Raw genomic sequence first — 144179 nt, 5'->3', positions numbered from 1 at the left:
AGCATATAGATCACCAAATAAACTAATCCTTGCAGTCACATTCATAAGGATCAGACAGTCAATAAATATATCTTAGTGCCTACTATGTGCTAGTTTTGCCTTTACCTTGGAAATAGAGAGAAGGTAACAATTACTTTCAGAACAAGATTCTATACTTCCCCTACAAATTCCTTCAGATATAATTTAGGGCCAGTAAGTCTACAGCTCATCAAATAAAATAATCCTTGCAGACACATTTGCAAAGGTAAGTCACTCACTTACTCAATAAGTGCCTACTATGTGCCAGGCACTGCTCTAAGAGCTTTGGGTGTAAAGAAAGGCAAAAATCAATCCTTGCTCTCAAGAAGCTCATTGTCAAATGTTGGTACTATTCAGAAACAGTAATACTAACCCATACTTTAATTGATTTTTTCTTCGTAAACCCTTACTTTCTGCCTTGGAATGAATATTAAGTATTGGTTTAAGGAAGAAAATTTATAAGAGCTAGGCAATGCCCAGAGTCACATAGCTAGGAAGCATCTGAGGCATTTAAAAATCTTATTCTGAGAAATCCTTAGGCTTCCCCAGAATGCCCAAGGGTTCCTTGACACCTAGTCAAGAACCCTCAACTTAGATATTTCATTTCTGGACACATACTCCAAGAGTTTCAAAGGCTGATTGCAATGGCCATGAAGACATAGACCAGATCAAAAGGATAGTGATCATTATCTATGGATTAGCCTAAAGTCAAAGGCCAAGAGCAGATGAGAATGACTAGAGATATTAGGCAATAGAAATTTTCATAGATGTGGTCTGAGTGCGTCAGAAACCAGAAAAAGTGATAGTACAAGGTAATAGAGAAAGGCAAAGTCCAACCTAAACAAAACAAAGAGCTGGTCAATGCTCTATCTCAGTTGAGAGCACAAGTCCAAAGGAAAGTGGCCTCAAACTTAGAGAACACATGAGGCAAAGCTTTAACTCATAGTTCCTGATTGCTGAAGATTTTTTTTTTATCCTATTCATCCAGTGCTCAAGAAATTCCCCTTGGGCATAGTGTATTTTATTTTGTGGGGCTGGCTACTCATGGTGTCATGAATCCATTCTCAATCTATCCCTTATTCCCAATGCATATACTACTATTAGTTGGCAGGAATGCTTGTAGAACATTGATGGTAAGATAAGAAGTCCAACATCCCTCCAGATGCTTTGAAACAGAGGGTGGTTTTCCTCAAGCCAAAAACTTAAGGCCAGGGTAAAGTTGAGGTTGGTCTTCTCAGACCTTCTTCCCAACCCCAGGGTGGCTCCCTTTTAGAGGTTTTTTGCAGTATCCTTTCTCCTTGCTCACCATTGACTGGAACTCCCTGGTTTCAGTTAATTCCAATGTCTTTTGACAGGTCCCAGAGGGTGTGATTAAATCCCTCATCCAATAAAAACAGATTTCCTAGCTGGCATCATTTGGTTTCATTCAATGACTGTCAAATAATTTTTGCATTGTATGATTGACATGATTGATTGAACATCTCATCACTTTCTTTAAGTGAAAAAGAGACTTTCTTGATTGATTTATGCAATCATTCTACATATATATGTATATACATTAGAAAACAGGCAAAAAATAAAATTAAAAAGGTTTGAGCTGAGAATGAAGTAAATTTTAAAAAATAATTTTGGAATAAAATGATATTAAAAAACCTCTATGGAATTAATAGACTTCATTTTATTTTTCAGAAAATTATGGTTTAACACTTTGCGATATAGTGATTTAAAGATCTGCTTATACATTCAACTTATTATAACATTTGGTTTTTATTTTATTTTTTTAATACCCCTTACCTTCTATCATAGAATCAATACTAAATATCAGTTCTAAGGTAAAAGAGCTGAAAGGAGTAGGCAATTGGGGTTTAGTTAGTTAGAAAGTCTCTGAAGTCAGATTTGAACCCAGGATTTTCCATTTCCAGAACTGGTTCTCTACCTACTTAAGACACCTAGCTGCCCTGATATTTGGTTTTAATAACAGTCATAGCTAAAAAAAAGATACCTCAAAAGATTTGTAAAGAGAAATGCATTGCTGGCTATGAGTACTATATCATGCTTCTCATTTTTTAATCCTTTCCACCAATTATGCAAAATTTTGAGTTTTTTAAATTCAAATAATAAATTACCAACTTCCCTTGCATTAATTATTCTTGCAAACTCATCAGAAGGTATTGCATTCATACATTTTGACAAATTAATTTTAAAAACCCTAAAATTAATTTAGAAGAATTAATTAAATAGATTAGAAAATTATTTCACTAAGTTTCTAAGTGGTCATAGATAGATATAAGCAATAAAAATTTGATTTTTTTAAATGTACCACTGATTAGTATGACTTCATACTATCATTAGCTCATATCCCAAGGCAAAATACACACTTAAGGTAAGGATCATCATTAACAATAATGGATAAACCATTCTGGACAAAAATTTGGAACTATTCCCAAGGGGCTATAAAATTGGGCATACCTGTTGACCTAGCAATGCTGCTACTGGAGCTCAAAGAGATCAAACAAAAAGGAAAAGGACCCATATGCACAAACATATTTCTTGAAGTTATTTTTGTGTTGGAAAAGAATTGGAAATTGAGGATATGCCTGACAATTAGGGAATGACCCTGAACAAGACAAGTTATGTTATATGATTGTAATGGAATAATAGTGCGCTATAAGAAATGATAAACAGGATGGTTTCAGGAAAACCTGGAAAGACTTACATGAACTGATGCAAAGAGAAGTGAGAAGAACCAGGAGAACATTGTATACAGGAATAGAAGTGTAATAATGGTAATCAACTATGAAAGACTTAGTTACTCTGACCAATATGATAATCCACTGGAATTCCAAAGGACTTGTGATGAAAAATTCTCTCCACCTCTAGAGAATAGGCTGATGGAGCCTGAGTGCAGATTGAAGCATATTTTTAATGCATTTTTTAATTTTTCTTGGTTTTCTTTCTTACAAAATAGATAATGTAGAAATACATTTTGCTTGATTTCATATATATAATGAATGTCTAGCATATTTCTTGACTTCTCAATGAGTTATGGACAGGGAGAGAATTTGGAATTGAAAATAAACATTTTTAATAATTTTTTTAGAAAAATAGAAGAAAATAAAAAACAATGGCAGATGTAAACCCAAATTATCTTGATAAATCCAATGGTTGACTTCTTATCAGATTTCATTAGACCATCACTGCTTTCACCTCATACTGTAGCTGACAAGAGTTTATGTTTGGAGTAAGTAGGAGAAATGTTCACTGCCATTTTCTTGTTCATTTATTTCTTGCATTATTGATACCTTCCATCAGAAGATTTTTCTGCAAGAATCTTTGTAACTTTTCCATTTTGTCAGGGTAAGTTTAGTTTAAACTAGATATTATGACCCATAAACCCACTTTATCAGAGATATATAACCTGCAATATGTAGCAGAGTACTGAAAACAAATGAATAAGTGAAGATACCATTGATAGGTCCCCTGCATTGTGTAATTTCCACTCCGCCTTCAAGATACATCACACTGCATATGAAACATGACAACATGACCATAAAGACTAAGTGTCAACCACATATTAAATATTAGTAAAGATTAATTTCTTTTAGATAAAAAATGTTAATAAAAGCTTTCATATTTTCTTTTTTATTCCAGTGGATCCTCCTGTATATTTCCTGGGGTACATATATCCCATTTTGGAGACCCCTGGGCCTCAGTGATCTTCAAGGTCCTTTCCAATTCTAACATTAGGATCATAAAATCATAGCTCAAAAGTTGCAAGAAACTTCAAAAGTCAACTAATCCAATCATTTTATATCTGAGGAAAGTGAGGCCTAGTAAAGATAAGTGACTTGTCCACATTTACACAGGTAATGTTAGAGGTGAGATTTGAAACCAAGTCTTCTGATTCCAGAATCAGTGCTTTTTCTATTCTATGGTTTTAACAGACTTTACCTATTTATCTAGAATTTGTCTATATGGTAAAGGAGCAAGTTGATACCAAACAAATAATAATAATACAACTGAATGAAAACAAACACATGTCAACAGGAATATACTCAATGTTGTAGTTCAAAAATCAAATAAATCAATGCTCTAGGTGCCACACAAAAATAAGACTCAATTGTGTAAAGAAGTAAAGAGGTTCTTCTCTAGTTTTAACAAGAAAGAAAATGAGGTGTTTTTTCTTTTCTTTCTTTTTCCCCTCCTTCCGTCCTTTTAGAAAAGGAAATTGCAAACTACTCCAGAATCTTTCCCAAGAAAATCCCTGGACAGCTTTGGTGGTGAACATGATCATGGGGTCATGAAGATTTGGATATAACTGAATGACTAAACAACTTCTTAATGTAGTGGGTCACAGGAATCCTAAACACAGCTAGAGGCCCCGAGTTCTAGGGGACTGGCGTGGGCCCTGACCTCAGGAATGAAGTTTGGCTTGAGAACCTCACCACTGAGGTCTACAAAAGAACTAAAGATCACTGGTATGGGGCAGCTGGGTAGCTCAGAGGATTGAGAGTCAGGCCTAGAGATGGGAGGTCCTGGGTTCAAATCTGGCCTCAGACACTTCCCAGCTGTGTGACCCTGGGCAAGTGACTTGACCCCCATTGCCCATCCTTACCACTCTTCCACCTAGGAGCCAATACACAGAAGTTAAGGGTCAAAAAAAATTAAAAAAAAAAAAGATCACTGGTATATCCCATGCATATCAACTTTAACATCCATGATCTTAAGGGCGGTTAAGGCTGCCTCACAGAATTCCACAGTGCCCCCCCTCCCAGAACTCCAGGAGAGGGGGCAGTTGGGGCAGTTAAGAACCTGGGTATAAAAAGCCAAGACATCCAACTTGCAGGGACACTTTGGACACTGCTTTTTGGGTTCAAGGGAGGCTGGGAAGAAGTGTAGCATTGCTTTTTGTTAGCTCATCTCTGACCTCAGGGAGCAGAGAGTTACTTTGCTGGTTTACTCCATAGAGACTATACCAGGATGAAAGCACTGGGAAATACTACCTCACTTACAAGATGTCAACTATCTTCAATCAAGTTTACCTTCACCATCTTAAACTTAGTAACATTAGATTAGAAGAAAGGTTAGTTAGTGAGTGAGATAAAGTTAAGTTATTCAAGACACTTTCCCAAGAGGGGAAAGTGAAGCCAACAAGTTTATTGGAGATTTTAGATAGCTTACCTCCTCCTCATTCCTAAAGTCCACCTCCACTCTCCCTGTTTTCCTGAAGTTAATAAATCCCTTTCCTGGTTGAATTTAAGAGCCTGTGTGAAGTTATATCAAGTACCACCAACATACATTACCTAAGTGAAAACTTCATCTAAGCAAGCACTAGGACAGCTGTTGACCAGAGAGCAGCTCAGCTGACTGAGAATACATCTTGAACCATATCTCTATCTCAGTGGGATCAATTCCAATCTATCAACCAACTTAGCCCTGAATTGGTCAAGCCTGTTCAGTCTCCATTGCTAGACTTACAGGGGATTCAGTTAACAGTTATTTCCCTCTGAGTAACTGTTTCAAGAGGGGGAAGGGGAAGAATTCTATCTACTCCTATCCCTCCCCTATGGTAGGATAGCAGCATCCTGCTTGCTCTGACTCCATTATCAACCATTGCAAATCTGAGTCAATTTAACACAACCCACCACATGGATGTGTACCTTTTGCTCACCTGCCCCCCAGTCATGGTGACTCCTCACAGGGACATGTGATAACTTATTACCCCCCTCATGGATGTGTACCTTTTGCTGACACCCCAGATCTCCAGGCCCCTAGCACAAATATGTTGTTACTCAAAAGCTCAGACTCTCCCTCCCCACTTTTCTGCAAATTCTTCCGTAACCTTCTTTGTCTGTAAAGGTATACACCCTCCACTCTCCTGTCCCTCAGAGAGGCAGTTTCCACCTTCGCTCTGCCTCCTAGTCATCTAACCTCTTATCCTGATAAATTTCTCTATTCTATAAGATTTGCTGTGAGTCTGTAATTCCTTAGGTGAGTTGGTCCACCCAAATTGGGTTGGATTTCCTCTCACAACACTCTCTTGCCTAGGGCAAAAGTGGCAGCATGATTCACAGGCCTGATCCCACTGCTGATCACCACAGAAGCTCAGAACTGGGTTCAAGATTGGAACCAGTTCACCAAGTTCACTGAGTGGCCCTCCAAAGCTGGAGGCTTACCAAATTGGTGCCAAATTTAGTAAGGATACCCAATCAGTTTTAACTAGACTGTGTCTCAGAACTGCCAACATCAACGAATCCACAAGTACATCAGTCAATCAAAAAAGGATTATTAAATTTGTTATTCCATGCAATTGGTAAAAATAAAATAAAATATATTGTTTAATTTTAAGGATTATTCTGTATTTGTTATATGCCAGATATTGTATACCTGAGGATATAGAAATTAGCAAAAAATAGTCCTTGACTTTACCTAACATATTCTAATGGAGGAAAATAGCACTTCAAAACTAAAAAGTTTGTGGGAAGGAAGTGGGGTCATGCTGGCTACATTTTTTTTTAATCTTTACCTTCTTTTGTCTTAGAATTAATTGATAGTCCCAAGGCAGAAGAGCAGTAAGATAGAGGCAAATGGCATTAAGTGACTTGTCCAGGGTTACACAGATAAGAAGTTTTGAGGTCACATCTGAACCCAAGACCTCCTGTTCCTAAGCCCGACTCTCTATCCACTGAGCCACCTAGCTGTCCCATGCTGACCAAATCTTGAGAATTATGAATGATAGGTATTGGACCTTTTTTCAAAATGGAGGTTCCAGGAAGAACTCATCAATAGAAGAGGGAGGTCTACAGGAACAGAGGCAGATGAAGCATAGGGTTAAGCCCAGAGAATCAGACATGACTGGGTTAGACCATTTCCTCTAAATGAAGGTCCAAGGAAGAACTCACTAGCCCCAGCCCTGCAGTAGCAATGATTATAGGCATATACTGCCAGCCAGAATTGGTATGAGATAAAAATGAAAAGAAATAACTCTGTGAGGCCAGCTTTTTAAACTTCTGAAAATGCTACAATGGAAAAAAAATACTTCCCAAGAACTTTTTTTTTTTTTTTTATCCTGGGACTCCATTCTAGGAGCATAGGGCCACAACCAGTAGGCAATGGGACACACAGTCGCTCAGGGTCACCCAGCTGGGAAGTGTCTGAGGCCGGGTTTGAACCTAGGACCTCCAGTCTCTAGACCTGGCTCTCAATCCACTGAGCCACCCAGCTGCCCCTCCCAAGAACTACTGGTGTCAAAGTAGAGCTTCCTCTCAGAGTCTTTATAGCCAACTCTTTATAAAATTTGACCACTGCTTCTGTAATTTTTCATAAGTAGCCAATTATCTCAGCAAGAAATGGAGCACGGCTGCTTTCCCCAAGGTAAGATCAAGTTCACTGCTAGTGAATACCTTCACACTCCACATATTTCTAAACCATTTCTCTAATTTTCCAGTAGAACCAGAAAGGAAGAAATGAGATCAGGGGGGAAAAAAGATTAATTGATTGCATTATACTAAAAAGAAGCTTCAGACAGAATGAAATAGTAATTCCTAAAGGCAAATGGGATGAGGATGGGGGTTGTAGATGGTAAAACACATAACTAGCATATAATTGTGATTCCCTGAGGGTTCTGGCCATGTTTGATCATGTCACATACTCTTCAGTTTTATATGGAGGGAGATCTAGACTGAGAGTTCCACTAGGGAAACCTTGGAAGCCGGGTCAGATGTTACAAGTAGCTTAGTATGGGAGCCTGGAAAAGCCAGAGTCCCAGGACTCAAGTCTTGGAGTAGGGGGAGGCACTTTGAACTTGAGATCTGATTAGACAAATAATTCCAGTCTCTTTCCCAGAGACTGCTGGGGTAAAAAGAGTATTATGTTTAGGAAGAAGAATATATATATTTGCTTTTGTTATACCTTTGCAGTAAATGTTCCTTTGTAAAAGCTGATCTGACTGTTATCCCCTTAAAATAGAAGGAACATAATCAGGGGGGGCTAGAGCCAACCTCAGAGACAAAAGACACACTGAAACTCCTAAGGGTATCAGGGAATCCTGAGGGAAGAGTTAAATGGACATACCAGGACTTTGGGCAATGCTGGCTAGAGAGTAATCACTACTACACAGTTTTGATAACAGAATATTAAATTCTCCACTAGGACATTATTACAATGTCTCATTGTGTCCCTGGGCCAGATGATATGTCTGCTGAGACAGAGAGAAAGAGAGAGAGAGAGAGAGAGAGAGAGAGAGAGAGAGAGAGAGAGAGAGTGTGTGTGTGTGTGTGTGTGTGTGTGTGTGTGTGTGTGTGTGTGTGTGAATGCTCAAACCTGGGATTTCATGAGTTCACAGAGTTCCTGGGTAAGGAAACTTCCTTTCCCTGACTGAAATTTTTAATCTTGGTGGGTTGCCTGGGGCAGTGAAAGATTGGTCTTCCCAACTCCTAGGTTCTTATCTATGATTCCATATTGCCTCTTGTCTGGAAACCATAGAATCAAAATTAAAATGACTGGTAACCCAAAAAGTAATCGAAAGGCATCCATGATAGACAAAAAGCAGTCTATATAATATTTTAACAGCTAAGACATGGATTCAAGAATTGGCATAAAAGCTAGCATCAAAGACATTTATATCTAGAAAAGGAGATTTTATATATATATACACATATATACATACACATATACATATACATATAGCGTCAGTCAGGACTCTATGAAAAAAAATATGGAACCCACCAGGGAGGAGAAAAGTCGGAAGGCCAAAACAGACCTGGCAAAGATATGCCCAGTTGGTGGAAGTTGCCCAGAACAGAGTCCGTTGGCGTGAGATGGTTGCAGCCCTGTGCTCCTCTGGGAGTCAATAGGAATAATAATAATAATAATACATACACATGCATACATCATACATGTACACATAATTACATTTATATAATTTCATATATAGAGTGATGATAAACAATAAAGGATGAATAGCAAATGAACTGCCTTGGAATCCATAAGAAATTTTAAAAACAACAATGACAATGACAACAAAAGACTTCTAGAACATTACCAGGTTCTCTAAGGCAGTGGTTTCCGTTTGGTGGTTCACAAACCCCAAAGGGGTTTGCAACAATGGTCCAGTGTTTGTGTGTTAAAAACGCTTTAGTACACCTAAGCTACAAATAACTGCAGAATATCACAGGCAGTATATTACCCTGGGGTAATCCACAAAACATTTTATTTATTGAAAGGAGTTTATAAAACAAAAAACACTGGGAACTACTGCTCTAAGGGGATTTCTGAAAAGATATGCTCAAAAAGTAGGCACAAAATGAGAAGGCATAGTAGGGTTTTAATCTATACTGATGATTTAAATGATCATTCATGCCAATTTATCAAATTATCTATGTAAGAAACCTAATAAAAAGTAAGTTAATTTAGGAACTACTCAAAACACATACCACATTAGAATCATAAAACCTATGGAGCTGGAAAGAATGTTAGATATCATCTTATCTTGTCCCTTCATTTCAGACATGTGAAAAATGAGGGGGGGAGGGAGGACAAACAAACAGAAAAAAAAGGAAATGACTTGCCCAAAGTTAAGTCTCTAGCTACTGTAAAATCTAAGTCTAGAATGCAGGTCTCCTGAGTTCCATTTCAATCCTCTTCCCATTATAATCTTTGCTGAAAGAATGAAACTTACCTCATTCTGGAAAGAATTTAAGTGAGAAGGAAGATTATCCCCATGAACCTTGATAGTACAAATAGATCAATTATTTATATAGAATGGAGAAGCCAAGAATCTATATTTAATTAGACACTAACATGGTTTTTCACTCAGAAAAACTAATTCAATTTTTTAGACCATGAAAAAGACATATGGGTTAGTTATGTATTATTTTTTCCAAATAACTAGGGGATAATTAAAACTTTTACTAAAAATTGAATTCTTACAACTTCAATCTCAAATTGAAACAAAAACCCATGTTTATCCCAACTCTGTTCTGACTTGCCAGGAAGAAGATATGGGTGTCAAGTTAACTAATTTCTGTATGTATGGAGTAGAGAATAATTAATAATCATAATTATTTCTTTGATTTCATGTTTACAGAAGGCCAGTCATGAGCTAAGACATGAATAATTGTTCTCTTTCCTGAAGACATGCTATTAAAATGGCATATATACATAAACATGAGGAGAAGAGAGACAAAAATATAGCTTTAGTACATGTAATTTAAGATTCTATCAAACACATCAGCCTTAGCTATATTTTTCACAGAGTATGGAAAAGTGAATGTAGCTGATAACACTGAGTTTCACAGACATCATGTACTAGGCTGGAGCTTGTTAAAAGTCAGGGAAATAGAGCTGGATCTGAATTATTCAAAGAGTCATGCTTAGGTCAAATTGATCTTCTGTTCAATTCAGGACCTAATTCATTGGTCAGCTTCAGTGTCTGTCTCTTTATGTGGACCATGCTGAAAGGAAAGACAGGTCAAAATGAATTTATTTCATCCTACCATTTTTGGAAATTTTTCATACTCTGTGTTCTACTTACTTGCTTTAGTTAAAACTCTCCTGCTAATAATGTGGGGTGAAGCTGGAATGGAAAATGGAAAAACTAACACAGTGTACCTGACCAGCTGTTCCCTTCTTAAAAAACCCATGACCTTTAGCTGATTCAGTGAGCTATCCTGGTTTGAAGCAGATGTCCTTACCACCTTACAAATACCACACACTCAAACATACACATTGTAGGAGAGCAGAGGCAGGTTCTCGCCCAAAGAATTGCAGTTTGGACCATTCTTCTGAAGACATGAAAGTGTTTATTCAAGAACGGTATAGACAGTGAGGCCAGGGTGATAGAAATAGCCCAGAGAGATTGAATGGGCTCTTACAGTGATGCAACCATGGAATGGCCACAGTAGTTGCAGGAATTCAGGATGCTAGATTTATAGATTTGTATAGATTTATAGATATGTAGATATATAGCTAGGGGATTGCTTCCTCCCACCCTCGGGAACTCTCCAGCTTTCCTTAGATTATTCCTCCCCTGAGCTAAAAGCCTGGAAAATGGGCAGTGAAAAGGTGTAAACTTTTCCAGGTGAAGGTGTGATTTAAGGGTTTCCATGTCATAGGGTGAATTTTTGAGCAAGAAATGAAAAAAGGGCATGGAATTTCCCCTAATTATGAAGATCTTCTCATAATTGCAAAGATCCACAATGCGCACGTATGATGTTCTCTCCCCTGTCCAACCATTAATATCTTCAGTTCCCACTCTTTCAGAGTTGCAAGGTCAGGCAGGACCTTATCAGCTGGAAGAAAGGCCCAGGGAAAACAGAGAGTGATATGTAATGTGGGTAGAAAGCACCAAGTATTTAGACTCTAATTTTACTTCTGCTAACTAGTAAAAGCCTAACAGCCCAAAGCACCATTTCTAGGATCCCCAAGTACTGCTGACAACTTCCCACCCTCATCACACACACATACACATACATATCCCTCAGGATTCCTATTTTAGGCTCCCTCATCCCCTTTTAATGCTTCCCTTCCCTTCCAAGCTTCCATGGAGAGATCTAGATCTATGTATCTACCTCCCAGCTCAATAAATCTATCCATAAACTGTGAGGGATTTTCCTCCTCTAATTGCTTAAGACTCAAGCTTTGTTTATTTTTTTTTCATGTACCTAGCCTATCAGGACAATCTCTCATTGCTTTTAGTAATGGCTCTCAAGCCTGGCATAGTTTTAAATAATCTTCCTCTTCATTAATATCCCATCTAGGGTCTTCCTCCAGTCAATGAATTGCTTTCTTTCCCAGGCTTTATTAACAAGAGAAACAATTTTATTTTTCTCTCTTTGTGTCAAAAAAAGCTTGGAGCAAATTTTCCACATCTACCCAGACAGGATCATACATTTGATAAATGTTTTCTAGCTTCTTAATAATTACAACAGGCTCATCTTTAAAGGAAGGAGTATTTTGCTAGAATCTCTCAATATCTTGGGGGTAAAAGGTGTGTGGTATCTAGGGGAAAAATATCTCCATTCTTATTTAAGGTGGGTACTTCCCGTAAGGGAAATAGGCCCTTAATTGGATTATTTGTGGTTTTTGTCTCTTGGCTGGATGTTTGTGTTGCTACAGAGTAAGTAAGAGGAAGAGAAGGAGGGGAGGAGTGGGTGAACTGAGAGGGAGGGATTGGTCTGGGGATGGGGAGGCAGGGAAAGAGGAAGGGGGCAGGGAGAAGGGACAGGGAAGAGTGGGGGTGGGAGGAGGCCAGAAGCTGCATAAGGTGAGAGAGGAGGTAATCCACCTGAGTCATAGATGGGGAGGGCTCAGATAGAGGGGAATTTTCCATCTGAATCTTTAGATCACTCAAGATTTTCTCAAAGTTGTCTATTTGAGTTTGTAATTTTAGCAAGCTACTTTTCTGTTGTTTATTCTTGAGGAGAAGTAAATAAAGTGTGAAATATCCAATGAACATAAACATACCCAAGAACAGAATTAAACGGAGCCCATCTGAATTTGTTAGCTTTTCCAACTCATTAAAATTCTCTGTGAAAAAACTGTTTTAGGGAAGGAGTAAACTATTCCTTTAGAGTTTGAACCATGCTTTGTAGCATCATTTCTACTCAGATAATCTTTATGGCTTTTGTTAACAGGGAAAAGAAAACACATTTTCTTGAAGGTTAAAAAAAAAAGACTCGGGAGATAGCTAAGAGGTTTGGAAGAGTAATTCTTTTTCCTCTCTCCCTACTCCAGGGGCAAAAAACACCAGGGAGAACAAAGGGTATTTGAGTATAGAATACAGGTTCCACCTGATGTTTGGGTCAGGAAACCAGAGCCTATTTCTAAAAATATGGCTTTCAATTAGGATGGAAACTGTTCAGATTCTTTGATAGATGGTTTCAAAATATCCTCAATTGTAACAGTGAGGTAAACTCAGCTGGTTAGCTATGAGTTGTTACCTCTAGGCCTAGTACAATGGAAACGCTCTGGAGACTCGTATATATAAAAATAAACCTATTTATCAAGTTTATGGTATATTATAAAAGAATAAAATGATATAAGGATATAACAAAAAGGGGTCCCTAACACTATGGAAATACTAGCTAAGCCCAACCACCTTTTGTTACCTCATGCTGAAACTTCAGTCTTGAGTTTTCAGCCAAGCTACACTTTCTTCTTACTTCTAAATAAAAACCCAAATTCCTTAATGAAATCAGCTATCTAATATCCTTATAATTATATATATATTCCTTAAACATCTCCAAATTACAAAGCTAGCATGAACAATTGTGACTCTGGGTTTCAACCCAGAGTGCAGAGCAAAGACAAGATCTTTTGTGGTCTCCTTACAGATAAATTCACCAGAAACAGTAAACAATCACTGAATTTAATTCTTAGTATTTTCCCAGATTGGCAAGAGGAAAACACCAAGAAACTCCAGGATTTTATCTTCCTTTCCTTCAAACTCCAAGCAGAAAGCTAAGTGCAGAGAGCAGTCCGTCACTCTCCTCAGCAATCCGGAGAGCAACTGCCAAGAAACTTCACTTGGTCCTCTGGCTCACACTCTGACATTCCACAGAATCCTCACCAACCCCTCTGCAGCTCCCAAGACAGATTCCAAAATTGTTTATCTATAAACTAACTTATCAATACATATCTTTAACATTATTCCAATACAATCCACTGAGCTACTAGCTGCCCCACTGCTGTGCTGTTTCAGGGTCTAGAGGGTGGCATGGGAGATTCCTGTGTGGGCTAACCCCTCAGTTTCCACTCTCTCAGCCAGGAGCATGAAAACTCCCAAAGACAGTTTAAAATTGGCTTGGAAACAATGGGAATGGGGCTGGTCAGCATGGTCTAAGAGTGGTCAGCTGCTCAGTGGTCTAAGAGACGCCTCAGTTCCAAGCTGGAAGTACAAGTGGCTAGAGTGCTCTTGAGACCCACATAAGGGAGAGGGGTATAGCCACACCAGGAGGCAGGGTGCCAGCTACTCAGCTATACACAGTGACCCCCAAAAGGATTAGCTTCTCACTTTCCTCACAGGGAGCTCAGGGAATCGGCAATGAGAGGCAGCAACAAGGGAGCAGCAAGGGCGCCAGTGGAACCTGCTGGAGGGATTGGTTTGGACTGAAGCAGAAAAAGTTCATCTGGTTCATCCGTTTAGGCCAGGAGCCCCAGGCTAAGTTCTGCAAGCAAAAGCCAGGCTTCTGTCATGGGTGAGTCTCTACCATTGGGAAAACTCCAAAGAGTGTTACTGGGATGGAAAAGGTGAAAAGGCCCTAGCAGGAGAGAAATACGTTGTTTTTTTTAAATTTAAACATTTATTAATATTCATTTTTAACATGGTTACATGATTCATGCTCCTACTTTCCCCTTCACCCCCCGCACTCCCCCCACCCATGGCCGATGCACATTTCTACTAATTTTGTCATGTGTCCTTGATCAAGACCTATTTCCAAATTGTTGGTCATTGCATTGGTGTGGTAGTTTCGAGTCCACGTCCTCAATCACGTCCACCCCGACCCATGCGTTCAAGCAGTTGTTTTTCTTATATGTTTCCTCTCCTGCAGTCCTTCCTCTGAATGTGGGTAGCGTTCTTTACCATAAATCCCTCAAAATTGTCCTGGGTCATTGTATTGCTGCTGGTACAGAAGCCTATTACATTCGATTTTACCACAGTATGTCAGTCTCTGTGTACAATGTTCTTCTGGCTCTGCTCCTTTCGCTTTGCATGAGTTCCTGGAGGTCTTTCCAGTTCATCTGGAACTCCTCCAGTTTATTATTCCTTTTAGAGAAATGTGGTTTTAATCTACTCACTTAGAGATGTGGGAAATATTAGTAAGGTAATGGGGTCACCAGGGATATTATAAATAAACTAAGTGGTTTGTGGGAACACACACTGGTATTGTATGAGAGACTAGACCTGGACATTCAAGACTTGAACAGCCAAGCAGCTCTTAACTGTCAAAAGAGACCGTTGACCAACTGCCTTCCTGAGCCAGAAGCTTTGAGTCCCACAGGCAAGATAACAGGATATAACTGGTTTAATAATGAACAATTAAAAGGAGGGATAAGAATGTCTACTCTAAAACCTTAAACCTTAATGACAAAAACCCACAGGGAAAGGGAAGGACTTATTACTACACTAACTTAGTGATCTAAACTAACAGGGCCCAAGGAGCTGTAAATGGAGTCTCTGGGTGACTGCCTCAGACCTGGAACCTGCCAGGCTTGAGCAGCTCAGCTAGGGGCTTTGTGGCTTTGGGATTCTCACTGCAATCCACTGATGATCTCTGGATGCCAAGAGCCAAGGTTGTCTCAGGAACCAAGTAGGAAGGGATTGCTTGAAACACTGTCCACCAGATTTCAAAACTTTCCTCCTCTTCCTTGGCACAGGACTATTGATCTTCTCTCTCAGCTAGATGCCACCACTCAGGATCCCAGGGGAAAATCAGGGTACAGGATGTCCTTTTACTCTGAGTGCTCCCAGGGCTAACCACAGTTTGTGTTAACCCCAATGGAGTCCTTCCCAGAGCACAAGTCACTTCTTCCTGCTCCCTCATTCCATCCTGGAATTCCCAGCTCCAGCTCCTTCTTGCTATGTACTTAATACCTAATCAATAACTAATCTTATCTTCCTCACAACAGAGAGGAGTAAGGGTCTTAAATTCCAGACTTTGTGTTACCAAAAAAAGTAAAGTTTAAATTAATATCCCAAAACTCCAAGTATTATATCTTATAATATTTATTAGTAATCACTTGAAGTAGAAGAAATAAAAGAACAAAAGTATGAAAACCTAACTAAAACCACGTAAGTAAAATTATCCTGCCTGGCACTCACCCAACCTCCAAAACTGAAATCCTGGGAAAAGAGAGAGCAGGTGGAGCTACACTTACAACTTTGTTGCCAAAACATGAGGACCTAACATGAGAATGAAGCTGGGAAGCTGGGAAAGAGAGTTCTGGGGAGAAAATTCCAATTACGTACTCATAACAAATACATGTAGTCAAAAATTCTCATATTGGCCATAACCTAATATATAAGATGGGGTTTTAAAAAATAAATAGCAGTGTAATGGCTAGAGAGCCATTCTTGAAGCCAGGAAGACCTAGGTTCATCTGCCCTCTGACACATACTGGCTGTGTAATCCAGTGTGAGATCCTGGTTGAATGAGGAACTTCATCCTTTCAAAACTCAAGAGTCTAGACAACTTTAAGGATAAGTTTTTTTGCTTTTTTGATATTCCTAGCACTCAGCGTAGCACTGGCATTTGATAAATGTTTTTTGACTTGATGAGAAGGTCCTTCATTGATAGAGGAGTTTCTTCACTTGGGAGTTCTCCATACCTGTGAAATCATAGCACATCATGCAAGAAATCTAATTAGCTTCTGGTTTTCTGAGTTAGTCTGGCAGTTGGATGGTTGAATGTTCTCTCTTGCAGTGAATTAAATTTAATCTGTCAAACGATAAAGCCAGTGTCAACCTCCTACTGTTTATACTGGCAAGGGGGATTAGCATCCAGGAAAAAGCAAAAAAATCTTTTATTAAGTTCTTTCTTGCCAGTACTGTGGTCTGCCCAGGGGATACAAATACATGCAAAAAGAAAGACAGTTCATTCCACAAAGGGGAATTGCAAAGGGAGTGAAGGTAGACAGAAGTGTTGGGGCTTGGACCTAGTTTGGAGAGCATGGACCTACTGCTGAAGTTCTGAGAGTCAAAATCCCAGGCAGAAGGGGAGTGAAGCAGAGCCAGCAGAGGGCCCTAAGCTTTTCTCCAAAATAAAGTCCTCTGAAAGGAACTCACCAAAGGTAGAAAGGGACTAACAAGGGAAAGCACCTGGGAAAACTCCAGGGTGAGGAGATAGCCAGTTTTAGTGCCAGAATCTGCAAAGTCAGAGGCTCATGTGGGAGGGGGAAAACCCTCCGTCTAAGTTTTATTTTTTTGCTGCAATGCAGAGCTAGTGTAATTTCTGAGACTGTAAGAAAACATAGCACTCTGTTGAAAAAAAACCCAACAACAATAACAATCCCTTTGTATTTTGGCTTCAATTATCTGAATATTTCAGGCAAAAGTGACTTCTAGCAGGGGTGACTCTAGGACTATTGGAGGCCATAATTCCCTTTCACAGTCTCAGTTTTTATACAGGTGCTATCAGGTGAATAGAAAGAGATGTCAGGCAAATTAGGAGACAGTTTGTAAATAAATGTTGCAACATGGCCAAAGATTATTTTAAGACGAACTATCCAAAATGGGCTAATATGGACCTTGAAGAATTGAGGAGAGGCGCAGTTTATATATCTAAAGGCCATGAACAGAAAAATGAGGACAACAATGAATTAGTAGAGATATTAAGGAAAGAAATAAAGCTTTAACTGAAAATTTTGAAAAAGAAAAAGCAAGTCAAGCAGTGGCCAATGCCTCTTTTCAGGAATCCAAAAATCAATCAGTAACATGTCACTTCTATGCAAGAATGGGTTACATAATGATGAACTGTAAGAAGTGGAATCATGTGATTAGAAATAATTTTAGAAATAATAACAATTATAGAAATAATAATCCAAAAGAGGCAAACAATACCTCACACCAAAATGCCCAAAATGGGGCTCATCCATACTATCCTCAGGGTGAAAATCCCCTTCAGCATGGAGTCCCATGTTGTTCTCACAGATTTTAACACAAAATTTAGCAAATATTAAGTTTCAAGAGAGCTATTTGATACACTTTGTAGATGACTTGCTCTTGGCTTCACCAAATGCCACAGTATACCAGGAAGATAGCAAATATCTCCTTTAACAGTTCCATAAGAGAGGCCACAAAGTCTCAAAGGCAAAAGTTCAGGGGTATCTCCCCAAAGTGAAATATTTAGGGTTTATTTTAACTGTTAGTGTCCATCCCATTGCCCCTAAGCACATTGAAGATATTTAGAAATTGAGCACACCCTCCACTAAGAAATAGTTGAGGGCAATTCTTGGAGCAACAGGGTTTTGTAGGCAGTGGATCCTTTGCTATGGGAAAATCACTAAACCCCTTATAGCACTGACAAAAAATTCAGATCTTGAACCACTTAAATTAAAGGCAGAACACCTGTCAGCTCTTTCTAACTTAAAACAAGATATCCTGTCCACCCATGCTCTAGGCATCCCACATTATAAGCCATTTACTTTGTATTTACACTAACAGAGACAGGTAGCTTCAGGTGTTCTAACTCAAACTTTGGGGCCTGCTCAGCACCCAGTTGCTTATTATTTGTCCCAGCTAGACTCAGTGGCTTCCAGAGCACCACCATGTCTTAGAGGTATAACTGCCACAGCCTTGCTAGTAACTAAATCTGTTGATTTAGTCTTGGGATGCCCTTTCACAATAATGTGCCCACACAAAGTCAAAGCATTGTTGCTAAGACATAGAACACAGGCATTTTCTGATCAGAGTCTTGCAAGGTACAAAGAAACCTTGTTAGGTAATGAAAATATTACCTTAAAACACTGTACAGTTCTAAATCCTGCCACATTGCTTCCTGATTTACCAGTTTCAGGAGAACTATTACACAGCTGTGAATCTTTAGTGTCCAGGGCTGAAAAACATTGAGATAATCTCCTGGACACTCCTTTAGACAATCCGGATTTAGTCTTATTCACTGATGGTTCTTCTTTCTTGAGGGATGGCATAAGCTACACTGGAGTTGCTGTAGTCACAGAATTTGCCAATCTGTGATCAGCTTCACTGCCCTCAAATATAAGTGCTCAAGGTACAGAACTGATAGCTCTAAAACATGCCTATATAGTTGCCAAAGATAAGAAGGCAACTATTTACATACACTCTAGATATGCATTTGGAATATGTCATGCAGTGGATATGTTATGGCTTCTAAGGGGATGTTAGATTAAAATTAATATCACCAAGTTCTTATTTTCCATAAAGTTTATTAATGATCACTTGAAATAGAGAAAACAGATAAGCATAAATTTAAAGTCTCTTTCCTACTATAAGTATGACCACGTGTAGCTCATCCTACAGGATTCTTATTCTGCCTCTTCTGCCATGCTCAGGGAAGTAGAGACAGGTGGGGTCGACCCCATACCCTTTTATTTACATTCATGGATGCAGCTCTGGCATGCAAAAAATGGGATGAACCAGGCCAGCAATCCAGGAGGGTGAGGGGATGAAACTCCCTCTACACGATCCCTTCTGTGATTCTACTGGGAGACAAGCATGTTGAAATCTCCCAGATTTACATACCTAGTCTCCCCAATTAATCATTTCACATAGCCATGTAATAGGTTTTGGTTGGATGAATATTAAAAAGGTCTGGTCGCCAGGGAATTGAATAATTATCAATCCCCAATTAAAGAATAACCTCAAGTCAAAATGACTTTTATGGAAGTTTATTTACAAATGAAAAAAGGAAGAGAAAATAAGAAAATCAGAGAGGGGATAGGATAGGATAAGTAATCTAACACACTAAGTAATTTGCTCTGGTCTCCTAGTTTAACCCAGGCAAATCTAATTAGTCCTCAGTTAGAGGAGGCTCAGCCTTGAGCCCAAGACCAGAAGGCTGGAGGGTCAGAGGGCCCTGGAGGTGAACAAAGCAGAAGCTTCAGTCACAGAGTCTCTTTTGAAAGAACAGTACCTTTAGAGAAGTCCAAGATTTATTCTTTACACTCACCACATGTAATTCCAAGGGAGAGATTAACAGAAATCTCACTTAGTCCAAGGTCTCAGCCAGCAGTTGGAGCTCCTTCAGGTCCTAGTCACCCACCACAAGAAAAAGTGAGCAGCCAAGAGCCAAAGGGGCCAAGTCCTGGAAGTTCTTTCAATTTATCCAGGCCATTTCTTTCATCACTTCCTGTGCCTCCCTTCCAGTTTATGTGTCCAATCACAACAGATGCTTTTCTTAGGACTGCCTAGGGGGCAGTCAGTCAATTCTGATTCGTCACCCATTCTTGCACATGTGAGTCATAGACCTCCCTACTTGAGAATTAAGTGGAGTTGTTACACTTTTGGTGATTAGATATGAGAATGGGCAAGGTAGATTTAATTTCATTGTCACAACCAATTTATACCTCTAAAGATACTGATTAAAGATGCATAACCTATTGCACTTTACAAAGGGGAAGTTACAATAATTTGGGGATAAGAGGGAAAGAAAAGAGGAAGAAAACAAAAAATGACTGATAGACGCATTGACAAAATGCCAATTAGGGGACAATCCCCTTTAGCAAGAGTTTACATTCAGAATAAATATGTTCAACCCCCTTCAGTTCAGTTCATTATATCCCAAAGTTCATTCTGGATCTTTTGATGCAGTGTGTACTTTCTGCAGGAATCCTTATGGTACCTTCTCCAAAAAGATCTGCTTTCTTGATTCAGGGAATTGGCAAGTTTCTTTTCCTTAAATTTCTCCAAAAAATTTTAAACTTTGGACTTTAGGATAATTACACAATCACCCCTGGGGAGGAGATTGACCAACACCAGAATCATCCCAAGATACATGGCTGAGTTATGAGGTATATGAATCAATTGTCAAAAGAAAACCAACCCCCCCCCCAAATCCCAAATAAAAGAGCAAAAATTAATCTGGATAAAAAATATCAAAATCTTATGTATTTAAAATTATGAGTAAAAATGAATAAACCTTTAACAGGTCCTTGAATCATCAGCAAGGCCCAATTAAAGTGATCTATATCCCACAAGCCTGTAGAACAATTGCAGCAATGTAGCACTTTACCCATTGGCAGCCAGGACTACAGAAAATTGCCAAACTATAAGAGAGAAGGGACTAGGTTCTGAGGTAAAAGGGAAGTATGATTCCCTGGTCAGATTTTACCTTCACTCTCAGGGACAGTGGAACCAAAATGAACACCAAATAAGGTACTTGTCAGAAATCTGGCACAAGAGAGTCCTGCATCTGAAATTGTCAAATAGCTGCTTCCTTGAACTTTCAAAACAAGTTCTCTTAGTGCAGATTCTCATCAAACCCACAGGGATTATTGATCTCCTTGACCTTGTGCTTCTTGACACTGTGCAGTGGATCTTTTGTGATCCCTTCCTCTGAAATCAGACACAATTATTAGTAAAAGTCCCATAATAATAACAATCAATGTCATTGATATTAGGGCAAATAGATAATGTAAACTTATCTTTCAAAATCAAAAGCATTAATACTGATTCCATGTACTTTAAGTACAAAAAAAATAAAAAAATAAAATATCCTATTGCAAATTTAAAGAAAAAACAATAATAATAATACTTTAAAAATCATAAGTTCATAGTTCACATTTCATGTGACAATGTGTTAGCCAAGCAGAGGCATAACACAAAGGTTTCTCATGCAAAAATGAGATCTATTCCCCTTTTAAGTTGGCCATGATCCACAGTGTGAATGTACATGATTTTTTCATTAGGTAAAAGCCTTTTAAAAACAGTAGTACATCTAATGCAGATTCTAAGAAGTACCAAAATCCTCAAAATCATAGAAGCCTATGTGATGACAACTGCAAATAAATCCACTATCATTAGGATTCACATGAGTCTTTATAGCCACTTACTGTGTGTCATTTAAAAACCTTTAAAGCTCATGGATATTTGTCACAAGTTCTCCAAATCTAGCCAATCTTTCAACCTAAGCTGAAATATTTTAACAGAGTCAATTATTTCCATCATTCCAAAATTTGGCAAGAGAGCCCAGGAAAAAAAAAACAAACAACTCTGTACCACTGAGCCCACCAAGAACATAGACCATTCTGGTGGAATAGTAGAGTAAGACAAATATAAACCATCCTCCTACAAGATGAGACAGTAAAACAGTCCAGGGGTTACCAAGCCCCAAAGGAAACCTTCCCTCCTCCAGGATGAGATTTGAAATAAATAAAATGTAAATATTAGTATAATATAAGATTAAAGGTTTAGGTGTTTTTTTCTAGGCACTAGATGAAATAGTCCTTTGGGCCAGTTATCAGAAGTCCTTTAGGTTTGGGAAGGATTCCAGGGAGAAACTGACAAGTCATCATTATGTTGTAAAACAGGGTTTATTATAAAACTAGGACAGGTAAGGGAAAGGGAAGTGGGATGATCTAACTGGGATTAAAACTAATCCCTCCCACCAAAGTCCAATAGGATTCAAATAGATGTTACTACACTCATCTCTACCTCCAGATCCCCAGCTGCCTGTGCTATATCCTAACCAGAATCTCCCCCTTTGCTAGTAATTCAGAGTAAGGGGAAGCTGGAAGGTTCACAGGTCTACCGGGTCAGCAAGGGAAATCTCAAAACCATTGTTCTCTGGGTCTGGCAGTGATCCAATTGAATCACAGCAGTAGCAAGTATAAATCTAAAAGGAAGGGGAGTAAGGATCTGACTATCACAGTCCACCTATGCAGTTTAAACCAAACTCAACCACTTCCTGGCAGGTGAAAGACTTGAAGGATAAGTCCACACAGACAAGGTCTTCCAGAGAGCAAGTCCAGTACCTCTAGAGAGCAAGACCAGTATCTCCAGAGAGCAACTGTCTAACTCAGAGTCACTGTCTCTAGAATTCTGGAATTCTAACTTTGCCTCTGCCCTGGTACTTCCTTCTTTCCCTGATTTCCCTATAATAGTTCCCCCCCCCCTTTGCACAAAGCCAAAATAGAGTTGTAAACAATATTTTGGTATTTGTGCACTAACTGCTCTTCAATTTTTCCCTTAGAACTACCACATGAGTGAGTAAAAAAGGCTGACTTCCTTTCCTGTATTTTCTGGAGGTATTAGCCTCTGGAGAGGCCCCCATCTTGGAGGAGGCCTTGTGGCTAGAACCCTTATTTAATTTGCCTCTGGGCCCATCTTTGCTGGGGCCAGAGTAATTACCTACTCTCTCTGATTTCCTGACTTTCACTCTTTCTCCTTTTGTAAATAAACTACCATAAAAAAGTCATCCTGACTTGAGTAATATATTTTCAGCACCACATTTTTATATATTTAGTCCAACCTTTAATATTTTTAACCCTTACACCTGTGATCATTAGATTAAATCTACACTGCCCATCTTTAGATTTAATCACAAAATGTGAAAACATCTCCATTTTTGGGAAGTCTGTAACCCACGTGTGCTAGAGTGGGTGATGAATCAGAATCAACTGACTGTCCCCTAGGCAGTTCTAAGAGAAGCATCTGTTGTGATTGGACATGCAAACTAGGAGGAAGGCACAGGAAGTGATGTATAAGTGACCCCTTTAAAAAGAGAGAGTTGAGTGAGTCAGGAAGTCTTCTGGAGAAGAAGGTCTTCTGGAGAAAGTCTTCTGGAGAAGAAGGTCTTCTGGTGAAGGAGCTCTTCTGGTTCATGGAGGAGTGCTGGGTAGGACCCTGAGACCTTGGTGATTCCTTTGGAATTCCACTGGTGAGTGCAAAGACTAAATCTTCCTGAACTTCTCTTAAGGAAATTCCCTTTAATAGAGACTTTGTGACTGAAGCTTTTGCTTCATTCACCTCTGCCCCCCCCCCAGACATCTGGGCCCCTCTGGCCCTCTGACTCTTGGCTTGGGTTAATTAGATCTACATGGATTAATTATGGGATTGTAGCAATTTATCTACTGTGTTAGATTCTTATTTCCTTATTTCTTCTTCCTCTTCTCAATTGTAAATACATTTCCATAAAAGTCAATTTTGACTTGAAGCTATTCCTTAATTGGGGATTTTCCACTGGCAACCAATATTTAATATATTCAACCCAAAATCCGTTTTCCACATTACATACCTTAAGAGCACCTCAGCAATAAAAGCTACTGTGGCCAGACAAAATGTATAATGTCCAGCCTTAGGCATGGTAATAGAGACAATTTGTAAATGTTCAAAAGGTGTGTAAGCCAGAGGACTCCCACCAAAAGCTTTGTCATGAAAAACATGTTGAGTGGAACAAGCTCCACACACTTTAGAGACTATGGTGGTTATACCGGGGGCTATCCATAGCTTTTTAACAGTCTACAATACCCAGAGTGCCAATGTGACCATTCTTATAAACAGATAAGGATATTTGGTGATAAAAACTTCTAGGCAGTAGGGATTTTCCTTCAAATGACACCCATATATCACATTGATCAATTTTTCTTTAACCTGTTTCTATTTTTCCACTTCATATTCATTATAAGAGAGAGATAAATATGAATTGTTACTAGTTGTCAAAGTTAAAATTAATTCATGTCCTTCTAAGGCAGCAAGCTTTGCTGCTGTATCTGTTTAGTGGTTCCCTCTAGAAATAGGTTACCATCTTAATGAGCAGAGCAATGAACTACAGCTAGAGCTTCAGGTAGCTGGAGAGAAGAAAGCCCTTTATTAATGGTCTCTGCATCAATGATACACTTTCCAGCAAGGGTTTCCGTTACCAGGACCATGGGGTTATAAGAGGGATAAATGCTTTCAAAATTAGTTGTGACTACAATGGGATCATCTTCAAAGAAAGAGGTATTTCCGTTAAAGCTTTCAGTGTCTTGTGGAGAGAAAGATGTATGATGACCATTGTTCCCTTCTGCTTCAAAATCTAGTCCTTTTTTCTTTCTTTTATGGTATGGCAGTTTTTTGTAGTCCTGGCTACTGAATGGGTAAGTCTACATAATTGCTACTACAGGTTTATGGGCCATAAATCACTTTAATTAGGCCCTGATTCAAGGTCCTGTTATGGGCTTATTCTTCCTTAGAATTTTTACACATGAGACTTTGATATTTTATGTATCATCCAGAAGTTATTTTTTTCTCTTTTGTTTTTTAAATGTTTTTTTTTTCATTTTCTTGTTACAATTGATTCATATACCTCATAATTCAGCCATGTATCCTGTGGTGCTCCGGGTGTTAGTCAACATCTTCCTGGGGGGATGGGGGGTGGGAATTGTATTATTGTCATAAAATTCTAGATTTATAAACATTTTATTTGTTTGAGAGTAATTTTAGGATAAGAAACTTGCTACCTCCCTGAATCAAGAAAGTAAACTGTTTGGAGAAGGTGCCATAAAGAAGCCTGCAGAAACTACATGCTGTACCAAAAGATCCAACATGAACTTTGGGATGTAGTAAATTGAACTGTAGGGGGTTGAATGCATTTATTTTGAATATAAACTCTTATACCAAAGGGATTGTCCCCTAATTGGCTTTTTGTCAATGCGCCTAGCAAACATTGGTTTTGTTCTCTTTCTCTTTTATTTCCCTCTTATCCCCAAATTATTGTAATTTCTCTTTAGAAAGTGCAATATTGCATGTACCTCTAGTTAAAGATCTTTAGGGATATAAGATGGTTATGTGTACTGATTCATTGGGGAAACTAGGCATATAAATCGGGGAGATTTCTATATACTTGTTTCCCAATGGAATCACAGGGGGAAAGTGTAATTAGAATTTTCTCCCCAGAATTCTCTTTCCCAGCTTCCTATCTTCATACTCACATTACATCCTTATGTTTGGGAGATAAAGTTGTGAGTGTAGCTCCACCCACTCTCTCTTTCCTGGGAACTTGGTTTTGGAGGTTGGGTGAGTGCCAGGCAGGAGAATTTTACTCACAAGGTTTTAGTTAGGCTTTCATACTTTTGTTCTTTTATTTATTCTACTCCAAGTGGTTACTAATAAATCTTATAAGATATAATACTTGGAGTTTTTGGATATTAATTTAAATTTTACATTTTATTTTTGTTTTGCTTTGGGAATGGGAGGATTGGTCAGGATGTAGGGAGGCCAAAAAAAGTTAGATAAATGAATTTTAAAAAACTAGAATATTTCAGTCAAAATTCAATGGAAAGGAGAAAGAGGAATGGTTGAAGCTCCTTGTAGGGTATGGTTACACAATAGTTTTAAAAACTTTTAATAACAAATTTCCACATGAGTTTTCTGAAGTTATATGATCCATATTATCTCTCTCACTTCTTCTCTCCCTGTTCCCAGAGATGACAAGCAATTCACTCTGGGTTATATATGTATTATCATGCAAAACATTTCCATATTATTCATTTTTGTAGGTGAATAATCTTATAAAACCCAAACCTCAGAACATATACCCAAACAAACAAGTGATAAATCACATATTTCCATCTGCATTTATATTCTAATTGTTCTTTCTCTGGAGGTGGATAACATTCTTTTTCATAAGTCTCTCAGAATTGTCCAGGATCATTGTATTACTGTTAGTAGCAAATTCTATCACATTTGATCTTTCCACAATATTTGTTACTGCGTTTAATGTTCTCATGGTTCTGCTTATTTCATTCTGCATGTTCATGTAGGTCTTTCCAGCTCTTTTTAAAATCATCCTGTTCATCACTCCTTAGAACACAATAGTATTCCATTGCCATCATATACTAGAATTTACTCAGCCATTCCCCAATTGAAGGATAACCCCTTAGTTTCCAATTCTTTGAGACCATAAAAAGGGAAGCTATACTTTTTTTTTTTTTTTTTTTTTTTTACAAACTGGTCCTTTCCCATTTTTTTTTAAACCCTTGTACTTCGGTGTATTGTCTCATAGGTGGAAGAGTGGTAAGGGTGGGCAATGGGGGTCAAGTGACTTGCCCAGGGTCGCACAGCTGGGAAGTGGCTGAGGCCGGGTTTGAACCTAGGACCTCCTGTCTCTAGGCCTGACTCTCACTCCACTAAGCTACCCAGCTGCCCCCCTTTCCCATTTTTTAAAAAAATCTCTTTGGGATGCAGACCTAGTAGTGGTATTACTGCATCAAAAGGTATGAACTCTTTTATAGCCCTTTGGGCATAGCTCCAAATTGCCCTCCAGAATGGTTCTATCATTTCACAATTCCACTAGCAATGCATTAGTGTCTCAAATATGCCACATTCCCACCAACATTTATTTTCCCTTTACTGTCATATTGGCCAACCTAATAGTTGTGAGCTGATACATCAGTGTTGTTTTAATTTGCATTTCTCTAATCAAGAGGGATTTAGAACATTTCTTCATATGATTATTGATAGCTTTGATGTCTTCATCTGAAAACTGCCTATTCATATCTTTTGACCATTTATCAATTGGGGAATGATTTGGATTCTTATAAATTTGACTTAGTTCTTTATATATTTGAGAAATGAGACCTTTATCAGAGAAATTTGTTATAAAAATTTCCCCCAGTTTGTTGTTTCACTTCTAATCTTGACTGCATTGGTTTTGTTTGTACAAAAACTTTAAAATTTTATATAATCAAAATTGTTCATTTTATATCTTGTAATGTTCTCTATCTCTTGTTTGTTCATAAATTCTTCCCTTCTCCATAAATCTGACAGGAAAACAAACTAATCTATGGTACCTTAATGTTATTATAATATCACTCTTCATGTTTAAAACATATACCCATCTTGACCTTATCTTTGCATGGGGAGTGAGATATGGACCTAAACCTAATTTTTCCCATAGTTTTCCAATTTTTCTGGGCAGTTTTTGTCAAATACTGAGTTCTTGTCCCAAAAGCTGGGATCTTTGGATTTATCTTACACTAGATTGCTGAGCCCATTTACCCCTAGTCCATTCCGTTGATCTGCCCTTCTATGTCTTAGTCAGTACCAGATTGTTTTGAGGATTACTGCTTTATTTAAGACCTGATACTGCTAGATCCCCATCCTTCTACAATATTGTTATTAATGATTAGGTCAGAAAACGATTCCAATAGGACCCCAGTTGTGGGGTGTCAAGCACCTATTTATGCATGTGCGTGCACGTTTGCGTGAACAAATTCAGATCTGCAGGGGATCCTCCTTGTGGAGGGGTGGTCCAGAAGGGTATCCAGCTCTTAGGTGCCTTCTGGCTTTGAAATCGTGCCCTTCAGGAGCTGAGTCTTTCTGAGGCATACAGCGACCCCTCTGGCTCTTTCCGGCAGGCGCTGGGATCCTAGTTCAAACCGGGAAGACCTGGAGGGAATCCCTGCGCCCGCATGAGGAAGCCGGGAATGACGCAGCGGCGGCAGGAGGGGGAAATGACGCACAGAAAAGAAGCAAGGCCATCCCGCTCAACGGGGCGGTGCCTCCAGGCTCCCCTACTTCTCCCTCTCCAGATCTTACACACGCCCACAGCGCCTCCACCACACGCCGCTGCCGGGGAGGAGATCGGAACCAGAGGACGAGAACCCCCCCAGAGGAGGGTGGAAGAGGAGAGGGGAGGCGTTGGTATGGGAGGAGCCGGGGAAATTCCCCTGGCGGGGCGGGGGCGGGCTCCGGCCGGTCACCTGAGCGGCTCGGGGCGGGGCCAGGGGCTCCACAACAAACTCGGCTCTGCTGGCGCACCCGGCCCTACCCTGTGCCCTCGCCCGCCTGGGGCCTGGTGGGCGGTGTCTCTAGTTTGCCTCCACCCTCAGGCCCTCGGGGATGTGACCGAGGAAGCTGTGACCCGGGGGAGCTGCACGTAGGACAGCGAATGCGCTGGTAAGCGGAGAGAGGGCAGGGCTACCTGTCCACCTTCGAAATGAAGGCCCGTCTGGGACTGACCCTGTCCCTGAGGCGCCGGTGCGGAGGGCCCCGGGGGGAGCCCTAGGGTCGCAAGAAGAGCCCTGGACTCGTTGTCCAGGGCTCAAATCCCTCGACCTCCGCTTCCTACTGCGTGACCTTGGCCTTGTCATTTCACCTGCCGCCTCCCCTGTACCGAGGAATGGTGACCCTATATGTCCTTTGCGCTTCTGAGTCTCCTTAATTTTAGGAAAGCGAAAATCTTTCGGGCTGAGGGTCTGGGGCCGGGATGGGGGCCGGGGGTAACCTCCGTCTTAGGGACTGTGAAGTCCGGCCTCAGCCCGCCGGCCTCGAGGTGAGGGAGATGCCGGTATAGTACCGATCCTGGCGAGGCTCGGGCCCCCGCACTCTCTGGTCGGGGACTCACTGTCCGCTCTGTGTCTGGGGCCAATCCGGGAGGGTCGAGGAGCTTCGGTGGACCGGGACCCCCCTAATTGGATTGGACTGCTCAGGAATGGAGGGAAAGCAAAACGTGATCCAAGGGAAGCGTCCCAGGGGCTGGGGGAGGAATGGTGTTGGAAAGGCCCTCACTCCCCTAGAAATCTGAAGAGCCACTTCCGGGGTGAGCTTTCCCTGTAAAGTGGACTGCTTGCTGCCCTACTAACCGCAAAAATGTCGTGAGATGAAATGAGAGTAATCAGCCGTGGAAAGGTAAGGCGATGCTGATCTTAGTAAATAAAAGGTCGCCTTTCAGAGCCAGGGACCCTGCGGGTGGGAGTGAGGAGGACATCTAAAACCTGAAAGCCAAGGGTCTGTCTGCAAGTCACTGTCTAGTACGGATTGTGCTAGAGAGTTCTAACCGGGATGCTCAAAAAGCACACTACTGTCATAAGCCTGAATAAACAAGGGAACTTTGTTTTTAATGTGCAGCCCAGAAGACAATAATGGTATTCAGTTTGTCCCGTGAAGATTCTTTCGGATTTCTCTGATGAGGCCACTTTAGGTAAAAGCAAAATAAAAGAATTTCTTTTGTAGACCATAAGTGTAAAGAGTATCACCAATTAAGTGAATCCAGTTAAATACAAAAATGAACAATTGGGGCAACTAGGCGGCTCAGTGGATAGAGAGCCAGGACTGGAGACAGTATACTGGTCCTGGGTTCAAATGTGGCCTCAGACACTAAATAGCTGTATGTCCCCGGTCAAGTCACTTAACACCAATTGCCTAGCCCATACCGCTCTTATTGGAATTTTAGAACTTATCAAATCTAAGACAAAAGATAGGGGTTTAAAAAAAAAAACAATTCAGGCATTTATTTATGTACTAGCACTGTGTCATATGCTAATACTAAAGACATATCAATATGGACAAAAATTGAAATCATTTATATTCTATACAAGAAGACAACATGCAAGTATTATGTATATATATTTACATATGCACATAAATACATACACACCCCATAGAGAAAGAAAATGCACTATCTATATGTAATACACTTATGCTGGTCATATAAAGCAGTTCTACTTTGGAATCTTTAGAGAATAAAGAAATGTCTCATGTTAGAGGCTATCAGTCTTTATCCATCTGTTTTTCTGTATATACAGACTACATACATGTATATGTATGTTGTGTGCATATACATGTACATATACAATATCCTCAAAATCTTAGTGCTTTAAATGTTAATAGCTTACAACTGCACTAAGCTTTTGGAATTCCCATAGTTATATATATGGCTATAAATAGCTATGAATATATATGTATGTCTTAATAAATATGTATATACATATATGTAAAATAAATATATACAATTTTTAATACAAGTTAGTTTGGGGAGAAAGATACTAGCAGTGATTCAAACTAGGGAAAGACCTTGTGTAGGAGGTAGCACTTGGTAAGATGGAAAGAGAGTTAAATTTGGAGTCAGAGAAACTGAGTTTGAATCATGGTTATTTACTGTTACCTGTGTAACGACTTTAGACTTCAGTTTCCTCATTTATAAAAACAAGAGGGTTACACTGAATAGTCTTCAAGATTCCTAGTAGCTCTAAATCTGGGATCACTGGAGATGGCCCTTGAGCTGAGCTTTGGAGGAAATGATTCTGAGGCAGAGTGAGAAGGGATGGAGGTCAGTCTGCACAAAAATCCTAACATGGGAGATGGAAAGTCCTACATAAGGAAGACCAAAAAAGACAGTTTGACTGAACCATAGAGTTTGTAAAAGGAAGTAATGTATAATAAGCCTGGAAAGGCAAGTTGGATCCAAAGAAACTTAAATTTGATTCTAGAGTTGATAGTAAGGCACTGAGGTTTCTTGAGCAGAGGAGGGACATGGTATTCTAGGCTGGGTCTGACTCAAGCCACTCTCCTGATAGTTTAGGTTCAATGTCAGAACAAAATGAACACTTGCAGGCCATTCAGCAGTTACCACAAAATTTACGGAGTGCTACTCCCTCTCCTAAATTGCTCATTGTGGCCAGCCAAGCATCAGAGAGCTCCTGAGAGATCTCAGGGCATCAGAAGTGATATCATCTTCACCCAGCCAAGCATCCGGTATGGCCTCAGTATCTTTTAAGGAAAAATGAAATTACATAGAGGCAGGGGTTAGTGTGGATGTTGAGAAGTAAAATGAAGAAAGGAGAAGCTGGATACAAGGAGGAACATGAAAAGGATGTTTCACCTGTCCAGCCAGGTCATCTGAGCAGAGAAAAGGGGATGGATGTGAGAGATGTGGTGGCTGAACAGACAAGACTTGGCAGCTGATTAATTGGATATGCTCAAAGCACTGTGCTGGGTACTGTGGACAAAAAAGAAAAAAAACAGTTTTATTTACTTTTTACTGGGAATAGCATCTTGGCAGATAAGTTTGCCAAGTAATTTTTTTTTTGAGAGGAGCAATAGCAATTTGATTCCTTGAAGATGTTTGTATGTTATGCCCCTATACAGTCCTCCATTAAGAGGTTAATTCTAAGAATGGAATAGTAGATACCTCTCCCATAGCCTCTTCCCAAAAAACCCTTTCAGAGTTATAATCTTAAGCATCCAATGGGTTCTTTGATTTTTTTAAAAAAGTTTTTATTGAAAAAATTTATTTCATTAATTAATTTAGACTATTTTTCCATGGTTACATGATTCATATTCTTTCCCTCCCCTCTAAATCCCCCTCTCCACCCACAATTGCCACACAATTCCACTGGGTTTTACATGTATCATTGATCAAGACCTATTTCCATGTTATTGATAGTTACATTGGTGTGGTCCTTTCCGGTCTACATCCCCAATCATGTCTGCATCAACTCAGGTGTTCAAGCAGTTGTTTTCTTCTGTGTTTCTACTCCTACAGTTCTTCCTCTGAATGTGGATAGTGTTCTTTCTCATAAGTCCCTCAGAATTGTCCTGGATCATTGCATTGCTGCTAGTAGAGGAGTCCATTACATTCAATTATGCCACAGGGTATCCGTCTCTGTGTATAATGTTCTCCTGGTTCTGCTCCTTTCACTCCACATCAGTCCCTGGAGGTCATTCCAGTTCACATGGAATTCCTCCAGTTCATTATTAACTTTGAGCACAATAGTATTCCATCACCAACAGAGACCACAGTTTGTTCAGCCATTCCCCAGTTGAAGGACATCCCCTCATTTTCCAATTTTTTGCCACAACAAAGAGCTCGGCTATAAATATTTTTGTACAGTTCTTTTTCCCTATCATCTCTTTAGGGTATAAACCCAGCAGTGGTATGGCTGGGTCAAAGGTCAGACAGTCTTTTAAAGCCTGGACATAGTTCCAAATTGCCATCCAGAATGGCTGGATCAATTTACAACTCCACCAGCAATGCATTAATGTCCCAATTTGGCCACATCCCCTCCAACATTTATTACTTTCCTTTGCTGTCATGTTAGTTAATCTGGTAGGTATGAGGTGGTACCTATACTCATCTATACTCCTCCTCATAACATATCTCAGAGTTGTTTTGATTTGCATTTCTCTAATTATAAGAGATATAGAACACCTTTTCATGTGCTTATTGATAGTTTTGATTTCTTTATCTGAAAATTGCCCATTTATGTCCCTTGCCCATTTATCAATTGGGGAATAGCTTGATTTTTTTTTTTGTACAATTGATTTAGCTCCTTCTATATTTGAGTAATCAGACCTTTGTCAGAGTTTTTTGTTATAAAGATTTTTTTTTCCAATCTGTTGCTTCCCTTCTAATTTTGGTTGTATTGGTTTTGTTTGTACAAAACCTTTTTAATTTAATGTAATCAAAATTATTTATTTTACATTTTGTAATTTTTTCTAACTCTTGCTTGGTCTTAAAATTTTTCCCAAAGATCTGACAAGTATTCTATTCTGTGTTCACCTAATTTGTTTATAGTTTCCTTCTTTATATTCAAGTCATTCACCCATTCTGAATTTATCTTGGTGTTGGGTGTGAGATGCTAATCTAAACCCAATCTCGCCCATACTGTTTTCCAGTTTTCCCAGCAGTTTTTGTCAAATAGTGGGTTTTTGTCCCCAAAGCTGGGCTCTTTGGGTTTATCATAGATGGTCTTGCTGGGGTCACTTACCCCAAGACTATTCCACTGATCTTCCCTTCTGTCTCTTAACCAGTACCATATTGTTTTGATGACCACTGCTTTATAGTACAGTTTTAGATCTGGTACTGCTAGGCCACCAATGGGTTCTTTGAAAATAAAGGAGGGGGCAGCTGGATGGCTCAGTGGATTGAGAGCCAGGCCTTGAGATAGGAGGTCCTGGGTTTAAATCTGGCCTCAGACACTTCCTAGCTGTGTGACCCTGAGCAAGTTACCCATTGCCTAGCCCTTACCACTTTTCTGCCTTGAAACCAATACACAGTATTGATTCTAAGATGGAAGGTAAGGGTTTAAAAAAAGAAAAAAATTAAGGAATAGTATGAATTTCTCTTCACATTCCAGTGGAAATAAGAAGAGATATATCTGACTCTTAAAATTTCTAGGAATGTTTACCACATAGCCAGAAGAAAGAATGATAATGATAGTCCTGGCTTCTCTCCCTGCCTCCAGCTTGTCTCTTTCCAATCTGTCTTCTACCAAATTATATGATCTGACTGGCTGATTTCCTCAGAAATCTCCAAGGGTTCCCTACTGGTTCTAAAATAAAATACAAACTCCTATTATTAAAAGCTCTCCCCAATCAGGGCAGCTAGGTGGTACAGTGAATAGAGCTCTGGGCTTAGAATGAGGAAGACTCATCTTCCTGAGTTCAAGCCTGGCCTCAGACATTTCCTAGCAGTGTGATTCTGGGCAAGTCACTTAACCCTGTTTACCTCAGTTTTCTTATCTGTAAATTGAACTGAAGGAGGAAATTAATCACTCCAAAATATTAAGTTAAAAATAAATGGTCCCTCTCCTAAATGAAGAAAAGCCTGCTTGACCTCCTGAGTTACTTTGAGCTGTTTTGCTAATAGTGGTGATGAGTCATTTTGAACATCCGATAATTACAATGACAACCAAAAATACTGACAAGTAGAGTTTGAGATATTAATTTAATTTATTAATTGATCAGCCATATAAACTAATTTGGTCAAATGATTCGGTAACTATTGACCAAGAAATTCCTTATGGATCATTAAATACAATTTTGAAAGCTTATTCAAACCTTCCCCTAGACATCCTCAGATTGGTGAATAGCCAATGAGAGGTGGTTCATCATTCTCTCAATCCCTCCCCGATTCCTTCCTTGATGATGGAAAATCACGTTCCCTATTCAGACAACTAAGCCTGTTAAGTTGCATTTACTGCAATGTAGAGTGAAGGACTCTGCTTCTTGCTTCTGTCCGGAGCTAGTTTTTATTTACTGGGCCAGATAGAACTCAAAATCTCACTTTCCTATCACCCTACTATAGAAGGTACTTTAGGGTGGGGCAGTCCTTGAATTTGCTAGTGTGTGGAATAAAAATTGATGACAAGTACTTCACTCACTCAAACAAAATCAGTCAGAAGGTAGGAGTAAAAAGAGGCAGTTGTTTATTCCCCTTTGTAATAGAGAGTGCGCCGTTGATGGGCTAAAAAATGCCTACCGTCTAGGCAGCAAGCAGTCAATATATACACAAGGTTCCTCCTCCCTCCCCTTTCAGGCCAGTCCCCGTACCCCCCAGGCTTTATCCCACAAATCCAAACACCTGTGTTTCCAACCTCAACTCACAAGTGGCAAGGGAAGCAACTGATCTGTTCATTGCCCTTCCGTCCTTCATCAGTTCATCAGTCTCCATCCCAAGCCTCTGCTGGAGTCCTCAACCAACAAAAAGGTAACGAACTGCTTTTTATAAGCTAAATTCTCATTCTGAGAATACACATAAAATTCTGTCCCACAGGCTAAGAACAAAAGAATGAGTAAAGAGGTCTGAGGAACAAATTTGAGCCTCAATTCAAGTCAGAAATAGAAGTCATCCAGTATATTCAAAATAAATCTTCTCAGTACCTACTATGTTCTTTAATCCCATGCCCCTTGTGACCAAGGTCATGCCCCTTGTGACCAAGGTCCTGCAATTTGTAGGATAATTGACTGGACCTGAAGGTGATTTTTAGTCATGACTTAGAGGAGGTGTATTTTTAAAATATCTATGCTTTCTATATTTTTATTCATTTTGTTAAATATTTTCCAGTTACTTCTAAAAATTTTAATCTGGGGAAATGTTTTACAAAAAGGTTAGATCTTGTTGATTTGTAGAACTGGCCAGAAGTAGAGCTGCTGTCTATTTCAGGAAGTGAGGAGCTCATTATCACCAGAAGCTAGATGACAGTTTCTTAGGATTCAAGAAGGAATACACAGGAATTTGGGTTCGATGTACTCTAAAAATTTTTAATGTTTTGTTTGAATACCTCTGTAAGTTATTCCTACCAGGTAGTTCCAGTTGACTCCACATTGATGAAATCTTACAAAACTATATGCTTGAATAAATTAACCTTAACTACTTTTGCTGAAGAATGTCCAGTTAAGTTGAATTAGTAATAAAATTAAGCCATGATCCTATTGTAGTGGTGAACATGTGTAAATTTGAAGGCAGGAGACCTACGTTCTGTTATAGACACTCACATCTCTGTGACTTCTAGGAAATCACTTCCTCTCTCTCTTCCTCAGTTTCCTCATCTGAAAAACGGATGTAATAATACTTTATTACTTACCTCAAAGGATTGTAAATGAAAAGTCTTTTAAAACAGTATGCAAATATGAACTTTTGTCAAAATTATAGATCAATTAGAAGTACTCTTAGATCTCTGAACTTTTAAATGTAGGGATTTCTTATCTATCATCAGTTGCCAGAATGAAAGCAGTCCTTGAGACACTTACTAAGTATTGGTGATTTAAATTCTTTACTAGCTAGTATTTGTTCTAAGGCAGAAGAGCAGTAAGGGGAAGCAGTGGGAGTTGAGTGACTTGGGCAAGGTCACAGATGAGGCCAGATTCAAACCTAGGATTTCCTCTCTCTATATCCACTGAGCTACCTCCTATTTAAATATTTTAATAGCTTGTACAGCTAGGTGGTGCAGTGGATAGAATAGAGCACTGGGCTTAGAATCAGGAAGACTCATCTTCATGAGTTCATATCCAACCTCATTCACTTATTAGCTGTGTGACCTTAGGCAAATCACTTAACCCTGTTTGCCTTAGTTGTTCATCTGAAAAATGAGCTGGAGAAGGAAATGGCAAATCACTCCAGAATTTCTGCTAAGAAAACCCCAAATGGGGTTACAAAGAGTTGGACACAACCAAAAAACAACCATACAACAAACAAGCTGTATAATATAAGTGGTTTTCATTGTAATCTGTATTTTTAAGTTTTTTAGGTTAAACTTTTTTTTTAATTTTAAATATTTCTCCCTCGTTACATATTTCATGTTCTTTTCCTCTCCCCCAAGCCCCTCTAACCCTACTTAGCTGCTGCACAGTTCCACTGGGTTTCACATGTATCATTGATCAAGACCCAACTCCATATTATTGGTAGTTGGACTAGAGTTATCGTTTAGAGTCTACATCCCCAATAATATACCCATTAGCCCATGTGTTCAAGCAGTTGTTTTTCTTCTGTGTTCCTCCTCCCACAGTTCTTCCTCTGAATGTGACTAGTTTTCTTTCTCATAAGTCCCTCAGCTCTGTATTTTTTTATGCATTTAAAAAAAATTATTCTGAGAAGGAGGCTTCATCAAACTGCTGATGTGTCCATTACACCAAGGAGGTTGAGACCCTGGATTAAATGATTTTCAAGATCCTTTTCAGTTTTAAATCCTACTAACTGAATTAATAGCCCCTTAATCAGAATATCTGATTATATAACACCCTGTTCTTTGAATACTGTTAACAAGAGGGTTACTATGTTCCCATTAAGGAAATAAAGCAAAAGGGTAAGGGAAATGGGAATGGATCACACTGAATACTGAATCTGGAGTCAAGAACATAGGAGTTCACTATCTGCCTCCTTTACAGCTCTGTGATCCCCAAACAATGCCCTTAATCTTTGTGATCCTGCTTCCTCATCAGTAAAATCATAATAGCACTTAACTGCAAAAGGTTTTTCCAAGTATCTAATGAGATAATTGTGTAAATGGAATTAACTCTAGATTCATAGTCAAAAATCTACCTACCCTAGGCATAGAAATGATGTAATCCTCACCTCCCTTAATGGGGAGGGGAGATGAGTTACCCACATGTGACAATAAGTAACAAATCAAGAACAAGGGACTGCCCTTTGGGCAGTCCAAATCAATGTAGAGGCTGCCATTTGTCCACTTGAATTAGAGGTGGACCCACAGGAAGTGACGAAAGACACTATCTCTTGAAGTATGTTGATTACTTCCTGCTAAGGGAGTTCCAGCTTTGAACTTGGTGCTGAAGGATCTCGAAGGAGACCTTAGGCAGCTTCTGCTCTGAATGGTCACTGGTCACGTGGGTAAGTTAGGCTGACTTCCTTGGCCTACCTTGGCCGCTTCCAAACTCTGCCTTAAGTAGGCACTAGCCTATCTGGTTGCTAGGCCTTGTGACTTGCAGCCTAATTTATTTAGCCTTTTAACCTTCTCTCTCGTCCAGGCCTCTGCAGGCCTGGACTAGCCTCTCCCTCTCTTTAATTCCTTACCTTTTACCTTCCTAATTGTAAATAAACTACCTTAAACCCGATGCTGACTTGGGTCTGATTTGATTACGGAATCAACCTGAATTGTTGATTCCTGGCGGCCACATTTTAAATTCATATCTATATAAATTACCTAAAAATCTCCCTCTTACATAATGTATGTGAAACATTTTGAAAACATTACAGTGCTACAAATGTTACTTATCTTAGGATTGCCTGTCATAGAATTTTAATGCTAAAATGATCATCTGTCAGATGATGCTTCTTGAGACCCCAGATTACTTTTATGTGGTCATAGGGAATTAGCTAGTGGTAGAGCTAAGACTCAAACTCTATTCCCTAGTTTTCTGACAGTGTACTTTTCATTAGGCTATATAGTGTCACCAAATGCAACCAGCCTACCTTTTTTGGAGTCTAGACTAAACCTGAGCAGCCTGGAATATATAAAAGCACAGACTTTAGAAAAGAATTTAAGCTTTAACTTAGTCTTACCCAGAAGGACTGCACATATTAGAAAGATCCAGCATAAGCAAAAGTGGGGGGAAGGTTTTTTCCCCTAAAATGTTTTCCATTTTTTTCTGGGATAGTAGTGGAGATTGAAAGCTGTTGAAGAGAGGGGAAGATTGATCTTCCACATGCAGAATTTTGGTCAGTAAGCCAACCCTGCAAGAAGAGTCTTAAAATTAACACCCATTCTCCACTGGTTCTTCCAGGCTCAGAACTAGACTTCCATTTGTTTTCACCCTATCACCCCCAGTACCTTTCCTACTTATCTGCTTTAGATGTTGCTCAGTTTTCATGAGTATTAAAACCCTCTCCAGAGCCACTGTTCCTTATCTTGAATCTTGAGTATCATGAATCAATTCAGAAAGAGGGTATATGGTATGGGGCAGGAGTGGCAAAGCCCAACTATAGTTGAATGTCCACAATAATCTAGCAGATTTAAAACCACCCATATATTATCTAGCCATTTGCCTGTCATTTAACCTTACTTCCTAAAATAATTTTTTGTTTGGGTTTTATTTTTTGTTTTTTAGAGACAGAATCCTGAAGACTGAGCATATGGTTCATGGCAAGGCAGGGAATGTTTTATGGAGAAAGTTGCATCTGAGTTGGGCCTCAGTAGAAGATATGGCTTTAATGAAAATAGATGTTTATAATTTCTAGTCTGAGATATAGAAACTGAGGTCCAGATAGTTTTAAGTAATTTGCTCTACAACTTACTCTCTGGACTTGCAGCTTTTCTACCAGAGAATCTAGCTTCTAGGCTAATTTGGAGAAAATTATAGCTTCTGGTTTTTTTTTTTGTCCCAGGGATTGTGACTAGTAAATAAAGTAGGGACAAACTCTATATATTCATCTATTCACTTTGATAAATCTAAAAAATATATAAATAATACATGTATAAAACTTTGTAGTTAATAAAATTCAGTCGAGGTTTCTGTGCCTTGCCCGTGAGAACTAACTTCATCTTTTATATCAGTTTTTCTACCTATTTTGTAACTTGTTGAAGGCCTAGAAATATAATGTTTTCTTTACAGAAAGAAAATAGAACTTAAACCAAAAAAAGCTAATATATCACAAGCTGCTATAGGATTGGGATGCATCTAATTTAGGGGATCTGTGTGGTAAAACCTGGTTTGTTAATGTCTGCTAAGGTGGAGATAGGAGCTTTTATAATTAAATGATGTATGCTATTGGAAACTACTGATTCAATAATTATGGTTTTCCATATTTTCTGCCTTCTTCCTAATGCTATTTCCACCTCCAGTTCCTATTTCTCCTCCCAGCCAGAGACCAGAGTATGGAATTTTATTTCACTTACTTGTTAAAGGGGAGATTAAAGCCTATTAGTATGTAAATGGAGCTTTTCTCCCTGACCTCAAAAGAACTGAAAATGCCTTGAAAAAAGGAGAATTTTCAAAGAAAAAGTCACTACCTTTAAAGCATTTTCTGAGCTTTCTTGGTATTCTTGGAGAATTCTAGGATCTAGACCTTGAATATGGGAAGAAGAACCTGTGTTTTCATGTAATTGTGTCATAGGATCCACTACAATGTCCCACCAACCACTAGGTGACCCTGCTGAAAATGGGGAATGTTCCAAGGGAAGCACAGGGAATGGACCTCAGAATTTGGCTCATCCAGACCTGGATACATTCACTCCAGAGGAGATGCTGAAACAGATGAAGGAGCTCCTTATTGAGAACCATCAGTTAAAAGGTGAAAGATAACTGACCTCTAAATTTATCTTTATTTCTCATATTTCCTTGTGCCTTTGTGAACTATAACATTATAAAGGCCTAGGAACTAGATTTTCTTATAGTTCCCTCTCTGTTTCCTTGAGAAGAAGTGTCTGTAGAATTTGGCTTCTGACAAGGCTGGACCCCTCTGTTGTCTAGCATTTGCACATAGGTCATAATCAAGAATATTAATGTGTAGCACATTAAAAAAATTTTTAAAGCAAAAAACTTACTCAAAGTGGGGCACTTCTAAATAAATATTATCTTTTTAAGAAAAAAAGCCATGTATTATCTCTTTTAGGAAGGTCCAGGGGTCCAGTCTAGGATACTTGAGCTAATTCTTAATCTACTGTAGAAAATCTCATATCCATATTAGAGTTCCTGGAGCTCTGAAGACTTGGAAAAAACCTGGCCCATCCTTTTGATCAGGTCGTAAATTAAGGCAAACATCATTAAGGTTTTTTCTTGTTGTCCCTTGAACTTTATTTGAGCTTTTATATCCAAGTAACAGAATTATCTAGGGAGAAATTTAATTGGGTGAGTCCATCCTTCAAATTATTATATTGATCTACTTCTCTGATCAACTGATACTCTCACTGTAAACTGTATACAGAGGCCATGAAGCTAAATAACCAAACCATGAAGGGACGGTTTGAAGAGCTTTCAGCCTGGACAGAAAAACAAAAGGAAGAACGCCAGTGTTTTGAGTTGAAGTTTAAAGAAGTCAAGGAAAACTTGTTATCTCTGAGTAATGAAAATGAAAAGCTGAGAGCAGAAATTGAAAACCTTAAAGGGAAAAAGGGAAGGTCTTTTGAGGTAAGCAAAATATATTCATTAAAAAAAATTCACTGTAACAGAATCTAATCTGTACTCAAATTGACTAAAATCTTTGATTATTCCAGTAGTCCTGGACTTAGCTTTTGTACTGTTTATGCAGAAAAGTTTTACTGAGAAAATTTTTGATATAAACAATATAATGGGGAGCATATTTAACCTTCTTTAAGGAATGTTTTTAAGGACTTGTATACAAATGAATATTATTTACAAATAGGCAGCTAGGAGGTACAGTGGATAGGCCTCAGATACTTATTAGTCATGTGATTCTGAGCAAGACACTTAACTATTTACCTCCATTTTCTCATCTCAAAAATGCACTGAAGAAGGAAATGGCAAACCACTCTAGTATCTTTGCCAAAAAAAATCAAATGGGCAGAGAGTTGGACCCAACTGAACAACAACCAGTTATTTACAAATAACAAGACAGACTTAAATCTTCAGGCTTTCCAGGCCTCTGATATCTGGAGCCTCCTTAGAAGACTAGTTCATAGCTTGAGGTCTAAAGTGCAGAGTTATAGTAGGGGTAAAGCAGATCCTAAAGGGATCTTACAGAGCCCAGCATATCGAAGGAAAGGTGAACTAGGTCAGAAATGGAGCAGATTAGAGCTTCCTGCATTTGAGTTAGTCAGTGTTGTGGCCTGTGAGTTGCCATTATACATCCAGGCTGGGAGTGACCCAGTCTCTCAAAAATGAACAAAGAAGCAAAACCACATTTCTATTCCATCTAGGATGTTTAGAACTCCCTCTCTTTGGCAATAGAAGCATGTTCTTGGAAGTCATATGACAACATTTTTAAAAATTAGGTTTTTTTGTTCATTCAGATGGACCTATCTATGTAATCCAAAACTTGAAGGTAGCTTTCTTAGTTTTCAAAAAGTGGTTTGAAAACTTTTTTTGGATACAATTTCATATCCATTAATTAACCTTACTAAGGTAATTTTATTAAAGCACAAATAGTCCAAAGAACCTGAAGAAAGTTTTTTTACCCTAGCTTATAGCAATATATACATAAATTACTGGGCACAAGAGATTCTCAGGATTATAAAGTAGTACCTCACTATGACACCATTAAGTTAGGGTTGACAATGAATTTCACTCTTGAGGTTATTGCCCTTATTCAAAGAACCATGAATGAGTTGCCTTTGATTATTGCCTTTTTTGAGTTTTTCCCCAAAATCCAGAATAAAGGTTCTTAACTGACAGGTTTGTGAGCATTAAAAGGAAAATTGATAACTATATTTCAGTGTAACTGGTTTCCTTTGTAATTCTGTTTTATTTATGTATTTTAAAACATCATTATGAGGAATCCATAGATTTTACCAGGCATTTAAAGGCGGGGGGGGGGGGGTGTCCATGATGGAATAAATAATTTTTCTCCCAACAAAGTTTAAAGCACTAGCTTGGGGTAAAGAACTAGTTAAGTGGGTCAAGTGAAATCATGCTCCTATTTATGCTTTTGCCTTGAATTTGATCAGTTACTAATTTTTGGACAAATGAAGAAGTAGCAAAGGAATAAATGGGAAAGAATTTTAAAAAGGGAATACTGAGAAAGTGGTTGAATGTTATACATGACAATATTGATCACAGGATCATACATTTAGTGCTAGAAAGAACATCTTCACTTTCTATAGGAGGTAAACTGAGCTCTAGAAAAGTTACTGGAGCTGCCTAGAGATCACACAGGCAGCAAGTGACAGAGCTGGGATTTTGTTGAAAAGATGATGGTTAAATGACCTGCCTATGGACTAAGAAAAAATTCACATGTGGTATTCTCTTAGAAATAGAACTGTTAGTGACTCAGCAGAGATCACATTTGCTGCACCTGATAATACACCCCTTATGCTTCAGAGGACATTAGCTTGCTCCTTTGGAGTTTGCCATTAGCCAAATTTGTGGAAGGTCAAAATGAAATGGCAGTTTTACTTGGAAAATATGAGCAAGAAGAAGAAAATGAAATTTCTCTTTCTCCTCCCATTTAGTCTTAAGGGAGCTGACAGTTGGCTTTAGCTTGCTGTGGGCCAATCACATTGTAGTCTGAGAGGGAAGATTCCAGAAACAGTTAGTCTGTTTGGGCAGTTGCCCACAAGTTTCAAGAGAGTCCCTGAATTGAGGGATATTGAGATCAGAAGCTAGGGCCCGGATGGCTTCTTCCAAAACAGGAAGTCAACTGAAATGAGCTGCAAGAAGGACTCAGTAGTGAGGTGGTAGTTTCCTTGGGAGAATAACTGCTAGTATCAACTTTATTTCTCCTTTGTCATCTTTTTCTTCTTCTAAATCTTGCTTCCCAGCCCCATGTTTTCTATGCTTTACTTTAAAATTTTCCCTTTTCATAAAGTAGCCCTCTTAAGGTGTTTATTACTCCATCTTCTCCACCTGTCTGTCCTTTGCTTCAGTCTTTTTCCCTCAAAGCTTTCAGGACCTTATTAGCTTGAGGTTTTGATTGTCCTGTAAAGTTTCATTGAATAACATTAAAATTATCAGAAAGCATTTACATCTCTAATACATTCCTGATTGCCTATTTGCTAGCTGAGGCTAAGCAATGTATACAAGGGATTACAGAGAATTGCTCCTACCTTATAATTATGCTTATATAGCCCTTTAAGATTTACAAAGGATTTGTCTTTAATATGGAAACACATGTATAGGACATAAACATACAAAAATATTAAATCAGTACATCATGGATCAGATAAGTTACAAAGTTTTGAAACGGCCAACATGTATATATCCTTAGACATTCCTTGAGGCAGGATCTTGGCATATAAAGGCCTGCTTTGGTTGAATTTAGATATCTTTTTTTACTGACTGTCAAATTATCTTGTATTTTACCTAACCAAGAATAGCAATGATTGGTTTTGGGGGTGGGGAGAGAACTGGCATAGTAAGTGATGGCCCTTTCTGATTGTATGGCCTTCTCAAAGAGATGAGTTAATACCTGAGAGATGGATGATAGCTTCTGCCTTTATTTTCTAGAACTAGATTTATTAGATTATAAGATTTTTGAAGGCAAGGATTATATCATTTTTCATCTTTGTATTATTACCAGTGATATTCTGCCTTGCATGTAGTAGGTACTGAAAGATAATTGTTTTGAACTTGAAATTTGAATTGAAATTCAGCAATAATCCAAAGCTGAGATTTCCAAAACCGTTTCTATCCAATTGATTTCCAGGTTCATAGATTTAAAACTAAAAGAGACCTTAGGGTCATTAACCCCAACTCACTCACTTTACAAATAAGAAAACTGAGGCCCAGGGAGGTTAAATAAATTTCCCATGGTCACAAAGAAGGTAAGTAGCAGAGCCTAGCCTCCTCTGACTCCAGGTCCAGCCTTCTTTCTTTTCTCGCATTCTAGGCTGTCAGCCTTTTCTTTCTGAGCATAAAATCGTTTTTATCTTCCCATATTTGGAACAATGAAGTACTTATGGAAATGATTATCATATATTACTTTTTTAGACTGCCAAATTAAAGTCAAATTTTCCAGTTGGGAAGAGGGATGGTCTAGGAAATGAGTTTACTCTTCAATTTGGTGTGTAGAATGCATCATATTTTATGGCCTGTTTTTTCTATTGAATCATCTGCTTAGCATGACTTGCCATTTTCAGGACATCACTGGTGAGTCCAAGATTCCCGGGACTGTGACAGACCAAGAAATGGAGCAACTAAAGACACAAGTGACTCGTCTTCAAGCTGAGAAGGCAGATTTACTTGGCATTGTATCAGAATTACAGCTCAAGTTAAACACAGGCTCCTCTGAAGACTCATTTGTTGAAATCAGAATGGCTGTAAGTTATAAAATATAAAATAATAAAAGACAGGGGAAACAGTCTTTTGTCACTTTTTCTTTCTGATGCAGGGAAGATAAATGATGATGCCCTTTTCTGGTAGCATAGGAAATTTATTTTGATGTACATTCCCTTTAAAAAAAAAAAGACAAAACAGTTGAGATGAGATATTGGTTGCTTTTGAAAGCAAGAAGTATTGGTTTATTTTCAAGTTCTGAGCAAACATTTCTCTAATTAAATTGAAAGGAATACATTATATTAAGAACTATTCTGCTTTGGTCCTAAACCTTGGCCAACAGAATGGCCAATATGTTTACTAGATGTTCTTTATCTAGTTCTGTCAAACTAGGATTTATGTGGTATCCCAAAACTAAACATACTAAAAGATGCTGCATGTCTGACATTTGTCTTATCCCATAAATGTTTTTTGGAAACCTCTATTATTATAGTATTGTAGTAATCAGGCAAATATATTAGGCAGCAAAAGAGAAAAATGAATTCTGTGTGGGCCTCTGGTCCCGTATGACTAAATGAGACTGGGATGGTGGGTGTGAAAGATCCCCATGAGAATAAATTCATTAGTATCTTTCCTATCTTTTCTAAGACAGTGTTAATATCCTTTAAAGGAAAAGAAATAAAATATCCTCTCTAAAAGAACTAAAAGTATGTGGGAATATACATATGAAAAAAAGAAAAACAATCTGTGTTCTAAAGAACCAATAATTTTGGTGGCAACCAAAAATACTAGTATAGTGTCTGATAGATTGGCACTTGATAAAAATATTTTTTTATGAGCAGTCTCTAATATAGGACTTTAATTTAGTAAACAAGATAGGCAACAGATATATGGTAGTGTGATTCAAAAGTGACTGCATCTGTACCACCCAACTCAAATAATTTATAGCTACAAAATTCAAGTGATTTTATAACTCTCCACTTAAAAACAAAGAAACTTTGTTCCCAGGCCCTTTCTGCAAGTTACTGAAGGTTACTAAAAGCTAACGAATTTTTTAAAGAGCTTTTTTTTGCTGTAAATAAATTGATAAATTCAGAATAACCAGCCACTATATGAGAAGTTTTCAAATGAAATTCTCTCTTTGAAGCCCTTGATTAGTAAGACACTCTTCTTCACAGGTGAATAATAATCATATTATTTTAGTCACTCAAAGGTAGGATAAAAACATTGTTCTTGCTTCAGTGAATTGGAAACGTTGCTTAATAATCTGAAAGACTTCATGCATTAAAAATAATTTGTAGCCATCTTATTCTTTTTTTGGAAGATTTTTAAGCTCATTGTAATGTATATCATTGTAGAATTTTAGTCTTCCTTGTGCCCTATAGGTTATGTAGCCCATATTACATACTTAACAAGAACCATCTTGGCAGACATATATCTCTCTTTTAACCATGAAGGGTGAAAAGTCTGTCTCCTCCACTTTGTATCCAGTATCTTCCAGCCATCTCTTTTCCCAAAATGTAAAAGACATTAGGAAAGTATGAGGAGATGGTAGTAGTGCGTGTGCCTTATTTGCTTGAGGAGAAAAGGGGGAATTTGTAAAGAGAAGCAAGAATTTCTCATTTATAGAGCCATTCTAATACCTTTACCTTCTAAATAGCTCTGCAAAATGGAACTTAATTTCCTTGTTAAAAGGGGAATTGTAAACTTCTATTTCATTTTGAATGAATTAAACATTTTAAATCCTAAGTATTTTTCATGGGTTCCTTGAATTGAGTACATTTGAAATTCTTGCTTTGGTTTTTTTAAATTTAATTATATTGATTAATTAAGAAAATTTTTCCATGGTTACATGATTCATGTTCTTTTCCTCCCCTCCTCTCACCTCCCTCCTATAGCCAACCTGCACTTCCACTGTCCTGCTTTATTTGCTCAATTTCCTTCTTTTAATTTTAAAGATAAAGCATTTATCTTTGATACCTGTTAATTATTAAGACCACCTGATTTGTCTTTTTTTTTTTTTCATTTTACAGGAAGGAGATGAAACTGGAGCTCTAAAAGAAATCAAGAATGGCCCTGGTTTGATAATACCTGACTCCACTGACAAGTAGGTAAAATAAAGACTAGTTACTCTAAAACACATTTAAAAAAAGCATTATAATGAGAAAGAGAGTTAAATTAATTTTAATGTATTTATACTGCTAATCCTTGAAGAATTTTTTTTTTAGATGTAATTCACTGTAGTAGTAAAAATGAATAAAAAAACCATAATGTTATTTAGTACTCCTTAAATATCAGCTAATGTACATAAAAGAGAGAGGGCCAGGTATTTCATGTTGCTCAGAAGAGGAGAAAGGTTAAAAAGGTGAGGCAACTTTTTTTTTAAAACCCTTACCATCTGACTTTGAATCAATACTGTGTATGGATTCCAAGGCAGAAGAGTTGTAAGAGTTAGGCAGTGAGGGTTAATTAAGTGACTTGTCCAGGGACACACAAGTAGGAAGTGTCTGAGGTCAGATTTGAACCTAAGAACTCCCATCTCAAGGCCTGGCTCTTAATCCACCAAGCCACCTTGCTGCCTGCAAAGCAGCTCACTTTCTTTCTTTCTTTCTTTCTTTCTTTTTTTTTTAAATAATTTTTTATTTTTAGAAAAAATTTCCCTGGTTACATAAGTCATGCTTTTATTTTACCCTTCACCACTCCCCAACCCCCTGCTCACCCCCTCCCCCCGTCGTGGCTAATTCACATTTCCACTGGTGTGGTCAATCAAGACTTATTTACACATTATTGATAGTTACATGGGTGTGGTCTTTTCAGGTCTACATCCCCAATCATGTTCTCATCAACCCAAGTGTCCACGCAGTTGTTTTTCTTCTGTGTTTCCACTCCTGCAGTTCTTCCTCTGAATGTGGATAGTGTTCCTTTCCATAAATCCCTCTGAATTGTCTTGGGTCATTGCATTGCTTCTAGTACAGATGTCCATTACAATCGATTTTACCATAATATATCAGTCTCTGTGTACAATGTTCTTCTGGCTCTGCTCCTTTCACTCTGCATCAATTCCTGGAGGTCTTTCCAGTTCACATGGAATTCCTCCAGTTTATTATTCCTTTGAGCACAATAGTATTCCATCACCAGCATATACAACAATTTGTTCAGCCATTCCCCAATTGAAGGGCATACCCTTGCTTTCCAGTTTTTTGCCACCACAAAGAGTGCTGCTATAAATATTTTTGTGCAAGTCTGTTTATCTATGATCTCTTTGGGGGTACAAACCCAGCAATGGTAAGGCTGGATCAAAGGGCAGGCATTCTTTTATTGCTCTTTGGGCATAGTTCCAAATTGCCCTCCAGAATGGTTGGATCAGTTCACAACTCCACCAGCAATGCATTAATGTCCCAATTTTGCCACATCCCCTCCAACATTCATTACATTTCCCCTGCTATCATTTTAGTCAATCTGCTAGGTGTGATGTGGTACCTCAGAGTTGTTTTGATTTGTATTTCTCTAATTATTAGAGATTTAGAACACTTTCTCATGTGCTTATTGATACTTTTGATTTCTTTATCTGAAAATTGCCTATTCATGCCCTTGGCCATTTATCAATTGGGGAATGGCTTGATTTTTTATACAATTGATTTAGCTCCTTGTATATTTGAGTAATTAGACCTTTGTCAGAATTTTTTGTTATAAAGATTTTTTCCCAGTTTGTTGTTTCCCTTCTGATTTTGGTTGCATTGTTTTCCCTTGTACAAAAACTTTTTAATTTAATATAATCAAACTTATTTATTTTACATTTTGTAATTTTCTCTATCTCTTCTTTAGTTTTAAAATCTTTCCTTTCCCAGAGATCTGACAAGTATACTATTCTGTGTTCACCTAATTTACTTATAGTTTCCTTCTTTATATTCAAATCTTTCAACCATTCTGAATTTATCTTGGTGTATGGTGTGAGATGTTGATCTAAACCTAATCTCTCCCATATTGTTTTCCAATTTTCCCAGCAGTTTTTGTCAAATAGTGGATTTTTGTCCCAAAAGTTGGACTCTTTGGGTTTATCATACACTGTCTTGCTGACATCACTTACCCCAAGTCTATAGCAGCTCACTTTCAATCAATAAGTGTTTGGTAGAAATTGGTGTAGAACACTGATGGGCAACCTTTTGAGCTTGGTGTGTCAAAATTCGCCAAAAAAACAAGCATAACTCGGGTGGTGTGTCACTTTGAGAAAAAAACCATAACTTCACAATATTTATAGTTTAAATAACAAAAATATATAATTATAATATCTAACTGTATTTAATAAATCAAAATAGGTAAATTAATATAGGTAGAATTGTCATCTATAGTGCACAGAGCGTCTACACAACACTACAACAAATGTTTCATCCTTCTCTGTATGTGGCCACATGCAGCTGCGTGTCACTGAATATGGCTAAGTGTGTCAGTGCTGACTTGTGTGTCATAGGTTTGCCATCACTGATGTAGAATAATGTCTCCTGATAATGAGATCAATGAACTTTTAATTTCTGAAAAGGCTGCCTCTTTAATGTAACATAACATTTGCCGCTCTGCCCCATCCTTCATTTATTCCTGCTCATATGGTAGAATGACTAAGGAATTCATAATCTTACACATGAATGAGTTGTAGAACTTCTAATCTCAGACTGTATAGTGAATGGGGGGATGGAGGAAATGCTGTTTAACCTGAATGGCAATATTTTAGAAGAAAGACTAATGGATTTAGAGGTAGGAGACCTTTGGTTTTAATCCTAGTTACAACATTTAATAGTTGTATGACTATGGATAAATCACTTTAACTAAATTTCCTTGTCTGTAAAATGGAGTTATTATTTAGCCTCAGAGGATTATTCTGGTGAAAGCATTTTTGTATAATCTTTGAAGTGCTACATCAACATGAATTTATTATCTGTCCCAGCTAAAGTTTGGATGGGTGATGTAGGAACACAGGTGTGAGAGAGAACCTTTTGGAGGGTAAGCAGAATAGTTTAGAGAGGAAATATAGACTGGAAAGTGAATTAGTAGAACTACTACTGCCAGACCTCAGTTAAACTACTTTCCACAATTCTTACGGTTGCATTCCTTTACTAAATACATTTTTTTCCTAGTAGTTTTAATTACAGTGCTTGTTTGTCAAAATGAAAACTGAAAACAAGCGTACAAAACAATTGGTTACTAATTGTGTATTGAAAGCAGTATGAGTTTCCACAACACCAAACATTTTACTTTAGTGTGTGCACTGAATTACCTTAAATTTTTAATGTAACTTGACAAATGCATAGTCTCAAAATGTGGTGTTTTTGCATTTTTTAACCATTTTTGAAATACTTTATATTTGTTATGCTCCTATATAAGGGGAAATCCAGTTTAAAAAACCTAGGTGCTAGTGATACATAGATTAAAAAAAAGAGTTGTGGGAACATAACATTCTATGGGGAGGAAAGTACCCCACCCCTCAGATGAATACAAGAGTAATACAAGATAAACACAAAATAATTTTGGTGCAGAGGGCACTAGTATCTGAATACCTGTGTATATGTCATCTTTCTCGCAAGCTTGAAGTTTTGTATGAGTCAGTCTGAAATGAGTTAAATATTCTAGAGCAGTGGTTCCCAAACTTTTTTGGCCTACCGCCTCTTTTCCAGAAAAAATATTACTTAGCGCCCCCTGGAAATTATGAAACTATTTATTGAACTCAGAATGTAATGCAAAAAAAAGTGTGGCCATCACCGCCCAACCTGGATCGCTGCAGCACCCACCAGGGGGCGGTAGCACCCACTTTGGAAATCACTGTTCTAGAGTATCATTATTGTTACCTTCCTCAGCTTTTTTTCCCTTTTTTCATCTAATGACTCCTTGATTTTGTTTTTTGTTGTTAAAGGACTTTTATAGCAAAGAAAAGAAGGGGAAAGAAGGCAATTTTTGCTTGAAACTTTTGGGCAAATTTTCCTTCCAGCTAAGGCATATTATTTAACTCTTCAGGAAATGTAATTTGCTCCTTTTTATTAGCTTCCTGGGAGTTATTGTTATCCTTATCATTATAACTGACAAGAAGAAATTGTTTTACTCAGATTGAAACCAAACACTATAATAAAAAATTATCTTAATTCCAATGCTTTCCCTCTGTTAGTTTTTTTTACTTATCTTACACATGTAACTTGTTTTTTTATATATTCATTTACATGTTGTCTCCCCTGTTAGAATGTAAGCTCTTTGAGGTCAGGGACTGTCTTTTGACTCTTTTTTGTGTCCTTAGTACTTAGCATTATGCCAGGCATATAGTAGGGACTTAAAGGCTGAATTGATAAGCAGTACTATAACCACATTTATCCACATCCCGTTTTGCTACTCTGTTAATTCACTTTTGCCTAATAAAGACCCAAATTTAGCTTCTTACTGCTAGGAAGGATATGTCTAGATGATTTTTATTAATCTTAGATAGTTCACTATAGGATTCCAGCAAAAGAGATTGCTGTGGGATTTAAATGTGGTCATATATCAATGAGTAATAGAAAACAAATACTCAGTAGGGTACCTTGTTTAAAACAGACCATGTTTAAATGAAATAATTTTAGGTTATAATCCTTTTACTTCCTAATCCAAATGTTTAATTTTTTGTTCTTTAATTATATTAAAAAGCAACACTTTTTATCTGCATAGGAACAAATCTGTGGATGGGGCAAAGAATTATTTGGAATCTGAGGAGTTAACTGTTAGTCAGCTTCTACTTTGTCTCAGAGAAGGAAATCAGAAGGTGGAGAGACTTGAAACTGCACTCCAAGTAGCTAAAGACAGGTATGAAATTATATACATTATATTTAGAACATTTTCAGGAACAATATATTAATTTTTACAAAAGAATTTTCTTTAAAACATGAAATGTAATAGGTTATTTTTCTAGAATAAGAATTGTTTTCTATGTAAATGTGTGATGCTGATATGCAATAGTATACACTTCTGATAATTATGCCTATTAACATATGACTATTAACTTCATGAAAGTGACCAATAATTAATTTAGAATATTTTCCCATAGTTACATGATTCATGTTCTTTCCCTCCTCCTCCTACCTGCCCCCTCCCGTAGCCAATGAGCAATTCCACTGGGTTTTACATGTATCATTGATCAAGACCTATTTCCATATTATTCATATTTGCAGTAGAGTGATCGTTTAGAGTCTACATCCCCAATCATATTTTTAAAAATTCAGTTTGCCAAAATAACTTCGAATTTAAAAGGTTTATATTAGCTATTTCAACTTTAATCAGCTAATGACAGGTTTTAGCACCTCACAAGACTCTAAAATGCACTTCCTCAAAAGCTCTAGTTCATCAACCTTTATATCATGTGATTGGTTCAACTAACTAGTTAGAGATGATATAACTAATGAACATATTAGAAAAGCTGGATTAAATGAGAAAATGTACTTCCTTTCTTCACTTGGACAGGCAGGAAAGTTGTGGGTACAGAATGTTGCCTAATCAATCACTGTGCCAGTTCCTTTTGTTTGACAAGTTTTTTTTTCTTTTCCTTTGTTATGAAGGGCTCTTTAGAAGATAGGGTAAGGAAAGAAAGATATATCTTGAAATGACTGATAAAAACAAGGCATCAATTAATCTTTTAAGAAATAAATAAAATAAAAAAATTTAAAGGCCAGGAAAGAAGTAAAAAAATTAAGTCATCTTTTTTTGTTTACATTTATATAATGTATAAATAGAATTAGCTCAAGCCCATTCATAGTTAAAACTCTAGCCACCAGAGACAATGTCATCCCCACCTCCCTTAGTGGGGAGGGGAGATGAGTTACCCACACGTGACAATAAGTAACAAATCAAGAACAAGGGAATGCCCTTTGGGCAGTCCAAATCAGTGTGGAGACTGCCATTTGTCCACTTGAATTAGAGGTGGACCCACAGGAAGTGATGAAAGACACTATCTCTTCAAGTATGTTGGCAACTTCCTGTTGAGGCAGTTCCTGCTTTGAACTTGGTGCTGAAGGACCTCCCTTGAGACCTCAGGCAGCTTCCACTCTGAATTGTCATGTGGGTAAGTTAGGCTGACTTTCCTTGGCCTACCTTGGCCTTTCCAGACACTTTCTATCTTAAGTAGGCTTCTTGCCTCTCTAATTGCTAAAGCCTTGCGGCTTGTAGCCTAGTTTAATTAGCCTTTCAATCCTCTCTCCGCCCGGCCTCAGGTAGGCCCGGGCTAGCCTCTACCTCTCTCTATTTCCCTACCTTCTACCTTCCTAATTGTAAATAAACTACCTTAAAACCCGATCCTGTCTTGGGTCCATTTTAATTATGGAATCATTCTGAATTACTGATTCTTGGTGGCCACACCTTAAATATATATCTATATAATATCTAAATTACCCAATTATTACAGTAACTAAGGCTAATTATTGTTTGGTTGGTGGTGTTTGTTTTTCAAGAGACTGCAAGGTAATTTGGCCTAGTGGATATAGTACCAGACTTGGGGCTGGGAAGATCTGGGTTTACTGATACTTGGCAGCTTTGTAACTACCTGGGCAGCTTCTTAATTAAGGCTCAAAGTTATGGAGCAGTCAGAGGGAGTTCACATACTGACAAAACTGCCAGTCCTTGATAAAGAATGTCTTTTGGGTAGGTCCATACTGGCCATGAGTAATCAAAGTATGTTTTAATTAAGTAGATCCATAACACATAAATTTGTTATATTCCTTTAGCATGATTGGTATACATTAACTATCTTATACAGCTGCTGTCTTCAATTAAGATATTACTGTATATTTGTAACATAAAGGACCAAAGTGGGCTTTAGTCCTTTAGATTATAGATGGTAATCTAGGGTGAATGACTCTCATCATAAGAAAGTCACCAAGTTGGTTTTGGGTTGACGCTGATAGCAATGGAATTCTTCTTCCACAAAGTGCATTTTTCTTGTCCCCATTGTCCTATATTTAAGAGTCAGAGTAGCCATTAGAGATTTCTGTCAGTTTTTCTGATCTTCCAACTCCCCTACTACATCATAACCACTGACAAATTTTGGATGAGAAGCACTTATAGTTTATAAATATAGAGAGTGATTTTGCTTGAAACTAGCTCTGGAATTAACATAAAATATGTAACATTTATAACTATATTTTTATATAATTATAATATATTATGAGGAGTAAATGAGTTAATATTTATAAAGTGCTTACTTAGCACAATGCCTGAGACATAGTAAGTACTATATTAATACTTATTCTCTTCCCCCTTCCTATTATTATATACCTAACATTAATATTACAATGGTATATAGCTCTTATATAAAATACATTTTATATTTCTTGATTGTAACCATTTTTCTCTCCTTTTTTGGTCAATTTTATGTAGAGTAGAGGCCCTTTTTTGTATCCTAGACTCCTTTGCAAGTCTACTGACATTTAGGAACTCCTTCTCAGGATGATATTTTTAAATGCATAAAATAAAATACATAGGATTACAATTATATTGAAATACAGTTAGCAAAATATTTTTAACTTCACAGACTGCAGGTTAAGAACCATATATGAAAGAAACAGAGTAAAAGGTACATTGTCTCCTCAGTCCTCTGTATGTGAAAACATGCATTTGTTTTGTTGCTTTAAGTTTGATGTTCAGCTCAACACAATATGTTACCTGGCGATAACTAGTTATTTCATCAAATTAAAATGAGTGTTTGTTATCTTTGTACAATTGTTGTATTTGTCCAAAATGGCACATAACAGGTTGGTTCAAGTGGTATAAAAGCAATTTCATCATGTTAACTACGTTCAGTTCTAAGAAAGAAATGAGCCAGCCTTCACTCAGTATGTTACCAATTAAAAAAACTTGCATACCCAACTAGAAGTAACACTGCTGATTTGGGGACTTCTTAGGAAACATTAATGTTATTTCCTTCCTGACACCTTCTAAAACCAAAAAATGAAACCATGGGAATTTTATTAGGTTGAGTTAACATGTTATTTTGTAAGGCACAATAGAATGCATACATATGAAGACATAACATGTTTTTTCTGTGGTCTTTTTAAGCTGAGATGTATAACATTGATCTTTAGAACTTCACCCAATAACCCAAAATACCAAGTCATAAAGAAGACACTTAAATTTGATCCTGGAATATGTTATCTGGGGCTGACAGGCAGTTTGTTGAGACTAGCATTAAACAAAATTTGAATTTCCTAAACACATTTCAATTTATAGCATACCTGGGGAGAAAGAAGGGCTCTGCCTAGAAGTAGTAGTCAATTCATTTCAGCAAGCATTTGTTAAATACCTAGGCTATTCAAGGTATTGTGCTAAGTGCTGGAAATAGAAAGGGACATAAAACCAAGCATCTCCTCTTAAGGAGTTTACAAGTCTGATGAGTTAGCTGGTGAAGGCCAGCCTCTGGGGAAAATGGACCATGGAAAATCCATAATGTTATCACCAAATATGATGACTCAACTGAGATCTAGTTTCTCTTCAGGCAGGGCTTTTTCCTCTCAGAATATTGAATGACTAGTCACAACGTTTAAAAATCTACAGGGGCAGCTGGGTAGCTCAGTGGAGTGAGAGTCAGGCCTAGAGACAGGAGGTCCTAGGTTCAAACCCGGCCTCAGCCACTTCCCAGCTGTGTGACCCTGGGCAAGTCACTTGACCTCCATTGCCCACCCTTACCACTCTTCCACCTATGAGACAATACACCGAAGTTAAGGGTCTAAAAAAAAAAAAATCTACAGTATCTAATAAGGTGAAGGAGATGCCCCATCATTTCAAAGAATCATAGTAACAATATAACAATTTCTGAGTTTAATATTGCTAATTTAATGTTGGAAACTTATAAGAAATAACAATGTTGTTCATTGTTCTTCTCAATGAAGATAATGTAATGTATTTTGCTATGAAGTGAAAAGTTTTACATCTTTTCTTTCAGCCAGTCACCTAGCATTGGTGTCTCAAGCATTGTGCTAAGCACTGAGGATACAAAGAGGCAAAAACTAGGCTCTGCCCTCAAAAAACTTCCTTTCTTTTGGTGGATATATATAAATATAATATAAATATATAGATATACATCATATAAATAAATAGATATACATCAGATAGGTTCAGAGTAGTTAGAAGATAATCTTAGAGGGAAAAGATAGCACAGTCTCAGGGACAAGAAACAATTCCTGCAGAAGGTGTCTTTGAAGTGGAATCTTGGGGGACTTAGGGATTCTAAATAGAAGTGTTAAGAAGTGAAAGTATTCTAGGTATGGGAGAGCTATGGCACAGAGACAAGAGTCATAACAACATGTAGGGCAGGATGGCTGGATCATAGAATGTGTGCAAGGGTACAGATTATAAAAAGACTGGAAATGTAGGCAAAGAGACCAGCTTATGAGGAGTTTAAAATTCCAGACAGCTTTACATTTGACCTTGAAGACTGGAAAAGGAGGAAGGCACTTGGTTATAAAGAACTTTAAATATCAAATAAGAGCCTTTATATTTGATCCAGAGAGCCAGTGGAATTATTGTACAGGAAAGTGACATGGTCAGACTTACACTTTAGGAAAGTCTCTTTAGCAGTTATGCAGAAGAAGAATTAGAATATGAAGAAACTTAAGATAGAGAAACCAATTAGAAGACTTATTACAATAGTCCAGGTAAAAAAGTAAAATGGATTCTTGAATCCCCTTCTAGGAAGTGGTGTGGAGAGCCACATTTCAGAGGTCAGTAATAAAGATAGATGTACATACTAATAGTTTAAACTAAGTCCCTGAATATTGCAGTTACTTGAGAACAAGGCATGCATTCTGGATTAGTGTAGCACCATGCTTGTTCTTTGTATCAATTCTTAAGCATACTGTATCTTAAATCTTTTATTTTAAAAGAACAAGTTACAAAAAAAAAAAGTTAGTTTGTTTAACATAGCATAACTGTGTTCTAGTTAGCATTTTTGCAATTGTTATTCTTCTTCAGAACTCAATGAAAGTAACATTGGAATTTCTCAGACTCTCAGATTTAGAAAAGAAGGCAGAAGATCATTCTGAAAATGCCACCCAGACCGAGGAGGGCCCTAGAGAAGAAAAAGAAAAGGAGCAAAGCATAGAGACTGTGGGTAACAGAATTCAAAGACTGTTTCTCTAACATGTTTCATATATATCCTATAAAAGCAATACTATATGATGTTACCAGTTGTATCCCTAGGATATGTCATCTGCTTTGGGAACATAGATGTTCTATTAATTCTGAATATTTATCATTGCTGTCAAGTTTCTTTTTCTTGATTTGAATTTCATATTGTATAAAAATTCATTGAGCCAGATCTTTATCCTTCTAAATGTAGGAAATCCTGGCCCAATTATTACAACTTTCTTTTTTGCTTCTGTACCTATGCTATATAGCTTCCCCCTTGAAAGGGTTAAATTAAAGAGTTTGACAAAGTGAGGAGAGCAGTTTAACAGAAACTTTGCTTAGAGAAAGAAGTACAGATAGAAAGATAGAAAAGAGGAGAGATTATTAATTTTATACCCTATAAATATACCTAAAATTCCTAATAATTACCTAAAATTTCTTAAACCTATCTCTAACTGTCTTCTGAGGACAGTTTCTTCTGTCTGGCACACCAGACCTATCTAACCTACTCTATCTATAAATTATTCATTAACTACCTCACTCACTCACTCCTTCAGTCAGTTTTCTATAGCAGCCCAACTGTCAGTAGCCAACTGCCAGCAGATCCTTGCCTCAGAGACAGACCTCCTGCTCTCTAGATATCCCAGAGACAAAAGGCCCTCAACTGTCAGTGGCTGCTTCCTTATCCTCACTGACCAACTGTCCCCACCACCTTCCTGTCCGAGGGCCTGCTACTTCCTCTCCCCAATCCTGGTCTCCCTGGTAATGGAATCTTCAGCTCTGGCTCACTGACTCCTGTCAGTTCTGATCTACTTAGAAATCTTGCTCTCTAGCCTTAAGAGGAAGCAGAAGGAGAGATTAAGAAAATCCCTTTAACACTCTTGAATCCCTAAGGGACAAAGAAAATTACATAGGCAGGTCTTAAGAAAATGGAAATTTTTCTTAAGTTATATAATAACCTAATATCTGGATCAGTGGGGGCCAGACACAACTGAAATATTAGAAAATAGAGATAGTCCAGAAAGTTTCTTGGGATCATTTCCCTGACAGTTGCTACAAAGGAGAAGGTTTAGATGAAGTGGATACTGTATGTTTTATAAAGGTTTCCAAGTCTGCCTAAGAGTCTATAAGTGTATGGTTCTAACAACAGGAATACATAGTAGTAGCCAGTGCCAAAACAAGGAAGTTTTGGTAGCCACAAAAGTTCCTGTGGGATGCAATAAAATGCAAAATTTATATAAAAATCTCATTAGCTATCTAAACTTGAAAAGAGACACATAAATGGGAAACTTAATTGCCAGGAAATCACAGAAGCTTCCAGTTATGCTAATTCAACAACTAGGTCACTAAAAAGTGACTGACTCCCCTTTATAAAAGACATTACTCCCCTCAAGGAAGAAGAGTCATATGCCAAAATAGTCCCAAAACAAGAACCAGATAAATAAGGGGTGGTTAAACAATTGTATTTCTGAAAAGTTAAGGCTGAACCACAGTAATGGTTAAAGTTATAATGTAGTCATTATTTTGACAAAATTAGTTTGAGGATATGAAGGAAGGTGACCTATTTCCAAAAAATACCTTTAATAAGTTGTTTCTAAAGTACATTAACAGTTATTTATGAGCTGCTAACATTGAAAACAGTCCAGGACTATTAATATCTTAATTTCCAAATCTACAAAACACTAGGAGCAGAGCAATCGTGAGTTTTTTGTTTTTTGTTTTTCAAGAAAAAACAAAATTGTAATAATCACCTTTGTGTATTTCAATCTTATATTGGATAGGTTGGAAGTGAAGTGGAAACACTGAACCTCCAGGTAACAGCTTTGTTTAAAGAGCTTCAAGAAGCTCACACTAAACTCAACGAAGCTGAGCTGATGAAGAAGAGACTCCAAGAAAAGTAAGAGTAAAGAACAAAGTTGGCTTGCATTTGGAAAATAAAAAGATGCATGTAGAATTAATAGAGTACTTGTATTTAAAAAAGTAAAGAGCGGTTCTCAATTTTAAAGTCAGAAAATGCTAGTTAGAATAGTTTCAGGTATATTTGTGAAAAGCTGTTATGACTTTTGAGAACTTTTTATTCCATGTGTGTATGTATAAAAGTGCTTCCATGTGAGGTATTTTATAAAATAAGATATACTTCCTAAGAAGATTGTTAGGAAAAACATTCTAGAAAAAGAGAAGAGGAAGAAAAGAAAAAGAGAAGAGGAAGAAATAAATTATGTTTAATTGGGGAAAATCTTTTTATTATGACTCAATTATTGAGGCTGAGTGGAATGAGAACATTATTAATGATTTTTAAAATTTCTTACTCTTTCCAAGTGCATCTTTTTGTTCTTCTGCATAGAGTACTAGATAATGTTAAAGTTGATCACATTTAAGTATCTTTTGTTATTGTTTTATTCTTGAACTAGAGAATTTTGCACGTCTTAAAAATGCATAGGCTCTTAGGCTTGCCAAATTAATCTTCCAGACAGACAGTGTTCAAATAATAGCTCCAAATACTGATAGTCTTAAGGTACATATTTGGAAGACCAGGGTCCCCATTAATTTTTTTTCTACACTTGTTAATAACTTTATTGTTGTTTCTTGAAAGGGATTTATTTAGTAGTTGTCATAACATTTGAATTATAGGTCCATCACTTAGAAGAATAGGAACATCATTTCTGAGTCTAAACCACTTTAGGAGAAGCATCTTCTTACTGATAATTACTTTGGATTTTGTTTGAAAATTGTTAAAAAAAAATAACTACCTTCTCTTCTGAAAATGATTGTAGGTTTTATGTGGATCATATCATAGGATGCTAGCTGTGGAATCTTCTTTTGGCAGTTGTGTTAGTAAATAAACCTTTGACTAGTAAAGAAGCAAATGGGAATTGGCAGTTTTCTTCATAAATCCTTGTATATTATTGTAATATGCTTTACATTTTCTACATAAACTTGGATTTTTAAAAATGTGTTAAAGTCATATATCAGACATTTGAATGGTATTTTATACATGGCCACAAATAGGGTTCCATTCTGACCCGAGTGGCTTACAAATGAAAGAACCATCTAAATCCTATCTATCTAAATCTCTGCCCTACCTTTTTCAGGTGTCAGGCCCTTGAAAGGAAAAATTCTGCAACCCCATCAGAGTTGGATGAAAAGCAAGAATTAGTATATATCAACAAAAAGTTAGAGCTACAAGTGGAAAGTATGCGGTCAGAAATCAAAATGGAACAAGCCAAAACAGATGATGAAAAGTGAGTTTGGCATAAGTGAAAGCACTGATAAAAATGGAATGATAAAATTCTTTTGTAATAGAGTGAAATTTGGGGAATCATGAGTTTGCACAAGTTCTTCTTTTGGCTACTGTACTTGAGCAAAAGGGAACTCTTGACAAGATAGAATTATTCATTAAGAAGGAACCATAGGGAATGAGTGGAGGAAGAATTGAACCCTACTCCTTAATTTGCTATTTTTCCTGGTCAGTACGAAGCTGAAGGAGAAGGGAGGAGAGAAATACTAATGTGTATTTAAATCATATTCAGGAAAGGTATTTTGCCTGTTTAGGGGAGAAGACGGAGGTGAGAATGTAATAAAATGATAAATCTTTTCCAGCCTTCCGATTAATTTTTTTATTTGTTGAAATAGGTCCAAATTTGCCATTTTACAGACTGCACACAACAAGCTTCTTCTTGAACATAGTAATGCACTGAAAACAATTGAAGAACTAAAAAGGAAAGAGGTATTTGGAGGAAAAAAAGTTTAATTGCAGAGAGTAGAGAGGAATATAATTCTGTGTGTGTGAATGTGCATATGTGAAGTAGCTCAGTTGTTATAATTTCAGCAGACATTTAAGTTTTGCATCAAGTTATTTTTAAGTTTATAATTTTTCTCTGACTTGTTTGTCATCTGTTTCATTTCTGAGTAGTGTATTTTAATTTGTGTGCAAAAATGATACTTCTGACCTATTCTTGATGGTAGAGGCTTTTAATATTTCTAGCATTTATGATTGATGTGTGTGCTCATCTCCATAGTTGGCTGGGATTAGATGTGTTTTTTATCTATACAGAAACTGACCCATTTTTGATTGCCTTAACTAAGCTAATACTTTAACCAAGCAAATGCCTCTTATAGTGTCCTGGTTTAGATTATGACAACTTTAATTTGAGAAAAGTTATCATTCTAATTTTAATATTCTTTATTAACTCATTAGAGTTACAGTTTATCTTTTAAAATGTCCCTTCAGTTGTGCTTGTCCCTTTTTAACATAGATTATTCCTTTTTTTCTACTGATAATACAAAGAAATTCCATTTTAAAATAATAATATGAATCAGTTATGATCTCAGTCAACTTAAAAGGATTTAACTGTTGGAGTTTAGTTTTGTCTATATTTTTTGGCCTGAGATTAAGTCTTAAATCATATCAGACAGCTAAGGTCCTAAAATGGAATTTACTGATATTTCTAAGAAACTGTGAAAGAAAAGTTGGCAGCCCTTGTTATTAAGACAGAATAATTATTAGCCAATAATTTTTCCATATATTTTGTCTAGTATTTGACTAAAAGGTATTTTATGGTTTCAGTTTTTTCTCTTCAACGGATCTTTTATAACAGGCAGAAAAAGTTGACAGATTAGTGATGACAGAACTAAATGAAAAGCTTGAACTAGCAGAGAGAGCCCTGGCTTCCAAACAATTGCAAATGGATGAGATGAAGCAGACTATAGCTAAGCAAGAAGAAGACCTGGAGACTATGGCGATCCTCCGAGCTCAGGTATAAATATATTTTTATTCTTGGTAAATTTAGTCATCACTTAAGTTACTGTTTGTTTCATTGTGAAATAACAGCATAACAACACTTAGCAGTATTTAGTATACATATGATATTTTTGTATGGATTTCTTCATTGTCCTTTAAAATTAGATATTCATGTTGTCAGTCTTTAAAATGTAATTGGAATGATTTCTCTCCATTTTACTAAGAAAGGGCAAAGAGTATGTATTTCTGCATTAGCAGACTATTCCTTCCCAGTCTTTTTACTGTTCTTCTAACACATAATGTTATTGAGAGAGTCCCTAAGCTTTTCAGTGTGTTAGGACATGTACTCTGTTTAAGATTCCTATTATAAATAATTATTTCTCAAATAATTGATAGAATTTATTGGTAAATTCATATGGCTTTTCTTTGGGGTTCATTTATTGCTTGTTCAGGTTTTTTTCTAGGGTTGGATTTTTAAAATCCTCTTATTTCTGTTCATCTGGATATGGTATATTATAGCTGTTCACCCACTTCATTTAAATTGTCACTTCTTTTAGAATACAATCAGAAAAGTTTCTTTTTAAAAAAATAAAGTTGTTTTGGTTTTTTTTTAGGCATTGGGCCCTAAGTCACATAGCTAAGATATGCCTGAAGCCAAATTTAAACCCAGGACTGCCTGGCTCCCAGTTCACTGAGCCACCTAGCTGCCCCCTGTTACTTATTTTTAACATTTAAAAATTTTTTTGAGTTCCAAATGTTCTCCCTCCCACACATACTGAGAAGGCAATCAAAATGATATAAATTATACATGTGAAATCATGCAAAACTTAATTTCCATATTGGCTCCATCACACAGAACATAAACACTATCACCACCACCGAAAACCCTAGGAAGTTATACTTCAGTTTTCACTCAGAGGTCATCAGTTCTGTCTCTGAAGGTGGATAGCATTTTTTCATCATGAGGCCTTAGAACTGTCTTGGATCATTGTATCAATCAGAGTAGCCAAGTCTTTCACAGTTGATTATTAATATTGCTGTTATTGTGCATAATAATCTCCTGGTTTGATCAGAGTGGCCAAATTTTTCACAGTTGATTTTTAATAATGCTGTTATTGTACATAATAATCTCTTGGTTCTTCTCACTTTACTCTGCATTAGTTCATTTATATACATCCTCATGTTTTTTTCTGAATCCACATCCCTTGTCATTTTTTATAGCACAATAGTACTCTGTCACAATTATATGCTGCATTTTGTTCAGCCATTCCCCGATTGATGAGCAACCATTCCATTTCTAATTCTTTTCCACCACAAAAAGAACTGCTATAAATATAGGCCCTTTTTTCTTTTATCTTTTTTGTAGTATAGACCTACTAATGGTATTATTGGGTCAAAGGATATGCACAGTTTTATAGCAATTTTGGCATACAGATAGTCCTCACTTTTCATAAATTCACATTGTACAAATTCACCCCAGGTGGGCAGGCTGATTACAGATTTCTTTGTACCCAAGGTGGAAGTTTCAGCAAAAAGGGGCGGGGAAGGAGAGGTTCTGCAGAACAGTTCGCTTAACCTAAGCAAGAACTGGTTTTAGTTCCAAATCATTCTGGAGAATGATTGGACAAGTTCATAAACTCCACCATCAGTAAGTGTACTTATTTTCCTTCAACTGATCCAACTTTTGTCATTTCTGATCAGTATGAGGTGGTGCTCCAGATTTGTTTTAATTTGCATTTCTCTGTAGTGATTTAGAGCATTTTTATATGATTATAGATTGCTTTGATTTCTTCTTCTGAAAGCCACCTGGTTCATATACTTTGACCATATATCATTTGGGGAATTTTGACTCAATTTCCTATATATTTGAAAAATGAGGCCATTATCCAAGAAACTTAATGTAAATCTTTTTTATTTACTTTATTATCTATGGTACCTTTTAGCAAAATTTCTTTTTATCTTTTTTTCATTAGATCTATTTTTTCCTTTATTTTTCTGAGATCGATTGCTACCTCTCTTTTTTTTTTTCACTTCAGCTAAAGCATAATAGATTCTTCTCTAGCCTCTTATTTTAACTCTGTATCTTTCTGTTTCAAATGTGTCTCTTGTAAACAACATATTTTGGGATTCTATTTTCCAATCCATTCTGCTATCAGTTTAGTTTATTGGTGAGCTCATCCTATTTTCATTCATAGTTAACAATTCCTAACTGCTTGATCCAGTTTTCTTCAGTTGTTCTTTTTCTCTCTTTTTATCCTGTCCCTCCATAAAAGTCTATTTTGTTTCTGTCCTCTACCTCCCTTAAACTGCCCTACCTTTTTATCACCTGCACCATCTCTTATCCCCTTTTCTTATACCTTTATTGAATCTGATAGATATCTATACCCAACTGAATTTGTTTGTTATTCTCTCTTTTGAGCTACTGTAACCTCCTCCTTATTTTCTCCTCCACTTTTTAAAAGCTGTTTTTTGCATGCCTCTTTTATTATGTGAGAAAAATTTCCCCATTCTATCTTTGAATCTTCCATTGAATGTAAGATGTTTTATCTAGCTCAATTCTTTTTTATTTTGCTATCTGGAATATTCCTGCTCTCCTCTTCCTCATAGCATTTTCAGTGTGTTTGACTGCCTTTTTGGTACTGGAACTTTTTTTTTCCTGGATGTTTTGCAGTTTTTCTTCTTTTCCCTCAAAGCTCTGGATTTGGTCTCTTGGAAGGGACTGATGAGTAGATTCTTCTTTATGTTTTCATTTTGCCTTCTGGTTCTAATAAGTCTGGGCAGTTTTTGTTCATTATTTCTTAAAATACAGCACCTAGGTTGTTGTTTTTTAACACAGGTTTTTAGAGATCTCTCCTTCACTTATATTTTGATAGGTGAGATCTTAACATTTTCTGATAATTTTTGGTTTTTTGTTTTGTTCCAATATTTATTGTATTTGGAATCTTTGATCTCCAATTTAATTTTCAAGGAGTCTTACTTTTGAACATTGAAAGTTAAGTCCCAATTGGTGCAAAATACTGAAATGGTCATGTATTTGAATTCATACCATTCAAAACTATTAATTATATAAAATAAAGTTAATTGGTTCTAACTCAGTGGAAATATGCAGTATGAATTCAAATAATGCAGCCACTTCAAAAGGACACATTACTTGGGACCTAGCTGTATTCTCTTTCCAATTATTTCCTATAACATTTAATTCTTTTCTTGTCATATCTTCTCATTTATATGATCATTTTTAAACTAATTTTTTATTCCTTTCCTTTGCAGAATTTCAGTAGAGGGGCAGCTGGGTAGCTCAGTGGATTGAGAGTCAGGCCTAGAGACGGGAGGTCCTAGGTTCAAATCCGGCCTCAGACACTTCCCAGCTGTGTGACCCTGGGCAAGTCACTTAACCCCCATTGCCCACCCTTACCACTCTTCCACCAAGGAGCCAATACACAGAAGTTAAGAGTTTAAAAATGTAAAAAAAAAAAAAAATTCAGGAGAGCTTTGTGCAAATATACTATTTTTGAGGCTTTATATACAATGTAGGTTTGTTTTCTTCTTTTTAGTATCTTGAGCATTATTACCTCCAATATTTATCCATTAGTATTTTCTTGTGTTTATTTACTTTTCTAGCCTTACTTCCTAAATTGGGATTTTTTTTCCCTTAGACCCAGGCTCTCTTCCATTTCTGGAAAGAATAGTGAGGCTTCTTCTGGTACCAGTCTGTATAGTCAGGAATTTTGGCAATAAATGCCATGTTCTTCAAGGACATCAGAAACAGCTCACTATTTCCTTTCACCTTATCGTCTTGAGACTACTCTTACAAGCCAGTTCTTTCTCTGAACATCAGGGAATAGTGATTAGAGGCCAGCATTGCAATTGGGTCAATTACATAAATACAAGGATTGGGCTCCCAGATGATTGACTGAACTCACACTCAATGTCAGTTCTTTATCTCATCCCCAAATGGTCAGGATGATGAAAATCCATTAAAATATCCAGGATATACTGTAATTTTGTTGGGTCTGGTATCTGAGATTTTTTGGTCTTGCCCAGGAGCTTCATGTCTAACTACTTAGTGGTTAAGTAGTACAGAGTCTGATGTTTTTCCAATGATGCATGACAGAATAGGTAAACCTGGCAATGGGCTCTGAGTTGAGGAAGTCTTCATACCTAATTTTGAAGTGTGCCCTAAGGTTGCAGCCCTACTCTTCTGACTCCATTTGGTATGAAGAAAGGAGTTGGTGTTGGGGTAGTATCCTTGGTGTCAGAAGCAGTCTTCACCCATTTGCATTTTTAGTGGTAATGGAAGATTGAGGTAATCATAGATCTAGAGGCTTAAAGAGATCACAGCAATTATCTAGTCCAGCATTTTACTTTTACATAAAAGAAAACTGAAGCTTAAGTGGGTTAATTAACTTGCCCAAGGTCACTGAGGTGGTATTCATCTGAGATAGAATTTTAATTTCCTCTAATTATAGAATTGGTTACTTTTCCACTATGCCACATTGCCTCCTTTGTCATTTTCTAGAAGTTTAGTGTCACAGATCAAAGCAATTGAGTTGTGGGAAAATAGGCTCAGTGTCAAGGAGGGCCTCAAATCCATTTATGGAGAGTGGCTGGAGTAGTCACTCTAGCCAATGAGTGATGGTGGCACCATGCACACTTCTCTACCTCTTGCATACATTTATCTGCCATCAGGCTATACATCTGCTATCAGAAAAATTAACTTGCTGAGTTAATGGAAGCTTATCAGAAGGTTAGTCACCAATTGGTGAACTTTGGTCACAGCAGCTTATCAAAATGATCTACTAAGGCCTAGAGGGATTTGTGAATTATATTGGTGGAAAGAAGATGACAATCAGGGTAAAAGAGTAAAGAATTTCAGTTCAATATTAAAGTTAATTGACATTTTTATCTAGGTATTTTGTGCTGATAAATCTGAGAAGAGATGGTTTTAGGCAGTGGTCATTATATTCGTCTTTCCCAACTACCCTGCAGATGGCAGCAAGAGCCATGTATTGTTGGCAGTGCATAGAAAAGTATAGTGGGTTGAATTTAAATTTTTTTTTTAACCAGATGGAGGTTTATTGTTCTGACTTCCATGCTGAGAGGGCAGCAAGAGAGAAGATTCATGAAGAGAAGGAGCAACTGGCATTGCAGCTGGCATTTTTGTTGAAAGAAAATAATGTTTTTGAAGATGGAAGCAGGTAAGATAAAGTAAAAAGCAAACTTGAAATAGATTGCAGTACAGACTTGGAGCTTGATTTTATATTCAGCAGAACTATTTTTATTCCCCTATAACACAAAACTGCCTGTAAACTTAGAGAAGTCTAAGGGTTTGTTTTGGTTTTTGATAGGCAGGACAGCATAGTAGTATATGTTAAAAACTAGGTCTTCTGGGGCAGCTGGGTAGCTCAGTAGATTGAGACTCAGGCCTAGAGATGGGAGGTCCTAGGTTCAAATCTGGCCTTAGACACTTCCCAGCTGTGTGACCCTGGGCAAGTCACTTGACCCCCATTGCCCACCCTTACCACTCTTCCACCTAGGAACCAATATACAGAAGTTAAGGGTTTAAAAAACAAAAAACAAAACAAAAAAAAACCTGGGTCTTCCTATCTCACCAAGGCTGAAAGTGCATGAGTTTTTCACAAGTTTACTTCCACTCTGATTGGCACAGGAACTCTGAACTGCTTTGTCTCTAGAACAGATCTGCTCTTCTATCATCTATAGTCCCTTTTCATAGAATTCCCCAAATCAATGGTGAACTTAGTGCAGACATCAACCAACTTAGCCTGCTATAGCTCAGAACTCCTAACCTCCTGGAGCTCCAGCCTCCCTACAAACAGGAATTCCAGGCACATGCTACAACACCTGGCTTCCTTTATTTTGAAAAACAAACGAACTGTATTAGATGAAGGGCTAGGACTCATTTGTCTTATATATTAATAGAGTAGCTTTCAAATGCTGAACTAATGCTTCAGATTATTTAATTGGAGCTGTGAAAGCTGAAAAGATCTCATTAGATGCACAGAAGATAACCTTGTGGTGTGTGCTTGAGTTGTTTTTGAGGGGCCATCCCCAAAACCAATGGCTGTTAAGAAAAGCTTTCATTCTTTTGGGGGAGAAGCAGCATGTATACAGATAATCAAACAGAAAATAAATACAAGGTAATTTGGGGGAGGTAGATGGGAATAGTAACACCTGAGGAAATTAGCAAAGCACTTTTTGAGACAGCACTTGAGCTGAGCTTTGGGATTCCAAGAAATAGAGGTGAGGAGGAAAAGCATTCTAGGAATTATATGGCAGAATCCTTTCAATCCAATTCCACTGAGTGCAAATCCTTCCACTGTACCATGACCTACACAGGACTCATGGTCTGCTTTTTATTCTCCTGGCCAAATACTAATTTACATTAGCTGAATTATGCCCATTTTACAGGCTTGATTAGTATTGGGAAGTTGAGGCTTGATGTTCTGTAAATAGTATTGGAAGTGCTTCAATAGATAAGTTATTTTGACAAAAATTCAATCTCTTTTGAATCAGCTACTAAATTCCTTGCATTGTGGCCATTCCTACTACTTAGGCTTTTAGAGGAGAAATATAACTCCCTGGTGATGCTTTTATTTTGAGGATATAAGATTTATTCATTAAGGAATTTTGTCCATCTGGAATGCCATCTTTCAGAGATAAAATATGTCATTGTGGACTTGGGAGTCATATTTTGCAATCTCAATGGATCAAATCTTCACAAAATTAAAATAAATATATGTTAAAGAAAAACTTTTTATTCTGTATATGAACAAAAATACTTTTAACTATTTAGTGTTAGAAAAGACAGTATTAAACTTCTGACTTTTTACTTCAACTTTTATTGGGACTATGTTGTATTCAAGCAATATTATTTAATTTTTCTATAAGAACATAGATTACTTTTCTACCTTTGGCTTTATTTTGGAGATGAGGAAGGATCTTGAAAGTAGGGGTAGATGAAATAGGCCTGTGATTTCATCAATGTAGGGAATGCCCATTGTGAAAGGTCCTTCCAGTGATGTAGGCTGGCAACTTTTTATAATTTCTAGTCTTGGAAATTGCTTGGAACTCTTTAGAAAGATGTATTTGGGTCACCCAGCCAATAGAATAGCTAGCATTTATATTGTACTTTAAATTTCATTTGAGCCTCACAACAACCTTGTGAGATAGGTACTATTCTGATCTTCATTTTACATATGGGGAAACTAAGGCTGCGAGAGGTTAAATTACTTGCCTGGGGTCACAATAATAGCATCTGAGGCCACATTTGAACTCATGTTTTTCTGACTCCACAGCAAATACTCTATTGTTGCCACCTATCTTCCAGACTGTCAGAGACAGGACCTGAATCTAGGTCTTTCTGACTTCAGGCTATACTGTCTGTTTTTCCATGTTCTCTCTTTTTTATTTTATATCTTAATATTATTACAGTCTTTGATTTTGTTAGTTCTCTTCTAAAACATCATCAGTATATACTAATTTTTATTCTTAGCAGACAGTCTTTGATGGAACTGCAAAGCCGTCATGGGGCCAGATCAACAAATGAACAAGACCAGCAACCCTACCTTGTTCAGAGAGGTAAATTATTAAACTCATTATTTTACTTCCATAGTACAAAGCGTAATGTCCTCTCAACACTAACCAAATTTTTATACTCCCCAAAACTATCAAAGTGCTTCGGAAAATATGACTTTCTATCATAGGCTTGAGAATCAGATTATATGTATGAGAGAGAGAGAGAGAGAGAGAGAGAGAGAGAGAGAGAGAGAGAGAGAGTGTGTGTGTGTGTGTGTGTGTGTATGTGTATTTAACTTATCCCAAAAATAATACACTTCACTAAATTCCTACTTCTGGGCAATGGGAATTGGCCTAGGTTTCTCAAAGGTCATGCCACCAGGAACACAAACCCTGGCAGGTGCTATCAAATATAGCTTAGAATATGGCTTTGTCAAGGAATTGTGTTTTTTACCCTCTCTGCGACACATCTCTCATTCTGCTCCATCCCCAACATTTAAAATTTGGTGAAGTCAGGTCAAAATAAATTTCAAAGCCATTTCAAAAGGGATCATCACTATATAAGATTGTCTACCAAATAATGAACAGCGTTTGTATTTTTTTATATCACAGCAATTCATGAATATCATCCCCAGTGCTTGGAGGGGTTGCAGTCTCAGTAGAGGTTGTAACCTAGTTATTTAAATTACAGATACTTTGAAGTATCAACTCCAAAAGTCACAAAGTTTCTGAGTTTGGTATTAGATGGGGAGAGAAAGGCATCATCCTTGTTTTGTAGATTCTGTTAAATATTTCCTGAAAACCTATCATGTAGCAATATATGGGGATATACAAAGATAGGTCTCTTGCTCTTTTTTTTTAAACCCATACCTTCTGTCTTAGAATAGATAGTTCCAAGGCAGAAGAACAGTAAGAGCTGCCACTGGGTGTAAGTGATTTACCCATGGTCACACAGTTTGGAAGTAGCTGAGTCACATTTGAACTCAGGACTTCTAGGCTCCAGGCCTGGCTCTTCCCCTTGCTGTTAAGAAACATGTATTTTACTAGGATAAGTAGAAGAGAAATGTAATCCAGAAGATAACCAACTGATAGCTACAATTCAATTTTAATGATGATCATTAATAGTGCAGAAATCCCATTTTTAAAGCTTAGGCTATATCCGTTTTTAAACTTTTTCTGGCAATGCTGGACAAATTTCAAATCACTTAACTCAAACATTTCAAGTATTATGTCATTAAAGAATAAACAATGCCTCTTATTGACATTTACATTCAACAAAGACTTACTGACCACCTATTAGGATACAAAGACTTTGGGGGCAGGTCTAGGACAAATCATACTGGATGCTTCATACTTTATTGCCTCCACCAAGCATTTTTACTTATGTAAGACAAGATTAAAATGAATTTCAAAGACAACTTTAAGGGGGAAAATTAATCACAAAAATATAGCTTGAAGTATATATTCATAGAAGGTAATAAGGGAAGGGAGGGATGTTAATGAGCTGTATATGTGTACCTATCTGTGATTGTGTAGGGTATTAGCCCTTTTAAAAGACATTACAAGATTAATAACACAAAGATAAGTGCACAAAACAAGGAATAAATTAATAAATACAATCATTGCATTATCTTGTAATAATTTTTTAAAAAGAACCATACATGTTGTAGAAAGAATTCTTGTTCAAATTAAATGGTCTCTGAGATTCCTTAGCTCTAACGCTGTGAAACTGACAAAGGATGCCCTTGCTGTGGGCCCCTTCCAAGACCATCCACAGTGAGAGTCCCTTTGACTCTGCTTCCCTTTGGGGATTGGGAACAGGAAGGAATGGGAAAGCTTGGCACTGTAGATGTGTGGGGTTTCCCCAGATAGAGACATCTGTATTTGATGGAAGTCTGTACTGAGAGGCTAAATTATTTGCTCATGGTCTCATAGCTAACATGTTCAGAATGTGAAACCAAACCTTCTGCCACATATAAAATGGCTCTATCAATGTAGCCTGTGTGTATGGTCTTCTGATCTTGCTGACTGCACTTTTCATCATTCGTGTCTTTTGACATTTCCTGGTATGCATTTTTTTAGTGTGCTATATGTTTCCACTGCAGTGTCATAATTTATTTAGCGATCTAGTCATTACACATCTAAATTATTTCCATTTTCTACCCAGAACTCAAGTTTGAAATGCTGTTGCGTAAAAATAATGAGTTCCTTGTCACCAGAAGTGTTTGAGCTGGGGCCAAGTGACTCAAAGAATGTGTAAGGGAATGTTGTATGTTGTAGATAGAAGGTTGGGCTACATAGCCTCTACCACCCATGCCAACTTTTAAAGAGTATGATTTTTCCTGTAATTTGTGTATCTAGTGCAATAGCTTCAATTATAAATTATTGTTAAACCCACTAAAAGTTAATATTAGTAGTTTAATTTTACTTGCTAAATTATAAACTTAAGCTTATCAAAATGAATATGTTTTTTAAAAAGTCCTCATTTACAATAGCTAATTCATTAAGGTGGATGAGCTTTTTGTTTTGTTCCAGGAACTGATGATAGAAGCTGGAGGCAACAGCAACAGCAACAGCAAAGAAACATTCCAATCCATTCCTGCCCCAAGTGTGGAGAAATTCTGCCAGACATAGATACACTGCAGATTCATGTTATGGATTGCATTATATAATTGTTAATGTTCCACCAAAAACAAAAAACCTTTCTGGTAAATGTTGAACTTCATCTTCTAAGAGCTGTACCTTTGTGTGTTTTCCCTCAAATATTTTGGCCCATTACATTTGTTTTAGAAGAAAAAAACTTCTGTGGGTGTTAAATAGTCACTGTCCATAAAGGACTCCATTTAAAAGAGCTTCATTTTTTGTGTTTGGTTTATGCCAGCTTTACACCATAATATCTGAATATATTAATGTAATCAGAAGTTAATCTTCACTGATCAATTTAAAGCACTGTAAGTAGGCTGAAAAGATGAAGTGGTTACAGGTTTAATCAAGAAATAGACTTACCTGTTTGAAGTATTTCTAATTGTACAGTTCTTTTTATTCATTACCCACTTAAAATAAATCCTGTTGGGATTTTTTTTTTTTTTGCATTATACTTTACTATAGCTAGGGTAAGCATACTAGAATTTTTTTTTGTATGCTTTTTATTTGGGCACCATGCGCTTTAACTTGATGGGGAAAACAAAAAATTGTGGGCATATGTGAAATAGGTTAAGTGTTAGGTTTATTTGACTTTATGAAAGAGTTCACAGTGTAAAGAAGTTGAATTTGTTTTTTAGTTGTTAAGCACAAATAGGTTTGTACAGTAGATGCTTATTCACTTGTTGACAAGAGAACAGATGTTTATTCATTTTCTTAAATGATCAAGTTACATCTTAAGTCATAAAAACAAATGATTGCAAAATAAAACTGCTTTTAAATATTTTAGATTTTTTCTTATATGTATATTGACTAATTTCTTAATATGCATTTTTCTGTATTAAATTATATACATATAACTAGCTAATCCTGTTTGCTTAATTCTCTGTACATGACAAATCTAGTTTCTGGAGGCCAGTTCTCATATTTAGATGTCCTTAAGTGAGTTCAGTTCAAACTGGCTAGCAAGTTTTGAACCAGTCTTAAAAATAAGCCCAAGCCTGCAACCCCACAGACTAAAAAGAAAAAAATTAAGAAAGCGAATTAGCATATTTTGTCTCTTTGTATTATCTTTGGGTTTCATTTTCGTTGAGTTGTGTAGGGAAACTGTATATTTTAGTTCAAGCTGGCCATGTATATTTTGTAAGCCTGGTCAAATGGCAAAGCAGGTAAGAGAGTAGACCTAGATTCTGAAGTGCTTTGTTTTGAAGAACAGCAAGAAGCCAGTGTCTCTGGACAATAAACAGTGGGGAGTAAAGTAAGAATGATGGGAAGGTAAGAAAGTGTCAGGTTGTGAAGGGTGTTAAATCCTAGACAAAGGAATTTGTATTTGAACATTGGTAATAGGGAGCCACTGAAACTTCTTGAGGAGGGAAGTGATGTGCTCAGACTTTTTCTCTAAGAATATCACTTTGACAACTATGTGGAACATAGATGAAGAAGGAAGATATCTGAGGCAGGGAGTTCAGTTAGGTTATTGCAATAGTTCAAGTGAGAGGTGATAGACTTGAACTAAGATACTATCTGTCTAAATGAAGAATAGGGATTGACGTAGGAACTTAGGAACTGATGGAATGTGTAAGGAAGAGCAAGGAGTCAAGGATTATTACTAGGTTATAGGCTTGGGTAGAGAAGGAAGAGGACCCAGCATAGAACCCCAAGGTATTCCCCAAGTCTATAGGTTTAGTTTGAACAAAGAGATAAATCATGTAGGAAGAAAGACAAGAGTGGTATAAAGAAAACCTAAAGAGGAAGGAAGCTGGGTGGCTCAGGGTCTTGAGAGCCAGGCCTAGAGACGGGAGGTCCTAGGTTCAAATGTGACCTCAGATATTTCCTTACTGTGTGACCCTGGGAAAGTCACTTAACCCTAGTTGCCTAGCCTCTACCACTTTTCTGCCTTGGAATTGATATTTAGTACTGATTCTAAGACAGAAAGTAAGGGTATAAAAGACAAAGAGAAAAAAAAGAAAACCTAGAGAGGAGAGAGATGCAAAAAGGAGTAGAATAGAATGAAACAGGATTGGTGTGTAGCAGTGTTGGTTCAGACTAGAAAGATAACAAACTAGTGAATTCAGGTAGCATAGTTTGTGGCTTCCTCTATTTGCTTTCAAATGGGATGTATATAGTAATTCAGGGATGGGATTTGGAAATAAGCAGGATAGGACAAAGAGGTAGGAGATTTAAAGGTAAATGACAGTATATTCAACTGGTTACCTCTAGGATCTTGAAGGAGATGAAGAGGCCAAAGCAAAGGTGAAGGCTTGAGAATGAAGTGAGAACAAAAAATTAGGTATTAATTAACACACAGCATACAGTAATCAATGTTTGTTGTCTAACCTATCAAGAAAAGTGTTGAAGGCTCACCCTTACAAGCCACATTCAACTATGGTTGATCTCCACAGGTGAGGGTTCATATTATCTGAATCATTGCAGCCTGAACACTACTACTCCATGGCCATGTTGACCGTCTCCAAACTAGAATTTAGCCTATCTCCATCCATCTCCTACTTGTCTCTGACCTTTTTGTCATGGGTCTCCCTTTGGCAGTGGAGTTGTTCATAAATTTCAGTCTTTTTCTCTTGCTATCCTTAAACCTAGTTCTGTGTGCCCCCAAGTTTAAACTCTTTTAAGGCGGTATGATGGCCTGTAGGTTGAGAGCTCTAGAAGCTCCCTCCCACTGCTGACTCAGTCTCCCCCCAGGGCTTGCTGTTGGTTTGCTGGCACACTGAGCTATCTTGTGTTGGGGCTTGGAACTGAAAGGGTTGTGGGGTACTCTGCTGTTGGCTTAGGCAAGATCTCAGGGTCTCAATGCTCTCTTGGCCTGGGTTCTGAACCTTGAGTAGTGGGAGAAGGGAAGCTTTGCTATTGGTTTTTGCTGATGCTCCTTGATACAGCCTTGCTTTCAGGCTGCAGTCCCTTCTTATTCCAAACAGATACTCTCTGCCTACCTTCCAAGTTGTTTTCAGGGAAATTGCCTCACTCCATCTCTGTTGGTTCTGTCACTCCAGTATTTGTTTTGAAGTGTTATTTTAAGGTTGGTTGGAGATGATTTTCAGAGTTTTGAGCTTTCATACCTGTACCCCACCATCTTGCTGTTGTGAAGATTTCTTTGGCAGTGATAACTTTCATAGATAGGCTTCTTCTATATCAGTGATTCCCAAAGTGGGCGCCACTGCCCCCTGGTGGGTGCTGCAGCGATCCGGGGGGGGGTGCAGTGATGGCCACAGGTGCATTTATCTTTCCTATTAATTGCTACTAAAATTAAAAAAAAATTTAATTTCCAGGGGGCTAAGTAATATTTTTTCTGGAAAGGGGGCGGTAGGCCAAAAAAGTTTGGGAACCACTGTTCTAGTTTGTCATACTCTTTCCTCAACACTAAGCTACAGGCTCAATAAATCACCAAGGTGCTAGAATACTCAGCATTTAACTAAATTCTCAAGTATGACCAGAGGAGATTGCTTTGCCATATCTTTGGGACTTTTTCCTTTCCTCTAATGGGCCCTTTCTACTATATGAAAGCAGGTGAGAATTCCAGCATAGAGCAATACTAGGGATTTCATGAGATTACCAAAAGGCTTCCACTTAACTATTCCTTGCCCAGATTCAGTACTCTTCTGCCTATGTCCTAATGATTCCCATTAAGGTCCTGATCTTGGGTCCAATGGCATCACTAGAATAAAAATGCCATAGCAGAAGCACATTCTATAATGAATAAGGTACTTTCATTCTTTAGGTTAACCTTTAGCCACATAAGTTCAGAGAGGTCTCTACCACTCCAGGGTCTTTATAATCTTGTTAATACTAACTATACGCCCCATACTTGTTTTCTAGGCAGTTATTCAGCTAGTCATCAATTAAGACCATCATATTTGATGCTACAGAATGCCCTACTATGTAGTCCTTTAAATTCTCATTAAGGCCTTTAGAAATACTTCTATTAGGGGCAGCTGGGTGGCTCAATGGCCAGGCCTAGAGACAGGAGGTTCTAGGTTCAAATTTGATCTCAGATATTTCCCAGCTGTGTGACCCTGGGCAAGTCACTTAATCCCCATTGCCTAGCCCTTACCACTCTTCTGCCTTGGAACCAATACACAGTATTGATTCTAAGATGGAGGGTAAGGAAGGTAAGAGTTTTAAAAAAAAATACTTCTATTAGCATTGCTTCTCATAAACCTAACTGCTCTTGGATAACATTTTGCATGATATAATATACATGTAAGGTGACAATCTATAGCAACATGTGAACCCAGAATTACCAAAAATACAGGCTGGTTTTTGAAGAGGCAGAGGAACTAAAGATCAAATTGCCAGCATTTATTGGACTATGGAGAAAGCTAGTTTTAGCAAAACATCTACTTCTGCTTCATTGATTCCTCATCTGTAAAATAAGAGAGTTGGACTCCCTGATAACAAATGTGGTTCTGGACACTTGACTGAATTTGGGAGTCAAATTTTACCTCAATAACTGAGTGAGCCTGTGCAAATCTTGAAACCTGCCTGCCTCAATTTCCTTATCAATAAAATGGGGATAATGGCACCTATCACCAGGAAATCAAATAAACTATTTAAAAAGCACTTTGCAAACCTTAAAATACTCTGCAAATGCTACATATTATTTTCATTTGTGAGAGCAATTACAAATGCCAAGGAAGAAAGTACAGAGAAATAATTTTTAAAAAGACCAAGGGTCGGTCCTGCAGAGAACAGGCACTAGGGATAAGGGGAGAGGAAACTGCAAAAAAAGACATTGGGGTCAAAGGACCAAAAATCCTGGCACAGCTTCCACCAGGCTCATGTTACCTGGACATTTCATTCCCCTCTCTGGGCTTAACTGTCCTCATCTTTCTAAACCTTTCGGGGGTTGGGGGTTCTGGCTCACTCCTTTGGCAAGTCTAGTGAAGCGTTGGACCCTTCTGGCAATGGCGTTTTTAAATGTACAAAATAAATAAGATTGCAAAGAAAACCAACTATATTGAGTTAATAAAATGCTTTAAAAAAGGGGGGGGGGTCACGGACCCCAATCCAAGTACCCTGGACCTAGCTCTGGTATCCCTAGGTGCCCTGCCCTCTAGACCCCACTACTCACATTTCTAACTTTAAAAAGCAGCTGCCAGCCTAATAACAAACCTGCGGCCCCAAACCTGAGAAGGGGAAACTGAGGCGAAGCGCTAGCAAAGAATAACGCAGCTATTACGTGGGGAAAGTGTTTGCAGGGTTAGCTCCAGTTTCCCTCCCGCCACGAAGAAGAAAAGAACTCGAGACACCGAAAAACAGACTGAGCAGGAAACGATATCCTTCGCTCACCTGAGCAGAAGGCAAGGATACAACGGAAGTCCTGCCCTTCTCAAGGAAACTGTCCTATCGCTGCTCTCCATACGAGGAGCGGAGGCGGGGAGAACGGTGACCTGCGGCTCCTTCCTCTGGCGTCCCCAGGCACACCACCTCAGCCAATCAACTCGGGCCGCAGAGCGACCGAAAGCCCGCCAACGCCCTGCCGTCAGAAGTAGGGGTGGAGCCTAATTAAAAATTTGGCGGGGAATGCCGGCTGCTCCCTGGTTAGGATCTTGGCTGAGCGGAGCTTCCGTCGGTGAGTCGGTCTGGGAGGCAGGGAGGGGAAGGGGCCCCTGGGCAGAGCTGAAGGGGATCCCGCGCCGGAGGGATCGGCTGGTTTGCGGGATTGAGGGGGACGCACGTTCCTGGGGGGTAGCAGGCTGGCGTCCTAGGTTGGAGATATTTGGGAGTAGGGGTGCCCTCGTTCTTTGTTCGTCATTGTTCGGCAGGAGGAGCAATACTGGATTTAAAGTCGTTTAGTCCAAACCCCACAGTTTTACAGATGAAAAAACTGAATCTCAGGGAGACCAAGTGAATGTTTTTAAGTCACAAAGGAAGTCAGACAGGATTTGAACCCACGTCCTTTCACTTCTACTTCGCTAAGTTTCGAGACTGGGGTAGGAATCTGTTCAGTGTGTCTAAACTTAGGAAGTTTAAGGATCAGTTCATGAGGCTAACTTTTTGCTGAATACCGGAACTGGAATCTCAACCAGTATGTGAGCCACATATGTTTCAGGATGCTTAGTGAATAAAATGAGATCATATTCTTGCATAGGAAGTTTGGTTAGCTATTAAGAAAAAAAAAACAACAAAAACTTCACCTCCCAGACTTCTCCAAGTTTGACACTATTTGACTTTAAAATACAAAACGGGAGGAACTGATTGAAAATTGCAGAGGTTGGGTAACTTACCCGTGGCAGGGCGGGGTAAGAGCTGATATACTAAACTAAAATATTAGAATTCATAAAATAAACAAAGTCCCAGGTTCTGCAAGAAGCCTTTCTCAGGCCTCCTTAATTTTAATGCCTTCCCATGAACTGGTTATAGTTTTATATATAGTTTTCATGTCACACACACACACCACACTTCCTTTAGTCTGAATTCCTTGAAAGGCTAGAACTGATCTTTTCCTTTCTTTGTGTACACAACCTTTGCCACAGTGTCTGGGACAAGGTTGGTTTTTAACAAATGCTTCTTGACAAGCTGATTGACTTTGGTCACAAATATACTAATACCAAATCCAGATGTGGCTGAAAAGTAATAAATTGAAATTACACACCAAAATGTTGTGAGTAACACATATACCCTATAAACCTAATCTGTTTCTCTATAGTGACTAAAACTTGCTAATGGCTTTGTAAAGGACAGGAGCCTATAAAGGCCAATATATTTCAATACATAGAAGAAAAAATCGAGCCTTTGAGGAATCCTGAGTTATTTAACATATTCAAAAAGTCTCTGCTTGAATTTTTATATCAAGTTCTGCTGAGTTCCATAAAGAGCTAGCTGGCACAGTAAATGGAATGCTAGGCCTGGGGTCCCTAAGACCTGAGTTCAATTTTAGACATTTAATAACTATGTGACCCTAAGCAAATCACTTAATTTTGTTTGCCTCAGTTTTCTGATCTGTAAAATGAGCTGGAGAAAGAAATGGCAAACCATTTCACTACCTGCCAAGAAAACCCCAAATGGGGTCATGAAGAGTCATATGAATAAAATGACTCAACAACAATAAAGACTAGCAAGGATTTGCATTTTTAACAGTGGCCTTAAACAGAATGAAATTCAGTTCAACTAACATTTTGTGGTTATTTTATTATATGTGTGGTGCTAGTCTAGTCTAGTCTAGAGTACAAAGATAAAACTTTGTACCTACCCTCAAAGGGTAGTAAAGGAGGAGGGGAGAGGTACAGCATTTGCACAAATCGGCATAATACTTCGAGGGGGTGTAGTAGTGGCAAAAGAAGTTCTGACCATATATACTAAGAAAATTTGAGGAAGGAAGTATACTCAACTGCATTGGAACTGATCCTCAAGAAAGAAAAGAAGTCTAAGAGGGAAACTCAGAAGGGAATGACTTCTAGTCAATCAGTCAGTAAACATTTATTAAGTGTCTACATGCCAAACTCTGTGCTAAGTGTTGTAGATACCTAAAAAAGGTAAAAATCAGTCCCTACTCTCGAGGAACTCACAATGTACAAGCAACTATGTACAAACAAGCTAAATGCAGGGTAGATTAGAAGAAATCAACAGAGGGAACTCATTTGTGTTTTGTTTTGTTTTATTTTGAAGTGTGTAGAAAATAATTTTAATGCTACTAAGATAGCACTTAAGGTGCCTTCCCAACATAAATACATAATCTCCACCAGGAATCCTGCCACAGAAAAGCATTCCTTGTCACTCAACCTGTTTTCACAGTAACTTAGTTTTGTGTTCTTTTATTCAGCTTCTCTGTTTCTGACCCTGATTTCTCAGCTCCTTTTTGGCTTGGTCTGCTCCTATCAGTGACCCATTCCAATGAACACGGTTCACATTTTGTTTCTGTTCCTGCCTTTTCCTTTGGATTGGACATTTTGGCTGCCTCCAGAGCTCCTTGCTCACTCTGCTTAGCCTCTTGGTTTTATTATCTTTTTTGAAGACTTTAGATTGTAAGAATAGTGGGAAAGGGAGGGGAGGGGGAATTGTAAAGGGCTTTGAATTCTGGAGAGTTTTACATTTTATTCTGATGGTAACAGGGCCACTAGAGTTTATTGAGTATGGGCAACGTGGTCAGACGTGTGCTTTAGAAATATCAGTTTGTTGGCTAAATGGAGGATGTACTGGATGGGGGAAAGACAGGACAGGAAGACCAACCTTTCAGTAATTCTGGTGTGAAGTGATAGAAGCCTGTTCAGAGGTGGTAGCTACATCAGAAAAGGGGATTTATACAAGAGATGCTGTGAATGTAGAATCAGTAGGATTTGTCAACAGATTGATTGGGTATGGGTAGGGAGATAAGACTGAGAGTTCTTGGATGACTAGTAGGTTACAAGCCTAGGGATCAGGAGGAAGGTGATACTCTCAACAAGAATAGGGAAGGTAAGAAAATGAGAGGGAGCCTGGCAATGGGGGAAGAAACGAATTCCATTTTGAACTAAACTGTTTTAAGGTATCTACAGGACATCCAGTTTGAGATCTCTAATTGGCACTCCAGAGATACTAGACTGGAGATAAGGAGAAAGAGTAGGGCTGGAAAATAGACCTGAGGATAATCAGTATAGAGATGATCATTGAATCCCTGGGAGCTAGTGAGACCATCAAATAAAATAGTATAGACCAGTGATGGGCAAACTACAGCCCTCGGGTCAGATGTGACCCCCTGAAATGTTCTATCGGGCTGTGCGACATTCTTCCTAATACAGTGAGTAGGATACAATACAATGAAACTTTGAAAGAGTTGCTTTAGAAACAGACTGACACATGAGCATTTCCTTTCCTTTGGCTCCCTCTTTACAAAGTTTGCCCATCACTGGTATAGACGAAGAAAGGGGTTCAGGATAGAACCTTGTGGGACACCCACAGTTAATGGAAGTGCAGTGAAAGAAGATCCAGCAAAAGACTTAGTTTTACAGAATTAGTCAGATAGGTAGGAGGAAAACCAGAAGAGAGCAGTGTCACAAAAACCTAGAGAGGAGGGAGTATCCAGGAGAAGAGAATGATCTTTAGTGTCAAAGGCTGCTGAGGTCTAGAAGGATGTGGACTGAGAAAAAGCCATATGATTTGGCAATGGAGAATTCATTAGTAACTTGGGAAGAGAACAGTTTCAATTGAATGAGGAAGTTGAAAGCCAGATGATAGAATTAAGAGAGGGAGAGGAAAGGAAGGAGTGGCACTGTTCTGGACAACCTCCTCAAGTTCTGCTACCCTCGAAAGGGCAGAGATGTGGGAAGGTTGTTCCCGGAGTTGGATGCAAACATACTGGTAGAGGTAGCTTATTTCTCTGGGGATAAGAACTACTCTGACTGAAACATAAGTACATTGAGGCGGAATGATGTGAAACCCTCTCATCTTTAGAGCTACCTCCCTGTCACCTAGACAATTTGATTGGGGACTGAACATGTGTAAACTTACCAAGCCCTTTATAGCTATTTGGCTCCAGATTCCTGACCATAGTTATACCATCTTGTCTTTTGCTCCTTATTTCTCCCCCTTATCCCTACCCTAGGGTACCCCTTTTGTTCTGAATTTGTTCCTCTTTGGCCACTGTGCCATTGAATCTGGATAGCGCTTGTCCTTTGGTTACCAGTGGATCTAGCCACTTTCCTTGTGACTTCCCACGTCTGAGCTCCTTTACCCAGCTACCCACTTACCTCTTTTTTTTTTAACCCTTACCTTCTGTCTTGGAATCTTACCTTCCATCTTGGAAGGCAGAAGAGTGGTAAGGGGTAGGCAATGGGGATTAAGTGACTTGCCCAGGGTCACACAGCTAGGAAGTATCTGAGTTCAGATTTGAACCCAGGACCTCCCATCCCTGGATCTGGCTCAATCCACTGGGCCACCCAGCTGCCCCCATACCCACTTACCTCTTTGTATAGTCTTCCCCAATTAGAATGGTACCTCCCTGAGGGCAAAGACTATTATCTGTTAAATGGTCCTTATTGTTTCTTGCATTCTGAAGAAGCCAATAAGATTTCTTATAGTCAAATATTCCATTTGTTTAGTTTTGAATGAAACTATCCCTGGGGAAATAAATAGAAGTTTTCAAAACAATCACTGGGTTTCTAGGCGTTTACTTATAATTCAAATGCCAAGAACTTTTGGTGGAACTTGGTGTAGGAGAAGGGGAGAAATATATGGAGTCTGAATGTAGTTTGGTGATTCCGGCCTCAACTAGATAATGCTAAAAGTTCACCAGTCAGAGAATAACAATTCTTGCTACCATCCAATCTAATACTTATGTTTTTGTTACAGCATTTTCTCTCACGATCATATTTGGTTCCTCCTTTGAAGTTCCCGTATCAGCTGTGCTCTTGACATGGATGGTAAGTCCAAGTAATGTTCCTTTGTTTCACCCTTTTCCCAGAACAATTACTCCCTAGTTTGCAAGGTCTTTTGAGTTTCTTTTGCTAATTACTAGATAATGAAACATCATCTTAATAATCTTTTCAATAAAGGTATAACTTTAAAAGTGTGAACAATCACCTTTTGTATTTTCTCCATTTAGCTATCTAAGCTGCCTGGATATTGGATTAGTGTGAATTCACATACTGACATATCTCCATATTCTGTTTCTTTACTTACTGTTTTACAGGGGTAGATTCGAAGTAAAGAAACAAGGGAAAATATAGTTAAACAAATGTACTTAGAAGAAATTAACTGAGTTAAATTAATAATGAAGTGATTAATTAGAAAGACTTGGTATCAGGAAAGATGCCAACAAACTTTTTCAACAATTAGAATTAATCTTACAGTGTGAATTCAGGCAAAACTGTCACTCAAGCTCCTCAATGTCCTTAACAGTAAGCATTTCTTAAAACACCTACTGTGTACTAGGCACTGGGGATATAAATACAAATTCTAGGCAGCTTTTGCCCCTGAGGCTATAGGTAGCCAAGCCTATCAATGGCTAGAGTGCCCCTGGAATATAGAAAATCTGAGTTCAAATCCATTGTCTGGTACTTACTAGACTTGTGGCTCTGGGCAAGTTCTTTAACTTCTATTTGCTTCAGCTTCTTCCACTGTAAATTGAGGATAATATAGCACCTACTTCCTAGAGTTGTTAGAAGAATCAAATAAGGTAATGGTAGTAAATGTACTTAGCACAGTGTTTGGCACATAGGTGCTATATAAATGCTTAGTCCCTTTCTACAAGGAGTTTACATTCTATAAATAAAGCACCTCCTAATTAGAGTTTTATATGTTTAATACATTCTAATTTTTTTCCCATTGTTTAGTTTTCATTAGCAACCTTTTACAGGTTTCTAGATATATTGATCTTAGTTACAGGCTAATATTCTCTTAGGTTGTAGCTATAGAAAGTAGTAAAAGGGGAATAAGTAATAATAATAATAAGCATCAATATAGCACCACCTACCTTACAAGCATTAGCTCATGTTATCTTTACAACATCCTTGAGAGGTAGGTGCTAAGGGAGAGATAATACCTAAAGATGGGTAAAATTGTAAAGGTCATCATTTCAAAAAACATTTTCAAAACTTTCATTATTTTTCCAATCTCTTTTGAAGAACCAATTTTCCTCAGACTTGCCTTTGATTTGCTTCCCTTTTCCAGAGGAAGAATATGACCTGACTCTACTTACTGAGCTGCTTGAGGAAAATGAATCGGCTTTAGAATGTGATTCAGGACAGAATGGCTTCTTGACAGAAGAAGCCAGAGAGCCTGATGAATTCGATGATCTCTTTGATGCCGATAGTGATGGTTCATCTTACAAAGAGGAGATTGATGAGCTTCTGGAAGAGGAATCTAGAGACCAAAAAGAAAATGTGGCCACTCTCTTTGGAGATGTCAATGACTTGACAGATGAGGAGAATGAAGAAGCCCAGGACACAGTGCAGTCACTAAGATTAAGTCCTGTACCTCCCCTGGCTTCGAGTCAAGAGAAGAGTAACCAAGAGTTGCAAGGTACACAGAACTAATTAATGTTCTAATTCAAAATAATGGTTAATGTTCACTATTTAGATGAAGGCCATTAAGTTTGGTACTTTTCATAAAACCAACCTCTTATTACATGGTTATAACTGAGTTTAAAGATCAATAATGTATACTTTTTAAAAATCTTGTATAATAGTACACAGAGGCATAATAATATTCATTGTCAACAAAAATATCTTAGAATAAATTGGATGGTTCATAGCACTGTTCATCTTTTAGCATATATTTCCCCCCAGTACCCACCACCTTTCTGAATGTCCCTATTTCTGTCTAAAGCATTACTATTTTTGTTTTCACATAGGTCCACAACCTTAGAGTCAATCCTCAACTCTTCATATCACCTAACTCCACATAGCCAATAAATTGCTAAGTTTTGTTGATTCTCTTTCTACAACATCTTTCCCATCTTCCTCTTCTGTCTACCCTTCTCTCAACTCCCATAGTTAACCCCCTAGTTTAAGCTGTAACCGTTTCCCAGTTGAACTTATTAATGCAATAACCTTGTAATTAGTTTCCCACCTCAAGTCATTTCCCTCTCTGCCAAAATGACTTTTCTAAAGTGTAGGTCTGAAGGAATTTTCCCTCTTCAGTGTACTTCATGGGCTCCCTTTTGCCTGTAGGATCAAAAATAAGCTCCTGTGTTTAGCTTTCAGAATTCCTCATATCTTGGCCCAATCCTACATTTCCAGTTTTATAATATATTATTCCCCATACCAAGCCCTATAGTCTTGTCAAATCATCCTTCTTACTAGTACTCAAGCATCCTACTCAACTCCATTGTCCCACTTTTATAGAGACTGCTCTGCTCCTCCCTATCTAGAATGCCCCAGCCTCAGTCTATCTCTTTGGAATCTCTTGTTTCCTTCAAAATTCAACTCATGCAACACCTTCCACAACGCCTCTCCTGTTCCTCCCAGCTATTTGTTCCCAGCATTCTCTACCCTCCAAAAAACTGGCCTTGTGCTTGTTTTGAATAGACTTATCTCCTCAATTATAACATATGAGTCTTAATGTCAGGGACTATTGCATTTTTTCTTCTTTGAATACCTAGTGGTTGGCAGATAGTAGAATAGATACTTGAGAAATACTTATTATTTCAGTTATAGTTAATATAATATGAAACACTGGACCTAATAAGCAGAGCAGTGACTTTTAAGTCCTTAGCAGCCTTTATGAAATGATCAGTTTTGAGAAAGGACATCAAGTAGTATGTCCATCTAATTCTGGAATGTTCTCTAATCATACAATTGAACTTAGGTCATCACATTAGTTTTCATTTCTACTATTGTAGGACTTGACATTTGCTATATTTTATATATGGCACCAAGTTTTGGGGATATATATATATATATATCATCAGTATTTAAATTCTTTTGTACTTGAAAAAAAAGAACTATACAGATACTTGTCTATAGTTGTTTTAGCACAAATTTCCATCTATCTAGCCCAAGTGTGAACTGGGGTTTTGGGGGGAAGAGAGGGAGTTGGCAAAAAAAAATTAGCCCACTAAAATAGATTTGTCAAGCACAGGGCCACTGTATCCAGATAAAAATCTAATTGGGAAATATTTAACAAAACAAAAATACAATAGAATTTAGATGCTGTTAATGTGTCTTTTTAAAAATAAGTATAAGTGGCCCATGTACGGTTTAGTGACCTCCTGTACGGTTTAGTGACCTCCAGTTTCCATTTGAGTTTGATACCACTTCCCTATAGTGCTACTTTGAATGGCCAATATTTACCATAGATTCTAGGTATCTAATTCTGTTTTGAAATTCTCAGGACTTAATAGAATTACTCAATGGAATTCTCAGTATTCTTTCATCATGTTTTACCTTGAACTTTGGCCCAATTTAGAAACAAGTATTTTTTCTTTCCTAGATGAATTAAAGAGATTGCAAGAGCAGATGAAGACTTTACAAGAACAACTTAAAAAGACTGCAATTGGGAAATCTGCAAATCCAGAGCCTTCACAGAAATCATCTGGTAATAAGGCCAATTCTATCCTACATCTGTGGATAATCCATATTTTCATTATAAAGAAATTAATGCCACATGTTTAGGCAAACAAGTGGCAGAACTGCCTTTGATGTCTTTTCTAAAAATTTATTAATTTCATCTACTTTTGATCAACTAGGTAGACTTCCACTCCTCCCTCTTAAGGAGAGGAAAGTTCAGAAGATTCAGGAGTCATCTTTTTTTTCTGCCCAGCTGGACATCCCTGCTTTGCCAAAACCCAAGCAAGTAGCCCAGAAGCCAAAAGTTTTACTGCCAGGTATAGTGCTCCAGCTCACATTGTTTTTCTTTCTCCCCGACCTCTGATTGCTTAATTGTTTCTAAAGTAATAATGTTACTTATCATATCCTTTTATCATTCTCTCATTATTATAAAAGTAAATAGGTTTCTTGTGTTTTCAGTGATATAGTAGTGTCTCTGAAGAGAGGAACCTGTGTTTATTAATTTTCATCTTCCCCAGCATCTAGAAAAGCTTTAGGCAAGAAGAAGTAGGTGTTAAGTTAAATAATGGTCTAGAAGCTGACTCTTCTGAACAATCTATGTTTTAGGGTTGGTCTTTAGTAAATTCGTTTGTAAAAATTTAAGCTGAGCTCATATAAGAAATGACTAAAGTAGTCAAGAATCGTAAATGAAGTCAAGCTAGCCCAAGTTCATCATATAGCAGCAGCAAGTAGAAGGAACACTAGACCCAAGATTCAAGTTCTGACTGCCTGTATTTATCAGCTCAATCACCCCACCCTCTCTCTGAGCCTCAGTGGGGTACAGTGGAAAGAGTATTGTACTTAAAGAGAGGTTACTGGGTTTGAATCCTGCCTGCCAAACTTACAGTATGACCATGGCCAAGTTACTTTGCATTGCTTGGCCTTAGTTTCCTCATCTGTAAAACAGATGATCATAATGTTTGTGCTTTCTACCTCAGAATTATTGTGAAGTGGCACTCTTAAACCTTAAAAGCCTATCTGAATGTGAATTATTATTGTTATAAAATTGCTCTTTACAGAAGAACACAGATTATCATACTGGTCAAAACTCATGAGGGAGTACAGTACTAACTAAACTTTCTACTTAATTCAAACAACATTCAGTACAAAACAGCTAGATCCCATAAGTAGATATTTTGGTCAGCCCTTTTAATAGGATTTGACCTGTATATCCTGGTGAATCTCTATTAGTTCTTTCTTTCTTTTTTTTTTAAAACTCTTCCCTTCCCTCTTAGAATCCACACTGTATTGTTTCAATGCAGAAGAGTAGTAAGGGCTAGGCAATGGGGGTGTAAAGTAGCTTCCTAGGTCATAAAGCTAGGAAGTATCTGAGTCTAGATTTGAACTCAGGACCTCTGTCTCTAGCTGCTCCCTCCATTAATTATTTCTAAAGAAAGGTTGCATCTCCTCCATTGTCTTTTAATGCATTGCTCTCAATGGCACCTTAGTAAATGTAATCTCACTAAGGTTCTAGAGATTGGACTGGGAATGACCTTTTAGATCTTTCCTTTTTCATGATCAGTTAGTTAACAAAAATGGATCTTTTCTATTTTTTAATAGAATTTATAAGTATGATTTTAGAAATCTTTTTTATTTGTTAATTCTTTAGAACACAAGAGTCCTCCTCCAACATCAAGATCATTACCAAATTCATATTCCCCGGCACTCAGATCTACTTCTGGAAACAAGCCCAGTGAAGGGACTGGAACCCCTAATTTAAGGACATCTGGAACTTTTTGTGGAACTGTTCAGACTGTTTCAGTGGAAAAATTCACTGGACTCAGGTTAAGGTCAGTATTTCTGCAATACCTCCTCTTGTTCTCAGTAAATAGTAATACCACTAGGTGTCTCCTCCTGCTTTATAGGACACTGGCCCTTAGTTTAAAATAGTGAATTTTTAAAAAAACATTTTAAGAAAATGTAAAATTTTTTAAGATGATCAAATTTGGAAATAAATATAACTATAGCTCTAGCTTTAATTTAATCCAGTTGTTTCTAGAATTATAACAAAAACAATGTTTTCTTCTTTTAAGTTATAGTCAAAAGATTGTCCATAATGCTACCTAAATTATTTTCCTTAAGCATAAATTTAACCAAATCACTTTCCTACTCATTAACTTCAGTGACTATTGCCTCTAGAATGAGATAAAAACTCATTTGGCTTTTAAAGCCCTTCACAAATTGGTTTTTAATGTTGTGTTATGGACACCCTTTCAGAATAATGTTAATTTTTTGTTGTTGTTAATTCATAATAGAAGGAAATGCGAAATTCCAGCTAAAGATTATTGAAAATAAGGAAGTAAAGTTTTTCCCTATTCATTCTGAAATCTCTTCATGGACCCTAGGATATGAACTCCTGAAATTATGAGTTATTCCCTTTCTTGCATTCTCTAGTCTAGTCCAGCTGGCCTCTTGTTCCCACCCTTCACATATAACTTCCCTCTATGTGTCTTTTCACTTCCTTCTCCATGCCTAGGACATTCTTCCTAATTTCCTTTATATCCCTCTACTTTCTATATGCGTCCTTTCCTGATTGCTCCAGCTGTTAATGGCCTTCCTGCTTAAACTACTTTGTATTCTCTATAAATTTGCACACACATATGTTTTCTCCCAGGAGTGTGGAAGCTCCTTGAGAGCAGTGATTTCAGTGCATCATACTAGTAGGTGCTTGATAAATGCTTATCACTTAATTGATAGGTAGGTAAAATGGTAGTGATTAGAGCTGTATAAATAAAGTGGTGAGTAAGGTAATAGAAAATTTATAACACTGTTTTACTATAGTTTCTTTGGTTTTGTTTTTTAAAGCCCAACAGGTGTGTGTTTCACTTCACTGAGTGACCCAGCTGTCCTCCCACCAAATAATTCTTACTCTGAGATTAAAGTTTTCAATTTTTAGGACAATCTTGCCCCACCCCAAAGTTGCCCTTTCACCTCTCAATGTCAACCAGTCTGGAAATGTTAGCCAACATCTGGGTTTACTGAGTACAGCTGGGAAACATAGTTCCAGATATGGATCACTAGGGTAGACCTTGGGGTATAGATATTAAACTAACTGTAGCATCTAAATCATTGTTAATTTAGGAGACTGAAATTATTTAATTGTTCAATAATTTCTTTGGATTGTTCTCAGATAGACTCTATGAAAATGTTAAATCCTAAAATTTAGGAAAAGAAAGTAATCTGTCCACTGACAGATTTGTTTTGACTTTAACTCTCAAGACCATATTTTCCCCATAGTTTAAACTTGGCTTTGGGTGTACATTCAAAACATCTTCCTGGTTCTTATGCAGAAGGTTACCAGGGCTTAGAGGAATCTGAAGGAAATGGAGATGTTTGGACTGAAGAAAAAAAACTTAAGGAGACCATTATCTTTGAGTATTTGTCAGGCTGTTGTTACATTTCTTCTTCCTCCCCACTGAAGATCTTTGATTGGGCATTGTGGCTCTGAGGGCATCCTTTTTTGAGTGTGTGTTGGGAGTAAATGACATCAGTGATCATTCCCAGTTTATAGTGCTATGGGGAAAAATGTTGGATTTTTTTTCTTGTCCATATTCTGGTCATCACTCAATCAACAAGCCTAGTTAATGTTAAAAAAAGAGAATATGGGGAGAGACCCACAAATGTGGATAGTGTTAGATCCATTCAAGGATCCCCTAAATTCACAGCTTGGTATTCTAACCTCCTGTTAGTGAAAGTGAAACTGAATCACTTTCTCTTACTGAGCCAGTTGTGCAAACACCTTGGAGACAATTGTTATAAAAAACAGTATCTCTTTTATTTTAAGAGGGAATACAAACTGAGGATCAGAACAAAGAGTCTCTAATTTATCTAGCTAATTTCCCACAATCCTCTACATCCCTCACAAGAGGAAACCTTCTGGTCTTTCGGCTAACTTAGCTCCCTGTTTCTATCTACGTGTCCCCAAAACTGACTAAGCCAACTATCTATGACCCTCAGTAGTTGGTTTGATTTATTTTCCCTAAAAGCTGTCTCTAAAAATGAATGAACTTCAATGACTAAGTTCACCTCGGGGTCTGACCCCTGAGATAAAACTTCAAAGCTGATCTGACAGGATTTTTTTATAAAAGCCTTCAGAAAAGCACAGCAGGTAGGGTCAGATCCTTTTCTAGATCTTTCCCAGGTAAATAGGGGAGCTCCAAAGATAAATTAGGGGTAGACTCCTTCTCCGCAGTCCGGTGAGGTAGATGAGCTCAGATAAGCCCGCCTTTCCTCCACCATTCCTGGACGGGAAGCCCTTAACCTCCCACAGGAAGTCAAGTCACTCTAGCAGTTGTCACTTCCAAACTGTTCCTCCTCTGCCTTCTGCCTGCTAAAATCCTTTCCCTTAAGTTCCTAGTATGTGCCTTAAAGACAGCCTTCCACTTCTCTTAAATCTTATCCTATCTCTTTCCTTTTCCCATTACAATGTGAAGGCTCTGTGTTACACCCTTGGGATATAAAGAAAAAGAATGAAACAATCTTAACTCTAAAGGACATGGCAGCATGGCCAAAGATGGAATGGAAGCTATTTATTTTAAGACAATTTTCTGACTTAATTAAAGTGCAATTGTCAGTTCTCTTTTGAAGCCTATTTGGGGTCTTATTTTTATAATTTAGTAAAAAAAAATTTATGAAGTCTTATCAGGAAAAATTAGATTCGTGTTATTTACTCAATTTATTGAATTTAAATATAATACTGACAGATACTGATATCGAGCAGAAGGGGTTGTTTCAAACTAATAAGTGAATAGGCTTGTATATAATAAGATAATTAGCAGTTGTGTTTCTTTGCTTCCTACTTCATCCCCAATTCTATAGTGTCATTCACATAAAAGAATTTTATTTTTTTTTTGTTTTAATTGATACTGTTTTTCTATCACTTTTATCCAAATATTTCCCTTTTCCTTTTCCTTTCCCTCTTTGATGAACTGTCCCTTACAGCAAATAATCTTTCAGAGAGAGAATAATTCTTCAAAAACTAAACAACCAATCCAATAACCCAATTTTACAATATAACTCAACAGTTGCCATCTGGCTCCTCCTCACTAAACAATGAATCTTTTCCTCTAAGTATGAACAATATTCGTTTTTCCTCTTTTTAACAAGGTTCTTAACCTGGGGTCCATGAACATTTTTTCTTAATATTTTGATGATAATGTTCTATATAATTGATCTCTTTTGTAATCCCATGTGTTTTATACATTTAAAAACATTGTTCCCAGATTACCAAGGGGGTTCATGACCCCCCCAAAAAAGTTAAGAGCTCCTTCCCCAAAGTATATGCCTCAAGGATGTGTGATTTCACCTGTCTGAATACTACTTTTCTGACAACAGGTCCAACCCCCGATTGCTTTAGTGGATGGGCTTTAGGAGTTGCTGTGCTTAGAAAAAAAGCTTTTCTTGGAGGTCCACCTACTGCTTAGCTTTTCAGAAATCTGATAGACCAAACCTTTGATAACACCACTCATTGTCTGACTTGTTTTTGAAGCTTTTCCAACTTGGATGGACCTGCCCAAGCTTGCTTTTCAGGCATAACTTTAGGAACCCCAGGCCACTTCTAGATCAACCTTTAAGGGATATTTATTTTCACAAAAGACCATTTGGGATAATGCCATGTATTTGGTTTGTACTTAGTAAGGGCCAAATGAAAAGACTGTTTGCTATAATTTGCACACAGGCGACCCCGAGTGTCCTCTACAGAAATGGACAGGAAAATGGCTGGCCGGAAACTCATCAGACTGTCTCAGCTCAAGAGCAAGTTGGCAAGTGAGAAACTGGAAGAAATAGATTGGGTAACTTTCGGGGTCATAATGAAGAAAGTCACGCCTCAGAGTTCAAACAATGTAAGTTGTTTTCTTTTAGTTTGTTAGTCCCCTCGCCGGGAACTGATGCTGAGCTAACAGCCCAGCGGAGATTCCCATATCTCATTTCGAAATAAGTGTGAGTAAATCTTGCTCAGTGTCACATACTGAGGCTGTGTCTGTCAACAAGTATAGGAACAGATGCCTACAGGTCAGACCTATAGGATTTTGTTATAACTAATAAGCATTTACTTCCCTTGGATCAGTTCAAATAATATTTTTATAGCACTTAGCATAGTAGCTGGCACATGGTAGGAACTTAATAAGTGTTACTTCTTTCTGTTATTTATGTTGTCATAGATGTAGAGCAAAGAAGAACTGTGAAAACCACCTAGTTTGTGTGTTTGTTTTTTTAACCCTTACCTTCCCTCTTAGAATCAATACTGTATAAAATGTTCTAAGGCAGAAGAGTGGTAAGGGTAGGCAATGGAGTTTAAGTGACTTGCCCAGAGTCACCCAGCTAGGAAGCGTCTGAGGCCAGATTTGAACCCAGGACTTCCAGTTTCTAGGCCTGGCTCTCTATCCACTGAGCTACCAAACCCATCTAGGTCATTTTACAATGAGAAAACTGAGGTTCAGACAAGATAAAACAGCCTAGAGTCAGGTCGTCCTGACTCATTTACTTTCTCTTGGTATTTTATTCCTCACTCAGTTCCTTCTTAACTGGTGGATAGGAAAAAGCCAGATATGGAGGTGCCATTTGCAACAATTACAACACCATCAGGTTGAATTATAGGTCTTTAATAGCTTTGGAAAAGAGAAATCTATTTTAAGAACTAATAAAAGATTATTCTACCTTAAAATTATTTTGCTACTTAAGAAAAATATATTGTACTCAAGAAGATATCATGGACTTTATCAATCTAAATTGATGGTAGAGAAAGCATTGACCTCAGCAGTGGAGACTTGGATTCTGGTCCCAGCTTTAGTGCTAGACTGTGTGGCCATGAGCAAAAATCTTGTGTCTCTTTGGACTGTTCTTGCCCTCCTTGGCTACAAAAGGGGAGAGTACAACCAACCGATCTCTTAGGTCCCTTATAGTTCTAATATTCTGTACTTTTAATATTTGTTCTTTTCATCAACTGATTTTATTCATTTTGTTTCTATGTAATATTTAATCTTGTGGAAGCTATATGATTCTATATGAAAGCATTGGTTTTTAAGGCAATAGACTGCTGAGATCTGCCCTAGTCTCAAATCTTTTGGCTCTATACTTTAATGTTTCTAACTGTAAAATCACACTTTTAACCGGGTCCTAAGGACAATGGAAATAAATGTGAAATATGCTATAGACTCTTTTAAGGCAATTGTAGAAATTCAAGGAATAATAAGCAGCAGCATTGTCGGGGCCACAGTTCATTGTGATGAGGTCCCTACTACTGAGTTTATTTTGGGCTTGTAGCCAATCAACAAATGGTCATATTCTAAGAATAGTCTGGTTTTACAATTCAGGCTCTGAGAAAAAATGGCCCTGGAAGTACTTTAGGGGCAAAGTAAATACTTCGTATGATCTTTAAAACATTTTAAATTATGACTCTTCAGATACTTAACAAATGCTTTGAAATTTTATAGCTAAACTCAGCCAGTTTTCATTGAATTGCTTTCCAAACCCAGGGGAATAGTACTTTTATATTTTGATAGTGTAGTAATGAAATATTCATTCCTTTAATGGATATCATTAATCTATGATAAATATATTTATTGTATAACCCAATCTAATAACTTTTTTCTATTTTTGAGGTAGATTAATAAGATGATTCTGCTTTTCATTTTAGTAATGCTTATGTCTTACTAGAAAGACATACTAATTTAATAATGAAACTAGAAGCCTGGAATTAGAAACCCGGAGTTCTTTGCCACTGTCTTGTTCTTTGTTATTAATCAAACTATTTTACCACCCTACATTGTTTTCTACACTTTTTAAATGGGGAGAGTAATATTAAACTCATGGGCAATAAATTCTAGTCAAAATATTGACAGTGCATTCTGGATATGATAACATTTATTTCCTGATTTTGAAAACTCCAATTGACAGGTGAGTGACAGGGAACAAAGTAGAAATAGAAAGCATTCACCATTCACATCCTAAAAAAATCCCAAAATGAAAATTCCCAAGAACATTATAGCTAAATTCCAGTGCTAAAAATACTACAAGCAACCAGAAAGAATTCAAGTATTGAAAAGCCATATCATAGGACCACACACAATTTATCAATCACTACTCTAAAGGAGCAATAAGCTTAGAATATAATAGTCCAATTCTGGTCTTTAGAGACTGGTTTTCCTTTTCAATTTGGTCTATCCTGTTTTTCATGGTTTCCTGCTGTTTAATTTGGGTCTCCAATTTGCTTATCATTTCATTTGATTTTTTGGACATCTTTCTCCAGTTGAGAAAATAGTCTTATAGTGTTATGTAGATAATGTAAAGGTTTATGACTTGAGAATTAAAGAACAGATGAAAGTAGAAAAACATTGTACTAAACCAAATCCTGGAAGGAAATCCAAGAAAAAGTCATAGTGTCTCATTTTTCCAGAATAGGGAAACAAAATGAGAGGTGTTTAGATTCTGGAGTTGGGATCTGACCAGAAGTGGCTACACAAAGCATGCCCCAGAATGGGCTACTCATTGAGAGAGAAAGAGATTCCAGACCTATACTGGGGTATTCTCAAACCCATTCCAGGGCAATGTGATGGAGAGGGGTGCCAACCAGTAGCTTTATTACCCATGGCCTTGTTCTAGGTCACAAATCCAGGATGGACTGAGAAGGGGTAAAGAGAAGTCACAGTCCTAGGAAAAAAAACTCTACCAAAAAAAGAGGAAGTTCATATGGCTATGATCCAAAGAGCAGAGCAGGATCTCTATTCCAGCCTCTAGGCAGCATGCAAGGAAATAGCCCCAGGCAGAAATCTAGCAGAGTTTTGCCACAGCCTATAACAAGGATGGAATCTAGCAGCATTCTACTCTCATTTATACCCAAACACTGGTGAACTTGAAGAACTGTGGTGGGGAAGAGGACAGGGTCAGCATCATGATCAGACTTCATTCTGGTCTAGACCACTTTGGAAGCACTGAAAGTTTACAGGTCCCTAGTTTGAGCTGTCGCTGAGGCCTTGAAAGAACAGAATACTTCATACTTCCTTTCAGAGAAGTGTGCATGAATCCCACCCTAACATTTAGTCTGAAATCAAGAAGTAGGCTAGAGGAATGAGCAAACAAGAAAAGAATCTCACCCTACAAAAGCTATTAAGGTGACAGGAATGCTTGAGATAAAATGCAGAAGACAATGATTCCAAAACACATAAGCAAAGCTTCCAAACAAAACACAGCTTGGATACAAACTCAACTAGAAGACCCGGAAGAGAAAAAGAGTTAAAAATTGGTTTTTATCAATAAAATGAGAGCATTTAAGGAAAAATTTAGAGAAGACACAAGAACTATGGAAGAAAGAATTGAAGAGAATCTACTGCTTGGGTGGCATAAAAGAGACAAAGCCTTGAAAATTAGAATTAGGGTGGACCAGAGAGAAGTCAAGAAGACAGCAAGAAACATTAAATCAAAGTCAAATAGTTGGAGGCATGGAGGGGGAGAAAATAGAAAGCATTATATAGTTAAAACAACTGACCTACAAAAAAGATTGAAGAAAAAAATTTAAGAATCATTGGACTACCTGAACACTGTGACTAAAAAAAGAACATAAGCAGCATATTTCAAGAAATCTTAGAAAACTGTCCAGATATCTTAGACCCAGGGAACAAAGTAGAAATAGAAAGAATTCACCATTCACATCCTAAAAGAATCCCAAAATGAAAATTCCCAAGAACATTATAGCTAGAATTAATTAAGGTTAAGATGGCAGCAGAGTAAAAAGCAGCTGCTTAACCTCTCCTAACCAAAACATATAGGACTCCTCAAGGGGACATAAAAACAAATCCAGATGAACGAAGGGACCCCACAACAGTGCGCAGCATTGAAGGTACATGGGATCGGGGCATTTCCATGCTATAAGGAGGTGAAACAGCTCTCACTAAAACGCAAGCTGAGCAACCCCCCCACCTTCCCCCCCCCACCTATAGGGCCAAAGCCAGCACACAAGAATTAGAGCAAGTTTGGGGTACCCATTAAGTCCTTGGTAGCTACCTGGGGTCACTAGGTTCTGTTCCTGAGAGAAGCAAGACTTAAGACCCCAAGAGGCTAATTAGAATTAGGGTGGACCAGAGAGAAGTCAAGAAGACAGCAAGAAACATTAAATCAAAGTCAAATAGTTGGAGGCATGGAGGGGGAGAAAATAGAAAGCATTATATAGTAAAAACAACTGACCTACAAAAAAGAATGAAGAAAAAAATATAAGAATCATTGGACTACCTGAACACTGTGACTAAAAAAAGAACGTAAGCAGCATATTTCAAGAAATCTTAGAAATGCGGATTTTGAACACAGACCCTGAGCACAGGCTCAGTCACAGCTGCAGAATCAGATTCTGAGCGCAGGCACGGACCATGGGTGGGGACCCAGTGCAGAGGGGTGCACGACTGGGGAAGCAGCACCCTGAGACTGTTAAAGGAGCTTCGGGCAGAGGAACAAGCAAGGGGACCACCAGGAGGTTTGACCCTGAGAACAACTAGACCTGAGACCTCAGGAGCCTAAAGAGAGCAGACAGACCCTGGGCATGAGGATAAAGCTGAGAGGGCACGTGGCTCACAATGGCAAGCCAGAGACAAGAAGCCCAGAAGAGAAAGATCAAGAAGAAATCTTTAACACTTGACAACTTTTACACAGAAAAAATCCAGACAACAGAGCAAACAGCAGAGAACAAACAAGTAATCATATCCAAACCTTCTCCAAAAAATGAAAACTGGTCACAAGCTATTGAAGAGTTCAAATCTGAGATTACGAGAAAGGTGGTAGAGAACTGGCAAGAAAATAACAGTTTAAAAGGCAGAATTTCACAATTAGAAAGTGAGGCTCAGAAATCAAATGAATTGATAAGCAAATTGAAGACCAGAAATGACCAGCTGGAAGCCTTGAAGAATCAAACAGACCAGATTTAAAAGGAAAATCAAAAGATTATCGCTGAAAACCAGTCTCTAAAGGCTAGAATTGGGCAATTAGAAAAAGATGCCCCCAAATCAAAAGAATTGATAAGCAAATAGGAGGAAAAAAATAAAACAGCTGGAAAACAGAATGGACCAAATCGAAAAGGAAAATCAAAAGATTATAGCAGAAAACCAGTATCTAAAGGCAAGAACTGGGCAAGTAGAAGCCAATGATCTCTCAAGACAACAAGAACAAATAAAGCAAAGTCAAAAGACTGATAAAATAGAAGGAAACATGAAATATCTCACTGAGAAATTGACAGATCAAGAAAACAGGTCTAGAAGAGATAATTTGAGAATCATTGGTCTTCCTGAAAAAGCAGAAATTAATAGAAATTTGGACTCCATACTAAAGGAAATTATTCAGCAAAATTGCCCTGAAGTTCTACAAGAGGGCAATATGATAGGATCCATAGATCGCCCTCTACACTAAACCCTGAAAAGACAACCCCCAGGAATATAATAGCCAAATTCAAGAGCTTCCAAGTAAAAGAAAAAATTTTACAAGAAGCCAGAAAGAGACAATTCAGATATCAAGGAGCACCAATCAGGATCACACAGGATCTGGCAGCCTCCACACTAAAAGACCGCAAGGCTTGGAATATGATATTCAGAAAGGCAAGAGAACTGGGTCTACAACCAAGGATCACCTACCCATCAAAACTGACTATATACTTCCAGGGGAAAGTATGGGCATTCAACAAGATAGAAGGTTTCCAAGTATTTGCACAGAAAAGACCAGGACTAAATGGAAAGTTCGATATCCAACCACAAAAACCAAGAGAAAGATGAAAAAGTAAATAAGAAACAGGGGAAAGAAAGAAAACTCTTATTTTTAAATTTGCCTCTTTAAAGGCTTCAATAAGATCTAATTGTATTCCTATATGGAGAAATTGTGTAATTCTATGTAGTGAACTCTATTCACCATTATAGTATCCACTATTATAGTAATTAGAAGAATTATTCACAGGGAGAGGTTGGAGTACTAAATGGTCTAAGATGATAAGGGGGTGGGTGGGAAAAGGGGAGGGGGTGAATAGTAGAGAACACCAAGAGAAACTTGAATGAATAAGAAAAATAGGATATTCTCTTACACACAAAGATGGCATGGGAAGGGGAGAGGATGAATAATATTATAAGAAGGAGAGGAAGAGAGCATTAAGAGGTAATATTTAAACCTTGCCCTCAGTGGAATTAATCCTGAGAGGGAAGAGTAGCTGTATCCATTGAGTTATAGAACTCTATCTAACCCTACTGAGGAAGTCAGAAGGGATAAAGCAAGGGGAGCAGAGGGGTGGGGAGGTCAAAAAAAGGGAGGAGGAGGAGAAGGGAGAGGGAATTCATTAGGCCTTAAAAATAAAAATAGGGAAATAACCAGGGAGGGGGTAGAAAGGATAGTAAAGCAAGGGAGGGGATAAGGGTTACTGGTTTAAAACAAATGACTGGTTTAAAAGGAAATAGCCTAAGAAAGGGTAGAACTAAGAGAGGATACCAAAATGTTGGAGAATACACAATTGATAATTATAACTCTGAATGTGAATGGGATGATTGATTATACTAAATTAAAAAGATTTTGTACAAACAAAAACAATGCAACCAAAATCAGAAGGGAAACAACAAATTGGGGAAAAAAATCTTTATAACAAAAAACTGTGACAGGTGTCTAATTACTCAAATCTACAAGGAGTTAAATCAATTGTATAAAAAATCAAGCCATTCCCCAATTGATAAATGGGCAAGGGACATGAATAGGCAATTTTCAGGTAAAGAAATCAAAACTATCAATAAGCACATGAGAAAGTGCTCTAAATCTCTAATAATTAGAGAAATGCAAATCAAAACAATGCTGAGGTATCATCTCATACCTAGCAGATTGGCTAAATGATAGTAGGGGAGAGTAATGAATGTTGATGGGGATGTGGCAAAATTGGGACATTAATGCACTGCTGGTGGAGTTGTGAACTGATCCAACCATTCTGGATGGCAATTTGGAATTATGCCCAAAGAGTGCTAAAAGACTGCCTGCCCTTTGATCCAGCCATATCATTGTTGCGACTATACCCCAAAGAGATCATAGATAAACAGACTGGGATGAAAATATTTATAGCTGCGATTTTTGTGTTGGCAAAAAACTGGAAAACTGGGAATGGCTGAACAAACTGTGGTATATGCTGGTGATGGAATATTATTGCGCTCAAAGGAATAATAAACTGGAGGAATTCCATGTGAACTGGGAAGACCTCCAGGAATTGATGCAGAGTGAAAGGAGCTGAGGCAAAAGAACATTGTACACTGAGACCAATACACTGTGGTAAAGTAGAATGTAATGGACTTCTGTACTGGCAGCAATGCAGTGACCCAGGACAATTCTGTGGGATTTATGGAAAAGAACCCTACCCACATTCAGAGGAAGAACTACAGGAGAGGAAACACAGAAGAAACGCAACTGCTTGAACACATGGGTTGAGGCAGACATGATTGGGGATATAGACCAAAAACTACCACACCAATGCAACTATCAACAATTTGGAAATAGGTCTTGATTGATGACACATGTTAAAACCAGGGGAAATGTGCATTGGCTATGGGGGTGGTGGTGGTGAAGGGAAAAGTAAGAATTATGTAACCATAATAACTTTTCTAAAAAATAAAAATTATTAAAAAAAAAAAGAACGTTATAGCTAAATTCCAGTGCTTCCTGGTTAAAAAAAAATATTACAAGCAACCAGAAAGAATTCAAGTATTGAAAAGCCATATATAGGACCACACACAATTTAACAGTCCCTATTCTAAAGGAGCAATGAGCTTAGAATATAATAGTCCATTTCTGGTCTTTAGAGACTGGTTTTCCTTTTCGATTTGGTCTATCCTGTTTTTCATGGTTTACTGCTGTTTAATTTGGGCCTCCAATTTGCTTATCATTTCATTTGATTTTTGGACATCTTTCTCCAATTGAAAGTTTGTCTTTTAACCTGTTAATTTCCTTTTGAGCTAATTCCCACTTTTCTTGCCAGATCTTTTCCATCTTTTTCATCATCTCAGATTTGAACTCTTCAGGAGCTTGTGACCAATTTTCATTTTGCGGGGGAAGGTTTGGATGTGTTTCCTTGTTTGTCCTCTTCTGCTGTCTGCTCTGTGGTCTGGATTTTTTCTGTGTAAAAGTTATTGAGTATTAATGCTTTCCTCTTGTTTTTTCTCTTGGTTAGATCTTGGGCATTGCTTGCCATTATTATGTTGGTTTTTCCTTCTCAGTCAGAAGTCTGGGTTAGGCAGGCAGGCTCTCTATGTATAGAGCTGTGTAGCAGGTTTTGCCTGAGTCACAACTCAGTACTGCCCCTCTCAGCTTTATCCTCTTGCCTAAGGTCTGCGCTCTTTAGGCTCCTGGCGTCTCAAGTCTAGTTGTTCTCAGGGTCAAGCCTCCTGGTGGTCCCCTTGCTTGTTCCTCTGCCCAAGGCTTTTTACGAGTATAAGCACACTGCTTCCCCAGTCTGTCACCCCTCTGCTCTCGGTCCACACCCAAGGTCTGCGCTCAACGTCCGCATTCTTTAGCCTCTTAGGGTCTTAAGTCTTGCTGCTCCCAGGAGCCAGCCCATGGTGATCCCAGGTACCTGCCAAGAATTTAGTGACTTAGCAAATGCCCCACACTTGCTCTAACTCTTGTGTGCTGGCTCTGGGACTGTAGGTGGGGTGAGGGGGGTTGGATTGCTCAGCTCACTTTTTAGTAGAGCTATTTCACCCCCTTATAGCATGGAAATGCCCAAATCCCACGTACCTTCAATGCTGCGCCCTATTGTGGGGTCCCTTCGTTCATCTGGATTTGGTTTTTGTGTTCTTTTGAGGTGTCATGTATTGCTCAATTAGGAGAGTTAAGAGCCTTGCTTCTACTCTGCAGCCATCTTAACCCAGAAGTCTCCTCTAATTTCTTAGAATATAATATTCCAGATGGCAAAAGATAAAGGTTTACAGCCAAGTATAACTTTCCTAGCAAAACTGAAAATAATGCTACAGGAAGAGAAATGGATCTTTAATAAAAGAGAGGATTTCCAAACATTCCTGGTGTGGAAAAGACCATAGTTCTGTACAAACTTTAAAGTTCACACACAACTACTAACAGAAATATAAAAAGGCAACTATAAAGGACTAAAGATAAACTGCTTACGTTTTTTTTTTTTAAACCCTTGTACTTCGGTGTATTGTCTCATAGGTGGAAGAGTGGTAAGGGTGGGCAATGGGGGTCAAGTGACTTGCCCAGGGTCACACAGCTGGGAAGTGGCTGAGGCCGGGTTTGCTTACATTTTAATATGGAGAAATGCTACACTTCTCCAGTCTGAAACTTAATCATCATCAAAAGTCATAGAGGGAGTCTTAATTAGACAAGACCTGGGAGCTCTTTGTCTTGATGATCTTAAAAGAAGAAAGGAAAAGAGGGGAAGAAGAATACTCAGGGACATGAGAGCCAGCAAGAAAAAGGAAAGTTAAGAAAATTTTTCTTGTATAACTAGAATGTACAAGGAGACATCTTTACAAATGAGTAGGAACAGGATCGAAGTGTTGACTCTACAACCTTGCACTCATCTAAATTGGTTAATAGAGGGAAGAATACACAGAAACACACTCAAACACAAAGGTTGGGTACAAAAATACATCTCACTCAATGAAATAAGAGGGACAGTACATTAAGGGAATCATTAGTCAAGCAAAACAAACTAAGCATGTACAAAAATAAAGCTCTTTTTGAGGAAACAAAAAAAGAATGACAAAGTACTCATAAATTGGGGAATGGCTGGACAAGTTGTATATTCTCGTGATGAAATACTCTTCAGTTGTAAAAAATGATGACAGGGATATCTTCAGAAAAAAACTAGTGAGATTGCATGAACTGTTATAGAGTAAAGTGACCAGAAGCAAGAGAACAATTTGTACAATGTCAAAAACAAGCTAAAAACAAACAACTTTGAAAGAATTAGGAACTCTGATAAGCATAATGATCAACCACAATTCCAGAGGACTAATAATGAAATTTGCTACCCATCCCTGATAAGAGAGGTAAAAGGTTCAGTGCAGAACAAGACATTTGATTGATATTTTTTTTTTGAGATGAGCATGGAAATTTGCTTGGCTTTATATACAGCAAATTTGTAACATGTATGGTAACAAATTTGTGGTTTTGGGTTCTTTTTTTTTTCTCAATGTGTATGGTAATGGTAAAGAAGGCTGGTTTTTGCTAGATAGAAAAAATTAAATATAATTTTCTAGAATAAGAATTAAATATCAAAAATTAATTTTTTTCTAGGGAAAAACCTTTAGCATCTGGAAACTGAATGATCTGCGTGACCTAAACCAAAATGTCTCATTGTTCTTGTTTGGAGAAGTCCACAAAGAACACTGGAAGACTGAGCAAGGCACTGTCATAGGACTGCTTAATGCCAACCCCATGAAGCCAAAGGAAGGTTCAGATGAAGTAAGAAGGATTTCTATGATTTCTTTGTCTAAAGATTATATTCATTAGCCAAATTTTGTCAATAGCATTTGTTTTAGATCAACATTAAATAGTATAACAACTTCTTTATTTAGCTCTTCATATCGGCCCAAGAAGTCATTGAATGTATTCAATGACCTAGTATTCCTTTTGTTTATACTTAATGATCCTTTAACAATCCTTTAACCATATGGCGGCATTTGATTTTGTAAATCCTTAATGTTATATAGATATTGAAGGAGCATTTAAAAAGCCCAAGGTTACCTTTAGATGTTTCTATGTTTTTTTCAAAGCACTGAACTAATAAAAAACTGTTACGTCCACCCTCTGTGTGGACTGTATGCAATTTTCAGCATTCTAAACAATTCCTGACAATTCGTTTTCTTGATTAAAGCTCAATTATAGAGTGCATAGTTCATTGGAGAATTCTGGCAATATAAAAAACCTTTGATTTGATTCTCACATATGTGGAAAGCTGTGAACATTTTAACTCTGGGATTTCATGGGGCAGAAGTACCACAAATGTTGAGAAGTCACTAAAATTATCTACCTTTCTTTATAAAATATTGGAATTAATGTTAAGCACCCTTTAGAAGAGAGGAGAATAGAACTTCCAAATCAAATAGAGGGAAGCCTCCTCTCTCTCACACACACGCACGCACTCACTCCATTTAGTATTAGTAGTTAATTTAAGTTATAAAATGGAAATTTCACATCTCAAAATTCTCTAGTGTTTTAACAGAAAATATGGCTTATGAAGCAAATTTTGTTCCTGGGAAAAGCTATGAGGTTTGGGGACCTAATCCTATAAACCCAAGGTTAAGGGACAATAGTATTGCAATAAATCTGCAATAATGAGATACTGGGGCACAAAAAGTCTAGGCTTATTCATTTATTGACAAGACTAATGGTTGTCTATAATAGAGGTTAGAGGGCTCTCAGTAACCAAAGACCCCTGACTCAGAACAACTCTTTTAAATAGTTGACTGGTTACATAATGCCCAGAGATGCCTTCCCCCTGAACTAAGATTGTGACTGGTTCTTAATTTCTCTATTAACCATTGGACCATGAGTCTTTACCCATCATGGTGACTAGAAAACCCAAAGTGGGCCAACAGCCTTTTGTGAGAACCAATCCCACAGTCCCCTCAGAGACCAGAAACTTTCCAGAATTCATGGTATTATAGAGGGAGGTGTAGAATTAGACTTCTCCCTGGAACATTCATTATCTGGAACGTCTCTTAATCTACCACTCCCTGTGCGAACATAATCCAACACTAGGAAAACATCTTGTAACCAGGTTGAATCACCTTCCATCCATCTTTCTTATCTTTCTCAATAGGAATCTTGCTTTGCTTACCTATTACAGGAGGGAATTAGATCTGCACGATAATATTCTTATGCCTTAAAGCCTGGTTGCAGTGATAAAGTCTGACTATAAAGTTAACTATTATGATTAGCAGAACTCGATAATAAATCAGTAAACAGTAATTAATAATCAATTTCAAAGTAGTAACTGCATGTACTAACTTCTTCATCCTGACCCAGTGCTGTTGAAGATTCTTCATTGTTTTGCTCCTTGGCTTGCAGCAGTTAATAGTTGGCAATCAATAATACTTTTTTACTATTCCCTATATAATTTCAATATTATAGTTACAGAGGCCTGACTGTCATAAGACTTATTTACCAAATTAGGAAAGTAGTTCATATCTTATGAAACACTATGTACTATATTTGCAAACCTGGAGAGATTTCTTCATAGTCATTCCTCTCTTTCCCATAGTCTTGCTGATTAAAACCTTTGATCTTTATTATTTGTTTTTACTTCCTAATTGGACTTCTCATCTCTACAGATATGCTTATCTATTGATCATGCCCAGAAGATTTTAATTATGGGTGAGGCTCTTGACTTGGGAACCTGCAAAGCAAAGAAAAAGAACGGAGAGTCTTGTACACAGACTGTCAATCTGGTTGGTTAATTGTTTAACAGTATTAAAATAGGTTGCTAATATGGAAAGTAAATGTGGCTGCCCCAGAGATAGTGCTTTATATCTATTTTAAAGTTGTCTTTTTAATATAAACAGGGTCCAAATGAGAGAACTGAGTTTTGTCTGTCACAAATAGTTTTTGAGTGCTGGTGTAGAAAATGATGATTTTATCTTATTACAGAATTTTTATTGCCATCTATTTAAGGAATATCCTTAGGAATAAAATTCACTGGATTCAATCATCCATAGTAACAGGAAACAGGAGTAGCAGAAAAACCACCCATAATTTGAAAAGCCAAATTTTAGGCTGCAGTTTTAGTCTGCCACTTCTCATAGGATATTCTTAGAGGATAAAAAGTAAAATGATTGGTTTCATTCACGTTTTTCTACCCCCTTTATTTTCTTAACCTGTTGTTTGATTGATGAATTGATGAACAGGAAGATGGCTAAAAGGCAGATAGTTGGATGAACATCAAGGACCTGACATCTTCTCTAATAAGTTTAGCCTAAACTAAATAATCAAGAGGATAATGCTTTGTTCTTCTTTGTTTCTCACACCAATGAGATAAGCTTTGTCTAAAAGTTGTCATAAATGTCCATGAGAAAAACTTTACTGAACAATGATTCTCCTCATTGTATGAGAAACTTTTCTTCCTTCCTGTGAACCTCTTGTAAAAAAGTGAAGGGTATTTGCCATTATTATGATAGTACATGGAGCCAAAATTGCCTTTGGAATTGTGACATGTGGACTGATTGAAACAACTTAAGGAAACAGGTTTAAGTTTCTTAGCATATTAATTTAATAAGCAGTGAATGCCACTGGGCATCAAGGCCTTCCTCAGCTTGGCACTAGGTCCCAAATATAGGAAAGACCAATTTTTATGTATTATAACAATCAAATGAGACAAATTAAAAAAGACAATTAATAGAGTACAAACCAAGATACAAAATTAAATAATTTGATTTCTAATTGGAGGAAAGAATAGGGGCTTTCTGTGTTGGGAAGAGGAGAGCAAGCAGGTGCAATTCTCTGAAATCAGAAAAAGAACATCAGTATTCAGTCAAAGAAACAAAAGCTGATTAACCAATACAGTTTTCAGATAAGTATCATATGGGTTGCTTAATTGTGAGAAAACTCCTTACATCAATCTTTAGATCTGATCGATTTTCTGATCAGCCTAACCTAGATAGGTGGTCCGGCTTCCTAGCCATGCAGGGCTAGTTCCAAATAATGTGACACAGTTTTTATAATTCCCATAATTGAATATGGGTTCCTCACAACACAAGAGACTGGACCAGACTTATAATTGAATGGAAAGGGAACTGAGCTAGTTTCAGAATTGAATCACAAGATGGAGTCAGTGTGGTTCAGTCAATTCTCTCAGAATGAGGAAGTATCTGTGTCCCTGGACAGCAGTGAGACCATGGCGAAAGCACCAGACACAAAGGCAGGACCTGGACTGAAGCCATGACCCGACTGCTTTTTAGCTACACAGGAGGAAGTCAAGCCAAGCATTTGGCCTTTCTGCTTCCCCTGTGATAAGCCAAGTACCTGCCAATAGCATGGTGCTCTCCTGAAGCTGGGGCTGAGACCTGACCTCTTCTTTCCCTGGCGTGGGTAGCTCTGAGTGAAGGACTCCCCCTCCCAATGCAGGCCAGCGCGCGATAGTGCTGCTAAGAGGTCACACAGCCCGCATGGAGGGGGAGCTCTTGATCTCACGCCTTCCTAATTTTTCTGCATTACCCAATAAGGCTCCTCTTTTAAAGGTGTTGGGGAAGTGTTTTGTAAACTATAATACTATTTATGAAATTAAAGTGGTATTAGATTTGATATCTTTGCTCTGGAGGCTGCAGGAGCATCATCTCTTACAGAATCTTTCTTTTTGCAGAACGACTGTGAATACTGTCAGTACCACGTTCAAGCTCAGTATAAAAGACTCAGTGCCAAGCGAGCAGATTTGCAGTCTTCCTTCTCTGGAGGTCAAGTGCCAAAGAAATTCGCCCGCAAGAGCTCCAGCTTGAAGGAAAGACTATGTCGGGATGGCTTTTATTATGGAGGCGTCTCTTCTGAGGCCTATGCAGCCTCCGTGTAAGCACCCACATTCTCTACTAGCTAGCATTCGCTTAGATTGCCCTCAGTGATGAACGTGTCTGTTGTCTCGTAAGAAGAATACTCTATTGCATGCTTCCGTGGTGCTTGGCAATATTTTGAGAAGTCCTCAGAGAGGAAGAGAACTGCTGAATGTCCAAGCTGGCCGAGACCTCCAAGTCCTGCCTCGGCTCCTCCGTAAGCTCTCCCAGGCCGGTACTTTGCTCAGAGACCGTCAGTGAGAGAAGATCCCAGGATCTTCTGAGGCAGCCCATTCCAGCTTAAATTTTGTGATAGAAGAACTAATTAGGAAGTTTTTCCTTATGTTGAACCTTCAATCTTCTTCTTTGCAATTTCCACACATTGTTTATATTTTCTCCCTCTAGGATCAGTAGAAAGAGTCTAATCCTTTATCCTAACAGCCCTTCAAATACTTGAATACAATTCTGAGGTTCAGTTAAATTTAACACACATTTTAGTAAATGCCTCTATTTAAACAATAGGTGCTGGACCTGGAATCAAGAAGACCTGAGTTCAAATCCAGCCTTAGACACTTACTAGCTCCGTGACCCTGAGCAAGTTACTTAATCCTATTTGCCTCAGTTTCCTCCTCTACAAAATGAACTGGAGAAGGAAATGGCAAACATTCCAGTATTTTTGCCAAGACCCCCAATGGGGTCACAAAGATTCAGACCTGACTAAAATGACAACAATAAAACAGTAAAGTACCTAGAATGCACATGGCACTGTGATGGGCCCTGGTGAAGAGAAAAATAAAACAGTCCTCACTATCAGGGAGTGCATATGTTAATTAAACAGATAAACACAAAGTGAATACACAATAATTGGGGGAGGGAAAGCACAAACAGTTGGGCCCTCAGGTAGACAGTGATTCCTGAACTTTGGGCAGCTATAAGGTATGGGGTTTAGGAGAGCAGAACAAGCTTGACCCCACTGTGCACACTGATAGAAGGAGGCAGAAGATAAGATGTCCTTGAGAGGGAATAGCCCCCAGACCTGTTGAACTGGAACAAAGAGTGAGTGAAGGGAAGTAAAATTAAATCAGACTTGAAAGGTGAGTGGAGGCTGTCCTGGGGAGCATTTTAAATGCCCAAGGATTGTGTATTTTGTCCCCAGACACAAGAGGGAGCAAGGCCCTGGATTGGATATTCTGAGTAGTCAACATAGTCATATCTTTGTTTTAGGGGTATTGTTTTGGCAATTGGAGAGAAAGGTTTAGGAGGATTTCTTTGTTTTTAATGTGATTAAAGAGTTAGTGATAGGGGCAGCTAGGTGGCTCAGTGGATAGAGAGCCAGGCCTAGAGACCGAAAGTCCTGGGTCCTCAAGATATTTCCTGCGTGACCCTAAGCAAGTCACTTCACCTCAGTTACCTAGTCTTTACCTCTCTTCTTTCTTGGAACAGATAACTTCTTATCAATGCTGAGAAAAAGTAAGGATTGTTTTTTTAAGGAGTTAGCAATAGCCTACCAAAAAAAGAGCCTTTGAAACATTTTTAAAATGCATATAGCAGAAGGAAGCATAGACAAGTAGGATAGTTTTAAAAGTGATATTGAATTAGTTAATACATTTTTTCAAGCAGGTAGAGAACGTTTCATAGGTTTTTGTATGCATGTGGAAAATATATATTTGTTTTAAAATAAAGCAATGAAATTTTTAAAAGAAAAGATGAATCACTGGAAGCAGGCAGCAAGTGAAATGGGAGGCTCTGGCAGTAGCTCTAGGTAAGAACTGATGTGGACTATAGAGATAATAACCCTTAGCCTGGTTTTTTTACCTTTGGAAGGACTATTTTCCATAGTTCTCCTTTCTGTTCAGACTAAGGATTGTTGTCTATAGTTTTCTGAGTTTCCTACTTTGTGGCAAACTGCTCTATTGTTATAAAGATATTTTATATATTACATGTAATAATAAATTTCCACATAAGTTTTCTGAAGTTATATGATCCAAGTCCAGATCATCTTTCTAGAACTGGCAAGCAATATTATACATATTATTATACTTTTTTATTATTATGCAAAACATTTTCATCTCTGTGGCTAGGAATAGTCAAAAGAAGGTTGCATTTGGTAGCACAGGATCTAGATTCAGATTCTAACTTTTTCATTGGCTTTGAGCAAATAACTTAGTTCCTCTGGCTTCAGTTTTTTATCCATAAAAAGAAGAGGTCATGTGTTTCCATATGATCTTCCTTCTGCTATAGATTAAGGGTAGACTAAGAATGGGGGTTCCTAAAGCAAATTTAGTTGGGGACAGAGGGATGTAGTAATGGACCACCCCTTGTCAGCCTACTCAGGCATAGATAGGTCACAAGAGAGGTACAGTGTCTAAAATTAGTCCCAGGCTCATGGAACCAGGGAAGAGAGAGCAGTAGATAGGTTATGGTGGGGAGAATGGAGTCCAGTAAAGGCTCACAGGGCAATAGGGATGTGGGCTAGAGTCTGCCTTTTATGCATCTTGCATGCCCTTGATTATTTGCACATTATCTCCTCCATTAGAACAGGAGCTGCTTGATGACAAAGCCTGTGTTTTTCCTTTCTTGTTATCTCCAGGTGCTTAGTACAGTACCTGAAACTTACTGAGCATTAAATAAATGCATGTTGAGGGTGTTGACAGTTTAGTAATGTTTGGAGCTCACCGCTAGAATCAGTTGATGAGCCAGTGTATGAGGCTACATTGCTTTGTTGCCCAAGAAAATTCACTCCCAAGAAGTTAGGGTAGAAAGCCTTTGGTTTTTGAGACACAGTGGACCTTGGAGAACTGCGACTGCAAAGACTTTGAGTTTATGACATGTCTATTATATATCTGGGTGATTGCTACTTTTTACTCTTCAAAGAAGTTGAGCAATACAACCTTTATTCTTTATTTCCAAATGACTAAGCTTTACTAAACTTGCTGTCATTCTTAAGCTCTCCAAGTCATATCTTCAGATGTTATTTTTCAGTTGATATCTAGAATCTAAAGGGCTCTCAAGCCATCTAGTTCAACTGCCTTATTCTACAGATGAGGAAACTGGGCTTTCAGTGAAAATAAAAGTTTTAGTCTTAAAGGAATTCAAGATCCTGAGACTATAGGACAACCTTGAGCAGTGGAAAAACACCCACTGTTTTGGGAGCTACAGTTTGAATCTTGCTCCTACTACCTTACAGTTGTGACTTTGTACAAGTCCCTGACCTCTATGGGATTTAAATTCATCATCTATAAAAGAAGAGAGTGGTGTACTAGATACCCTCTTGTGCTTCTTTTTCCAGTTGTCTATCTATAATCCTTTGACCCCACTTGCCCTAAGGTTTCTATGTCAGCTCTCATGAAGGTAAGAGACAGCTGTCCTAAGTATATGTAGTAAATATGGGAAGAATTAAGAGTTTTGCCAAATGGTTCAGGGGATCCTTGACCACACTCACTGACTTCCTTTGGGGGACTCTTGTCATTTCAGCGCAGCCTCTGCTGCTCCTAAGAAGGCAATTCAGACCACTCTGACCAACTTGGTTTTAAGAGGCACAGATGCTATTGTCCAAGAAACACGAAAGAAACTGGGTACTTTATTTTTTCTTATTTTTCTGTTCTGAATCCATTCAATATTTGGAGTTAGTAGTAGTTACCAACTCCTAATTCAAGTTGCAGGAGACTTTGTAGCACACACAAACAGTATGATCTAATTTCATCAAAGCTATTAAACCTCTTCGGGTCTCTCCATTTTATGAAATCTGTGCTATTGGACACATGGCAATGCCCATATAATCTTAATCAATTATCTCTACATAAGTGTTCATTATTTCAATGGCAAAAAATCAGCAGTAGTTGGCATAGAAGATGCTGAATAAATATATGGTAAATACTAGTGAATGAATGGACTCATGTAGGGAATAATGTATTATCTATCCAATCCTAAATGAAGGTAGCCTGCCCTCCTACTCTGGTGGTTTGAAGTTAAATACCTTTTTCTCAGTCTTTTTTCTTTACTCAGGCCTGAATTCTTCATGCCAAGTTAAGAGGAAAAGGAATAAACCTAGGGTTTCAAATCATCATTAGGTTCTGAACTTTTTATTATGAAATTTTTTTTGCATCCTACAGGACTCCCACAGAAGAATCTGTCATGTTCCGAGGAATTTAAACAGTTAATGGATTTGCCTACAGTTGGAGCAAGAAACCTAAGAAAACATTTGGCCAAATCCAAATCACCAGGTACCTTAATCAACAAGTATTTATTAGAATGATTAACTGCCTACTATGTGCCAGGTATTGTGTTAGATACTGGCAATATAAGTACAGAGAATAAAACAATACCCCCTCACAGTGAACTTTCAAATAGGGAAGATACTAAGTGCCACGTAAAGTTAATGAATACAAAATAGACAAAGTAGGTAAATACAAATACATACAAAGTAATCCAATAGGAAGGAAAGCATTGGCAGTTGAAGAGAGCTGCTTCATATAGAAGATGGGACCTAAGATGCATTTTAAGGGGAGAGAGGAATTCCCGAACAGAGGTAGTGATGCAGCGCATTCCACGGGTGGGGATGAACAGTCCAAAGGCACCAAGATGTAAGATGGAGTGCTGAACAGGAAGAATAGAGACGGTCAGAGTTCCAGGATCTTAGTGTAGGCGGAAGAGTCCTTAATATCCATAGAAACTGGAAAAATAGGATAGGGCCAGGTTGCCAAAGGCTTAAAAGTTAGTTTATATTTTTTGCCCCTACTGTTAGTTTATATTTTACCCAGTTGAGTCACATGGTTAGATTTGTTCTTTGGGATAATTATTTGGACAGTAATGTGTAGGCCCCACTAAAGTGATGCCTCTGAGGCAGGGAGACCGGTTGGGAAGCTGTTGTAATAATCTAGGTGGAAAATTATGAGGGGATACGGCGGCAGCTGGGAGAGGGCAGAAGGGATCAGATGGAAGAGATACCATAAAGGTAGAAATAACAAGATCCGACGACTGATGGGCTATGACGCAAGAGAGAGTTAGAAGAAGCCAGAATAATACTAAAATTAGGAACCTGAGGCACTGGAAGGATGCGGGTGCTGCCTTCCACAGGAACGGGGAAGTCTGAAAGAGAAGAAGCTAACGACTCTGGTTTCACACATACCAAGTTTACAATAGATGGTGCTGTGGTGCATTAGGCCTAGATTTCAAACTTAGCTTCCAGACATTTAATATACATCTGACCTTGGGGCAAGTCAGTTAGCCTCTTGTTTGCTGCAGTTTCCTCAATTGTAAAGTGAGGATACTCCGCTTCTTAGCACAGTGCCTGGCATATGAATGGTGCTATCCTATATAAATCACTGTTGTTATTATTAACGTGAATCAAGGACATCCAGTTTGAAAAGGATGGTTTAGGACTGAAGCTCAGGAGTAAGATGGGCTAGATAGAGATCTGGTAGACATGTAAATAGAGAAGGGTCAGGTGTGAGAGATGTTTCAAAGGTCTTTTGTATGTTCTAAGGTGGGTCCTTGGACCTGTGGGATGAATCTTAATTGAGGGTTTATGTTTTAGGGACTCTGGGAAACCCTTGTCCTCCCATCCAGTCTATCCCTGCATCAGCTTTGCTGAAACAACAGAAGCAACATATGTTGGAAATGAGGAAAAAAAGAACAGAAGAAATCCAGAAGCGGTAATAACAATAGTCACTGTTCTGCATTCAGTTAATCTTATCTCATTAATTCTTATTCTGGCTCACAGAGGTTTAGCTTTTTGAGGTCTGACTGGAGAGTTGTTGCTTTTTAGACTTTTAAGTTATTAAAGTCCAAATGACAGTCCATGTTCCTATGCCCTGAGGTAAATTAACATAGGATACATTAGTTGTTGATCTAACAAAGTAATTTCATTTTGTGGGTGAAAAAAGCTGAGGGAAGAGAAAATCACAATTGAAGCTATTATTAATACTTTCCTACTGAAGACCGCCTGTTTTTTCATATGTGTTCTCTCTTCCCTCTAATCGGATAGAGAGAGAAAGGGGTTGCAACGCAGAAAATGCTATGGGATTTGTCCAGCATCACCCAGCATGCCCAGCTGGAACTGAAATCCACATCTCAGGACTCTCAAGTCTAATCCATATTCTGTATCAGTGGCATCAAAACTCAAATAACAATCAGGACCACTAATCCTTACATAGGGATACCTCTAGGCCATATCCTGACTTAGTTTTAAAATGTAATATTATCTATGTTGTGTTGTATTTATTTATTTTTGTTAGGTACTCCCAAATTACTTTTTTTTTTCAAACCTTTACTCTTAGTAACAACTCCAAGACAAAAGGACAGGGGCTACTAGGCAAACGGGGTTAAGTAAAAAGCTAAGAAGTATCTGAGTCCAGATATGAACCCAGGTCCTCCCATCTCCAAGCCTGGCTTTCTCTCCGTGCTCCATTCCCCACCTCTGCCCTCCCAATTTCATTTTAATCTTGTTCTACCCATATATGGGAATGTTGTGGTCACATATTTGACATCTCTTCTAGATAATACTGATGCCCTTCTAGCTCTAAATCTATGATACTATAATCTTAAAATAAAAAATTCAGATTTGTGTGAAATGCAGCTTAATTCCATGAAAAAATAAATTTCTCAAATGGAATATAATTTTGGATTAAGAATTTAAACCCTAGAATAAAAGGTGAAACTAATGTTGACTTCTGTATGCTAATATGAATTATTAGTGTCCAATGTTTGATAGAAAGGGAGATAGAGAAAGTCTGTATGGTGAGTCTCCCAGCTCTCCCCTGGGGCCAAATATACACTGGGAGACTTTAAGGAGATGTTACCCCAAAACTGGGTGACCTGGATGGTCTTGTCACCCCACAGGAGTTGGGGGAGAGGTTTCCCTATATGGGGGAGACTAAGAGAATTGAGGTATGTGGTACCCCAATCTGATTCTGAATAAGGACAGGGTTCACACAAACCTCCCCTAGATCAGTTAATTTCACAGCAGGTGGTCTGGCTTCATGGAAGCAGCCAGACCAAGCTGTGGTTCCCCTCTCCCTTGTCTCTCAGGCACTCTGGAACGCTATCTGACTGATGAATGGCTTTTATTATTCACAATTCAGGGATTGGGGAAAGGGGTGAAAGGCAGAGGGATTTTGGGGTGCCCTCTTCTATGGGGTCAGTCACTTACGAGGAAACTTTTGGGGTTCCCACTCCTAAGCTTCTTCCCTCTGCCCCTTCTCCTTCTGTTTCTATTTCTAGTTTTCTGTTTCTATCCTTTTCTATAATTGTAAGTTTTGACTGAATGGGGGTCTCTCAGAAAAGTTGGTTAATGGAAGAAGGAGACTAAGAGAATTGTTCCCAAAATGGAGTCCAAAAACTTAGCTGACTTTATGGCTTAAGTCTTAATGGGTGAGATGCAATGGAATGGCTTTGATCAGGGAATCAGGATTTCAGTTTCCAAAGAAAGATCCACAGGAAGCCCTTAGGACTGGATCCCAGCTGGGATGTCCTCCTCCTCTCTCCTCCCAGTCCTCCACACGAAGACCTCTCCTCTCCTTCCCTCTCCTTCCCTCTCCTTCAGAAAATCTCAGAATTCTCCCTGGTCTCAACTGTCAGCAACTCCTTCTCTGGCTCCTTTTGTCCCATCCCCCTTGTACAAATCCCATCCTCACATTAGTCACTCCATGGAGGAAAATGTTTTGATGTCAGTTTTTTTTTTTTTTAACCTGGGAATTGCTAATGCTTCATTCTTCCTACTCTTGAATATTAGGATATATTCTGTTTCTCCATAGCCTTGCATGTACTTATTTTGTTCTCACATGTTTCTTTGAAGATTTCTTGAAAGTACAGCTGGAGTCAAAAGTCCTGCTTCACCTCCTTCTTCAGGGAAGTCCCCCTTTCAGTCTCCAAGGCCAGGGGCAGAATTTGTCAAGGTGAAAAGAACTCTCAGTCCACAGACCCCCAGGCTTGGAAAAGGATTCTCAGAAGGAGATGATATCCTCTTCTTTGATGAATCCCCCCCACCAGGACCAAAGCTGAGTGCTTTAGCAGAAACTAAAAAGGTAATTGCTGCATACCCCCTTGAAACTAGAGTTTGTATTGTGAATGTAGCATGTCCAGCTTCAGGCTGCATTATGGCACTGAATAAATATGTATTGATAGTGATTAGAAATGAAGAAAATTGAAAAAAGAGTTGGCATTTCTCTTGCACCCTATGATCATACAATATGTTCCTCTCCATTGTCTCATTTGATCAAATGAATGAGAGCTAATACCAGGACCTTTATCCCTATTTACAGATCTGAAAACTGAAATTTTGAGGTTAGATGTCGTGTTTACTAAGAATGTTAAACTGAAGCCAGGGTTTGATGTATTTGAAGGTATTTTGCTTAATATGTTTAACATTATAAGAGACTTAAATTTCATCTGGTATTTTGACCAAGTTCTATATGAATACAGAGCAGTCCATTTTTAGATGTTTTGCAATCTTTTTACTTGTTATTTTGTAATCAGGTTGGGAGGATTAATGATATTCAAGAGTTATAGGCTACAGAGTCATGGAGGACCTTTGAGATCATCTAGTCCAACTCCTACATTTTCCTTCCTTTATGTTTTAATTTTCTTTTATTTTTTCTCCAATTACATGTAAAAACAGTTTCCATCAATTCTTTTTTTTTTTTTTAACCCTTACCTTCTGTCTTAGAACCAATACTATGTATTGATTCTAAGGCAGAAGAGCAGTAAGGGCTAGGCAATGGGGGTTAAGTGACTTGCCCAGGGTCACACAGCTGGGAAGTGTCTGAGGCCAAATTTGAACCTAGGACTTCCCATCTCTAAGCCTGGCTCTCAATCCACTGAGCCACCCAGATGCCCCCAGTTTCCATCATTCTAAAAAGAATTTTGAGTCTCAAATTCTCCCCCTTCCTCTCCTTTTCCCCCTCCTCCTACTGAGATGGTAAGCAATCTGATATAGATTTTACATGTACATTCATGTAAAACATTTTTCCTATTAATCCTTTTGTGGAAGGAAACAAACAAAAATTAGGAATAGTGAAGAAAGTTTGCTTTGGTCTGGATTCAGTCTCATCTCTCCTTTGGAAGCAGATGAGTCCTTTATCATGAGTCCTTTGGGACTATTTTGGATCATTGAATTGCTGAGAATAGCTAAGTTATTTATAATTGTTCATTGTGCATTATTCCCGTCACTTTGTACACTATTCTCCTGGTTCTGCTTACATCACTCTACTTTAATTCATGTAGGTCTCACCAGGTTTTTCTGACCCCCTGTTGTTCAGCATTTCTTGCACTACAATAGTATTCCATTAATAGTGTAATTTATTCAATCATCCCTTAATTGATGGGTGTCCTCTTATGTTTAATTCTTTGTTCCCACAAAAGGATGCTTTAAATATTTTTGTGCATATAGGTCCTTCCCCTTTTTGTTTTTAAACTCTTTGGGATACAAACCAAGTAACACTCAACCCCTCTATTTTTCAAAATTTTTGCTACATTTTATTTTTACATGAAAAACTCTCAATAAACTTAAGTGACACCACACACACACACACACACACACACACACACACACACAATTTGTATTTCCTGGAAATATTCTATATGTTTTTAATAGAAAGGAAACTTTTGTATAACTTTGATAGTATGGAAAGACGAAAGCTAGTGAGGATAGGCAAAGGAACATGACTTAAAAGGACTGCATAAGAAAACTGAGGAAAATATTTTACACCAAGTATCTCCAATAAAGGTCTCATTTTTCAAATATAGAGAGAACTAAGTCAAATTTATAAAAACTAGTTATTCTCCCATTCATAAATGGTCAAAGGATAGTCAGTTTTCAGATGAAGAAATCAAAGCCATCTATAGTCATGAAAAAATGCTCTAAATCACTTAATTAAAGAAATGCAAATTAAAACAACCTCACTTCTATGAGATTGGCCAGTGTGACAGAAAATGATAAATGTTGGAGGGGATGTGGGAAAAATTGGGGCACTAATGCATTCTTGGTGGATTTGTGATCTGATCTAACCATTCTGGAGAACAATTTGAAACTATTCTCAAAGGGCTCTAAAACTGGGTATACCTTATGATCTAGCAATAATACTACTGGTCTGTATCCCAAAGAAAACTTTTTTTTAGAAGAAAAGGACCTATTTGTACAAAAATATATATTGTATTTCTTGGTAGCAAAGAATTAGAATTTGAGATGCCGTCCATCAATTGGAGAACAGCTGGACAAATTGTAATGTATAATTGTATTGGAATACTATTGTGCTGTTAGAAATGACAAGCGGGATCATTTTGGAAAGACATACATGAACTGATGCAAAATGAAGTGAGCAGAACAGAACATTGTGTTTTTTTCCTGGGTTGTACATGTATTATCATACAAAACATTTCCATATCATGCATTTTTATAAGTGAATAATCTCAAATAAACAAGTGATAAATCATATGTTTTCATCTGCATTCCTTCTGCTACAGTTCTTTCTCTGGATGTGGATAGCATTCTTTTTCATAAGTCCCTCAGAATTGTCCTGGATCATTGTACTGAACAGCAACATTTTTTGATAAACATCTGTAAATGACCTCATTATTCTCAGTAATATAGTGAGCTAAGATAATCCTAAGGACTTATGAAAAATACCATCTACCTTCAGAGAAAGGACAGATGGAGTCTGAATACAGACCAAAACACTGTATTTCACTTCTTTTTTTCCTTCTGCTTGAAATCTCTTCCACAAAATGACTAATTGGAAAAACATATTTTACATGATGTCAGAAACAAAATCTATATCAGATTGTTAACTATTGGTGTAGATGAGATGAGGGAAGAAGATTGGGAAGGAAGGAGAGGATTTGGAGTTTAAAAAATTTTAATGAGTTTTTTTACATGTAATTAGAGAACGTTACAATATTATTTTTTAGTAGACTACAGTGCTCTATAAAAATAGACACAGATGTGGCTTAGTGGATTGAGAGCCAGTCCTAGATGGGAGGTCCTGGGTTCAAATCTGGCCTGAGATACTTCCTAGCTGTGTGACCCTGGGCAGGTTATTCAACTCCCATTGCCAAGCCCTTACCGCTCTTCTGCCTTAAAACCAATCCACAGAAAGGATTCTAAGACGGAAGAAGGTAAGGGTTTAAAAAAAATAGTCCCAGAACCAACTAAATCTCAGAAGTGAACTAAGGTTGGTAAAGAAAGCTAAAGATAACAAAAGAGATTGGGGTCAGAGGGACTTTTTGTTGTTGTATTGAAGGAAGCAGAAAGATCAAACCGGAGTCTATGTGACTACATTTCATGGTGAATGGAGTAGTAATAGATGGTGTTGGAAAGAGAGCATTTCCATCTTTTTTTTTCCTGCCAAGGAGTATGATCTGTGGGCTGGGAAGGAGAAAACAAAACAAGTCCAGAGTGAAATGTTAAGAAAATTAAGGAGACAGAAAAAGAGCAGCTGCCCCACTCAAGTCAGCTACCCCAAATGAACTTTGAAAGGCAGCCCACAGCCCGCCACAGTTGATTTGATTATGTTTTTTGTTGCCCTTCTTTTAACATAATGTTTTGTCCCTAAAATTATTTTGCTTAATCTACATGAGGGCAGCCCTATTCTCATAGGCTCCCCTTTTCCTCATCTTCAACCCTTGCCCCTTCCTATTTGTCATGTTGTTGCCTACTTTGGGTTTTACTTAATTTGCTGATTCTGTGTTCTTCCTTTAGTTATCTAGTTCTCCCCCTTTTACTCTATCTTTTCCTTTTCATTTAAGTGCTTGATTCCAAATCTGTCCTTTCCTTTCTGCCAAGTCCTTTTATATAATGATTTTTCTCTAGTTTTCTTTGCCTTTTTCTAATAAAGGGTTACTTTACCGTGGGTTTTTCTTAATCATTTTCTGCCCATACTAAAATTTATTATTTGATTCATGACCTTGATACTTATTTATTTAGTCTTTCTTTAGTCTCTTTGTGTTTGTCATGGAATTAAAGCTTCCAAAGTACCAAGCTTGAGTTCCTCATTTATCAAAATTCTGTTAATGCTCTTACTCCTCCCCATTTTTGGATATGTCTCACTCCAAAAAACAACAACACAAAAGAAGAATTATGGACCAGAGATAGAATAATTACAAATGCATCAATTCCCATAGGGAGTAATGAGAATGGAAGTATTACTGTATGGTAGAAGTTTCCCTACATCCCACATTGTTCAGTCCAGTTCTACCCTCTGCCTTCCCCATGCTGATTCTCTTTTTATTTGTGAATAATCTCCTCTCTGGGTCCATGCCCTTGCATCTTTCTCCATTTGCCTTCTATAGCTCTTGATTTCCCTTCTTCTAAGGTCAATGGAGGCATAATACTCCCAAGGGTAGTGAGTGGTCTCCTTGGGGGCCTAATCCCTGCAGATTAGACCCTATAAGGTCCACACCTCTCCCTATACACAATGCTTCTCTCCCCATCATGGGAATATTCTTCAGAAGAACCCCAGCCACGCCACTGCCAATATCTTCTGCTTTGTTTCATCTTGTTTCAGTCCTTCCCTTTGACACTTCACCTATTCACCTATACCACCTTTTGCTGAGAGGCAGCAGGAGTTATTTTCTTTTTGTTTTTTTCCTTGGACTTGATTAGGTGACATCAACACTCATCATCTTTTACCTCTTCACTGCAGCTTTATGTACTTTCTCTTCTGCAAATATAATCATAAAATACATTGATTTACTTGTTGGGCAGGGTGTCAAGATTTAATCCATGGTGTTTCAGGCCTATTCCTCCATTGTCACTTCTCCTTTCCTTAAATTCTGCTTTAACATTTATCTCTTTGTGTACTTTGAGAAAGAAATCTCTAATCTATCCATTGTTGGGTTTTTTTTTTAAGATACTTCCTCTGCCCCATTTTTTTAATAGTCTCTGGAAATGGCATGATTTATTTTATTTGTTCTTTTCTAGGTGGTTGTATATATTTACCTTATATTTCTGTTGTTAGAAGTGTTCACAAGTCAAATCCTTGTCTGTTTCTTTTTTTTTTTTTTTTTGCAAGAATATTTCAAACATTTGTCTTTTTCATGGATCATTTGGCTTTAGATTTGCAGGGCTTGTCTTTTTAGGTTTCATCTTGAGCTCTTTTGCTTTTCTTAATATATTATTCCATTCTGATTCCTATCTTCTGGTGGGTACATTAGAATTTATTAGAATTCCTTTCTTTTATATTTCAGTCTTTCTCTTGACTACTTGCAGAATTTGTTGTTAGCCACCAGAATTTTACATTTAACCTCTTTTATTTCTTAGAATTTGAAACATGAAGTATTTTTCTGGTAGTGATCTATGGATTCTTTTAACTGGTGCTTTGTTTTTCTGTAGTCAGAATTTTGGGGCAATTTTCTTATTTCTTGCTTTAAGGCTTTTTGACTTGTCATGTTCTTTTGCAGTTTGTGTCTTATGCTTAATTGCTATAGATACGTTCTTTTAACATAGCTTTTTTGCTTTTTTCCTCTTCTTCCAGATTGTTCTTAAGGTAAGTATATTTATATTCCCAGTAAGTTCTTGCTTTTGCTTCTTTGGAGAAATTCCCCCCCGGAGATTCAAGTTTTTCTACTTTACTGTGCCAGTCATAAATTCTGCCATTTATTCTCATTTAAATTCTTTCAAGGATCTGATTTCTCTTGAACCATTATGAAACATCTTGTTGTGGTTCCATGTTCTTTTGGAAATCTAGAGTCCTGTATTTTGTCAGCTGTTGGTTCAATATTTTCTCTTGAAATAGTTATTTTAGAGGTATTTGTAATTTTTTAGATATCTTATTAGTCATCTTCCCTTCTGATTATAGTATTTTTCTTGTTGATTGCTTTTTCCCTCCTTCTATTTCCTTGTTTCTCATTTACTGATTCCTTTCCTTTGTTGATTCTTTTTTCTTCCCCTGGTTATCTAATTCTTTCCCCTGATTCCTCCATTTGGTCAATTCACATTTTACTACCCTAGGTAATTTCTGGGTGGACAGGACCGGCCCTAACTGTGTGTCAATTCCCTTTCCTTTAGACCTACTGGATCCCTGATCCAGTTCCTTGCATTCTTTAGTTCTTTTGTTGAGCTGAGTCAGTGCCTATCACATTTTGCAAACTGTTGGGAAGAAGGATATGGCAGAATTTCTGCTTCCTTGGAGTTTCCTAAGCTAGGTATCAATCCAGGGCAGAGCATGATTTCGTCCCTGCAAACACTACCTTTTATACCTCCTTCTTCTCTTCATATATGCTGGCAGAGACTTCGCCAGCAGAGAAATTGCCGAGTGAATCCCAAAGTATAAGCTAATGGGTCAAATAGGGTATCCAACCAAAGGTAGGCTGCTTAATAAGTCTTAGTATTAGTATTCTCCACTGTTACTTCACAAGGCTGTTGCCCTTTGGGACTTTTTACTATTAGCCATATGATTACCTAACTTTAGGAGTTTTTGGAGAGTTAATGGGGAATGAAGAAGCTATGGCATCTTATTGATCACCATAATCTGAATCAGTACAATGGAAAGAGCAATGGTTTCAGAGTTAGAGGACTTGGATTCAAATTTTACCTCTGCCACTTGTCAAATCACTAAATTTCTGTGCATCAGTTTCTTCATCTGTAAAATGAGTTTGGACTTAGCTTCTTAATTGTCTTTGAGTTCTCAAGTTGCGACCCCACTAATTGCATTTTAGAGTATTGAAAGAACTGGTGATTATGAAACATTACCAGGTGTCTTTGAAAGATGATTTTTTAAAAAAAATAAAGCTTGGAGATTACTCCAGAATTGGAGAAAGACAGATATTGCCTTGTTATTTTAATTTCTGGCAAAATTCTAAAACATCATTTTCCAATCACATCTATAAATTATTTTTAATAATTTTGAGTTCCATATTCTCTCCCTCTCCTGTCCCCTCTGAGAAAGCAAGCAATTTGATATAGATTACACATGTGCAGTCAAGCAAAACATTTCCATATTAAGACATGTGATGAAAGGAAACCCAGATTTTAAAAAATGACAAGAAAAATAAAGAAAGTAAAAATTATTCTTCAATCTTCAGACTCCATTGGGCTTTCTCTGGAATGGATCACATTTTTCATCATGAGTGCTATGGAATTATCTTAGATTATTGTATGGCTCATAGTAGCTAAGTCATTCACAATCGATCATCATAGAATATCACTGTTACTGTATACAAATATGCAGTGTTCTCCTGGTGATCTGCTTATTGCACTTTGTATCAGATCATATAAGCCTTTCCAGGTTTTAGAACATTATTAAAGAGATATGAACATCTAGGGAAAAAAATCATAAGTGGCCAGCATAGTTTCATCAAGAATCGGTTATAGCAGAGTAGTCTACTGTTTCACTGGCGTTAAACTGGTAGGTCAGAGGAAAGATATATGTGGTTTATGTAGCTTTTTAGGAGAGCATTTCTTAAAGTCTTCCATGTTATTCTGGTGGACAAGATTGAAAGATAAGGGCCATGTAATAGTATAATTGGGTGGATTTGAAAGTGGTTGAATAGTTGGATCCCAAGAGAAGTCATTAATGTTTTGATGTTTAATTAGAAGATTTCCAGTGAAAATCTCCTCTGTGTGTCTGATGTTGTGATTTTTATCAATTATTTAGTTGAGGGCATATATAGCACAATCATTCACAGATGATACAGACTTTGGAGGAATTGCTAATATGTTAGATTCTAAAGTTAGAATCCAGTAAGATCTTGCATGGCAGGGCTGGAATACTGGTCCAGAGTTACTAAGAAGGATGTTAATAGGAATAATTATAAAGTTTCATAACTGTTTGAACCATTTTCTTAAGCAAGAGGTGAAAGATGAATCTAAACAGGTCATCTATACAATCTAGGGGTCAAGTGGATTTCAAACTCAATATGAGTTGATAGTGGGAGATAGCAGCCAAAAACCTAATGTAATCTCAGGCTGAACTATTAGACAGATAATCCAGCTCTACCAGAAAGAAAGAAGAGCCTCAGAGTATGCCATGTGTGAGTCTTTAAAAAAAAAACTGAGTCTCTTTAGCATGGGAAATGAAAGACTTAAATATGTGATAACCAAAATGCCATTGTAGGGAAGAAGGATTGGAATTTCTCTGTCTGTCCCTGCACAGCTGACCTGGAACGTCTTTAAGTAGAAGGAAAAGCATGTTAGCGGTTAGAGCTCCCTAAAGCCGGGGTGGATTGCCTCCTCTGACAAACACTGGATGACCACTTTGAGGATATGTCATGGAGGAGAGTTTTGTCCTCTCCAGTTCCTTCTAACTCTTGAGAGTTGGATTCCTCAGGCCAAGGTCATAGCATGACACTGCCAGCACAGGTTTGGGCTCTTGTGCCGTAATGACATGTTGGCATTTACCTTCATTGCATAGCAATACACATCCAGGGCTTTGTAGGGGTGACTTTCCAAATTAAGAGTCAGTGTTGGGGTGCCATTTTATATCTGGTATGCTTCACATGTACCCACCTATGCATATACACAATAGCACACCCAGCTATTTCTCCTGCTTGTTTTTTACCAGTGTTTTGTCATGGTTGTTCCACTCCCAGATCTAATTGTTTAGCCTGAGGACATCCAAGTAAGAGCTGATATGGATCTCATTTAATCTGCAACCCAGGGGGTTACCCGAAGCAGGACAACCCAACAAACTGGAGTGCCTTCACAACTTTTAGAGGCTCATGGCTCGTTGTTTTACACAGACATTTGGATGGGACAATATTTGTTGCATTCTTATTGCTATGGTCTCCAGCTACTCCCTTCTCCAGTCTGTCTTCTACAGGGCTACAAAATTGATTTTCCTAAAGTACATATCTGACCTTCTAAAAAATCTCTAGTTAGTCCTTTTCTGTAGTACAAAATGGAACCGTCTGTTTGCCATTTAAACCCCTTTACAGGCTGGCTCTGATGTGTTTTTTCAGTCTGGTTACATAATATTTCTTCTTTTTATTTTTGCATCATGTACATTTCCTAATGTATCAGTCCTTCTCCATGACTTGGTGCAGGGCTATATCTGTCTCCACTCCTATCTTGGAAAGTTTTCTTTCTTTACCTCTGCTATTTTAAATCTCTTAACCCACTTTAAGACCTAGTTCGAAAACCACTTTCCATAAGAGGCCTTTCCTGATTTCCAAAATTGTTAGTGTTTCCTCATCTCAGCCCCACAAGTGAGAGAGGCACAGTGTCCGAGGATAGATGGTCAGATCACACCTGGAATATCATAAATGCACTGGATTCTTCCTTACTGGAGACTTTCAAGAAAAGGCTGGATGCTTGTCAGCATGTTGCAGAATGGATTCTTGTCCAAGAACAAGTTGGGTCAGATGACTTCTGGATCAATTGCTAGGATCTTTTCCATCTCTGATATTTGTGCTTCATACTAACCTATAGCTAATCTGAGGCAAGGGAAGAAGGCTAAGTTGTATGGACAGGGAGAAGTGGGTATTGACTAGCTCTCTTATCAGTCTTATCTTTTTATTTTTTGTCTGTGCTTGAATAAACTTAATCTTTATTATTTCTGCTAAGGTCAAAACATGTTCTGTTTATGTAGGGAAACCTCCATTCACAATGCCAGAGGTTATCAAATCAGAAAAACAAGTAGGAATGAGTCAATTGTGGAGACAGCTAGCTGGCTCAGTGGAATAAGAGCTAGGCATAGAGATGGAAGGTCCTAGGTTCAAATCTGGCCTCAGATAACTTCCTAGCTGTGTGACCCTGGGCAAGTCCTTAGCCCACATTTACCTAGCCCTTACTGTTCTCCTGCCTTGGAACCAATATGCAGTGCTGATTCTGAGATGGAAGGTAAGGGTTTGTTGTTTTTTTAATCCCTATCCTAAGATTGTATCTGTATTTAGTGATGTTCAGAATAATGTCTTGCTTCAATTGTACTTAGAAAGGTGGAAAAATGAATACATCTCTCTCTTCTTTTTCTAGTTAACAGCTATTGCCAAGTTACGAGCCAAAGGCCAGGTCCTCACAAAAACAGATCCAAACTGTATTAAAAGGAAGCAAAGTGACCTTCAGAGTGTCTTGGAGATAGCAGAGCGTGTAGAGAAAAGCACCTCATCATCACAAGGTAGAATAAATGAAAACTGTATAGTGGGTGAAGAAAAGTGGGCCAAAGAAAATACTTTTCCAAAGTAAGATGGTTCTGAAAATGTTCCTCAGTTGATCAACAGCATCCTCTCCACTCAGTCCATGTTGTTTACTCTGCTTATATAATGACTGAATTAGCCCAAAGTTCTTCCTAAACTACCCTTCTAATTGGATAGTGCCATGTAGGTTTTTTCTGTGAGACCTGAATTGAATTTTTATCATTGTACTGATGCCTTTTTAGGCCTAATTTTTATGTAAACTAAGAGTAGCTTATATTCTATATTTGATATATTAATCCGAAGGCCTCTCAGAGAGAGAGAAGCAATCTATGTCTCTTGTTTTCTGTCATAATTCTGAACTAAGCCATGCTGTTTAAAGTGAACCTTTGTAGAAAAGAATATCAATTGTTTACTACCACAAATCAGCTCTCAGGACAACTATGGGGCAAAAGGGATTTGACTAGGTCATGGAATTGGAACTAGAAAAGACATCAGAGGCCATCCGGTTGGACTCCCTTAATTTACGCTGGGAGACCCAAGAAGCTCACTCAGTGATTTGCCCAAGGTCACAGACGGAGAAAGCGATAATAGAATAAGGACAGGAAGAAGATTGAAACCTGGCTCCCTTTGACTCGAGGAGGCATGCTCTTTCCGTAGGACCACAGCTTCTTGCTGTTTCTCACAAATAACATTCCATCTCCCATCCTCTTCACTGAGCCTGTTTTTCATGCTTGGTCTCTACTTTCTTCTCACCTCCACCTGTCGGAATGCCTAGATTCCTCAGAGCTCGGCTCCAGGGCTCCCCTCTAGAGCAGGGCTTTCCCGATTCCACCAGCTGCCAGTGCCTCCTCTCCAAAAGTTATCTTATACTTATTTCATTCATATATATATATATTTTTTTTTAAATTTTTTAAACTATAAGACAATATGTAAAGTCCTTTGGAGTAGGGACTCAATTTTTGTCTTTGCATCTCTGGTTCCTGGCACCTGGTTGCCTCTTAATAAATGTGTGTTGATGGTTTTTAAGTCATAAGTGGCATTTTATGTTACTTTTCATCTTTCGGAAGCTTAAGACATCTGGTGAGATTGCTGGAGCCCTAGTTCCCCTCCCTGCCCACTGTTTTCCAGGTCAAAATTGCCCTTAATAAGAGAATAGTTTTAGGGCATATTTGGAAATAATCTGGTATCAGTGTTTCCATAACAAGAAGTGCTTTCCTCATGACTGTCCTGGGAGGTGAAGGGTGCAAATGTCACTGTATCCATGTTACAAATGAGGAGACTGATGCCCAGGGCAGTTAGTGACTCGCTCAAGAGATTTCAGAGCCGGGAGGTGCCTAGCGTAGGTAAGAAACCAGCCCGAACCGAGTGCTGGAAAGTGAAGTTTTCCTCTTTGTGTAGCTGAAGATGAACTAGAACCTGCCCAAAAGAAGCGCCGGGAGCAGCTGGCCTACCTGGAGTCGGAGGAGTTCCAGAAAGTCCTCAGAGCGAGGTCCAAGCACACGGGGGTGCTAAAGCAGGTAAGAGCCCGCCACTCACCCGATTCCTCTACATGCCTTTAGCCGGGGGTGGGGGTGGGGGGGGCCTGTTGGCCTTTTTTTCAACCCTTCCCTCTTATCCCCAAGAGGGATATTATAGCTGTTTCCTCCTCCTCTGGAGGCCCGCAGATTCTCAGAGGGAATGGTCAGTCCCTTTGAGCACCGATCCCTACAGAGGAGACCCATCCCGCAGTTCCTGCTGCCCAATGTGGACTGCCCCAAGAGAGTTCTTTAGCGAGACCCCCTTCCACAAGGAACCGGCATTTCCCCTTTCTTTGCTGCTGCTTGAACCCCTCCGTGTACCGCCTCGCTCTTCCTGAGAACTACTGTTTAGCCATGTCGGGAGAGATCACCCATTCTCCTTATTCTCCTCTTCCTGTTTATGCCTCCTCCCATTCTGAAGGGTTTTTTTCCCCAAAACATTGATTCCGTATGTGCAGGGTGTCATGGAGGTTTGGGCCATGCTGTTTGAGCTTTGGGGGCATTTTTCAAAGGAATTGTCTGGTGTCACACGTTCAGAGCACCTGTATGACAGCCTTTCAACTCTGCCCTTCCAGGCCGAGGCAGACCTACAAGAACGTTATTTTGAACCCCTGGTGAAAAAAGAACAAATGGAAGAAAAAATGAAATCTATCAAGGAAGTGAAATGCCGAGTGGTAACATGCAAAACGGTAAGCATGGGGGGGTTTCCCGGGGCCCGCATAGCTTATGTTCCGGATCAGGACTGACAGCACCAGACCCTGAACCATCCCTGAACTGCAGAGTCCCAACAGATGGCAGAATTCTTGGAGGTGTGTCTGGTTTCATTGGTCTTGAAACCAAAATGCTCACAAAAGGCTAAGAATTGTTTTCCCTTGAGTAAGTTTGGTTTTGCCTAATTTACAGTAAAGGTAAAATTTCTGTTTTCCTTGTTTGAGCTACAATTTTGGGAGAATAAAATTCATTATTTCTTTTCCCTTAGATGAACTCTTGCTGTTACAACATGGTAGAGCATTCCAGGATGATTTGCATCTTTAAAGTCCAAAATTCATTTCATAATAATGGTTCCCAAAGACTTCACTGATCTGGGGAAAATTTGTCATCCTGTGCCTTTATTTTAACTATTGTGGTTAAAATTGAGTCACTTGATAAGTGTCCAAAGCATAGGAACAAATAGTTTTCAGAATTATAAATTATAATTACTTGAAAATATGCTCCGAATTACTAAAGTAAGAAAAGTGCAAATTTAAATGACTGAGTTTTTACCTCAAACATGGACACAAATGACCAAAAGATTGAACAGTCATTGTTCCAGGGGACTGTGGAAGGATGGAGCCACCGATGCATTCTTGATAGAACTGTGAAGCTGTTCAACCATTCTGCATAGAGACAGAAAAGTCAAGAAACTGCCTGTGGCCTTTGACTAATATATACCCAAAGACCATCAGAGAGAGAGAAATAAATGTCCACCCTGTTCATTGTAAAGCAGCATTCTCTGAGAGAGCAAAGATTGAAACATAGTGGGTGCCCATTTGGGGGGAATGGCTGAAAACCCTTTATTAGTGTAATGAAACAACATTATGCAGTAAGGCATAGCAAATATAAGGAGTTTGGAAACATGGGAAGACTTACGAATTGATGTAGTTCAAAATAAGCAGAGAACAACATAGCCCAAAGTTCATAACTATCATTGAAAAGACATCTAAAAGGAAACCCCACTACTTGAAAAACCATTAGAAATCCTGTAGAACTGGTGGTAATGGAGCATAACGAACTATGCCATCAAGACAGAGAAAGAAGTTCAGGAGGATGGGATAGAAAAGTTTAGTAGCTGACTTTGGGCAGCAGGATGATTCCATGTAAGGATGCCCTTGAGCTATTACATAGAGAGCTCTTTCACAAACAAGCCCCAAACTCACTAATTCTGCACTCTGGAGGCCAAGGTCAAAATGCCTGACACAAAGACATATTGTTGAGGGCACGAATTATTTGTTTGTTTTTGGTGACTGCTGTTGCTGTTCAGTCATTCAGTTTTTTTTTCAGCTCTATGACCCCTTAGACTTTTGTTCATGGGGTTTTCTTGGCAAAGATACTAGAACAGTTTGTCATTTCCTTCTCCAGTGTGTCCCCATTTCACGGATGAGGAACAGAGGCAAATAAGGATAGTGACTAGGTTATGGAGTCACTCAGCTTAGCAAGTATCTGAGGCCAGATTCGAATGGAGATTTCACTCACTCCAGTCCTGGAGCTCTCTTTTCATTATACCACCTAGCTGTCCCTTATTCTTGTAAAAGCCATCACTAAATCTTGTGTATATACCATTTCTGTTGGTCTTCATGGAATAGAAGAAATTGGACGAGGCATGACAAAAAGATATCCCAGGGGATAGTTGTAATTGAGAAAGGTCAAGATGGTTGCAACTAATAGGAATAAATGTAAAGTCTTATATATAACAAGAAAAGAGTTCATTCAAAGCTTTCTGGGGTTTTTAGTTGTACTGTATGTTCATTAGTCAAATGGCCAGTTGTCAGAGGCCATTTCATCCAGTTTGAACCGGAACAAAAATCTCTTGAACAAACCACCGGCTCATAAGATAGAGCTGATCATTAACCAGCTGTAACCTACATGGAGTCTAAATCTGCCTCTAGCCGAAATTTGAGGCCAAGCACCACCCGTCTGGGAACTTTTTACATGACAGTTGTGAGGGGCGAAATGTGTTACTCTATGGAAAATGATTTGCAAACCGTAAAACACTCTGGATATAGATAGGTAGCTTTACTATGCTACTACTATATGCTGCTGCTATATTATATGTATTATATAGATAAAAACTATATACTTTAAAAGTATGTGTAGCTACTACTATACTTTATATATATATGCATATATAATATAATATAATATAATATAATATAATATAATATATATTCCCTGGAAGGTCAAATACTAAAGCTGAAGCTAAATACTTTGAGCACATAATGAGAAGATGGGACTCATTGGGAAAGACCTTGGTAGTGGGAAAGAGTGAAATAAAAAAGAAAAGATGACAACAGAGGATGAGATGGAGAGTTAGTGTCATAGAAACAGTGACCGTGAATTTGGACAGACATTAAAGATAATGGCAGATAGAGGGACCTGGTGTGCTGTGTATGGTCCACAGGGTCACAGAGAGTTGGACACAAATAATTGGCAAATATACACAAAATTATTATATTATCATTATTATTTTTAAGCCCTTGGTTTAAACAATGCCGTGTGGATTTTGTGCAGTGCAACTATACCCATTTCAAGTTGTTGGAGACATGCACCAGTGAGAACCACGATTACCATTGGCATGATGGCATAAAGCGGTTTTTCAAGTGTCCCTGTGGAAACAGAACCATTTCTCTTGACAGGCTACCTCAGAAGCACTGCAGGTAGGTGGTTTGCCAGGGTCCCTACTTTTATATGTTAACACTAAAGCTTAAATTGTTCCATAATGTTACCTAGATGCAATCAGAACTATTGTGTGAGGAATAGCTTTTTAATTTCTGTTTTGTTTATTTTATGATGGTTTTCTTGGTGAGGCAGAGGGGGATAATGCTAATTTTTAAATTGCAGTTTCTGCTAATGCTTAGGACCAATACCAGAGTTGAGTAGGCAGTGATACAGAATTGTAGGCCTCTTTCCCCTGATAGTGAAAATTTTGAAATTAGTTTTTAGATATATAGATTGATGAATAAAATGCTTAAGATAAAGGACCTTTATAAAAAGATCCTGACCTTTACTCTCCCAAAATGATTTCTGAAAATTATGGCATCTTGTATGTGTTTTAATGTAAAACTATAGTGTCAGCTAATAATAATTTCTCTATTCTGAGGAAAAAACAGTACTCCAGACTCTCAAACACAAGAGCATATGGACATGTTTGTTTCCAGGGAGCAGGATCTTTTTTAGGAGAGAAGGGAAGATGTGGATCTTAGGACATAGATTTAGAGCTGAAAGTAAACAGAACCCTTCTGTCTTAGAATCAATACTGGTTTCAAAGCAGAAGAGCAATATGGGCTAGGCAATGAGGATTGATTGATTTGCCTAGGATCACACAATTAGGAAGTGTCTGAGGTCAAATTTGAACCCAGGACTTCCCCTCTCTAGATCTGGCTCTATCCACTGAGCCTCCTAGCTGCCCCCAATTTGGATTTCATAATAATTGGCTCTATGGGAAGGCACCTTGAAACCTTTTGTAGTGCTGCAAGATTAATTAATATTAGCCCATAGTGTGATAAAAGCCAAGAAAGTGAATGTGATTGGATTTGGATTTGGATTTAGGAGTGAGATAAATGAGATCATCCCACTGTACTCTGTTGCAGTTATACCACATCTGAAGAAGTATATTTGGCTCTGGGTGCCACAGTTTAGGAAGGGCTTTGATAAACTGAAGAATGTCTAAAAGAGGTCAATCTACAGGGAAGGCCAGCAATCCCATTATTACATAAGGATTGGCTGAAGGAACTGTCGATGTTTCGCCAGAAATAGAAAAGACTCAGTAGAATGTGCTGTCTTCTGAAGAAGGGTTAGAATTGCCTGGTGCCTCCCCCCCAAGATAGGACTAGGAACAGGGATAGAAGTTATAGGGAAACTTCCTTATATTCCGAGGACTGCTATGGGAGGCCCTTCATTTAAGAACTCTAAGCAAGGATTGGCTGACCATTTGCCAGGTATGTTTTAGTGTGGGTTCTTTTTTGTTATAAATTGGTATAGACCAGTGATTCCCAAAGTGGGCGCTGCCACCCCTGGTGGGTGCTGCAGCGATCCAGGGAGGTGGTGATGGCCACAGGTGCATTTATCTTTCCTATTAATTGCTATTAAATTTTTTAAAAAATTAATTTCCAGGGGGCTAAGTAATATTTTTTCTGGAAAGGGGGCGGTAGGCCAAAAAAGTCTGGGAACCACTGGAATAGACCAAAGTCCCAGTGTAGACACATCATATTACTAATTCACACTCCTCTTTTATTTCAGTAATTGTGGCCTCTTCAAATGGGAAAGGGATGGAATGCTAAAAGTAAGTAATCAGCAAGACTGCTTTCAAACTCAATCATTTCACCTTGTTTTAGTATCCAGTACAAGAAATGGAGGTCAGGCTCTAAAAGAACTCTCTTCATTTTTTCCAGGAGAAGACTGGGCCAAAAATTGGCGGAGAGACCCTGTTGCCAAGAGGAGAAGAACATCCTAGATTTCTGAATAGCCTAAAATAGCCCTGCCTTCAATTGTTATCGTGCCACCTACCTCACTTCTTGTGTCTCCAGAAAAATAACCCATTGCTTCAATGTTGACCATAAATTAACAATCCGAAGGTTAAACCAAAAGGAAACACTCGCTCTCTTGCTTTCACTGGATTGGTCTGAGTGCTGATATTGACATTTAAAATAAGAGATGAAGACAGAGGTATTTCCTGTTTTTTTCCCAGCAACTGATGCCTAAATTACAGGGCTCAGGGAAGGCACTCTTTCCAACTAGCACATGCAGTTTAAACCGAACTATCTGTTTTCTCTCAGACAAGGTAAAATGTTAACATATTGGGATGAGAAATTCTCCTACTATTATTGAAAACCTGTTGGCGAATTAAATAGATCCATTCCCCTCTCCAGGCCAATTTTTAAAAATTACACTCAAAAGTAGAAGACCGGTGGTTTGGTCTCTTCCTGTCATTTCTGTTTTGTGACCTTGATCAAGTCTTTGACCTCTTCTTCCTCTTCTCTGCACAGTAGCCCTAAGAATCCCAGCCTCCTCCCTCTCCCTGACTGCCATTGAGTGAATTGATGAAAAAGCCTTTTAAATACTTAGTATTTGCAAAACAAAACAAAACAAAAACCTAGATTGTTTTTGATTCAATGAACAGCATATTTTATATGACTAGTAAGGCCTTGCTACTGAAAGACAGGTTATTTTTGTTTTTCTCCAAAAAGAAAAAGGTCAATGAAACTTAAGAACGTCCAACCCCATCCAGTACAAACTGTGAGGAATTGTTAAATATAACTTCTGAAAGCAAATAATTCATTGCCTTTAGAAACCTGTTGTACAGGATTAAAACAAGAGGAAGCAGCTGTCCATCTAGGGACAGGAACTTTGAGCACGAAAGCCTCTGGAGAACAAATTCTGGTCCTTCAAGTTCACCACATCTCTAATTTGTATAGTAGTAGGTAGGTGCTTTGTTCTACATCTCACAACTACACTCTGGAGTGTCTCATCTTCAAGATGGTTTTTGTTTTGTCTACTAATGAAGATTAATCCTTTGTCTCAGCTCACTGAATCAAGATACTTGGAAACACTTGGTAATGGCCCATTTCAAGTGAATGTGCTATTCCTGCCACTGGATTAAAGCAGCTGAGTCCTTGAAAGCATGTTGCAAACTCTTTAATCAAACCTGAACAAAAACTGGCTTTTCGAAGAGCCTACTGGCCCTTAGGAACACTTCTCCTCTGAGCAAAAGGAGAGATCAGCAGCCTCATGCTATGTAGACTGGAGAGAGCACAGTGTTATTGCCTGGCTGGTAGAAAGGCTTAGTGCTAGCCTTTGATCTTAGTGAATAATTGACATCAAGGCTGATAGAATTGATTTGGGGATCCAGTGTTTATGTGTGCAAATTCGTACAGTAGCAATAAGGTCAGTTCTGACTGCAGATATGAACCTCTTTGCAAAATATTAAATATCTCCTATACTGCCATTACAATTATGTGTCCTTTTATTAACCTTGGTCATTGGTAACTTAGGTTTCCTCAGGATTTACATTGTCACGTCAAATATTCATCTTGGCTTGTCAAACGTTCAAGATGGACAATTAAAATAGGATCCTAGAATTAGAGATTTCAAACTGGAAGGCTCTTAGAGGTCATTTAGTCTAAATAATTTCAATTTGTAGCTGAGGGAAATGGGCCCAGAGAAGCTAAAGCGACTTAACCCTAAAGAAGTAATTATCAGCTGGGATTCAAACTTGGGTCCTCAGATTCTCTGTAGGGAATTGGTCAGAAAAGGAAAATTAGATGGCGAAAAATGAAATAGATTTGAATGTTGTACTCACTGTGTTAGTCATCTGGGTAGTTGGGAGGGTGTTTTAAGTACTATTTAAACTTTTAATAAATTTCTGGAATTGAATTAATCACATTCCACATTTGAGTTGGGAAGTAATGTACATTGAACTTTAAATCGGAAACTTATTTTCTAACCTGAGCTCCAGCCTTGTCAGTAACCCCAGGAAAGTCAGTCCTCTGGGTCTTGTTTTCCCTTCCTGCAAAATGGAAGGGTTGATCTTCCCTGGAGGGATACATAATGGCCTTTCCAGTTCTAACATCCTATGATGATATGTGAAGAGTGGGGGAGACATGCATGAAAAAAGCCACCTGAAATCTCAAATTGCACAAACAAAACAGCATGACATGACTATATCAGCAGGAGCATCGTCTCCAGATTAAGCACCACTGTGTGCCGTATATATATATGGGTCAGATCATGTAGCCAATCTGGGTCCCCATCAGTCAAGATGAGGGGACTCCGGAGGGCCACATCATGAGGCTGGAACCAACAGCAGAGCCCCAGTCATAAGGAAAGACTGTAGACATCACCATAATTGGCCTCCAAGATCTGAACAGCTATCATAAGGGGAGAAATTTTGCTTATTTGGTGTCTCCAAAGGGCAGAACTAAAGGCAACAAATGAACATTTCAGGTAGGCAAATTCAGTTTGATTCCATGAAATGAGCTTTTTTTTTTTTTTTAAAGAAGGGGTTCCCCATTCCTGGAAGGGTTAAAGTATATTCTGGAAAGCCAGCCTGACAATCACTAAGATGCTATTATTCTAGTTTTGTGCTCCTTCAAGACTCACTTTGAGATCCTCAAAAGAACAATTTAAAATCAGGATTTATTTCATGACCCTCCTTTAGTGTAGGAGAGATTTTAATTATGAACCAGATATATAAAAGGTAAAAGAAGGACAAACTCCATGTCCCAAAACAAGATTGGCCTCTCTCACCTAGTGGAATTATTAGAGTGGCCAGAGGAAAGATTTACTGGCTAAAAACATCTGTATCAACTGACATTTGCTTGGGATTTTAACATTCCTTCCTCCTCCCTTGTCATATCTTCTAAAATGCCAGTGTTCTTGTCAGGAGATGTAATCCATAAAGTCGGTCACACTCAAGTCTTTGTGAACTTAGATGGCTTTTACCAGTTGGAGAATACTGTGTACTCGGGCAAAAGGGGGATGGTTATTGGCAGGAAAATGGTGCAGAAACACATGACCAGGAGCCCTAAAGGCACACTCCTTCTTGTCTAAAAGTAAAATCCCCTTCTTACTAATTTCTAGCTTAAATGTAACAATGCCCAAATCCTTGGCAGTATTGGCTTGAGTGTGGTTTGCCCTGCCAAGGACATTATTGAAATTAGGATACACCACTGGAATTTAATATGGAATTTGAAAACTCATGTGGCATAATGGAGCCCTTGTTAAGGATTTGGGGTGTGAGGGAGGCGATAGAAATCACAGTTGAGCCTAGTAAACATTTCCGGCCAGGATTATTTATCCAGAGTCAGACTGCCAGGTCTGGCCACTGAAAAGGAAAGCTTCCTTTTGCCCAATCCCTTACCAAAACAACTCTTGGGTTTTGTTTTGTTTTGTTTTTTAAGTCTGTGACCCTCTTGTCACTCAATGGAAATGTGTGCAAAGAAAGACATATTAAAAAAAGGTGATACATATTGGTTTTTCTGTTAGGGTGATGTGGAAAGAACATTGGTTTTGGAGTTAGGGGACTTGGGTTTGTCTCCCGGTCTTGCTTCTTGTTGACTGTGTAACCTTGGGCAAGTCACTGCCTTAGTTTCTTAACTAAGTTAAAAGCCTTATTTGGTATGTTGACTCCTTAGAATAAGAGCCAAGGATTATTTTTGCCTTTCTCTGTCCTCAGCACTTAGCCTAGTACTTGACATAAAATAAACACTTAATAAATATTTGTAGCTTGCTTGTGCCTGGTTTGGAACTTTAACCATATCTGACTGCTTATTGACCCATTCACATCTCTTAGAGGGGAGGGAGGAAGAGAAATGAACTGAAGGAGAGAGCAGGCACCTATGAGAGAGAAAGAGACCTGAGTTGGAGGAGCAGATTTGATTTCCTGATGACACAAGAGCCTTTATCCACGTAACTCTTTCCAAGGAACCTTTTGGGCCAAGAGATAATATTGATGGACAGAGAAGCCAAATGGCTTGAGAGAGGGCATGAGCCAGAAGTAGTGGCAGAGTAGCCTTCCCAAGAGAATGAAATTCCTAAACCTAAACTCAAAACTTTACTCCACTTCCATTTGACTGCTGCCATCTTGGTGACTATTGTTATGTTATGTTACTGATATGGGACTGTCATACTGATGATAAGACGGCCCAAGCCGAGTGAGAGTGGGAATCCCTAGATGAACACCAAGACCCCACAGGAATATTTGTAACTAAACCAAACACCCAGCTCCAACATAAGTGATCAAATAAGAGGCCGTGGGTTGGATCACACAGCTTCTTTGATTGCTTCTCCTGGCTTCAAAGCTGATGGATAATGCTAGTGACTATGGCTTAGCTTTAGTTTGAGCAATCGCTTTTCCCTCCGGTACCCAAGGTTATGATGAATGGTCCTTAGGGCAATGATGGCATCCACCTAAGTAAGTTTAGAATTTAATAACAACTTAGGGAAGGGAAACAGGGCTGAAGGAAAGAGGTATAAGGAAAGCTTGGCTAAAACTTGATGATCCCGTGTTATCAATTTAAGGTAGTCAGGTCTGAGATTATCAGCTGGAGAGGTTTTTCTCCATGGTTGCAACCTGGCCAGGCCAGGCTGCTTGGCCTGAACCAGATTGTTTTATGGAATTGATGTTGCTTCTTCCTTGATGATCAATTGACTAGGATATATAATACAACTTCATACAGCAGTTGAGGATGTAGTCATGAATAGAATTGGATGCAAGTATCCTGGATTGATTTGGCCTACCCAAGATCCCAACCGACCTCCCACCAGAAATCCCCTTCTCCAAACTGAGAGAGCTTCTTGTTCAAAATTCAGCTTTATACAGTCTGCCAGCAACTGTCTGTCCCTCGCTGGCTCATGGCAAGCTTGGTGGTTCCAGATTCTAAGCTGCTGAGTGTCAATCCTCCTGCTCTCCATTTTGCGTAGCAGAAATGATATTACACTCTCAGATTCACTTCCCATGGCTGCCATCTCTCTTCTCCATGAATATCATTCTTGAGATGGGTAAACATACTATCCCAAGGGTCCAAGCCACCCTTCTAGAAGCAAAGATCTTCCTGACACCTGCTCCTCTTACTCTGTGGGACATCATGTACTCGATATTTGGAATGACCCCTTGGGCAGAATTGACCTCATGGAGGATTAGTGGGCAAGTGCTTCTGTCATGCCTCACTCTCCTGTGCCCAGTCAAGCCAGCATCCTATTCTTCACTGTCTTTACCACTCACCACAGATCACTTACACACTGAGAGGAACAACCAACTCAACCACACAGGATTCAAAAGAATCTTGAACTCAGCCTTAATGTGGCAAAGGCTCTTTTATTTCATCCTCTGGAGAACGAGTTCTCAGGAGCGAGTGCTACAGGTTACAACCAGCGAACAAGTACAGGGAATGGGAGCACCAGGCTCCCTTTTTATTAATAGGAATCGCAGGGGGTTTAACCAATTAAAGTAAAGTAACTTCACCTGTTAGCCTCTTAAAGGCCTAACCTCTCATGTCCAGCTGATGTAGATGTGGGGAAAAGGAGCTTAAGCTAGGGACATGAAACAACTCAATTTTCTTTTTCCTCCATTATATGAGTTTATGAGAAGAGTCCACCATCTTATCAGGATCTGTTCCTCACAAACATTAAATGGTGTACTTCCACATTCTTTGTGTGTCACTGATAAAGCAGTTGGGTCAAGGAATCTTTTGCCATTTTTCCAATGCATAGCTAAGAACATGAGGAGGATTTTAATATTTTCAAATCAGGGATTAAGAGCCTTAAGTTTAGAGGCTCTGATGGTTTGGATTGCTATCTAGCATCTCCCTCCTGTTAGTTATTTGAGAACTTGAGCCATATGTAATCTATTTTTTAAAATTTTTACTTCAGGTCCTGGTGTAGTACCCTAAACATAGTAGATACCTATGACATATTATAATGTTTTGATGTGATCTATCCTGTAGTCTACCACAAATTGTAGTAATGTATAGGCTCTGTTGCCTGCCTAATTCTTCACCTCCACTTCAGTTCTGGGTCCAGAAAATCAGAATTTCAAAATTGTAAAGTATAATGTTCCTGAATACAGTAGATAGACAGGGCAAGTAGTCTTCTACTATCCTTTGGGAAGTCCATTAGTGGGAACTCATGTATTCCCATGTTAGAGAAAACACACCAGCTATGATTTTTGTTTTGGTGTGGGGCCAAGGATTATAAACTCTGGAACAAGAGTATGTTGGCCTGAACCAGCAAGTACCTCTTTGGCAGTTTGCCAAGATGCTCCTCAATGATTTACAATAGTAAGGAGGAAGGAGGGGGACAACATCAAATAAGTGCATTGCCTCCTTCCCATCACAATTGAACCAATAATCAATCCGGAGAAGGGCTGGTCTATGGCATCTCTGTTCCAGTCTCTTTTTACAGCATTCTAGAGAAAAAATGAGGACACAGACTTCTCAGTGTTGATTGTGTTATAAAGAAAAAGCCCTAGGGAGATATAGGTATACAGTGATGTGAATGTATCTATGTACTCTTCCCTAGTTGCAGACGATGGAGGAACACCAACTCCGATCACCCTTGACAGTTGTTGTAATTTCCCCTTTTCTCTAACAGTTGCCCAGGGAGGACCCCAAAAGGTTAGGTGGATGGATAACCCTTTCAGGTCCAATCTGAAGTTGGATAAATTATTATAGGGCTTTGATTTGCTTTGGATCACGTTTGAAATCTGACTGCATTGACTCCCTTCCCAATGGTCGTGATACTTGTTAAATACTCTTTATCTATAATCTATAATCAGGGAAAAGATAAACAGGATAAGGAATGGGGATTGGAGACCCTGTCAATCTAATATCTATAACATTGACAATCAGGACTGGAGGCTATTGATTTAGTAAAAGCTGGAGCTTTGTTCTCCACTACCCTTCTGGCCCAGCCTGGCCACAGCCAAGCCAGAGAATAGGAACTGCTGTTGATGCAGCTGTGTTGGTGATGTTATTCTCTCAGCTTTTCACTATCAGTGTTTGGTGATGCACTAGCTCTCACAGTCTTCAGGAATTATATTCAGATTCTTCGCTCTTCTTCATAGACCTCCCAGCCTCCCTTCACCACCCAGAGACCCAGAGACCTAAAGACCTAGGAAGATTCAGAAACCTAAAAACCTAAAGAACCCACAGACCCAACACCAAAGGCCAAAGACCAAAGACCCCTTCAAGTGGCTGTCAGGGGAATTTATACTGCCAGGCCAACTGACATTTGCCCCTGGCTCATGGCATCTGGGAACATTCTATGCCTTCCAACTGCCTCCCCTGTCATTCAAAGGTGGCATCCATCATTTCCCAGCATATGAATATAACAATTGGGCCACTGACATTGACCATCACCCTTTGATGCTTTGGTGGGATTTGCACTTTAAAACCATTTGCTTGTATAGACATTATTATTTCAGTCTCATCAGGTAAGTAAAAACATTAATGAAATGTGAAGGCGTCAGCAAAGTCCCTGACTTTAATTTTTTTCTATTGCCATCACATTTTAATTTAAGATTAAAAAAAAAGATTACATGATATTATACTACAATGATAGCTCAACTTTTTAATTAAAAAGTTGAAACATTTACCTCCAATAACCTGAAGCATGGAATTGGAGTCAACGAGGCATGGGGAGTACAGCGTGTTTCCTTAACAGCCTTCTAATCTAAATGGACCTGAAGGCATCTGAATTGCTGAGGATAGTTTATTGATTCATTCTCTGGAATGTAGAATGATAATCAGCCACAGTTAGACTGATTTGGGGAATTTGGTTGGGAGAAATATTGTGTGTTTTGAAAAGACACCATGAACAGCCTCCATTTCAAGGTTTTTTCTAAGCCTTCAGTGTGAACTGGTTTGAGTAATCACTATAGTACAACTCGATTGCTAGACCATATGAGAGAGAAAGTCATTTGCAAAAAACACTGAATTAGGAAATGAAAGAAATGTAAATAACAAAAGGATCCAGTAATAGAGACTGTATGTGTCAGTGTGCATGTACCTCCTGAGCCTTTCCAGATTGGGGGGTGTGGGGGGAAAAGTGATGGGGAGAGGGAAAGAAGGGAGATTAAAACCTCACAGAGAATTTATCAAATAATACAGATTCCATCAGCATTTATATAGTTGAAGTCGGTTGGTTCCCTGCGTATCACTCTCATGCTTTTGGTGAATAGCATGTAGATTTACTAGCTTCACAGGGAACACAGTGAAAATAGCTGAAATATTCTCTGCTTGACTCTGGAGATGTCAGGATTCTTCCTGGGCTCTTCTTGGACTTAGCTAGATTGCTCTCCAACTCTGGCAGCTCTGCTTTTCTTACATCTCTGCCTACACCTGCTCAAAAAGAATCCATCCGCCTCTCCCTAACCAGCCCAATCTCCCCTCCTCACCACTGTAGGGGATATTGTCCTTCCCTTTCTAAATTCATGCTGCCTAATGAAATTCCTACATCTAAGCACCAGGTCCTGAGTCAGCCTGGGACAGGCCTTTGGAATCCAAGTGTTCACTAATGACCAATCCTCCCTGGGTTGGCCAATTCAAGCCATGCTGGAGAACTTCCACTTGTAAGGATGGGATTTGTGCAAGGGGGATATGACAAAAGGAGCCAGAGAAGGAGTTGCTGACAGTTGGTGACAGTTACTGACAGTTGAAACCTGAGAGAATTCTTGGTAGTTCTTCGGAGGAAGGAGGAGGAGGAGGAGAGGTCTTCTGCAGAGGCCTGGGAGGAGAGAGGAGGAGGTCATCCCAGCTCAGATCCAGTCCTGAGGGCTTCCTGAGGATCTTTCTTTGGACAGTGAAACCATGATTCCCTGGTCAAAGATTCCATCACATCTCACCCAGCAAGACTTAAATCATTGAGTAAGCTAAGTTTTTGGACTACATTTTGGGAGCGATCTCTTAGTCTCCTTCTCCCATTACCTAACCTTGCTGAGAGACCCTGTTTCAGTCAAAACTTACAATTATAGAAAAGGATAGAAATAAAAACAGAAGGAGAAGGGGTGAGGGGAGAAGCTTAGAAGTGGGAACCATTGGGTTTCCCCCCTAAGTGACAGACCCCATAGAAATAGAGAAGAGGGCACCCCAAAATCCCTCTACCCTTCACCCCTTTCCCCAATCCTCTGAACTGTGAATAATAAAAGCCATTCATCAGTCAGATAGCATTCCGGAGTGCCTGAGAGACAACAAGGGAGAGGAGAACCACAGCTTGGTCTGGCTGCCTCCATCTTGGAGCCAGACCACCTGCTGTAAAGTTGGCTGACCTTGGGGGAGGCTTGTGTGAACCCCGCCCTCATTCAGAATCAGATTGAGATACCACATACCTTATCTTATAGGGAAGCCTTGCCCCCAACTCCTGTGTGGCAGCATGACCATCCAGGGAGAACTAGAAGAGAGTCTCACCTCATAGACTCTCTCTCTCCCCCCTCTATCATAACATTGGTTACAGGCTCTCATTATTATTACAGTTTTGACAGAGGCTCTCTTTATTCTTACACACTGAAGGGAGCTAATTGCTATATACCCGATTTAAGGATGAGAAAGGGAAGAATTGGGATGGAATGCAAAGGCAAAAAGTAACATCTTAAAGAAGCCAAATGCAAATTTCAATAGAATATTTTGTCGATGTTTTTTTTCTAAACTTAGGGAACCTTTCTACTCCTCTTTGCTAGATTTCTTTTAGAAACACCTTTAACTACATGAGTCAGTTCAGAATCCCATGGGCAACTAGATAGATTAAATAGTAATAACATAGCTACAACAAATACCACAATGACCAAAATATATAATAAAAATATCCTCAGACAAGAGATCATTTACCTAAAGCACTATTCCAGACAGTAAAAATGTCATTATAGAATGTCATGCACAAAAACTTGAGACAGGTCTGACGCTTGCCTTAATGGTGTCTAACAAGTGCCTCCTCCCCCTAATTGAACATTTATTTTTAAATCGTACATTGGAAATGCTTCCGCTGAAAAAAGAATGAGGTGGAAAGGAACTCTTGCCAGGCTGCTCAGATAATGGCATTCAATGCTGGAGTGTGGTCCAAGAATCCTTTTTCTCAGGGTCACAAGAAACCTTCCTCCCCAGGTTTCTAGTGTGCCTACTCCCCAATTATTTCTTTATTAATTCAAATCGGTTCTGGGGTCTTCCCTTATCCCTGCGTGTACTCTGAATTTAAAATTCTATTTCTTCTTTGGATCATATATTCACATACAAGATGCAATTAGTTTCATGGTATCTGTTTGCTTGTGCTCATTCTGAATCCTGGCAAGAGAAGATGAACAAGTGCCCCATGAAATGGTTTCCCTTGATCATTCCTCTACCTTCTGAAAGATGAAATTATCAGCAAGACAAAATTTAAATGTATCAGATGGGGTAGCAAGATAGCTCAATGGATAGAGCACCTGATCCGGAGTGGGGAGGAACTAGGTTCATTCAAATCTGGCCTCAAACGTCCTAGCTGTGACCTTGGGCAAGTCACTTAACTGATTGCCTCTCCCTTTCTCTTCTGTCTTAGAATTGATATTAAGACAGAAAATGATTTTTTAATGTGTCAATAGTTCTGCTTTTAGCTGAAAGAGGCCTCTAGCCATTAGCATGCCATGTAGCTCTAGCAAAAAGAAAATAAAATTACATCTGAATGGAAGGAATGATCACAGAGTCTCCTCTGAGAAGGGAATACGAGTTGATTTCATTACGTACTCAGGTAGGATTTGAACCAAGGTCTTCTGATTAGAGTTAGGGCTCTTTGTACCACACCACATGGCCAGACTAGACATTGTGAAGGAGCAAGCATAGAGCCAACAGCTAAGTTTTTCTTTGAAAAGGTGTTTTGTAAGCTAATGTGGAAATATATTTTGCATAACTTCATATACATGAGGAACATCATATTTCTTGTCTTCTCAATGAATTGGAGGAGGGCGGAAGAGAATTCCAAACTAGAAATAAAAATGGAAAAAATATTATGTCATAAATGCGGTATTCTTCAAATAAATTACAAAGCAATCTGCAAGCAAATATATACTTTTTATTTATTGACTGAGTTTGGGCTCTGTTCCTTTGATCAGCCATCCAGCTTTGAAGAACAAAGCAGGCAGAAAGGACTGGGAGTCTGGCCTGCTCTATTGGATTCCTTTGGCTTCTGGACTCTCCAGGTCACATAAAAAAGGAAGCCTCTGGAGAAAAAAAAAAAAGGAGTGAAAGCCCCGGCCTTGCTAAGCAACCAAGGGGGGGGGGGACTTTCCAAGGCCGCGGGGGACACTGGGTACCACGCCGAGATGCTGACAGCTCCTCCCCATCAATATCTCTCAGCCGGCGTGTCCCCGGGTGCGTCTGTGTGTCCGTGTGTGTGTGTGCGTAAGCAGCAATTCTAAGTGTCCTTTCGGACTTCCGGAGGAGTCTGCTGCCAGCTCGAGGTTAGATGCGGTGGCGGTTGTAGAGGTACGGCGGGTAAAGGCCGTCGTAGTGCCACTGACGCCATTGCTCAATCTGTTCCCGGCTGCGCTCCTCTTGTTCTGTCAGAGAGCAAATAAAACACTGCGTTACGCGTCCGAGTTAGGGATTCTCCGAGTCTCGGAGCCGCGACCTTTCAGAAGCCCCGACGTTGGACCGTCCCTCCTCGGGGCCACTTGGCAGGCGGGAGTTTGGCTGAGACGGGCAGCCCCGACGTGGAGCGTGACAGCGCGTCCGCGGGCATCTCTCCGCGGAGCCAGCCCCGCCGAGGACGCGGCCCGACCACGAGAAAGAGGGAAAAGGGTCTCCGAGGCTTCTCTGAGCCTCGTTACTCCGGGGCTTTGGGGCCGGAGCTCGGTTAAAAACGAAATGAAACAAAGAGAAACGCCGCCCTCACACAGACTCGACTGCTTAAAAGCGAGAACTCGGGACCCAGACTGAGGCGGGAGTGACGGGCTGATCCACAACAGGGACTCCCACGAACGCCGCTTAGAGCAAGAATGAGCGCGATTGGGCCAACGGCTGGGAAAAGAGTGCCAGCTAAGCGCCTGATGGAAGTTTTTCATTTTTTTTTAAATTTAAAAATGTTTTGTTTTACGTATTTTTCTACTTGTATTTTATTTTTTTTTTTTTAAGCCCGTGTACTTCGGTGTATTGTCTCATAGGTGGAAGAGTGGTTAGGGTGGGCAATGGGGGTCAAGTGACTTGCCCAGGGTCACACAGCTGGGAAGTGTCTGAGGCTGGATTTGAACCTAGGACCTCCTGTCTCTAGGCCTGACTCTCACTCCACTGAGCTACCCAGCTGCCCCCTCTACTTGTATTTTTTTGACTGCCAGGCACATATACCAGAATTCTTGTGTGTTGAGTTTTCCACAATGTTGTCTTGTTGTATGCGTGTATATATGTAGAAACATTAAAGTTTCAAAATATAAAATGACTTCTCCCCTCCGCAAATTGCCCCTGATCTGCGATTGACCAAAAAACAAACAAACAAACATTAAAACTAACCTTCCAATGCATTGGATGGTAACAGTGACTGTGGCAATAGAGTTAATGGGAACACAGGCGTTGTGGCACTGATTCATTTCATTGGATGCACCTTGATGCCTGCCCCTTCATTTGACAGAGAAAGAAACTGAGGCCTAAAGAGAGTAAATGATTTCCCTAGGGCCACATGGCTAGTATGTATATGAGGTGAGATTTGAACCCAGGTCTTTCTAATTCCCAATCTATCTGTGACACAGTTAAGAAGAAAGGAGTTCAAATCCAGCTTCGAAAACTTACCAGTTGTGTGACCCTGGGAAAGTCACTTAAGCTGTTTGCCTCAGTTTCTTCATCTATAGAATAGCACTCAACCTTGCAGAATTGTTTTGAAGATCAAATGAGAAAATAATGTAAAGTACTTAACATAGTGCCTGGCATATAATAAGCTATATAAAATGTTAGCTATTAGTGCTATACTAGGGTAGATCAGGGATGGGCAAACTTTTTAAAGAGGGGGCCAAAGGAAAGGAAATGCTCATCTGTCAGTCTGTTTCTAAGGCAACTCTTTCGAAGTTTCATTGTATTGTATCCTACTTATTGTATTTGTCAGATTAGGAATAATGTCAAGGGGCGGGTAGAACATTTCAGGGGGCCACGACTGGCCCACCAGCCATAGTTTGCCCATCACTGTGCTATACTATGCTAGACATGAATATACTAGGCAAGTGATCACCTTGCCTTTGCTTTTTTAATATTTTCACATTTTTATTTTTAAATTTATTTTTTATGATTTTTAAAAATTGATTAATTTTTTAAATTACATTAAAATTCCCAAGTATATATATATATATATATATTCTGTCTTACATATTTCAATGTATCGGTTCTTTCCCTGGAGGTGAATATTCACAAGTTATTCTTCAAACGTTTTTTCAGTTGCTGAATATAATGTTCTCTTGGTTCTACACATTTCACTCTTCATAATTTAATGTAAGTCTTTCCATTTTTTTAAACCCTTATTTTCTTCTCAGTATTAATTTGAAGACAGAAAAGTGGCTAGGGCTGG

General features: G+C 38.3%; 3 protein-coding genes across 6 annotated transcripts in view; 2 read left to right on the top strand and 1 right to left on the bottom strand.

The window, feature by feature from the left end:
• The first annotated feature begins 28259 nt into the window (after nt 1-28259).
• OPTN (optineurin) lies at nt 28260-72231 on the top strand. 2 transcript variants are annotated; one of them, XM_044677464.1, is made up of 14 exons: nt 28260-28372; nt 39549-39725; nt 40359-40561; nt 44188-44367; nt 46357-46430; nt 51005-51139; nt 56323-56425; nt 58228-58343; nt 59539-59688; nt 60080-60173; nt 61045-61203; nt 66255-66385; nt 68704-68786; nt 71259-72231. In XM_044677464.1, exons 2-14 carry the CDS (start codon nt 39560-39562, stop codon nt 71393-71395), a joined length of 1731 nt encoding a protein of 576 aa, XP_044533399.1. In that variant the 5' UTR covers nt 28260-28372; nt 39549-39559; the 3' UTR covers nt 71396-72231. The 2 variants fall into 2 exon arrangements, with proteins under 2 accessions (XP_044533399.1, XP_044533397.1); XM_044677462.1 differs by having other exon boundaries at nt 68701-68786.
• A 1517-nt stretch (nt 72232-73748) lies between these two features.
• MCM10 (minichromosome maintenance 10 replication initiation factor) lies at nt 73749-130719 on the top strand. The gene is made up of 20 exons (XM_044679059.1): nt 73749-73765; nt 76577-76866; nt 82965-83315; nt 85227-85331; nt 85483-85620; nt 86952-87132; nt 91020-91185; nt 101591-101758; nt 103630-103746; nt 105654-105853; nt 109309-109409; nt 109947-110057; nt 111371-111488; nt 113630-113858; nt 123740-123881; nt 125299-125417; nt 125993-126106; nt 128685-128830; nt 130413-130455; nt 130565-130719. The coding sequence occupies exons 1-20, from the start codon at nt 73749-73751 to the stop codon at nt 130646-130648; spliced, it is 2940 nt and encodes a 979-aa protein (XP_044534994.1). The 3' UTR covers nt 130649-130719.
• An 11021-nt stretch (nt 130720-141740) lies between these two features.
• UCMA (upper zone of growth plate and cartilage matrix associated) overlaps nt 141741-144179 on the bottom strand; it is an 18537-nt gene continuing 16098 nt past the window's right edge. For all 3 annotated transcript variants that reach the window (XM_044678420.1, XM_044678421.1, XM_044678422.1), the window contains one exon: nt 141741-142191. In XM_044678420.1, the coding sequence (XP_044534355.1) occupies nt 142094-142191 (98 nt within the window). In that variant the 3' untranslated portion in view covers nt 141741-142093. The remainder of the gene's footprint in view (nt 142192-144179) is intronic.

The sequence above is a fragment of the Gracilinanus agilis genome, chromosome 5, assembly GCF_016433145.1.
Source record: "Gracilinanus agilis isolate LMUSP501 chromosome 5, AgileGrace, whole genome shotgun sequence".
NCBI lineage: Eukaryota > Metazoa > Chordata > Mammalia > Didelphimorphia > Didelphidae > Gracilinanus > Gracilinanus agilis.
This window is presented reverse-complemented; position numbering and strand designations above follow the sequence as displayed.

Bases quoted from the DNA above. Each gene is read 5' to 3' on its own strand.
- OPTN (XM_044677462.1), top strand. From the start codon at position 39,560: ATGTCCCACCAACCACTAGGTGACCCTGCTGAAAATGGGGAATGTTCC. The intron at 39,726-40,358 runs GTGAAAGATAAC...AACTGTATACAG, and splicing joins TGAGAACCATCAGTTAAAAG to AGGCCATGAAGCTAAATAAC. The intron at 44,368-46,356 runs GTAAGTTATAAA...TTCATTTTACAG, and splicing joins TTGTTGAAATCAGAATGGCT to GAAGGAGATGAAACTGGAGC.
- MCM10 (XM_044679059.1), top strand. The intron at 101,759-103,629 runs GTAAGAAGGATT...TCATCTCTACAG, and splicing joins CAAAGGAAGGTTCAGATGAA to ATATGCTTATCTATTGATCA. The intron at 105,854-109,308 runs GTAAGCACCCAC...TTGTCATTTCAG, and splicing joins GAGGCCTATGCAGCCTCCGT to CGCAGCCTCTGCTGCTCCTA.